Genomic DNA, 144,179 nt, shown 5'->3' on the forward strand with positions numbered 1-144,179 from the left:
GTACCCCTGGTGTGAGGGGTAAATTGGAACGTGGAGATACGCATCCTTGATGTCCAAGGATACCATAAAGTTCCCCTCTTCCAGGTTCGCTATCACTGCTCTGAGTGACTCCATTTTGAACTTGAACTTCTTTATGTACAGGTTCAAGGACTTCAGATTTAGAATAGGCCTTACCGAGCCATCCGGCTTCGGTACCACAAAAAGAGTGGAATAATACCCCTTCCCTTGTTGCAGAAGAGGTACCTTGACTATCACCTGCTGAGAGTACAGCTTGTGAATGGCTTCCAACACCGTCTCCCTTTCGGAGGGGGACGTTGGTAAAGCAGACCTCAGGAAACGGCGAGGTGGATCTGTCTCTAATTCCAACCTGTATCCCTGAGATATTATCTGCAGGATCCAGGGATCTACTTGCGAGTGAGCCCACTGCGCGCTGTAATTTTTGAGACGACCGCCCACCGTCCCCGAGTCCGCTTGAGAAGCCCCAGCGTCATGCTGAGGCTTTTGTAGAAGCCGGGGAGGGCTTCTGATCCTGGGAAGGAGCTGCGTGTTGCTGTCTCTTCCCTCGACCTTTGCCTCGTGGCAAATATGAATAGCCCTTTGCTCTCTTATTTTTAAAGGAACGAAAGGGCTGCGGTTGAAAAGTCGGTGCCTTTTTCTGTTGGGGAGTGACTTGAGGTAGAAAGGTGGATTTCCCGGCTGTAGCCGTGGCCACCAAATCTGATAGACCGACTCCAAATAACTCCTCCCCCTTATACGGCAAAACTTCCATATGCCGTTTTGAATCCGCATCGCCTGTCCACTGTCGCGTCCATAAAGCTCTTCTGGCCGAAATGGACATAGCACTTACCCGTGATGCCAGTGTGCATATATCCCTCTGTGCATCACGCATATAAAGAAATGCATCCTTTATTTGTTCTAACGACAGTAGAATATTGTCCCTGTCCAGGGTATCAATATTTTCAATCAGGGATTCTGACCAAACTACCCCCGCACTGCCCATCCAGGCAGTTGCTACAGCTGGTCGTAGTATAACACCTGCATGTGTGTATATACTTTTTTGGATATTTTCCATCCTCCTATCTGATGGATCTTTAAGTGCGGCCGTCTCAGGAGAGGGTAACGCCACTTGTTTAGATAAGCGTGTTAGCGCCTTGTCCACCCTAGGAGGTGTTTCCCAGCGCTCCCTAACCTCTGGCGGGAAAGGGTATAATGCCAATAATTTCTTTGAAATTATCAGCTTTTTATCAGGGGCAACCCACGCTTCATTACACACGTCATTTAGTTCTTCTGATTCAGGAAAAACTATAGGTAGTTTTTTCATACCCCACATAATACCCTGTTTAGTGGTACCTGTAGTATCAGCTAAATGTAACGCCTCCTTCATTGCCAAAATCATATAACGTGTGGCCCTACTGGAAAATACGGTTGATTCGTCACCGTCACCACTGGAGTCATCGCCTGTGTCTGGGTCTGTGTCGACCGACTGAGGCAAAGGGCGTTTCACAGCCCCTGACGGTGTTTGAGTCGCCTGGACAGGCACTAATTGATTGTCCGGCCGTCTCATGTCGTCAAACGACTGCTTTAGCGTGTTGACACTATCCCGTAGTTCCATAAATAAAGGCATCCATTCTGGTGTCGACCCCCTAGGAGGTGACATCCCCATATTTGGCAATTGCTCCGCCTCCACACCAATATCGTCCTCATACATGTCGACACACACGTACCGACACACAGCAGACACACAGGGAATGCTCCTAATGAAGACAGGACCCACTAGCCCTTTGGGGAGACAGAGGGAGAGTTTGCCAGCACACACCAAAAGCGCTATATATATATCAGGGATAGCCTTATAATAAGTGCTCCCCTATAGCTGCTTTGTTATATAAAAATATCGCCATAAATTTGCCCCCCCTCTCTGTTTTACCCTGTTTCTGTAGTGCAGTGCAGGGGAGAGACCTGGGAGCCGTCCTGACCAGCGGAGCTGTGAGAGGAAATGGCGCCGTGTGCTGAGGAGATAGGCCCCGCCCCTTTTCCGGCGGGCTCGTCTCCCGCTATTTTGAGAAATCAGGCAGGGGTTAAATATCTCCATATAGCCTCTAGGGCTATATGTGAGGTATTTTTAGCCTTTATAGGTACTCATTTTGCCTCCCAGGGCGCCCCCCTCCCAGCGCCCTGCACCCTCAGTGACTGCCGTGTGAAGTGTGCTGAGAGGAAAATGGCGCACAGCTGCAGTGCTGTGCGCTACCTTTAGAAGACTGCAGGAGTCTTCAGCCGCCGATTCTGGACCTCTTCTGTCTTCAGCATCTGCAAGGGGGCCGGCGGCGCGGCTCCGGTGACCATCCAGGCTGTACCTGTGATCGTCCCTCTGGAGCTTGATGTCCAGTAGCCAAGAAGCCAATCCATCCTGCACGCAGGTGAGTTGACTCCTTCTCCCCTCAGTCCCTCGCTGCAGTGATCCTGTTGCCAGCAGGAATCACTGTAACATAAAAAACCTAGCTAAACTTTCTCTAAGCAGCTCTTTAGGAGAGCCACCTAGATTGCACCCTTCTCGGCCGGGCACAAAAATCTAACTGGAGTCTGGAGGAGGGTCATAGGGGGAGGAGCCAGTGCACACCACCTGATCGGAAAGCTTTACTTTTTGTGCCCTGTCTCCTGCGGAGCCGCTATTCCCCATGGTCCTTTCAGGAACCCCAGCATCCACTAGGACGATAGAGAAATGCACATACCATGCGCTCAAGCGCACGCCCGTAGGGGCGCCGTCACGCAACTGCGAATATGTGCACGCATGCCAGAGAAAGTGCATGTGCAGCGGGCAAGCGCGTGAGGTGAATATATGGCAACGTGTAGCATGATATTTTTCTGACTTTGACACTTGGGAGGCAAGTGCAACTCAGCACCCAGAGATCCACAAACCCAGCATAGGAGGGTTCCACCGATCTCCAATCATTCAGAGAAGACACTTCCTGATTCGGTATCAGAATGGATTCAGGGAATAGGTGTGGAGATCAGAGGCTCATGTGCAGCCTGGAGCAATGTGGTGGAGTGTTGGAAGTCCGAGGTGGAGTCAGAGGTGAACCAAGGCAGTAGGGCTTCGAAAATGTGTGAAAGTTGCAGGCTGGGCAGCAGTGGAGTGTCCCAGCACACTGTCCGGGTCTCAGTAGTCCCAAGACAGTTTCGGAGGGGAGCAGCAGGATGACACAGCTGGGGAGCTTGGAGGGGCACTACGTCGTAGAGCCTATGCCCAGAGCAAAAAGGAAAGAACACCACCAAGGTGGTCTACCCGGCGCTAGATGAGGGGGTTCACCACAGCTGCTAAACAACAAGGGGTTAGTCAGACCCAAAAGATAAATACACAGAAAAATACACTGTAGCGCTATTGGTCATAAATGAGAATGGAAGGTCATAAAAACAACACTTAATTTAATTAAAAGAGCAAAAATGAATATACAACATAATGTGCACTTGATAAAATGAATAATATCCTGTAAATATATATGAACGCGACTCCCACTAGGTATACTGGTATTAGATATAGGAAGATTCAGATAACCTGTTCCATTAGAATTAGTCCCAATAAAGTTCCATAGGAGGGTAGTACAACACAGTTTGAAGATGTATAATTACCACCGATAATTGGCAAGGTATTAAGCGAAAACAGCGTCCGCAAAGGCAGTTCCTTGTTAGGTGGCAGCTTGTGTTGGTTAACAGTATAAACAGTCCTCCATCCGATGGATTCCAGGCATGGTAGCAAAGTGGGACTTGGTTCAGGTAGAAGTCTTCCAATCACTCAGTGGGAGTAAACAAACAGCAGCGGGTCTCACCAACGCGTTTCGTTGCGTTCACGCAACTTTTTCAAGGACTCCCACTGAGTGATTGGAAGACTTCTACCTGAACCAAGTCCCACTTTGCTACCATGCCTGGAATCCATCGGATGGAGGACTGTTTATACTGTTAACCAACACAAGCTGCCACCTAACAAGGAACTGCCTTTGCGGACGCTGTTTTCGCATAATACCTTGCCAATTATCGGTGGTAATTATACATCTTCAAACTGTGTTGTACTACCCGCCTATGGAACTTTATTGGGACTAATTCTAATGGAACAGGTTATCTGAATCTTCCTATATCTAATACCAGTATACCTAGTGGGAGTCACGTTCATATATATTTACAGGATATTATTCATTTTATCAAGTGCACATTATGTTGTATATTAATTTTTGCTCTTTTAATTAAATTAAGTGTTGTTTTTATGACCTTCCATTCTCATTTATGACCAATAGCACTACAGTGTATTTTCCTATGCCCAGAGCAGCAGTTTCTGGCAGGAGTGGGAAAGCAAGTGGCCACTCAATGGTGGGTCCCTGCTGACGAAGTCTGGGGGAGGCAGCGTGCTGGATCTAGTAGGGTAGGCAGGAGGAATGGAGCTGTAGAGAGCTGGTCATGCTGATTGGTGTGAGGCCTCACCGGATTGCAGTTGTGGATGGTGGAGGACTACGACCAACACTGCAGCATGTAAGGCACAGGGGTCAGTGCAGGGCATGTGGTTAAGTAAAGCCCTGTTTCCTGTCTCTCTGGACCAAGGGGCCCTTCTAATTTTTGGGGCCCGAGATGGGTGTACCCTGTGTAGCCCTGTCGCTGGGCCTGGCCGTGCCCAAATAACAATAAATGCAGTAATTTCATCCAGCTCGGTGTATGAGTTATCAAAAGAAACCTGTATCTTTGCACAAGGCTATATTTGTGTGGAGCCCAATGCTCGAGGCTCATAGTAACAGCATCAGACATTTACTGTACCACATTGATCAAACAACCGTAGGTGGAATATTAATACAAAAAAATCTACACTTCAGTTGTTCATATTTACTAACCACTTAACTGACATTTTTTTCCCTAAAACCGCTCAGAAATTGTTGGGGGGTTTTTATGAGTGAATTACATGAAGGACATGTATTTAAACTTATAAAAAAATATTTTAACAAATATAATAATTTTTTTTCAAAATATCGGAACATTGGGAACATCGTGACTTCCATTTTCACAGTCAAGCAGCTATCAGGTACACACTGGGTGGACTAGGGGGGGTTAACTAACACATCTGCTATTGGCTGAAGCCGCCAGGTGGGAGGTCCTGCAGCAGAGATCAGCATCATGGCAAACACTGGTGAAGGGTGCAAGGCGGAGGAACAGGTCCCTCAGAGCAGCAGCGGGTAGTATCTCTTCTCTGCAGCTGCGTACACGGTGTATCTGACTGGTGGATTTGTGTGTGATTAGATCAGATAAAGCACTTGCTGGTGTGGTCGCATCTGATACGACCATGCCGGGCAAGTGGTTAATTTACATACAATTTTATTTTTTAAACCAAACCTCTGGTGGCATGTTGGGGCATAACGTGAGCATCCCAAAAGGCAGCAGGACGCCTACCACCTGCTTCTGTGATACAGGGGTCTATGTATTGAATTCTAAATATATAACTAAGTTTCTCTTTACACTAAAGTCCACTCAGGATGTAATCAATATATTGCAGATAAATGCAGCGCTGACATTACGGTAACTACATTATCAGCCAAATCACTACAGATAGATTCTGTCCTAAGAAGCCCTTTTATGACAGTTCAATCTTTAACAGGAACTCTTCAATTACAACAATTTAATCTATCTGACAGTGGTGAAATGGCTTCTTCCAGCTTTCAGATTCTTTAAAAGAGATGCATTATCTGGATGCACAGCAGCTTCAGAAGACGGGCAGCTAAGCTAAGGGCAATACTACTACGTGTACTTCATTAAATGTAAGGAGGCCTCCTATTGTATGTCAGTATGGTCTGTGACAATTTAATAATGGCTCCTATGGACTGTGCAATAAGAGGTGTATTTTTACAAATACGCAATTTTTTTTTCAACACGCATTTTACCTATGTAGGAAATATACTGTAAGTATACCGTATCATCAGTAATATAGGTAAGTCTTTACCATATGTGCCTATGATCTTACCTCCCCATGTGTTCTTGACCCCCTTGTCTCTATCTGTAACTCTGCCTCAGCCACCATTCCTACTGTGCCTTTGCTCTCTCCCCAAGGCTGGTGGCTGATGATCAGAATTAGCATGGACAAAAGGAGACAAGTCTGTGTTGAGAGCCACATAACTGATCCTACAGATGGCAGGTAAGAACATTTTCCCATTTAATAATGATTAAAGGGATGATGTAGTAGGTACAGAGTTTAAGGAGCTGTATATTATCAGCAAAGTTGCTGCGAAATTTAAAGCACTGGGGGCCCCTTAAAATTTTGCTATGGGGCCCACAAAATTTGAGCTACGCCCCTCTGCCTGTATCTCTACATAGTGTCAAATAAAGTCCCGGTAGGCATCGGTTTATTTCTTTGGGCTAATCTCGAGAAACACACTGGACGGATTTTTATGCAGTTTTCACAATTCTATAGAGCAGTTGTCGAAGAAGGTTTAGGTGTGTATGAAACATTCATCTATAACAAAAGGGAGCCGAGCAGCGACGATTTTAATGAAGCAAGTCAGCTCCTGTGCAAAGCCATGGCAGGACGCTAGTTACTGATACAATAGAAGACGTAAACAGTCCAGAAAAGAAACATAATTGTGCATAGCTGTAATTCTAGTTAAAATTACTGAATTCTTTCCGTGGGAATCTAGAAGACCACACCCTGTATTAACATAGGGGCTGGTATCCAATTAGCTACGGTAATTTAATGCCGCGGCTAATGGATCAGCCCGGGGCTATCCATATAGCCCCGATAAGTACCAATCATCAGGGATTATGCTTTGCATCCCTCAAGAACCTGAAGCATTATCCGCACTAAGCACCGGAACCGGGAACTAATCCGGAATCCGTGTTATCGCCCAAAAATGGGTCATTTACCGCACAATAAGAACTGGCTATAACTGCATATCTCCCAACATGACCCTCTCCAGGAGGGACACAATGCTCTGCTTCTGGACTTTTTTCTTAATTTGTGATCGCCAGCACCTGTTTTGAACAGGTAAATGAATAAAGAAAGGTGTTTCAGCACAGGTGATGGCAATCATAAATTAAGAGGGAAGTCCAGGAGCAGAGCATTCTGTCCCTCCTGGAGAGGGTCATGTTGGGAGGTATGTAACTGGATAGCATACCTCCCAACATGACCCTCTCCAGGAGGGACAGAATGCTCTGCTCCTGGACTTCCCTCTTAATCTATGATTGCCATCACCTGTGCTGAAACACCTTTCTTATCAATTAACCTGTTCAACACAGGTGCTGGCAATCATACATTAAGAAAAAAGTCAGAAGCAGAACATTTTGTCCCTCCTGGAGAAGGTCATGTTGGGAGGTATGGGATAGCCAGATAGTACTACACAAAGCCAGTACTCTTTGGTCATGTGACTCTAATCATGCTACAGGTGTGTGGCTAATGAAATGGAGGTTTGCGTATTGTGTTAAGAGCAACAAAATTAAAGACATTGATTGGCAGACAGACAATTCCCAACATTTCCCATCACCCAACATGTCTGATGTTCTTTCACAGGGGAGGAAAGCAGAGATTGTAGCCATACAGATTGCCAGGTAAACGGTCTGTCAGTATAACAGTCTAAGCTCAGGATGACATGTATTTTTTTGTAGATATTAACAAGCTTCCATTCACTTTTGACTAAATATAACTGGAGTCCGTCCAATACTCCTAGTAACAAAAAAAAAAAAAAAAACCTGCTACACAAAATGCCAGTTACCTGTCACACCAGTGAGATTAATTTCTCTTTGTTTTTGACAGTATCAAAACATGCTACGCTTATTTATCCAATGTAAAAGCAGCTGCTCCGGTTGCACTCATAAATTCCACTGAGTAGAAGCTTTACACAGCATGTAAGACAGGGAAAATAATTTTATGGTGAATTCAGGAACAAAATTGCTAGTGTATCACCACCTCAGGTCCTGTCCTCGATGTTTTAAAACAAATTCACAAGTCTTTATTTAGAGAACAACTGTCACTTATTAAGTCAACCTGTTCTCTGCTGGAGCCAACTTAACCCATCAAAGGTAATATGACAAGGCTGCAAGTCCACAGCACAAATGACGTTCTCTGACACAATGGCAATAGGTTTTAAACGCATGATATTTTTTTATTGAATGAAAGATGTACAAAGCTATAAACAGGAATCTAGAACACAGGTTCTCAAACTCGGTCCTCAGGACCCCACACGGTGCATGTTTTGCAGGTCTCCTCACAGAATCGCAAGTGACATAATTAGCACCACCTGTGGACCTTTTAAAATGTGTCAGTGAGTAATTAATACACCTGTGCACCTGCTGGGTTACCTGCAAAACATGCACTGTGTGGGGTCCTGAGGACCGAGTTTGGGAACCACTGATCTAGAACACCAAATACATTTTAAGATCCTTGCAGTCGTACAAACAAGTCAAGACAATACAGTAAAAAAAAAAAAAAGGGGCAGTACTGACTGGTTCAAGGGTCACAAGTTGCGTCAAGGGCGGTATTATGACATCATTAAGTAACACGGAGCAGACTTAAATACTTCCTGTTTCATAGGTACACAAGAGAATAAGCCTTTAGGCAAAATAGAAAGAAAGTAGTGATACTAGAAAAAAACAAAACAAAAAGGAAAAACAAAAGGAAGAGCGAGAAAGGAAAGTGAAAAGAAGAGTAAAAGAGAAGAGAATTTGGGAAATTTGGGGCATGTGGGGAACCATCTCATAAGTAGTAAATGTAGTCAAAGCAGTTTCCGTACACACATGTAATAGAGTCCATAATGAAATCTAAAGTGCACTGGCAATATGTTTATATTTATGTTTCGCAAAATTCCAACCAAGGAAGCCAAATCAACGAATATATATGGAAATTATCAGAGGAAGACATTGTAATTTCATCCATCGTTCTATACCATTCTATCCTTTTAAACCATTCAGAAAGAGATGGAGTGAGAGTGGATTTCCAATGAACCAAAATTACTGCTTTAGCCGCGCTATTAAGATATTTCAAGACATATTGTTTGTAATGTGATAAGGAGGAAGAATGTAAATTTAGAAGCCAAAATTCAGGGCTGTCAGGAGTCTCTGGAACTAGTATGTCTTTTGTGGTCGAAATCACAGCGTTCTAAAAAGGCCGTAATTTCGAGCAGGTCCACCAGATATGTAATGGTGAGCCATATTCCGAACTGCATCTCCAGCAAGTTGCGGAAACCTCGGGGAACATCTTAGAGATCATTGAGGGACAGCGGTACCATCTGGAAAGGACTTTAAAATGAGTTTCCAGTGTTAATATGTTAGAGGAACTACTCCAAGATTTGTCAAAAATAGATTTCCATTGTTCCTCCGAAATCGACATATTCAGATCTATCTCCCATTGTTTAGTGAATTTAGGTAGTGTGGAGAAGTGATGTTCAATTAAATACTTATATATGTTCGATACCAAGTGTGAAGATAAATTCTGTGAAGACACAAGTTGTTCAAAGTGTGTTAAATTTATAGGGCCCGCTACTCTCAAAGACGCAGACTGTAGAAAGTGTTTAACCTGTAAGTATCTCCAAATCTCTGTGTTGGATAAAGACCATTTAGATTGGACGTCCGGGAACGTCATCACCCCAGAAGAGTTATACAATTGTCCTACCCTCAAGATACCTGCATTATACCATGGTGTAAAGGCCAATTTAGATCTTCCCGGAATAAATTCTGGGTTGTCTAGTAGTGGGGTCAGGGGGGAGTAGACTGAAGAAACGTATGCCTTAGTTCTGATGCGTTTCCATATAGCAAGAGTAGAACCTATAGTCGGATGTGAGACAGTGGGGATTTTAGATAACCAGGGCAGAACTCTTAAAGGAACCTTGGTATAAGAATTTTCGATATGTACCCATTGTTTTAATGAGGATGGGTTAGCCCAGTCATAGATTCTGCTTAGCATAATGGAGTCATCGTAAATTCCAAAATGGGGAAGTTGAAAACCACCAAGATGTTTTCTCCTAAACAGATATTCATGTCTAAAGCGAGGAGAGCGCCCACCCCACACAAAATTTCTCACCATTTGGGGCAGTTCCACAAACCATGATTTAGGGATCAGGATTGGTAGTGCCTGTAATATATAAAGGATACGGGGCAAGACATTAATTTTAATGACATTAATCTTTCCAAACCAGGATATGCCCTTGGAGGATTAGGAGGAAAGCTCCTGTCGGATAGTCTTAGAAACACCACCAAAATTTAGGGAGAAGACAGAAGAGAGAGTTTTAGGAAGGAGAACCCCAAAATATTTAATGTGTGTGGGGTGCCAGCGAAACGGGAATATCTGTTGCAAAGTAGATTGGGTATCTGGAGGGATAGTAAGATTAATGGCTATAGATTTATTATAGTTAATTTTGAAGTAAGATAAGTCCCCAAAGACTTGAAACTCCTTCATCAAATTGGGAAGGGAGACTTGCAGTTTGGTAGTCGATAAGAGGTCATCAGCAAACAGCGCTAACTTATGTTCCGTAGTTGCTACTCGAATTCCCGTAATATTAGGATTGGTTCAAATGGCTCTTGCTAGGGCCTCCATGCATAAAACAAAGATCAGAGTGGACAATGGGCACCCCTGACGTGTTCCATTAAAAATCTTAACAGGTTCCGATAAATCTCCATTAACCTTAACCCTTGCAGTGGGGTTCCTGTATAAAGAATGGCAATTGGTTTTGTATGAATTGGTCTGATTTACAGGAAAGCATCTGCAGGAGAGCAAAAGTTTGTATCCTCACATTGTAGGAGCTGGTGGAGACGGCAGATTAGGGTATTCCTTGCTTTTCAGAGGCTGAAGGCACTGTTGCGCCTCGTAGACACCCACAAGGAAAAAGTTACCCATTTTTATTTAAATATTTCACTAAAATATAAGAAACTGACATTTTGTCAAGATATATTATTTACATGCACCTCCCCCCCCCCCTCAGTACATCAAGCAACAAATATGTAAGGGCCACTCCCTTTACACATTTGTTGCTTGATGTACTGTGGGGGATTATACAAATAACTGATAGATTGGATTGCTTGTATTGGTGAAATATCTTGACATTGTGTACATTTAACCTCAGAAATATTGGCAACACAGTATATTACCGCACCATTAGCAAATGGATGAGCAAAATGATGGATTTTCACTGTACTGGTTTCTATATGCAGGGGTTGTGCGAAACGCACATCTTCAGTCATCCATTAAACACAATGAAGGAGGTAAGGCAGCTAGTCTTAAAGGCATTCTACTCTTTCTATACCCAAAGGGACTCGAGACAAACCTGTAATGTAGCACCATATTAATGGATATTATATTCATAAAGGTCCCCTGTCTGTGCCCATGGCCAGACATTATCAACATTTCAAAAATACAGATGTTTCGGTCATAATATGGACATGTATCAACATGCTGTTACCGATAACAGGCTGACACAAAGGATCAAAACGGACCATACGTTTCCCCATCCCTAGTTTGGATAAATCTCAATGTTAGGGTGTCCCGGACTAAGTTCCATGCGATCTTTGTCACTTCCAAAGACATCTAGAACTGATCAGGCTATAGTATATCATTTCAGTGGATACCGTTGCACTTCCAAGGCACAATTAATACAGAAGAAAATAAATTTAGAGTAATGCTGGCCATACATGCTACAATTATCTGGCCAATTTGCTTGATATCAATGCGGATCGGCCAGATAATTGCAGCATGGATGTGGCCGACCAATCTGAAAATATCGATCAGTCGTGCATACTGGATCATCCAGAATGTCCCTCTGATTAAATATTTTTATAGTGTCGGTCACAACAGGCAGTGTATGTCCTGCCATGGCGAACCAACTGACATACCCCTGTTCCTTCACATGGTACAGAACAGGGAAATATCTCCTCCTTGGGGAGGAGCGCTGATATCATGTGACATATGCTGTGAGAGATCTCAGTGTATCTCCCGAATACTGGCAGTAGCAGATAAAATGTCTGTCGGTCTGACAGGCATTTTATCTGACCATGTGTGCCTAGCAAAAGTCTATATAAATAAGACCTAAATTAGGCTGCTCTAACAGTCTGGCAATCATACTATAATCCATACATCTTTTTAAAATGTTTATGAAGATGTTTACGAAAACCAATCAGAAATGACTCTCCATAGCTGCCACTTGGATTTCTTTCACAACCAACTGCTGCTCAGTTTGTCAATTAAATAACATCTCAGGGCCTTTTCGACATTGATCCTCTCTAGCTGTAAACTACTTCAAAGCACATAATATAACTGTTATCTATAAAATGAGGCAGAAGTGAAATAGAAGCCAGTAATTAACTGTACATATAAATACTAAATGTACACGCATCAAGTGTTTGCATTGCCTTGCTGTAGGTTGCCATGGAGAGTGATAGGCATTGTAAATTGTTGTGAAGAAATGAATAACGTGGGTTTGGTTGATTCATACAAGTGCAATAATGGTATAACATCTTATCTGATAGACTCCAGCTGTATGATCCTTTTCAGATCCTTAGAACAATTTTCTAGTTATGTTCTACAATGAAAAATGATTAGTTTTGCCAAACTAAATAAGATGCATTTTAAAGTTTTATCCTCTTAGTAATTTGTTCCACTAGATTTTAAAGATGGTCTCTGTCAATTAAGAATTAGGGGTATACTCATTTACTTGCAAGAATTTCTCACAGGGCTATAGCATACAGCTACTATAAGTTTGACTTTGTGCAAAGTGTTCTATGTAGAGCTGTATACTTCATGTGGGAGGAACCCAGTGAGAATTCTAATGATGCACAGTGGCACACACAGGAAGCATGCATGTGTGGTGATGTTGGGTTCCAGGTACCCAGGAACACCCAACCTGCACAATGCCTCCTCACTGGTCTACAGGAGGGGGCCAGAACCAATATGATACAATGCTTTGAAAATCACCATATTTTGGCACCGCCTCCTTCCCATAAATCCATGAATGGTGACAGTATGCCAGAAGAGGGTGGGTTTTAAGTACACACATTTTATATATGTGTGTGTGTGTGTGTGTGTGTGTGTGTGTGTGTGTGTGTGTGTGTGTAAAGAACAACCCTGCCCCCATTCACAAATGCCTACATTTGCCCCCTGTTACACAAGATGCTGCTTTAGTTAATGAAGAGTCTGATCATTTACTATACTTGCGGATAGACGGCAAGAATTGCAGCAGAAGGTGTTTACAAACAACCAGCCTTCTACGGCACAACATTGCCATTAAACTGCAAGTTGTTGCAGCTTACATTTTTGGTTTGGTTTCTCTGTTGAAATGCCCAAAATGACTGAAGTTTATAGGAGTTTTTGCAATGCTTCCTATAGTGTAGAATCAGAATTCTATTCTTAAGGATATATAGCCAAAGGAGGTTTGTATGTAACAGATCTCTTTTCCACAGGTGTAAGGAGAATGACAAAGAAAATAAGATTTTAAACCTACCGGTAAATCTTTTTCTCCTAGTCCGTAGAGGATGCTGGGGACTCCGTAAGGACCATGGGGTATAGACGGGCTCCTCAGGAGACATGGGCACTATAAAGAACATTAGAATGGGTGTGCACTGGCTCCTCCCTCTATGACCCTCCTCCAGACCTCAGTTAGAAAACTATGCCCAGAGTAGACGGACAGTACGAGGAAAGGATTTTGTTAATCTAAGGGCAAAATTCATACCAGCCCACACCATCCACACCGTATAACATAGAATATACAAACCAGTTAACAGTATGAAACAAAACAGCATCAGCCCGAGACTGATCAAAACCGTAACATAACCCTTATGTAAGCAATAACTATATACAAGTCTTGCAGAATTTTGTCCGTACTGGGACGGGCGCCCAGCATCCTCTACGGACTAGGAGAAAAAGATTTACCGGTAGGTTTAAAATCTTATTTTCTCTTACGTCCTAGAGGATGCTGGGGACTCCGTAAGGACCATGGGGATAATACTAAAGCTCCAGACTGGGCGGGAGAGTGCGGATGACTGCAGCACCGATTGAGCAAAACATGAGGTCCTCCTCAGCCAGGGCATCAAACTTGTAGAATTTTGCAAAAGTGTTTGAACCCGACCAAGTAGCTGCTCAGCAAAGCTGTAAGGCCGAGACGCCTCGGGCAGCCGCCCAAGAAGAACCAACCTTCCTAGTGGAATGGGCCTTTACAGAATCTGGTAACGGCAATCCAGCCGTAGAATGAGCCTGCTGAATCATGTTACAGATCCAGCGAGCAATAGTCTGTTTAGAAGCAGGAGTGCCAACCTTGTTGGCTGCATTCAGGACAAACCGTGCCTCTGTTTTCCTATCCCGAGCCGTCCTGGCTACGTAAATTTTTATGGCCCTGACCACATCAAGGGATTTGGAATCCTCCAAGTCTCCCGTAGCCACAGGCACCACAATAGGTTGGTTCATATGAAACAATGACACCACCTTAGGTAAAAATTGAGGACGAGTCCTCAACTCTGCTCTATCCTCATGGAAAATGAGATAAGAGCCCCTATGAGATAAGGCCGCCAATTCGGACACCCGCCTTGCCGATGCCAAGGCCAACAACATGACCACGTTCCAAGTGAGAAACTTTAATTCAACTGTTTGAAGAGGTTCAAACTAGTGAGATTTTAGGAACTGTAACACCACGTTAAGGTCCAATGGTGCCACAAAAGGAGGTTGGATGTGTAGCACTCCCTTTACAAAAGTTTGGACTTCTGTGAGAGAAGCCAATTCCTTCTGGAAGAATATAGATAGGCTCCATTAAGGTACAGATTTCGGCCCTAGCTTTAGGCCCATATCCACTCCTGTCTGTAGAAAGTGGAGTAAACGGCCCAAGTGGAAACCTTCCGTAGGAGCATTCTCGGCTTCACACCAAGATATATATTTCCTCCAGATACGGTGATGTTTCGCCGTCACTTCCTTCCTAGCCTTCATCAGAGTAGGTATGACTTCTTCCGGAATACCCTTCCCCGCTAGGATTCGGTGATCAACCGCCATGCCGTCAAACGTAACCGCGGTAAGTCTTGGAACACGCAGGGTCCCTGCTGCAACAGGTCCTCCCTGAGAGGAAGAGGCCACGGATCTTCTGTGAGCATCTCCTGAAGATCTGAATACCAGGCCCTTCGAGGCCAATCTGGAACAATGAGTATTGTCTGTACTCTTTTTCGTCTTATGATTCTCAATATTTTTGAGATGAGAGGAAGATGAGGGAACACATAGACCGACTGAAACACCCATGGTGTCGCCAGGGCATCCACCGCTACTGCCTGAGGGTCCCTTGACCTGGCACAATACCTCCGAAGCTTCTTGTTGAGGCGTGACGCCATCATGTCTATTTGATGAAGTCCCCAAAGACTTGTTATCTCTGCAAAGACTTCTTGATGAAGTCCCCACTCTCCTGGATGGAGATCGTGTCTGCTGAGGAAGTCTGCTTCCCAGTTGTCCACTCCCGGAATGAATACCGCTGATAGAGCGCTTACGTGATTTTCTGCCCAGCGCAGAATCCTGGTGGCTTCCGCCATTGCCACTCTGCTCCTTGTCCCGCCTTGGCCGTTTACATGAGCCATGGCTGTGACGTTGTCTGATTGAATCAGAACCGGTAAGTCGTGAAGAAGATTCTCCACTTATCATAGGCCGTTGTATACGGCCCTAAATTCCAGTATGTTGATGTGTAGACAAGCCTCCTGGCTTGACCACAGTCCCTGAAAATTCCTTCCTTGCATGACTGCTCCCCATCCTCGGAGGCTCGCGTCCATGGTTATCAGAACCCAGTATTGAATGCCGAATCTGCGACCCTCTAGAAGGTGAGCACTCTGCAGCCACCACAGGAGCGACACCCTGGCCCTGGGTGACAGGCTTATCTTCTGATGTATTTGTAGATGGGACCCCGACCACTTGTCCAGAAGGTCCCACTGAATTGTCTCGCATGAAACCTGCCGAAGGGGATGGCCTCGTAGGCTGCCACCATTTTTCCCAGAACTCGAGTGCATTGATGAACCGACACTCTTTTTGGTTTTAGCAGGTCTCCGACCATGTTCTGGAGCTCCTGGGCTTTTTCCATTGGGAGAAAAACCCTCTTCTGTTCCGTGTCCAGAATCATGCCTAGGAATGATAGTCGAGTCGTTGGAATCAATTGCAACTTTGGCAGATTTAGAATCCAACCGTGCTATTGTAGCACTCTCAGGGAGAGTGACACGCTTTTCAGCAATTGATCTCTCGATCTCGCTTTTATCAGGAGATCGTCCAAGTACGGGATAATTGTGACTCCCAGCCTGCGCAGGAGCATCATCATCTCCGCCATCACCTTGGTGAAAATCCTCGGGGCCGTGGAAAGCCCAAACGGCAACATCTGAAACTGGTAATGACAGTCCTGTACAGCGAATCTCAGGTACTCCTGATGAGGAGGATATTTGGGGACATGAAGGTATGCATCCTTTATGTCCAGTGACACCATAAAATCTCCCCCTTCCAGACTGGAGATCACTGCCCGGAGCAATTCCATCTTGAATTAGAACCTTTTCAAGTACAGGTTTAGGGATTTCAGATTTAAAATGGGTCTGACCGAGCCATCCGGCTTCGGGACCACGAACAGGGTTGAATAGTACCCTTTTCCCTGTTGGGCTAGGGGAACCGTGACAATCACTTGCTTTTGACACAGCTTTTGAATTGCAGCTAACACTACTGCCCTCTCTGGGGGAGAAGCTGACAAGGCCGATTTGAAAAATCGGCGGGGGGGCACCTCTTCGAATTTTAGTTTGTAGCCCTGGGATACAATTTCCATCGCCCAAGGATCCACGTCTGACGGAACCCAGACCTGGCTGAAGTTGAAGACGTGCCCCCACCGGTGCGGACTCCCTCAGTGGAGCCCCAGCGTCATGCGGTGGATTTAGTAGAAGCTGGGGAGGACTTCTGTTCCTGGGAGCTAGCCGAAGCAGGCGTTCTTTTCCCTCTACCCTTACCTCTGGCGAGGAAGGATGAGACCCGACCTCTTCTGGACTTATGCGACCGAAAGGACTGCATCTGATATTGTGGAGTTTTCTTTTGCTGTGGGGGAACAAGTGTCAAAAAAGTAGATTTACCAACAGTAGCTGTGGAAACCAGGTCCGCGAAACCTTCCCCAAATAAAACTTCACCTTTGTAAGGTAAAACCTCCATATGCTTCTTTGAGTCGGCATCCCCCATCCATTGGCGGGTCCACAGGGCTCTCCTAGCAGAAACCGTCATGGCGTTGGCTCTTGAACCTAGCAGCCCCACATCTCTGAGCGTCTCTCATATATAAAACTGCGTCTTTAATGTGACCTAAGGTCAATAAAATGGTATCCCTATCTAGGGTCTCAATGTCAGCGGACAAGGTATCTGCCCAAGCTGCAACCGCACTATATACCCATGCCGATGCTATCGCCGGTCTGGGTAAAGCCCCCGTATGTGTATAAATAGATTTTAAGGTAGTCTCCTGTCTGCGATCCGCAGGATCCTTGAGGGCTGCCGTGTCGGGAGACGGTAGCGCCACCTTCTTGGACAAGCGTGTTAAAGCCTGGTCTACCCTGGGCGAAGATTCCCACCGTACCCTGTCCTGTGCAGGGAAATGATACGCCATAAGAATCCTCTTGGGAATCTGCAGGTTTTTTGTCTGGAGTTTCCCAAGCTTTTTCAAATAACTCGTTCAGCTCATGAGATGGGGGAAAGGTTACCTCAGGTTTCTTTTCCTTATACATGCGCACCCTCATGTCAGGGACAGAGGGGTCATCTGTGATATGCAAAACATCTTTTATTGCAATAATCATATAATGAATACTTTTGGCCACCCTTGGGTGTAACCTCGCATCATCGTAGTCGACACTGGAGTCAGAATCTGTGTCGGTATCAGGGTCTGCTACTTGGGGTAGAGAACGTTTTTGAGACCCAGCAGGGCCCTGTGACACAGTAAAAGCCATGGATTAACTCCGTTTTTTCCCTGGACTCTGCTTTGTCCAACCTCTTATGCAATAAGGTCACATTTGCATTTAAAACATTCCACATGTCCAACCAGTCAGGTGTCAGCATTGCCGACGGAGACACCACAATCATCTGCTCCACCTCCTCCTTAGATGAGCCTTCCGCTTCAGAAATGCAGACACCCGTACCGACGACACCCCCCCCCCACCCACACAGGGATATTTATCTGGAGATTGTCTCTCCTAAGGGCCTTATTGGGGGACTGAGAGAGTATGCCAGCACACACCCAGCGCCAACTGACACTGGAAAACAAATTCCCAGAATATATAGTGCTTTTTTATATAATTATGTATAATACACTCCCTGCGCCTCACAAGTGCCCCCCCCCCCCTCTTTTTTGCCCTGTGTCACCGTCCCCTCCAGCGACAGGCTTCGGTCCCGCTCAATTTTATAATACTGGCGGGGGATTTATATAACTACTGCCTCCGCAGCCTATAATACTCATATGCCAGCCTTAGAGGTTTATATTGCTGCCCAGGGCGCCCCCCCCCCATCCGTGCCTGCTAGTGTGTTGTGTGGGAGCAGTGGCACGCAGCGTTATCACTGCGCGCTTACCTCAGGGAAGATCTGAAGTCTTCTGCCGCCTTGAAGTCTTTTCTTTTTATACTCACCCGGCTTCTATCTTCCGGCTCTGCGAGGAGGACGGCGGCACGGCTCTGGGACGAATAGCAAGGGGAGACCTGCGTTCCGACTCCCTCTGGAGCTAATGGTGTCCAGTAGCCTAAGAAGCAGAGCCCATCATTTAAGTAGGTCTGCTTCTCTCTCCTCAGTCCCACGATGCAGGGAGCCTGGTGCCAGCAATGCTCCCTGAAAATAAAAAAACCTAACAAAATTCTTTTTTCAGAGAAACTCAGGAGAGCTCCCTGTAATGCACCCAATCTCCTCTGGGCACAGGATCTAACCGAGGTCTGGAGGAGGGGCATAGAGGGAGGAGCCAGTGCACACCCATTCTAAAGTTCTTTATAGTGCCCATGTCTCCTGCAGAGCCCATCTATACCCCATGGTCCTTACAGAATCCCCAGCATCCTCTAGGACATGAGAAAATACTGTATGTAAGCAAGTGTTATTAGGCGTGTGCGTATATATATATATATATATATAAAATAAGATTTTACTCACCGGTAAATCTATTTCTCGTAGTCCGTAGTGGATGCTGGGAACTCCGTAAGGACCATGGGGAATAGCGGCTCCGCAGGAGACTGGGCACAACTGAAGAAAGCTTTAGGTCACCTGGTGTGCACTGGCTCCTCCCACTATGACCCTCCTCCAAGCCTCAGTTAGGACACTGTGCCCGGACGAGCTGACATAATAAGGAAGGATTTTGAATCCCGGGTAAGACTCATACCAGCCACACCAATCACACCATATAACTCGTGATACTATACCCAGTTAACAGTATGAATATAACTGAGCCTCTCAACAGATGGCTCAACAATAACCCTTTAGTTAGGCAATAACTATATACAAGTATTGCAGACAATCCGCACTTGGGATGGGCACCCAGCATCCACTACGGACTACGAGAAATAGATTTACCGGTGAGTAAAATCTTATTTTCTCTGACGTCCTAGTGGATGCTGGGAACTCCGTAAGGACCATGGGGATTATACCAAAGCTCCCAAATGGGCGGGAGAGTGCGGATGACTCTGCAGCACCGAATGAGAGAACTCCAGATCCTCCTCAGCCAGGGTATCAATTTTGTAGAATTTAGCAAACGTGTTTGCCCCTGACCAAGTTGCAGCTCGGCAAAGTTGGAAAGCCGAGACCCCTCGGGCAGCTGCCCAAGATGAGCCCACCTTCCTTGTGGAATGGGCTTTTACAGATTTTGGCTGCGGTAGTCCAGCCGCAGAATGCGCCAGCTGAATTGTGCTACAAATCCAGCGAGCAATAGTCTGCTTAGAAGCAGGAGCACCCAGTTTGCTGGGTGCATACAGGATAAACAGCGAGTCAGTTCTCCTGACTCTAGCCGTCCTAAAAACATAATTTTTCAAGGCCCTGACTACGTCCAGTAACTTGGAATCCTCCAAGTCCCTAGTAGCCGCAGGCACTACAATAGGTTGGTTCAAGTGAAAAGCGGATACCACCTTAGGGAGAAACTGGGGACGAGTCCTCAATTTTGCCCTATCCATATGGAAAATCAGATAAGGACTTTTATATGACAAAGCCGCCAATTCTGATACACGCCTGGCCGAAGCCAAGGCCAATAACATGACCACTTTCCGCGTGAGATATTTTAGATTCACGGTTTTTAGTGGCCCACACCAATGTGATTTTAAGAAACTCAACACCACGTTGAGAACCCAAGGTGCCACTGGAGGCACAACCGGGGGCTGAATATGCAGCACTCCTTTTACAATGTCTGAACTTCAGGTACTGAAGCTAGTTCTTTCTGGAAGAAAATCGACAGAGCCGAGATCTGTACCTTAATGGAGCCTAATTTTAGGCCCATAGACACTCCTGCTTGTAGGAAATGCAGAAAATCGACCTAGTTGAAATTCCTGTTGGGGCCTTTTTTGGCCTCACACCAAGCAACATATTTTCGCCATATGCGGTGATAATGTTTTGCAGTTACATCTTTCCTGGCTTGAATCAGCGTAGGAATGACTTCCTACGGAATGCCCTTTTCCTTTAGGATCCGGCGTTCAACCGCCATGCCGTCAAAACGTATCCGCGGTAAGTCCTGGAACAGACAGGGCTGCTGCCGCAGGTCCTGTCTGAGCGGCAGAGGCCATGGGTCCTCTGATATAATTTCTTGAAGTTCTGGGTACCAAGCTCTTCTTGGCCAATCCGGAACCACGAGTATCGTTCTTACTCCTCGCCTTCCTATTATTCTCAGTACCTTTTGTATGAGAGGCAGAGGGGGGAACACATAAACCGACTGGTACACCCACGGTGTTACCAGAGCGTCCACAGCTATCGCCTGAGGGTCCCTTGACCTGGCGCAATATCTTTTATAGCTTTTTGTTGAGGCGGGACGCCATCATGTCCACCTGTAGCCTTTCCCAATGGTGTACAATCCTTTGGAAGACTTCTGGATGAAATCCCCACTCTCCCGGGTGGAGGTCGTGTCTGCTGAGAAGATCTGCTTCCCAGTCGTCCACTCCGGGAATGAACACTGCTGACAGTGCTAACACATGATTTTCCGCCCATCGGAGAATCCTTGTGGCTTCTGCCATCGCCATCCTGCTTCTTGTGCTGCCCCGTTAGTTTACAAGGGCGACTGCCGTGATGTTGTCTGATTGGATCAGTACCGGCTGGTTTTGAAGCAGAGGCCTTGCCTGACTCAGGGCATTGTAAATGGCCCTCAGCTCCAGAATATTTATGTGTAGGGAAGTCACCTGACTTGACCAAAGTCCCTGGAAGTTTCTTCCCTGTGTGACTGCCCCCCAGCCTCAAAGGCTGGCATCCATGGTCACTAGGACCTAGTCCTGTATGCCGAACCTGCGGCCCTCTTGAAGATGGGCACTCTGCAGCCACCACAGTAGAGATACCCTGGTCCTTGAAGACAGGGTTATCAGCCGATGCATCTGAAGATGTGATCCGGACCACTTGTCCAACAGGTCCCACTGAAAAGTTCTTGCATGGAACCTGCCGAATGGGATTGCTTCGTAGGAAGCTACCATTTTTCCCAGGACTCGCGTGCAATGATGCACCGATACCTGTTTTGGCTTCAGGAGGTCTCTGACTAGAGATGACAGCTCCTTGGCTTTCTCCTCCGGGAGAAACACTTATTTTGTTCTGTGTCCAGAACCATCCCCTGGAACAGTAGACGTGTCGTAGGAACCAGCTGCGACTTTGGACTGTTTAGAATCCAACCGTGCTGTTGTAGCACTTTCCAAAATAGTGCTACCCCGACTAGCAACTGCTCCTTGGACCTTGCCCTTATAAGGAGATTGTCCAAGTACGGGATAATTAAAACTCCCTTTTTTCGAAGGAGTATCATCATTTCGGCCATTACCTTGGTAAACACCCTCGGTGCCATGTACAGTCCAAACGGCAGTGTCTGGACTTGGTAATGGTAATCCTGTACCACAAATCTGAGGTACTCCTGGCGAGGATGGTAAATGGGGACATGCAGGTAAGCATCCTTGATGTCCCGGGATCCCATGCAATCCCCCTCGTCCAGGCTTGCAATAACCGCCCTGAGCGATTCCATCTTGAACTTGAATTTTTTTATGTATGTGTTCAAGGATTTTAAATATAAAATGGGTCACACCGAACCATGCGGTTTCGGTACCACAAACCGTGTGGAATAGTAACCCCGTCCTTGTTGAAGTAGGGGCACCTTGAGTATTACCTGCTGGGAATACAGCTTATTAATTGCCTCTAGCGCAGCCTCCCTGCCTGAGGGAGTTGTCGGCAAGGCATATTTGAGGAAACGGCGGCGGGGGGGGGAGACATCTCGAATTCCAGCTTGTACCCCTGAAATACTACTTGAATGAAACAGGGATCCACCTGTGAGCGAGCCCACTGATCGCTGAAATTTTTGAGACGGCCCCCCACCGTACCTGGCTACACCTGTGGAGCCCCCGCGTCATGCTGTGGACTCAGAGGAAGAGAGAAGAATTTTGATTCTGGGAACAGGCTGACTGGTGCAGCTTTTTCCCTCTTCCCATGTCTCTGTACAGAAAGGAAGCGCCTTTGACTCGCTTGCTTTTCTGAAACCGAAAGGACTGTACCTGATAATACAGTGCTTTCTTAGTCTGTGAGGAAACCTGAGGTAAAAATATTTCTTCCCAGCTGTTGCTGTGGATACGAGGTCCCAGAGACCATCCCCAAATAATTCCTCACCCTTATAAGGCAGAATCTCTATGCGCCTTTTAAAGTCAGCATCACCTGTCCAGTGACAGGTCTCTAATACCCTCCTGACAGAATGGACATTACATTCATTTTGGATGCCAGCCGGCAAAATATCCCTCTGTGCATCCCTCATATATAAGACGACGTCTTTAATATGTTCTCATGTTTGACAGGGTCACCGACCACGCTGCAGCAGCACGATCTGCAGGTCTCAGTCTAGTACCTGAGTGTGTAAATACAGACTTCAGGATAGCCTCCTGCTTTTTATCAACAGGTACCTTCAAAGTGGCCGTTCCTAAAACGGCAGTGCCACCTTTTTTTGACAACCGTGTGAGCGCCTTATCCACCCTAGGGGATATCTCCCAGCGTAACTTATCCTCTGGCGGGAAAGGGTACGCCATCAGTAACTTTTTAGAGATTACCAGTTTCTTATCGGGGGGAACCCACGCTTTTCACACACTTCATTCATTCATCTGATGGGGGAACAAAACACTGCCTGCTTTTTCTCCCCAACATAAAAACCCATTTTTAGAGGGTTAATGTCAGAAATGTGTAACACATTTTTTTTTATTGCCGGGATCAAGTCACGGATGTTCCTAGTGGATTGTGTATATGTCTCAACCTTGTCGACACTGGAGTCAGACTGTCGACATCTGTGTCTGCCATCTGAGTGAGCGGGCGTTTTTGAGCCCCTGATGGCCTTTGAGACGCCTGGGCAGGCGCGGACTGAGAAGCCGGTTGTCCCACAGCCGTTACGTCATCCACCCTTTTATGTAAGGAGTTGACACTGTCGGTTAATACCTTTCACCTAACCATCCACTCTGGTGTCGGCCCCACAGGGGGCGACATCACATTTATCGGCATCTGCTCCGTCACCATATAAGCCTCCTCATTAAACATGTCGACACAGCCGTACCGACACACCGCACACACACAGGGAATGCTCTGACTGAGGACAGGACCCCACAAAGCCCTTTGGGGAGACAGAGAGGGGGTATGCCAGCACACACCAGAGCGCTATATAATGTGGGGATTAACACTATAACTGAGTGAAATTTCCCCAATAGCTGCTTGTATATATAATATTGCGCCTAAATTTAGTGCCCCCCCACTCTTTTTAACCCTTTGAGCCTGAAAACTACAGGGGAGAGCCTGGGGAGCTTTCTTCCAGCTGCACTGTGAAGAGAAAATGGCGCCAGTGTGTCTGAGGGAGATAGCTCCGCCCCTTTTTTGTGGACTTTTCTCCCACTTTTTTCTGGATTCTGGCAGGGGTATTTACCACATATATAGCCTCTGGGGCTATATATTGTGGTATTTTTGCCAGCCAAGGTGTTTTTATTGCTGCTCAGGGCACCCCCCCCAAGCGCCCTGCACCCTCAGTGACCGGAGTGTGAAGTGTGTATGAGGAGCAATGGCGCACAGCTGCAGTGCTGTGCGCTACCTTGGTGAAGACTGATGTCTTCTGCTGCCGATTTTCCGGACCTCTTCTTGCTTCTGGCTCTGTAAGGGGGACGGCGGCGCGGCTCCGGGACCGAACACCAAGGCTGGGCCTGCGGTCGATCCCTCTGGAGCTAATGGTGTCCAGTAGCCCAAGAAGCCCAAGCTGGCAGGTTCGCTTCTTCTCCCCTTAGTCCCTCGCTGCAGTGAGCCTGTTGCCAGCAGGTCTCACTGAAAATAAAAAACCTAAATCTATACTTTCTTTCTAAGGGCTCAGGAGAGCCCCTAGTGTGCATCCAACCTCGGCCGGGCACAAAATCTAACTGAGGCTTGGAGGAGGGTCATAGTGGGAGGAGCCAGTGCACACCAGGTGACCTAAAGCTTTCTTTAGTTGTGCCCAGTCTCCTGCAGAGCCGCTATTCCCCATGGTCCTTACGGAGTTCCCAGCATCCACTAGGATGTCAGAATATATATATATATATATATATATATATATATATATATATATCTATATCTCTCATACACACACACACACACACACACACCTCTGCTAATTAAAGGTGAGCATATTGAGATTCTTAGGGGTCAATTCATTTAAATGCAAAATGGGTGTGCATTGTACTCGTGGCCAGATTTCATCCTGTAATTGCTCAAAAGTGCCCTATGGGGGCTGCAAGCACCTGTAGGAGTTCAGGCTGCTGGAAGGTGCAGCTGTTTGCACAATTACTCAGTGCAGGAAACTTGCACCTAATTGGATTGACCCCTTAGTTAGTGATAACTACCTGAGGACTGTCCACTCAATTCATACAGCAACAGTCTTTCATTCATATTCCAAATTATGAAACTATTTGGAATAGACAAATTTTCAGTAGTGTCTATACAGCATAAGTTCTCAATGTCCCAGATGTAACAAACAGAAAATTAATCATGCCAATTCTAAGCCTTCAGTATTTTCTTCTAGTACAGACAAAGGGGTTCCAAAAGGCAAAATGCATTTCACTAGTATCCCGATTGCTTCATCAGAATAGTAACATTAAGTCATCCCATTGATGGGCTTTTAGTGCTTGATATCAACCTGTAGATTTCCATTCCTTGGAATCAGTGTAAGTAATAGTCATTGAAAAGAAATGCCAACAGCTGCTAATCATGTATAGGACAGCATTATCAGTAGGTGGGTTTTCATAGAATACTTCTGATTTAGTTTCTCCAAACCCCATTTTTACAGCCTTTCCCACCAAAACCCCAGGTTTGACCCAGGATTTGGAACACAGCAAGCCAGGTCAGACCTGTGACTTCCCCCTTTCCCACTGCCATGCTGGCCTGGGATAATCCTAGACCCCAGAGGACGTCACCTACAAGCGCAAAACTCCAGATCTCCCGTGAACACTGGAGCAGACAAACTGTAAGCCGGGGGAGGAGACAAGAGGGAGATGTTTCCCTCAGGTAGGGTGTCTGTCGGCACTGGGTAGAGATTACAGCCTCCATGTATGGAGACACCTTTCTGATTTCAGGCAACCACCACCCTGTAAACAGAACCCGGGTAACCAGTTTCCACTGCAACTAACCCAAGTTCTAACCAGGTAAAACGCTGCTTATTACCCAGTAAGCATTTCCAGGTGCAAATACTAAAGTCAAGTAAGTACATAAGTCACAAGCGCTATAAGAAATCATAGTGTAGTAAGTCAGTAACTACACTATGATGTAGTCATCTGTTTTAGGTCTCTACTGCGCTTTGGTGAATCTATCCAAGGACAGGATTAAATGCAAAGGAGAAACATTCATACTCCACGCACTTCACTTTCACCCCACAAGGGAAGTAACATTTCTTATAGCGCTTGTGACATATGTACTTACTCGTATTTGTTGTTTGTGAAGTATGATGAAACTTCTGAGTGGTACTTAGCCCAGCATCTTTAACGCCCGAGTGTGACCTACACCGTTTCCATTTTGAAGCATTCCTGGGTGATTGAACAGAGATTGAGCCATTCCCACTGACAATTTCAGGGTGTGTGTTAATGTGCAAAAACTCTAGGAAATTGAAAGTGCAGTTCTGTAAAAGTTTTCTGCAATATAGAACTGGAATTCATGGAGATCCTGTAACCAATTTTTTTTCCCAAATCTCTTGGATAGAACCACTTCAGACTAGCCATAATATCCAGTTTTAAGAACTAGAATAAAAATAACACCCCTCTGTTCTGGCATTCCAACGATATGGACTCAAGTGTAATTTTAAGTCAGCCAGGAAGTTTAAAATCCATGGTCTTCATGGTTTGGGATCGGTATGAAATATCTACAATCAAGATCCAGACTGTTGAAATCCAGACAGCAGTTGACAGACGGTCAAAATACAGACATGTAAAATGTCAACAGGTCAAAATACAGACATGAGTTTGTGTGTATGTCGACATGGACACCATATAAATGTACTGCTGCGCTCGCCATGCTTCAGGCACTGTGCCTCGCGGCGCTCGGCACACTATTATGTTCCCCCCCCAGGTCCACTGGGATGGTAAAGTATGAACAAGTCTGTTTCATAGAAAAAAAAAAAAAAAAAAAGCATGAAAAACTCGTGTCGGCATTTTGTCCATGTTGGTATTTTGAGCTTGCTGGGATTTTGACAGTCGGTCAATTGCTGTCGGGATTTTGATTGTAAATTGACTGCATCCCCATGGTTCTACATTCTTAAAAGGATTAACACTTTCTGTAATCTATGATAAACAGAAGCTAGCTGTGGATCAGTTTAAGACCTTGTAAAGGTATAACACTTCTAGATTAGTTAGCCAGTACTATAATTAAACAGCAAGTATTTTAGTTTGCTTCCTGAAGAGACATTCTGCCACAGATTTGATTTGAGGTTTCATAGCATTAATAAAATTATACATTTAGCATAGATTCTAAGGTGAAATGTGAAGGCAGTTGGAATAGTGGAGATAGACTGAACAGCAGCATAGCACAGGTAGAATATAATAAGAATTTACTTACCGATAATTCTATTTCTCGGAGTCCGTAGTGGATGCTGGGGTTCCTGAAAGGACCATGGGGAATAGCGGCTCCGCAGGAGACAGGGCACAAAAGTAAAGCTTTTACAGGTCAGGTGGTGTGTACTGGCTCCTCCCCCTATGACCCTCCTCCAGACTCCAGTTAGGTACTGTGCCCGGACGAGCGTACACAATAAGGGAGGATTTTGAATCCCGGGTAAGACTCATACCAGCCACACCAATCACACCGTACAACTTGTGATCTAAACCCAGTTAACAGTATGATAACAGAGGAGCCTCTGAAAGATGGCTTCCTAAACAATAACCCGAATTAGTTAACAATAACTATGTACAAGTATTGCAGATAATCCGCACTTGGGATGGGCGCCCAGCATCCACTACGGACTCCGAGAAATAGAATTATCGGTAAGTAAATTCTTATTTTCTCTATCGTCCTAAGTGGATGCTGGGGTTCCTGAAAGGACCATGGGGATTATACCAAAGCTCCCAAACGGGCGGGAGAGTGCGGATGACTCTGCAGCACCGAATGAGAGAACTCCAGGTCCTCCTTTGCCAGGGTATCAAATTTGTAAAAATTTACAAACGTGTTCTCCCCTGACCACGTAGCTGCTCGGCAGAGTTGTAATGCCGAGACCCCTCGGGCAGCCGCCCAAGATGAGCCCACCTTCCTTGCGGAATGGGCCTTAACAGATTTAGGCTGTGGCAGGCCTGCCACAGAATGTACAAGTTGAATTTTGTTACAAATCCAACGAGCAATCGACTGCTTAGAAGCAGGTGCACCCAACTTGTTGGGTGCATACAGTATAAACAGCGAGTCAGATTTTCTGACTCCAGCCGTCCTTTAAATGTATATTTTTAAGGCTCTGACAACGTCCAACAACTTGGAGTCCTTCAAGTCGTCTGTAGCCGCAGGCACTACAATAGGCTGGTTCAGGTGAAACGCTGATACCACCTTAGGGAGAAAATGCGGACGCGTCCGCAGCTCTGCCCTATGTCGAATGGAAAATTAAATAAGGGCTTTTATAAGACAAAGCCGCCAGTTCAGATACTCTCCCGGCCGAAGCCAGGGCCAGTAACATAGTCACTTTCCATGTGAGATATTTCAAATCCACATTCTTTAGTGGTTCAAACCAATTGGATTTGAGGAAATCTAAAACTACATTTAGATCCCACGGTGCCACCTTCGGCACCACAGGAGGCTGTATATGCAGTACTCCTTTGATAAAAATCTGGACCTCAGGGACTGAGGCCAATTCTTTTTGGAAGAATATTGATAGGGCCGAAATTTGAACCTTAATAGATCCCAATTTGAGACCCATAGACAATCCTGATTGCAGGAAATGTAGGAAAACGACCCAGTTGAAATCCCTCCATCGGAGCACTCCGCTGCTCGCACCACGCAACATATTTTCGCCAAATACGGCGATAATGCTTCGCGGTGACTTCCTTCCTTGCCTTTATCAAGGTAGGAATGACTTCTTCTGGAATGCCTTTTCCTTTTAGGATCTGGCATTCAAACGCCATGCCGTCAAACGCAGCCGCGGTAAGTCTTGAAAAAGACAAGGACCCTGCTGAAGCAGGTCCCTTCTCAGAAGTAGAGGCCACGGATCGTCCGTGACCATCTCTTGAAGTTCCGGGTACCAAGTCCTTCTTGGCCAATCCGGAGCCACTAGTCTTACTCCTCTTTGCCGTATAATCCTCAATACCTTTGGTATGAGAGGCAGAGGAGGAAACACATATACCGACTGGTACACCCAAGGTGTTACCAGCGCGTCCACAGCTATTGCCTGCGGATCTCTTGACCTGGCGCAATACCTGTCCAGTGTTTTGTTGAGGCGAGACGCCATCATGTCCACCATTGGTTTTACCCAACGGTTTAATAGCATGTGGAAAACTTCTGGATGAAGTCCCCACTCTCCCGGGTGAAGGTCGTGTCTGCTGAGGAAGTCTGCTTCCCAGTTGTCCACGCCCGGGATGAATACTGCTGACAGTGCTATCACGTGATTCTCCGCCCAGCGAAGGATCCTGGCAGCTTCTGCCATTGCCCTCCTGCTTCTTGTGCCGCCCTGTCTGTTTACATGGGCGACTGCCGTGATGTTGTCCGACTGGATCAACACCGGTCTTCCTTGAAGCAGAGGTTCCGCCTGGCTTAGAGCATTGTAGATTGCTCTTAGTTCCAGAATGCTTATGTGAAGAGACTTTTTCAGGCTCGACCACACTCCCTGGAAATTTCTTCCCTGTGTGACTGCTCCCCAGCCTCTCAGGCTGGCATCCGTGGTCACCAGGATCCAATCCTGCATGCCGAATCTGCGGCCCTCCAATAGATGAGCCTCCAGCAACCACCACAGAAGGGATACCCTTGTCCTCGGCGACAGGGTTATCCGCAGGTGCATCTGAAGATGCGACCCTGACCATTTGTCCAACAGATCCCTTTGCATGGAATCTGCCGAAAGGGATTGCTTCGTAAGAAGCTACCATTTTTTCCCAGGACTCTTGTGCATTGATGTACAGACACCTTTCCTGGTTTTAGGAGGTTCCTGACCAGGTCAGATAACTCCTTGGCTTTTTCTTCGGGAAGAAAAACCTTTTTCTGAACTGTGTCCAGAATCATCCCCAGGAACAGCAGACGAGTTGTCGGCATTAATTGGGATTTTGGAATATTCAGAATCCATCCGTGCTGCTTTAGCACCTCTTGAGATAGTGCTAAACCCATCTCTAGCTGTTCTCTGGACCTTGCCCTTATTAGGAGATCGTCCAAGTATGGGATAATTAATACGCCTTTTCTTCGAAGAAGAAATATTATCTCGGCCATTACCTTTGTAAAGACCCGAGGTGCCGTGGACAAACCAAACGGCAGCGTCTGAAACTGATAGTGACAGTTTTGTACAACGAACCTGAGGTACCCCTGGTGTGAGGGGTAATTGGAACGTGGAGATACGCATCCTTGATGTCCAAGGATACCATAAAGTCCCCTTCTTTCAGGTTCGCTATCACTGCTCTGAGTGACTCCATCTTGAACTTGAACTTCTTTATGTACAGGTTCAAGGACTTCAGATTTAGAATAGGCCTTACCGAGCCATCCGGCTTCGGTACCACAAAAAAAGAGTGGAATAATACCCCTTCCCTTGTTGTAGAAGAGGTACCTTGACTATCACCTGCTGAGAATACAGCTTGTGAATGGCTTCCAAAACCGTCTCCCTTTCTGAGGGGGACGTTGGTAAAGCAGACTTCAGGAAACGGCGAGGTGGCTCTGTCTCTAATTTCAACCTGTACCCCTGAGATATTATCTGCAGGATCCAGGGATTTACCTGCGAGTGAGCCCACTGCGCGCTGTAATTCTTGAGACGACCGCCTACCGCCCCCGAGTCCGCTTGCGAAGCCCCAGCGTCATGCTGAGGCTTTTGTAGAAGCCGGGGAGGGCTTCTGTTCCTGGGAAGGAGCTGCCTGTTGCTGTCTCTTCCCTCGTCCTCTGCCTCGTGGCAGATATGAATAGCCCTTTGCTCTCTTATTTTTAAAGGAACGAAAGGGCTGCGGTTGAAAGGTCGGTGCCTTTTTCTGTTGGGGAGTGACTTGAGGTAGAAAGGTGGATTTCCCGGCCGTAGCCGTGGCCACCAAATCCGATAGACCGACCCCAAATAACTCCTCTACGCATCGCCTGTCCACTGTCGTGTCCATAAAGCTCTTCTGGCCGAAATGGACATAGCACTTACCCGTGATGCCAGTGTGCAGATATCTCTCTGTGCATCACGCATATAAAGAAATGCATCCTTTATTTGTTCTAACGACAGTAAAATGCATCCTTTATTTGTTCTAACGACAGTAAAATATTGTCCCTGTCCAGGGTATCAATATTTTCGATCAGGGACTCTGACCAAACTACCCCAGCACTGCACATCCAGGCAGTCGCAATAGCTGGTCGTAGTATAACACCTGCATGTGTGTATATACCTTTTTGGATATTTTCCATCCTCCTATCTGATGGATCTTTAAGTGCGGCCGTCTCAGGAGAGGGTAACGCCACTTGTTTTGATAAGCGTGTTAGCGCTTTGTCCACCCTAGGAGGTGTTTCCCAGCGCTCCCTAACCTCTGGCGGGAAAGGGTATAAAGCCAATAACTTCTTTGAAATTAGCAGTTTTTTATCGGGGCACCCCACGCTTCATCACACACGTCATTTAATTCTTCTGATTCGGTAAAAACTACTGGTAGTTTTTTCACACCCCACATAATACCCTGTTTAGTGGTACCTGTAGTATCAGCTAAATGTAACATCTCCTTTATTGCCAAAATCATATAACGTGTGGCCCTACTGGAAAATACGGTTGATTCGTCACCTTCACCACCGGAATCAGTGCCTGTGTCTGGGTCTGTGTCGACCGACTGAGGCAAGGGGCGTTTTACAGCCCCTGACGGTGTTTGAGGCGCCTGGACAGGCACTAATTGAGTGTCCGGCCGCCTCATGTCGGCAAACGACTGCTTAAGCGAGTTGACGCTATCCCGTAATTCCACAAATAAAGGCATCCATTCTGGTGTCGACCCCCTAGGAGGTGACATCCTCATATTTGGCAATTGCTCCGCCTCCACACCAATAACGTCCTCATACATGTCGACACACACGTACCGACACACAGCAGACACACAGGGAATGCTCTATACGAAGACAGGACCCACTAGCCCTTTGGGGAGACAGAGGGAGAGTCTGCCAGCACACACCAAAAAGCGCTATATATGACAGGGATAGCCTTATGATTAAGTGCTCCCTTATAGCTGCTTTTATATTAATATATTGCCATTTATTTTGCCCCCCCCTCTCTGTTATACCCTGTTTCTGTAGTGCAGTGCAGGGGAGAGACCTGGGAGCCTTCCTGACCAGCGGAGCTGTGACAGAAAATGGCGCCGTGTGCTGAGGAGATAGGCCCCGCCCCTTTTTCGGCGGGCTCGTCTCCCGCTATTTAGTACATTTAGGCAGGGGTAAATATCTCCATATAGCCTCTGGGGCTATATGTGAGGTATTTTTAGCCTTTTTAAAGGTTTTCATTTGCCTCCCAGGGCGCCCCCCCCCCAGCGCCCTGCACCCTCAGTGACTGCCGTGTGAAGTGTGCTGAGAGGAAAATGGCGCACAGCTGCAGTGCTGTGCGCTACCTTAAGAAGACTGCAGGAGTCTTCAGCCGCCGATTCTGGACCTCTTCTTGCTTCAGCATCTGTGAGGGGGCCGGCGGCGTGGCTCCGGTGACCATCCAGGCTGTACCTGTGATCGTCCCTCTGGAGCTTCATGTCCAGTAGCCAAGAAGCCAATCCATCCTGCACGCAGGTGAGTTCACTTCTTCTCCCCTCTGTCCCTCGTTGCAGTGATCCTGTTGCCAGCAGGAATCACTGTAAAATAAAAAACCTAAGCTAAACTCTCTAAGCAGCTCTTTATGAGAGCCACCTAGAATTGCACCCTTCTCGGCCGGGCACAAAAATCTAACTGGAGTCTGGAGGAGGGTCATAGGGGGAGGAGCCAGTACACACCACCTGACCTGTAAAAGCTTTACTTTTGTGCCCTGTCTCCTGCGGAGCCGCTATTCCCCATGGTCCTTTCAGGAACCCCAGCATCCACTTAGGACGATAGAGAAAACATCTTGTATTGGGCACCACCCCACAGGGTTATGTAGCAAAGAGATGTTGCTCTGCAGTAACAATGCATGATGTGCGAAGTCCCCACACAATGCAAATACTCAACTGTCCTGTAAACTACCAATATTCCAGTTAATCAGATTTCCATAAAGAAATAAGCTAGTATGTCAGGGGTAAATTTATTAAGCTTGGTGAGGGGTTAAAAAGTGGAAGGTGATAAAGTACCAGCCAATCAGATCCTAACGACCATGTCACAGGCTGGGTTTGATAAAATGACAGTTAGGAGCTGACTGGCAGGTCCTTTATCACTTCACCAGGCTTAATAAATCTGCCCCTCAATGCCTTACTATAGACTAAAGTTATAAGAGAAAGCTGTGCTCAGCACTAGCAGGATGAGTTTAGTGCTCCTAATGGGATCTGGACACAAGTTTTTGAATCCGCTTCACTGGCAGTAAGCAGAAACGAGAAATTATAAAACTATGACAAGTGAAACTTGTACAGGAAGGATGGAGACATCGCAGCAAACAGGCCTTCCTACAAATTGGCAGATGAGCAAATAGGGGTATTTATACTCCTACCCTGCAAATTGTGTTCAGTGCGTAGACAAGTGCCATGGTGGAGCCAGTTGACATTTTAGGACATGGGGAATTTACAGTAACTAAACCAGGAGGGTTGTTTTATGCCAAAGTACCTTTGAATAAAGTCCGCCGCCCCCCCCCCCCCCCCCCCGAGTGTGCTGCCAATCATACAAATGGACTGGAAACCCGCAAGTCCAGTTAAACATTTTATCCTTATCTAGCCTTCAGCAGAACAGTGGATATCCCACTGCTAGACAAATCGGGAGCTTAGAATTTTCAGTCCCCACCAATAATGCAAAGCTTGTCCCTGCATAATAGCTGTTAGAAAGGCAGTCAGTGACCATCTTAAGACTAGGCCAGCAACAAGCTGCCTGCACCAAGTACTCTATTACTTTCTGCACTGTTTACTTTGCTACCATATGCTTAAGTGTATCTGAGGGCTCTAGAAGTGTGGCCATTAAAGAGAACGCTTTTAAGTGCTCACCAGGTAGTACTTTGTTCCTGAATGCCTTCGCCAAATGTCCTAACACTTCAGACCTATGTTGGAGACATTGTGGACACAGGGGTACATTCTATCATGTTTGGTGGCAGTGCCTGAATATGGTCCCCTAAGGGACCAATAGACTAATTTTACATATTTCTTCTGCCTCTCAATACCAACTGCCCCACAATTGGAGGAAACTAAACATGACCCTTGCTGGCCTTTAATAATAGTTACCCATCTTCATATCATGATTCTCCCCCCCCCCCCCTTGGTCCACTTTCACCTTAACCCTTCCATGAGTATTTCATCTTCCAGATCTTTGTTAACTTTCTATAAAATCTTACTGTATTCTCTTTACCGCCACTATGTTCTGTTCGCCATGCGACTCCCCAATGCTAATTTTCCCCCCACTATTACTCAGTGCTGCCCCTTATGTCTGATTGGGATGTTCTTTGATGTTCCGTTTCACTTGTTATCCTACGCTGTCTCAGATTTGTGCTACTGTTTTTCATGGATCTTGTTCTCACAAAACTTAACATTTTTAGACCAATGCTCCTACTCATCAGTCAATGGGACAAGCTGTAGTTCAGCTATACTATGGGTGATAACTATGTAACCTAGGGGGTCTTACAGGAAGCTGGAACAGTTACACCCCACCACTATCCCTAGCCCAAGGAGCTAAACAATGTAACCTGCCACAAACTGAATTGGAGAGCCTGCTATTACCAGGTTATCAGTGACAAACAGAAGACAGCCATCCACAGGAGTATGTAACTTTGTTAACCAACGTAATCTAGGTTGAAAAGAATCCCTGTTTGAGTCAGCATATTATTGGCAATTTTGTTAGAGATGGGGCCGCACAATGAAATGCAGCAAGCTTAATATGGACTGAGACAGATGGACCAGCTGCAGTTTCAGAACACTTAACTGCTTAAGAAAACTGAACTTAAAATCACTCATTTGATGTGGTAGATTTTAATTCCAGCAAAAACTAACCATTCTTCAGTTCTCTGCATAGCAAAGACATGTGCTGCTCTGTTTACCAAGTAGTTTATTCAGGTGCATGATATGGAGGGGAAATAATGCAGACAAGCTATATCCAAGTCATCAGGATATGTTTATTTACTCTTGATGATGTTTCCAAAGTCAATATACCCTGTGTAGAACATTTTACCTCTGAAGACATATGGTAAATCAGAGTTGTAGAGGGCAAATAAAGCCCAGGAGCGACACCATATTATTTTCCAAAAGAAATAAATGTTGGTCCAGTGCTCAAACACAAACAGTGTGCTATAGATTAGTCCCAGGAATCAGAATATTCATTACCTTATCAATGTGAGTAACAACCTCAGGGAGTTTGGAAGCCTTGTTCTGCAGACAGACCAAACAAGAACATAATTTGAAAGTCTTTAATATCATTAACAGTATTATTGGTGGTTCAGCTAGGACAGATCTGGCCTGTAAGCATCTTATGCAGTTTCCCCCTTAGATATCTCAGGTGCCCGAGGAATACAGCCCCCATGCCCTTTATTTAGCAAATATGAAGAGACTTAAGAGTAAGGTCTGCAGCTGATTTATTTACAAGTTTACACCGAACAATGATAGAAACAGACTTAAGCCTGGTTAAGTAAAGAATAATGTAACAATAAGTATCATTTAAGTGATTACAATATTATAAACAAACTACACTGAAAAAAGTTAATGCCAGTTAAAGTATTGGCCATAATATTAATATGATATACAAATTGAATGTGTGATTGAAGATGGTAGAGATCTGCACAGAAGTCAGATTTCTGTATAAACTGAATTAAAGAATAAAAATATAAAGAAAAATAAAGGCTGTGACCATCCTTATCTGCTTAACCCATCCAATCCCAGAAGAGGCTACAAGGCAAATTGCTAGCGTTACCACTTCTCCTGGGAGAGGATTCAGGAAAGCCTAGTTTTGAAGTAGAACAGGCAGTTTGCTTATTCAAGTAGAATATATTCCCAGTGTCCGCAGCTTGTGTAGTACAGTTACATTACGGAGCAGGACGACTTCCCTTGTGAGCATCCACCATCAATTTTTTCAGCTTCCAAAATTATTCTTTTAAAAACATCAACAGCAGTCTAAAAGACAAAGATACCGTTAGGGAGCACAAGATAGGTAACAATTTGTTACAGACATTCAGGCGATACTATATGCACAGAACAGAGCACACTCCAGCCATTTCATTTATCTTGGCCTTTAAAGGAGGTCTAACATTCATGTAGTACATCACCATAGGAGACAACTAGCTCATCTTGCCCTGTCCCTTTTCTATTTCAAGACTATATAGTTATGGTAGACTTCCCTTTGATAACTCAATTTATCCTAAGTCCACAGTAGCCACAGGATAAACATTGGGATATGAGGTAGCAACAGTGGATTGGCACCAACGATCAAAGTCCTCCCAGAATGCAATTGTCCAGCCCTCTATATCCCCGCCTCCTGGCTCAGGCAATTCAGTTGTTTTCCAAAGCAGGATCATCATAGAGAGCCCTAATCAGGCAAGACCACCACATGCACACCCTTCTATACAAGGAAGAGGCTAGTAGGTGAAAGGATCCTCAAATCAGGTGCATCAGGGTGGGATCCCTGTGGATACTTTGGACTTAGGAGAAATAGAGTTAGACGGAAAGTCTACCATAACTATTCCTCCTGCAGGGTCCACAGGATAAACATTGGGATGTCCAACAGCAAATTTAGTGGTGGGGACGCTCCTAATTGGACAAGAGAATCCTTCGCCTGAATTCGGCATCCTGAGAGGCAAAAGGTATCAAAGGCATAATGTCTAATGAATGTGTCAATGGAAGACCATGTGGCTGCCTTACATATCTGTTCAACTGAAGCACCATGTTGTGCTGCCCAAGACGGACCTACCTTATGATTAGAGTGAGCAGAGACATTAGCTGGAATAGGGAGATCAGCTTGAGAATATGCTTCTGACAGTCAAATGGGGAAGCTTAAAGCACCTTTAGGACTAAACTTAAATCCCAAAGTACTGCAGGAGGAATAAAAAAGGAGATTGGATGTGAAGCATTCCCAAAAAAAAAAAAAAAACACATCCTGTAGGTTAGCAATTTTCTTTTGGAACGACACAGTCAATGCAGACACCTGCACTCTCAAGGAAGCCACCAGTAGACCTTTGTTCATTCCTGCCTGAAGGAATGCTAGGCCTCTGGAAACTCTGAAAGACATAGGGTCAAATTTTTGGTCACTGCACATTGAATATAGGCTTGCATATTGTGATAAATGTGAGCAGAGGATGGTTTCCTTGCTCCGAGCACGGTTCTGAATTACCTGTTGCAAGAATCCTCTTGCTTTCAGGATGGAAGTCTCAAGAGCCACGCCGTCAAAGACAGTCGATCCAGGTGCTTGTAATAGCAAGGACCCTGGGACAGTAGATCTGGACGTTGAGGGAGTAGGAATGAAGCATCCATCGACAGTCTCTGTAGACCTGTGTACCAATGTCTTCTGGGCCAAGCCGGCTCTATTAGTATCACGGCGACCTTTCCTTGTTTTACCTTTCGCATCACCCTGGCTAACAGGGCGATCTGTGGAAACATAGGCCAAAAATCCTCTCCCTGACAGGGCACCCACAAAGGTCGCTTTGGGATCCTTTATTCTTGACCTGTATGCAGGAACTTTGTTCTGACAGGACGCCATGAGAGCCATCTCCAGTAACACCCACTTCTCTACCAGAATCTGAAAGACCTCGGGGGGTAAAGCCCATTTGTTTGCATGAATGCGTTTCGACTGAGAAAATCCACTTCCCAGTTTAGGACTCCCGGAATGAATACTGCAGACAAGGCTGGATGATGAAGTTCTGCCCAACTTAATGTGCGGCTTACCTCCTACATTGCTTTTTGGCTGTGAGTTCCTCCCTGATTGAGGTACGCTACTGCCTTTGCATTGTCAGTGAATTTGAACTGGTTTCCCCTGAAAGATGTCCTTTGCCTGAATGAGTGCTATACAGGTTGAGTATCCCTTATCCAAAATGCTTTGATCAGAAGTATTTTGGATATCGGCTTACCGTATTTTGGAATTGCATACCATAATGAGATCATGGTGATGGTACCCAAGTCTAAGCACAGAATGCATTTATGTTCAATATACACCTTACACAGCCTGAAGATAATTTTAGCCAATATCTTTAATAACTTTGTGCATTAAACAAAGTGTGTGTACATTCACACAATTCATTTATGTTTCATATACACAGCCTGAAGGTCAGTTAATACAATATTTTTAATAACTGTATTAAACAGTTTGTGTACATTGAGCCATCACAACAAAGGTTTCACTATTTCTTAGCAACTTCCTGACACTGCTCCCCAGCCCCGAAGCCCGACTTCCGTTGTAAGAACTTACCAATCTGATATCCAAGTGTCTCCTTTTGTTCAGGTGAGATGTCTGTAGCCACCAGGCTAATGACCTCCTTACTTCCAAAGGTAGGACCACAGTCCGTTTTCATTGTCTGATGTAACCCATTCTATCTGGAAAAGGCTCAGACATTGTAGAGGCCACAAATGGAATTGAGCATACTCCACCATGTCGAATGTTGACACCATAGATCCCATCACACACATTGCTGCGTGAATGGATATCCTTGGACTGTATTTTGTTCAGAGGTAAAATTACTCTGAAGACCCGAATCCAACACAGCCCCCAAGCGAGTCATCCGTTGTGCCAGAACCAGGCATGACTGACCAATTTATGAGCCAACAGTGTCTCTGCAAATGAGCAATTGTCTGTTGCAGACAACACTGAAGTAATTCCTGAGACTGCCAGGATTAATAAGAATTTTTCCATACCGCAACGACTTATCCCCTGCCGACGTAGATAAGCTGCCATAACCACCATAATTTTGGGTAACACTCTGGGAGCTGTGGCAGTCCAAATGGTAGGGCCTGAAACTCAAAGTGCTGGAGGATAGTAAACCTGAGATAGCACTGATGGGTTAGCGATATAGGAACATGTAGGTGGTAAGCATCCTGGATATCCAGGGATACCATAAAATCCTCCGGCTCAATGGCGAAAATGGAACAAAGTCTCCATATGAAAACGAGGCACCCAAAATGTGCTTGTTCAGCACCTAGAGATCGAGTATGGGCTGAAACGACCCATTTGGCTTCTGAACCAAAAACAGATTGGAATAAAAACCTTGTCCTCATTGCGCAGGAGGAACTGGAATCACTTAACTGAAGCAACTTCTGAACTGCCTCTTCCAAAGTTTCCACCAAAGACTGGCTGGTATAAAAAAAAAAAAAAACCCCAAAAACCCCCCACACCTTTGAGGGCGGCATCTCTTGAAGGCAAACACATAACGCTTCTTGCACCCAGACATCATTTTGCACAGATCTGGCAGCAGTCCACCACTGAAGGGGGAGGCCCGCACCATCAGGCGGATGGCTTATCTTCTGACTTGGAAGCCGGCCCTCTGGTAGCCCAATGCTTTAGTCTTACCTGACTTGTCAGATTGAGACTGTTTGCCATAACCCTTTTGTTTTACTTTTCCTCGAGTCCAAAAAGCTGGAAATCTAGGCTGGGATTTGTATGTGGAAGAAAACTTCAATTTCTTGGAATCTGCTTCTGATTCCAAAATACTGCAATTCTTTACCAAAAACAATCTCTAGTAAAAGGCAAAGACTCTAGAACCTTCTTTGATTGAGTCAGCTTTCCATGTACGTAGCCAAACTGCTCTGCGACCTGCTACTGCTGAAGCTTGAGGCAATTGCACCCATATCCAAGGCTGCTTCTTCCATAAAAGTAGTTATGTGCAATATGGGATTTTTGCTCTTTAGATGCCAATGAAAGATCATCCTCCAATGAATCAGCCCAGGCTGCCACTGCTTTTGCCAGGCTGAAGCCATGCCTGGTCTTAAGATTGCTCCAGACAAGGAGATTTTTTTTTTTTTAAACCATTTTCCCATCCGCGACATCATTTAATGATGTTGAAGGCAGAGGTAACAGCTTTTTGCACCAATCGAATGACATGCGTATCTACTTTGGGAGCCACCTACCTTTTTAAACGATCCCCAGCTGGAAGAGGATATTGGGAATTCCATTTCTTTGGAATTCTAAACTTCTTACTGGGTGTTACCCAAGCCTCTTGAATGATTTCCATCAAGTGATCTGACCCAGGAAACTCAGTGCTAACTGTTTTGGGACATTTAAACACAGGTGCCTGAGATTTTAACAAAGGCTCAGCTGCTTCTACAGATCGAATGGCTTTCATTGCACTAATTAGCTCAGGTATGTCCACTGAGCAGAGACCTTCGCCCTCATCTCCTCCGATGAGTCCCCATCTGAAACGTGTAGACTGAAGATGTTGTTTCATGTCCATGTGATTTACTTACCACTGGTCTTTCAGCCTGTATGTTGAAAGGCTGCAGATTCCCGTACTGATGTGGTAAACCACATGGGGAATGTTGCATGTAAGGGTTAATAGGGTAACCTATCCCTGGTATAGGAGCTGGCATCCGCCCAAGAAGAGCCCACTTTCCTCGTGGAATGGGATTTTACAGATTTAAGATGCCACAGTCCAGCCGCAGAATGTGCAAGTTGAATCGTACGACAGATCCAGCGAGCAATAGACTGCTTTGAAGCAGGAGCACCCAGCTTGTTGGGCGCATACAGGATAAATAGCGAGTCAGTTTTCCTGACTCCAGTCGTCCTGGAAACATAGATTTTCAGGGCCCCGACTACGTCCAGCAACTTGGAATCCTCCAAGTCCCGAGTAGCCGCAGGCACCACAATAGGTTGGTTCAAATGAAACGCTGATACCACCTAAGGAAGAAATTGGGGACGAGTCCTCAATTCCGCCCTATCCATATGGAAAATCAGATAAGGGCTTTTACATGACAAAGCCGCCAATTCTGACACACGTCTGGCCGAAGCCAAGGCCAACAGCATGACCACTTTCCACGTGAGATATTTTAGTTCCACGGTTTTAAGTGGCTCAAACCAATGTGACTTAAGGAAATCCAACACCACGTTGAGAACCCAAGGTGCCACTGGAGGCACAAAAGGGGACTGAATATGCAGCACTCCTTTAACAAACGTCTGAACTTCAGGCAGTGAAGCCAGTTCTTTTTGGAAGAAAATCAACAGAGCCAAAATCTGGACCTTAATGGAACCTAATTTTTAGGCCCATAGTCACCCCTGACTGTAGGAAGTGCAGAAATCGACCCAGCTGAAATTCCTCCGTTGGGGCCCTTCTGGCCTCACACCACGCAACATATTTACGCCATATGCGGTGATAATGGTTTGCGGTCACCTCCTTCCTAGCTTTAATCAGCGTAGGGATGACTTCCTCCGGAATGCCCTTTTCCTTCAGGATCCGGCGTTCAACCGCCATGCCGTCAAACGCAGTCGCGGTAAGTCTTGGAACAGACAGGGTCCCTGCTGCAGCAGGTCCCATCTGAGCGGCAGAGGCCATGGTTCCTCTGAGATCATTTCTTGAAGTTCTGGGTACCAAGCTCTTCTTGGCCAATCTGGAACAATGATTATAGTTCTTACTCTTCTTATTATCCTCAGTACCTTGGGTATGAGAGGAAGAGGAGGGAACACACAAACCGACTGGTACACCCACGGTGTCACTAAAGCATCCACAGCTATCGCCTGAGGGTCCCTTGACCTGGCGCAATATCTTTTTGTTGAGGCGGGACGCCATCATGTCCACCTGTGGCCTTTCCCACCGGTGTACAACCATTTGGAAGACTTCTGGATGAAGTCCCCACTCTCCCGGGTGGAGGTAGTGTCTGCTGAGAAAGTCTGCTTCCCAGTTGTCCACTCCGGGAATGAACACTGCTGACAGTGCTAAAACATGATTTTCCGCCCATCGGAGAATCCTTGTGGCTTCTGCCATCACCATCCTGCTTCTTGTGCCGCCCTGTCGGTTTACATGGGCGACCGCCGTGATGTTGTCTGACTGGATCAGCACCGGCTGGTGTTGAAGCAGGGGTCTTGCCTGACTTAGGGCATTGTAAATGGCCCTTAGTTCCAGAATATTTATGTGTAGGTAAGTCTCCTGACTCGACCATTGTCCCTGGAAGTTTCTTCCCTGTGTGACAGCCCCCCAACCTCGAAGGCTGGCATCCGTGGCCACCAGGATCCAGTCCTGTATGCCGAATCTGCGGCCCTCTAGAAGATGAGCACTCTGCAGCTACCACAGCAGCGACACCCTGGCCCTTGGAGACAGGGTTATCAGCCGATGCATCTGAAGATGCGATCCGGACCACTTGTCCAACAGATCCCACTGAAAGATCCTTGCATGAAACCTTCCGAATGGAATTGCTTCGTAAGAAGCCACCATCTTTCCCAGGACTCGCGTGCAGTGGTGCACAGACACCTGTTTTGGTTTTAGGAGGTCTATGACTAGAGATGACCACTCCTTGGCCTTCTCCTCCGGGAGAAACTTTTTTCTGTTCTGTGTCCAGAACCATCCCCAGTAACAGTAGACGCGTTGTAGGAACCAGCTGCGACTTTAGAATATTCAGGATCCAGCCGTGCTGTTGTAGCACTTCCCGAGCTAGTGCTACTCCGATCTACAACTGTTCCTTGGACCTCGCCTTTATAAGGAGATCGTCTAAGTACGGGATAATTAAAACTCCTTTTCCGAAGGAGTATCATTTCGGCCATTACCTTGGTAAATACCCTCAGTGCCGTGGACAGACCAAACAGCAACGTCTGGAATTGGTAATGACAGTCCTGTACCACAAATCTGAGGTACTCCTGGTGAGGAGGGTAAATGGGGACATGCAGGTAAGCATCCTTGATGTCCAGTGATACCATGTAATCCCCCTCGTCCAGGCTTGCAATCACTGCCCTGAGCGATTCCATCTTGAACCTTCTTATATAAAAGTGTTCAAGGATTTTAAATTTAAAATGGGTCTCACCGAACCGTCCGGTTTCGGTACCACAAACATTGTGGAATAGTAACCCCGTCCTTGTTGAAGGAGGGGTACCTTGATCATCACCTGCCGAGAATACAGCTCGTCAATCGCCTCCAGCACTGCCTCCCTGTCCGGGGGAGCTGTCGGCAAGGCAGACTTGAGGAAATGGCGAGGGGGAGACGTCTCGAATTCCAGCTTGTACTCCTGAGATACTACTTGTAGAATCCAGGGATCCACCCGTGAGCGAGCCCACTGGTCGCTGAAGTTCTTGAGACGGGCCCCCACCGTACCTGGCTCTGCCTGTGGAGCCCCAGCGTCATGCGGTGGACTTAGAGGAAGCAGGGGGAGGACTTGTTCCTGGGAACTGGCTGTATGTTGCAGCTTTTTCCCTCTACCTCTACCTCTGGGCAGAAAGGAAGCCCCTCTAACCCGCTTGCCTTTCTGGGGCCGAAAGGACTGTACCTGATAATACGGTGCTTTCTTTGGCTGTGAGGGAACATGGGGTAAAAATGCTGACTTCCCAGCTGTCGCTGTGGAAACGAGGTCCGAGAGACCATCCCCAAACAACTCCTCACCCTTGTAAGGCAAAACTTCCATGTGCCTTTTAGAATCTGTATCTCCTGTCCACTGCAGAGGCCACAATCCTCTCCTGGCAGAAATGGACATTGCGTTTATTTTAGATGCCAGCCGGCAAATATCCCTCTGTGCATCTCTCATGTATAAGACAGCGTCTTTAATATGCTCTATGCTTAGCAATATAGTGTCCCTGTCTAGGGTATCAATGTTTTCCGACAGGGAATCTGACCACGCAGCTGCAGCACTGCACATCCATGCTGAAGCAATAGCCGGTCTCAGTATAATTCCTGAGTGTGTATATACAGACTTCATGATAGCCTCCTGCTTTCTATCTGCAGGCTCCTTTAGGGCGGCCGTGTCCGGAGACTGTAGTGCCACCTTTTTTGACAGACGTGTGAGCGCTTTATCCACCCTAGGGGATGTCTCCCAACGTGACCTGTCCTCTGGCGGGAAAGGGTGCGCCATTAGTAACTTTAGAAATTACCAGTTTCTTATCGGGGGAAGCCTACGCTTCTTCATACTCTTCATTTAATTCATCAGATTGGGGAAAAAAAATAAGAATTTACTTACCGATAATTCTATCTCTCGTAGTCCGTAGTGGATGCTGGGGACTCCGTCAGGACCATGGGGATTAGCGGCTCCGCAGGAGACAGGGCACAAAAGTAAAAGCTTTAGGATCAGGTGGTGTGCACTGGCTCCTCCCCCTATGACCCTCCTCCAAGCCTCAGTTAGGATACTGTGCCCGGACGAGCGTACACAATAAGGAAGGATTTTGAATCCCGGGTAAGACTCATACCAGCCACACCAATCACACTGTACAACCTGTGATCTGAACCCAGTTAACAGCATGATAACAGCGGAGCCTCTGAAAAGATGGCTCACAACAATAATAACCCGATTTTTGTAACAATAACTATGTACAAGTATTGCAGACAATCCGCACTTGGGATGGGCGCCCAGCATCCACTACGGACTACGAGAAATAGAATTATCGGTAAGTAAATTCTTATTTTCTCTGACGTCCTAAGTGGATGCTGGGGACTCAGTCAGGACCATGGGGATTATACCAAAGCTCCCAAACGGGCGGGAGAGTGCGGATGACTCTGCAGCACCGAATGAGAGAACTCCAGGTCCTCCTCAGTCAGGGTGTGCCCCTGACCAAGTAGCTGCTCGGCAAAGTTGTAAAGCCGAGACCCCTCGGGCAGCCGCCCAAGATGAGCCCACCTTCCTTGTGGAATGAGCATTTACATATTTTGGCTGTGGCAGGCCTGCCACAGCATGTGCAAGCTGAATTGTACTACACATCCAACTAGCAATCGTCTGCTTAGAAGCAAGAGCACCCAGTTTATTGGGTGCATACAGGATAACAGCAAGTCAGTTTTCCTGACTCCAGCCGTCCTGGAAACCTATATTTTCAGGGCCCTGACAACATCTAGCAACTTGGAGTCCTCCACGTCCCTAGTAGCCGCAGGTACCACAATAAGCTGGTTCAGGTGAAACACTGACACCACCTTAGGGAGAAACTGGGGACGAGTCCGCAGCTCTGCCCTGTCCGAATGGACAATCAGATATGGGCTTTTGTGAGACAAAGCCGCCAATTCTGACACTCGCCTGGCCGAGGCCAGGGCCAACAGCATGGTCACTTTCCATGTGAGATATTTCAAATCCACAGATTTGAGCGGTTTAAACCAATGTGATTTGAGGAATCCCAGAACTACGTTGAGATCCCACAGTGCCACTGGAGGCACAAAAGGGGGTTGTATATGCAGTACTCCCTTGACAAACTTCTGGACTTCAGGAACTGAAGCCAATTCTTTCTGGAAAAAATTCGACAGGGCCGAAATTTGAACCTTAATGGACCCCAATTTGAGGCCCATAGACACTCCTGTTTGCAGGAAATGCAGGAATCGACCGAGTTGAAATTTCTTCGTGGGGCCTTCCTGGCCTCACACCACGCAACATATTTTCGCCACATGTGGTGATAATGTTGTGCGGTCACCTCCTTCCTGGCTTTGACCAGGGTAGGAATGACCTCTTCCGGAATGCCTTTTTCCCTTAGGATCCGGCGTTCAACCGCCATGCCGTCAAACGCAGCCGCGGTAAGTCTTGGAACAGACATGGTACTTGCTGAAGCAAGTCCCTTCTTAGCGGCAGAGGCCATGAGTCCTCTGTGAGCATCTCTTGAAGTTCCAGGTACCAAGTCCTTCTTGGCCAATCCGGAGCCACGAGTATAGTTCTTACTCCTCTACGTCTTATAATTCTCAGTACCTTGGGTATGAGAAGCAGAGGAGGGAACACATACACTGACTGGTACACCCACGGTGTTACCAGAGCGTCCACAGCTATTGCCTGAGGGTCTCTTGACCTGGCGCAATACCTGTCCAGTTTTTTGTTCAGGCGGGACGCCATCATGTCCACCTTTGGTCTTTCCCAATGGTTCACAATCATGTGGAAGACTTCCCGATGAAATCCCCACTCTCCCGGGCGTCCGAATGAACACTGCTGACAGTGCTATCACCTGATTTTCCGCCCAGCGAAGAATCCTTGCAGTTTCTGCTATTGCCCTTCTGCTTCTTGTGCCGCCCTGTCTGTTTATGTGGGCGACTGCCGTGATGTTGTCCCACTGGATCAATACCGGCTGACCTTGAAGCAGAGGTCTTGCTAAGCTTAGAGCATTGTAACTTGCCCTTAGCTCCAGTATATTTATGTGGAGAGAATTCTCCAGACTTGATCACACTCCCTGGAAATTTTTTCCCTGTGTGACTGCTCCCCAGCCTCTCAGGCTGGCATCCCTGGTCACCAGGACCCTTCCTGAATGCCGAATCTGCGGCCCATTAGTAGATGAGTACTTTGCAGCCACCGCAGAAGAAACACCCTTGTCCTTGGAGACAGGGTTATCCGCTGATGCATCTGAAGATGCGATCCGGACCATTTTTCCAGCAGATCCCACTGAAAAGTTCTTGCGTGAAAACTGCCGAATGGAATCGCTTCGTAAGAAGCCACCATTTTTCCCAGGACCCTTGTGCAATGATGCACTGACACTTTTCCTGGTTTTAGGAGGTTCCTGACTAGCTCGGATAACTCCCTGGCTTTCTTCTCCGGGAGAAACACCCTTTTCTGGACTGTGTCCAGAATCATCCCTAGGAACAGCCGATGTGTCGTCGGAAACAACTGCGGTTTTGGAATATTTAGAATCCACCCGTGCTGTCGTAGAACTACTTGAGATAGTGCTACTCCGACCTCCAACTGTTCTCTGGACCTTGCTCTTATCAGGAGGTCGTCCATTTTCTTTGAAGAAGAATCATCATTTCGGCCATTACCTTGGTAAAGACCCGGGGTGCCGTGGACAATCCAAACGGCAGCGTCTGAAACTGATAGTGACAGTTCTGTACCACGAACCTGAGGTACCCTTGGTGAGAAGGGCAAATTGGGACATGGAGGTAAGTATCCCTGATGTCCCGGGACACCCTATAGTCCCCTTCTTCCTGGATTTTCCAGCAGTTGCCGTGGCCACCAGGTCCGATGGACAGACCCCAAATAACTCCTCCCCTTTATACGGCAATACTTCTTTGTGCCGTTTGGAATCTGCATCACCTGACCACTGTCGTGTCCATAAACATCTTCTGGCAGATATGGACATCGCACTTACTCTTGATGCCAGAGTGCAAATATCCCTCTGTGCATCTCGTATATATAGAAATGCATCCTTTAAATGCTCTATAGTCAATAAAATACTGTCCCTGTCAAGGGTATCAATATTTTTAGTCAGGGAATCCGACCAAGCCACCCCAGCTCTGCACATCCAGGCTGAGGCGATCGCTGGTCGCAGTATAACACCAGTATGTGTGTATATACTTCTTAGGATATTTTCCAGCCTCCTATCAGTTGGCTCCTTGAGGACGGCCCTATCTGGAGACGGTACCGCCACTTGTTTTGATAAGCGTGTGAGCGCCTTATCCACCCTAAGGGGTGTTTCCCAACGCGCCCTAACTTCTGGCGGGAAAGGGTATACCGCCAATAATTTTCTATCGGGGGAAACCCACGCATCATCACACACTTCATTTAATTTATCTGATTCAGGAAAAACTACAGGTAGTTTTCACACCCCACATACTACAAGTACCACAAAAAAGGGTATTATCAGAAATATGTAACACCTCCTTCATTGCCCTTAACAAGTAACGTGTGGCCCTAAAGGAAAATACGTTTGTTTTTTCACCGTCGACACTGAAATCAGTGTCCGTGTCTGTGTCGACCGACTGAGGTAAATGGGCGTTTTAAAGCCCCTGACGGTGTTTGAGACGCCTGGACAGGTACTATTTTGTTTGCCGGCCGTCTCTGTTGACATTATCACGTAATTCCTTGAATAAGCCATCCATTCCGGTGTCGACTCCCTAGAGAGTGACATCACCATTACAGGCAATTGCTCCGCCTCCTCACCAACATCGTCCTCCTACATGTCGACACACGTACCGACACAGCACACACACAGGGAATGCTCTGATAGAGGACAGGACCCCACTAGCCCTTTGGGGAGACAGAGGGAGAGTTTGCCAGCACACACCAAAAACGCTATAATTATACAGGGACAACCTTTATATAAGTGTTTTTCCCTTATAGCATTTTAATATATATAGTCATATCGCCAAATAAGTGCCCCCCTTCTCTGTTTTAACCCTGTTTCTGTAGTGCAGTGCAGGGGAGAGCCTGGGAGCCTTCCCACCAGCATTTCTGTGAGGGAAAATGGCGCTGTGTGCCGAGGAGAATAGGCCCCGCCCCCTTTTCGGCGGGCTTCTTCTCCCGTTTTTCTGAGACCTGGCAGGGGTTAAATACATCCATATAGCCCCCAGGGGCTATATGTGATGTATTTTTAGCCAGAATAAGGTACTATCATTGCTGCCCAGGGCGCCCCCCCCCAGCGCCCTGCACCCTCAGTGACCGCTGCTATGAAGTGTGCTGACAACAATGGCGCACAGCTGCAGTGCTGTGCGCTACCTTATGAAGACTGAAAAAGTCTTCTGCCGCCGGTTTCTGGACCTCTTCACTTTTCGGCATCTGCAAGGGGGTCGGCGGCGCGGCTCCGGGACGAACCCCAGGGTGAGACCTGTGTTCCGACTCCCTCTGGAGCTAATGGTGTCCAGTAGCCTAAGAAGCCAATCCATCCTGCACGCAGGTGAGTTCACTTCTCTCCCCTAAGTCCCTCGATGCAGTGAGCCTGTTGCCAGCAGGACTCACTGAAAATAAAAAAACCTAACAAAACTTTTACTCTAAGCAGCTCTTTAGGAGAGCCACCTAGATTGCACCCTTCTCGGCCGGGCACAAAAATCTAACTGAGGCTTGGAGGAGGGTCATAGGGGGAGGAGCCAGTGCACACCACCTGATCCTAAAGCTTTTACTTTTGTGCCCCGTCTCCTGCGGAGCCGCTAATCCCCATGGTCCTGACGGAGTCCCCAGCATCCACTTAGGACGTCAGAGAAACCACTGGTAGCTTTTTCTCCCCAAACATACCCTTTTTTGTGGTACCTGGGGTAATATCAGAAATGTGCAACACATTTTTCATTGCCGTAATCATAACGAGTGGCTCTATTGGAATGTACACTAGTCTCATCGTCGTCGACACTGGAGTCAGTATCCGTGTCGACATCTGTGTCTGCCATCTGAGGTAGTGGGTGTTTTAGAGCCCCTGATGGCTTTTGAGACGCCTGGGCAGGCACGGGCTGAGAAGCCGGCTGTCCCACATCTGCTATGTCGTCAAACCTTTTATGTAAGGAGTTGACACTGTCGCGTAATTCCTTCCACATGTCCATCCATTCAGGTGTCAACCCCGCAGGGGGCGACATCACATTTATCGGCACCTGCTCCGCCTCCACATAAGCCTCCTCATCAAACATGTCGACACAGCCGTACAGACACCGCACACACACACAGGGAATGCTCTGACTGAGGACAGGACCCCACAAAGTCCTTTGGGGAGACAGAGTATGCCAGCACACACCAGAGTGCTATATAATGCAGGGATACACACTACACAGTGATTTTTCCCCTATAGCTGCTATAATACACAGTTTGCGCCTAAATTTAGTGCCCCCCCTCTCTTTTTTACCCTATTGAGCCTGGAAACTGCAGGGGAGAGCCTTGGGAGCTTCCTTCCAGCGGAGCTGTGAGAGGAAATGGCGCCAGTGTGCTGAGGGAGATAGCCCCGCCCCCTTCTCGGCGGACTTCTCCCACTTTTTTCAGGATATTTTTGGTAGGGTATTTTACACACATATATAGTCTTACTGACTATATTGTGTTTTTTTGCCAAGCTAAGGTACTCTTATTGCAGCCCAGGGCACCCCCCCCCCAGCGCCCTGCACCCATCAGTGACCGGAGTGTGTGGTGTGCATGGGGAGCAATGGCGCACAGCTGCAGTGCTGTGCGCTACCTTAATGAAGACCGGAGTCTTCAGCCGCCGATTTCCTGGACGTTCTTCTTGCTTCTGGCTCTGCAAGGGGGACGGCAGCGCGGCTCCGGGACCGGACGACCGAGGCTGGGCCTGTGTTCGATCCCTCTGGAGCTAATTGTGTCCAGTAGCCTAAGAAGCCCAAGCTAGCTGCAAGCAGGTAGGTTCGCATCTTCTCCCCTCAGTCCCTCGTAGCAGTGAGTCTGTTGCCAGCAGATCTCACCGAAAATAAAAAACCTAAATATACTTTCTTTTCTAAGAGCTCAGGAGAGCCCCTAGTGTGCAACCAGCTCGGCCGGGCACAAAATTCTGAGGTCTGGAGGAGGGGCATAGAGGGAGGAGCCAGTGCACACCAGGTAGTCCTAAATCTTTCTTGGTTGTGCCCAGTCTCCTGCGGAGCCGCTATTCCCCATGGTCCTTACGGAGTCCCCAGCATCCACTAGGACGTCAGAGAAACTAAGGAAACTGGCCATGAACTGGAGAGGGGAGAGTCTTACTCCCCACTGCTGACAACCCCAGGGATTGCAGCCTCCCACTAATCCCTGGAGCCTATGATCCCTGGGACCTAGCGCTGGTGCACCAGAGGTGGCAGCTGCATCAGCTATTGTTCGGTAGTCTCCTCCCAAACCAGCACGGCTGTGTCTTGCATCTCCCCTGCTAAGCAGAACCAACACCTTACCTTCTTCCCAGCACTCCGGCCACAGCCTGGTAATGTCCGCTGGACATGCTAGTACATCTGTCAGATGCCCGCCACAACAGCACTGTCCACATGGGTAAGTTGTGTTGACCCAGCAGAGTTGTTGGAGCGATTCTTTGTAAGGTGCATGTAAGACGCTTTTTAGAAACCTCAAACGTAAGACTATAAAAAGAAAACAAACTTATGGCTGCAAAAGTCAGCAGCCCAAAGATAGTGGTCCAGCTCCTGCCACACCAACAAAAAATAAGAATTTACTCACCGGTAATTCTATTTCTCGTAGTCCGTAGTGGATGCTGGGAACTCCGTAAGGACCATGGGGAATAGCGGCTCCGCAGGAGTCTGGGCCCAACTAAAAAAGCTTTTAGACTACCTGGTGTGCACTGGCTCCTCCCACTATGACCCTCCTCCAAGCCTCAGTTAGGATACTGTGCCCGGAAGAGCTGACACAATAAGGAAGGATTTTGAATCCCGGGTAAGACTCATACCAGCCACACCGTATAACTCGTGATACCATATCCAGTTAACAGTATGAAATTTAACTGAGCCTCTCAACAGATGGCTCATAACAATAACCCTTTTGTGAACAACAACAACTATGTACAAGTATTGCAGACAATCCGCACTTGGGACGGGCGCCCAGCATCCACTACGGACTACGAGAAATAGAATTACCGGTGAGTAAATTCTTATTTTCTCTGACGTCCTAGTGGATGCTGGGAACTCCGTAAGGACCATGGGGATTATACCAAAGCTCCCAAACGGGCGGGAGAGTGCGGATGACTCTGCAGCACCGAATGAGAGAACTCAAGGTCCTCCTCAGCCAGGGTATCAAATTTGTAGAATTTTGCAAACGTGTTTGCCCCTGACCAAGTAGCAGCTCTGCAAAGTTGTAAAGCAGAGACCCCTCGGGCAGCCACCCAAGATGAGCCCACCTTCCTTGTAGAATAGGCTTTTACAGATTTAGGATGCGGCAGTCCAGCCGCAGAATGCGCCAGCTGAATTGTGCTACAAATCCAGCGAGCAATAGTCTGCTTAGAAGCAGGAGCACCCAGTTTGTTGGGTGCATACAGGATAAATAGAGAGTCAGTTTTCCTGACTCCAGCCGTCCTGGAAACATAAATTTTCAAGGCCCTGACTACGTCCAGTAACTTGGAATCCTCCAAGTCGCTAGTAGCCGCAGGCACTACAATAGGTTGGTTCAAGTGAAAAGCAGATACCACCTTAGGGAGAAACTGGGGACGAGTCCTCAATTCTGCCCTATCCATATGGAAAATCAGATAAGGACTTTTAAATGACAAAGCCGCCAATTCTGATACACGCCTGGCCGAAGCCAAGGCCAATAACATGACCACTTTCCACGTGAGATTTTAGATCCACGGTCTTTAGTGGCTCAAACCAATGTGATTTTAGGAAATTCAACACCACGTTGAGATCCCAGGGTGCCACTGGAGGCACAAAGGGGGGCTGAATATGCAGCACTCCTTTTACAAAGGTCTGAACTTCAGGTAGTGAAGCTAGTTCTTTGGAAAAAAAAAAAAAAAAAAAAAAAATCGACAGAGCCGATATCTGTACCTTAATGGAGCCTAATTTTAGGCCCATAGTCACTCCTGCCTGTAGAAAGTGCAGAAATCGACCCAGCTGAAACTCCTCTGTTGGGGCCTTATTGGCCTCACACCAAGCAACATATTTCTGCCATATGCGGTGATAATGTTTTACCGTTACATCTTTCCTGGCTTTAATCAGCGTAGGAATGACATCCTCCGGAATGCCCTTTTCCTTTAGGATCCGGCGTTCACCCGCCATGCCGTCAAATGCAGCCGCGGTAAGTCTTGGAACAGACAGGGCCCCTGCTGCAGCAGGTCCTGTCTGAGCGGCAGAGGCCATGGGTCCTCTGAGATCATCTCTTGAAGTTCCGGGTACCAAGCTCTTCTTGGCCAATCCGGAACCACGAGTATTGTCCTTACTCCTCGTTTTCTTATTATTCTCAGTACCTTTGGTATGAGAGGCAGAGGAGGGAACACAAACTGACTGGTACACCCACGGTGTCACTAGAGCGTCCACCGCTATCGTCTGAGGGTCCCTTGACCTGGCGCAATATCTCTCCAGTTTTTTGTTTAGGCGGGACGCCATCATGTCCACCTGTGGCCGTTCCCAACGATTTACAATCAGTGTGAAGACTTCTGGATGAAGTCCCCACTCTCCTGGGTGGAGGTCGTGCCTGCTGAGGAAGTCTGCTTCCCAGTTGTCCACTCTCGGAATGAACACTGCTGACAGTGCTAACACGTGACTTTCCGCCCATTGGAGAATCCTTGTGGCTTCTGCCATTGCCGTCCTGCTTCTTGTGCCGCCCTGTCGGTTTACATGGGCGACCGCCGTGATGTTGTCTGACTGGATCAGTACCGGCTGGTGTAGAAGCAGGGGTTTTGCCTGACTTAGGGCATTGTAAATGGCCCTTAGTTCTAGAATATTTATGTGCAAGGAAGTCTCCTGACTCGACCATAGTCCTTGGAAGTCTCTTCCCTGTGTGACTGCCCCCCAGCCTCGAAGGCTGGCATCCGTGGTCACCAGGACCCAGTCCTGTATACCGAATCTGCGGCCCTCTAGGAGATGAGCACTCTGCAGCCACCACAACAGAGACACCCTGGTTCTTGGAGACAGGGTTATTAGCCGATGCATCTGAAGATGCGATCCGGACCATTGGTCCAACAGGTCCCACTGAAAGATTCTGGCATGGAACCTGCCGAAAGGAATTGCTTCGTAAGAAGCCACCATCTTTCCCAGGACTCGCGTGCAGTGATGCACAGACACCTGTTTTGGTTTCAGGAGGTCTCTGACTAGAGATGACAGCTCCTTGGCTTTCTCCTCCGGGAGAAACTTTTTTCTGGACTGTGTCCAAAATCATTCCCAGGAACAGTAGACGTGTCGTCGGAACCAGCTGTGACTTTGGAATATTCAGAATCCAACCGTGCTGGTGTAGCACCTCCTGAGATAGTGCTACTCCTACCAACAACTGCTCCCTGGATCCCACCTTTATTAGGAGATCGTCCAAGTACGGGATAATTAAAACTCCCTTTTTTCGAAGGAGTATCATCATTTCCGCCATTACCTTGGTAAACACCCTCGGTGCCGTGGACAGTCCAAACGTCTGGAATTGGTAATGGCAATTTTGTACCGCAAATCTGAGGTACTCCTGGTGAGGATGATAAATGGGGACATGCAGGTAAGCATCCTTGATGTCCAGGGATACCATGTAATCCCCCTCGTCCAGGCTTGCAATAACCGCCCTGAGCGATTCAATCTTGAACTTTTTTATGTATGTGTTCAAGGATTTCAAATTTAAAATGGGTCTCACCGAACCGCCCGGTTTCGGTACCACAAACAGTGTGGAATAGTAACCCCGTCCTTGTTGAAGTAGGGGCACCTTGACTATCACCTGCTGGGAATACAGCTTGTGAATTGCCTCTAGCACAGCCTCCCTGCCTGAGGGAGTCGTTGGCAAGGCAGATTTGAGGAAACGGCGGGGGGGAGACGCCTCGAATTCCAGTTTGTACCCCTGAGATACTACTTGCAAGATCCAGGGATCCACCTGTGAGCGAGCCCACTGATCGCTGAAATTTTTGAGGCGCCCCCCACCGTACCTGGCTCCGCCTGTGGAGCCCCACCGTCATGCGGCGGACTTGGAAGAAGCGGGGGAGGACTTTTGCTCCTGGGAACCTGCGTTTTGTTGCAGCCTTTTTCCCCTACCTCTGCCTCTGGACAGAAAGGACCCGCCTTTTCCCCGCCTGTTTTTCTGGGGTCGAAAGAACTGTACCTGATAATACGGCGCTTTCTTAGGCTGTGAGGGGACATGGGGCAAAAATGCTGACTTCCCAGCTGTTGCTGTGGAAACAAGGTCTGAGAGACCATCCCCGAATAACTCCTCACCCTTATAAGGCAAAACTTCTATGTGCCTTTTGGAATCTGCATCCCCTGTCCACTGCCGAGTCCATAAGCCTCTCCTAGCAGAAATGGACAATGCACTTATTTTAGATGCCAGCCGGCAGATCTCCCTCTGTGCATCTCTCATGTATAAGACTGAGTCTTTTATATGCTCTATGGTTAGGAGAATAGTGTCCCTGTCTAGGGTGTCAATATTTTCTGACAGGGAATCTGACCATGCAGCGGCAGCACTGCACATCCATGCTGACGCAATAGCTGGTCTAAGTATAATGCCTGAGTGTGTATATACAGACTTCAGGATCGCCTCCTGCTTTCTATCCGCAGGCTCCTTTAGGGCGGCCGTATCCAGAGACGGAAGTGCCACCTTTTTAGACAAACGTGTGAGCGCTTTATCCACCCTAGGAGGTGTTTCCCAACGTGCCCTATCCTCTGGCGGGAAAGAGAACGCCATTAGTAATTTTTTAGGGATTACCAATCTTTTATCGGGGAAACCCCACACTTCTTCACACACTTCATTTAATTCTTCAGATGGGGGGAAAAAAATAAGAATTTACTCACCGGTAATTCTATTTCTCGTAGTCCGTAGTGGATGCTGGGAACTCCGAAAGGACCATGGGGAATAGCGGGCTCCGAAGGAGGCTGGGCACTCTAGAAAGATTTATGACTACCTGGTGTGCACTGGCTCCTCCCACTATGACCCTCCTCCAAGCCTCAGTTAGGACACTGTGCCCGGACGAGCGTACACAATTAGGAAGGATTTTGAATCCCGGGTAAGACTCATACCAGCCACACCAATCACACCGTATAACTCGTGATATTATACCCAGTTAACAGTATGAAACAATTGAGCCTCTCAACAGATGGCTCAACAATAACCCGATTTAGTTAACAATAACTATGTACAAGTATTGCAGATAAACCGCACTTGGGATGGGCGCCCAGCATCCACTACGGACTACGAGAAATAGAATTACCGGTGAGTAAATTCTTATTTTCTCTGACGTCCTAGTGGATGCTGGGAACTCCGAAAGGACCATGTGGATTATACCAAAGCTCCCAAACGGGCGGGAGAGTGCGGATGACTCTGCAGCACCGAATGAGAGAACTCCAGATCCTCCTTAGCCAGGGTATCAAATTTGTAGAATTTTGCAAACGTGTTTGCCCCTGACCAAGTAGCAGCTCGGCAAAGTTGTAAAGCCGAGACCCCTCGGGCAGCCGCCCAAGATGAGCCCACCTTCCTTGTAGAATGGGCATTGACAGATTTTGGCTGTGGCAGGCCTGCCACAGAATGTGCAAGCTGAATTGTACTACAAATCCAACGAGCAATAGTCTGCTTAGAAGCACCCAGCTTGTTGGGTGCATATAAACTAAACAGCGAGTCAGATTTTCTGACTCCAGCTGTCCTGGAAACATATATTTTCAGGGCCCTGACAACATCTAGCAACTTGGAGTCCTCCAAGTCCTTAGTAGCCGTAGGCACCACAATAGGCTGGTTCAGGTGAAACGCTGACACCACCTTAGGGAGAAACTGGGGACGAGTCCTCAAGTCTGCCCTATCCGTATGGAAAATTAGATAAGGGCTGTTACATGATAAAGCCGCCAATTCCGATACTCGCCTGGCCGAAGCCAAGGCCAATAACATGACCACTTTCCACGTGAGATATTTCAGATTCACGGTCTTTAGTGGCTCAAACCAATGTGATTTTAAGAAACTCAACACCACGTTGAGATCCCAAGGTGCCACAGGAGGCACAAATGGGGGCTGAATATGCAGCACTCCTTTTACAAATGTCTGAACTTCAGGTACTGAAGCTAGTTCTTTTTGAAAGAAAATCGACAGAGCCGAGATCTGTACCTTAATGGAACCTAATTTTAGGCCCATATTCACTCCTGCTTGCAGGAAATGCAGAAATCGACCTAGTTGAAATTCCTCTGTTGGGGCCCTTTCGGCCTCACACCATGCAACATATTTCCGCCATATGCGGTGATAATGATTTGCTGTAACCTCTTTCCTGGCTTTAATAAGCGTAGGAATGACTTCTTCCGGAATGTCCTTTTCCTTTAGGATCCGGCGTTCAACCACCATGCCGTCAAACGCAGCCGCGGTAAGTCTTGGAAAAGACAGGGCCCTTGCTGTAGCAGGTCTTGTCTGAGCGGCAGAGGCCACGGGTCCTCTGAGATCATCTCTTGAAGTTCCGGGTACCACGCTTGTCTTGGCCAATCCGGAACCACGAGAATTGTGTTTACTCCTCGCTTTCTTATTATTCTCAGTACCTTTGGTATGAGAGGCAGAGGAGGAAACACATAAACTGACTGATACACCTCCGGTGTCACTAGAGCGTCCCCAACTATTGCCTGAGGGTCTCTTGACCTGGCGCAATACCTCTCTAGTTTTTTGTTTAGGCGGGACGTCATCATGTCCACCTGTGGACAATCCCACTGATTTACAATCATTTGGAAGACTTCTGGATGAAGTCCCCACTCTCCCGGGTGGAGGTCGTGCCTGCTGAGAAAGTCTGCTTCCCAGTTGTCCACTCCCGGAATGAACACTGCCGACAGTGCTAGTAGATGATTTTCCGCCCATCGGAGAATTCTTGTGGCTTCTGCCATTGTCATCCTGCTTCTTGTGCCGCCCTGTCGATTCAAATGGGCGACTGCCGTGATGTTGTCTGACTGGATCAGCACCGGCTGGTGTAGGAGCAGGGATTTTGCTTGACTTAAGGCATTGTACATGGCCCTTAGTTCCAGAATATTTATGTGAAGGGAAGTCTCCTGACTTGACCATAGTCCTTGGAAGTTTCTTCCCCTTGTGACTGTCCCCCAGCCTCGAAGGCTGGCATCCGTGGTCACCAGGACCCAGTCCTGTATGCCGAATCTGCGGCCCTCCAGAAGATGAGCACTGTGCAGCCACCACAGAAGAGACACCCTGGTTCTTGGAGACAGGGTTATTAAACGATGCATCTGAATATGCGATCCGGACCACTTGTCCAACAGGTCCCACTGAAAGGTTCTGGCATGGAACCTGCCGAATGGAATTGCCTCGTAAGAAGCTACCATCTTTCCCAGGACCCGCGTGCAGTGATGCACCGATACCCGTTTTGGTTTCAGGAGGTCTCTGACTCAAGACAACTCCCTGGCTTTCTCCTCCGGGAGAAACACTTTTTTCTGGACTGTCCAGAATCATACCCAGGAACAGTAGATGTGTAGTCGGAACCAGCTGTGACTTTGGGATATTCAGAATCCAGCCGTGCTGGCGCAGCACTTCCTGAGATAGTGCTACTCCCACCAACAACTGTTCCTTGGACCGTGCCTTTATTAGGAGATCGTCCAAGTACGGGATAGTTAAAAACTCCCTTTCTTCGAAGGAGTATCATTATTTCGGCCATTACCTTGGTAAACACCCTCGGTGCCATGTACAGTCCAAACGGCCGTGTCTGGACTTGGTAATGGCAAACCTGTACCACAAATCTGAGGTACTCCTGGCGAGGATGGTAAATGTGGACAAGCAGGTAAGCATCCTTGATGTCCCGGGATACCATGTAATCCCCCTCGTCCAGGCTTGCAATAACCGCCCTGAGCGATTCCATCTTGAACTTGAATTTTTTTATGTATGTGTTCAAGGATTTTAAATATAAAATGGGTCACACCGAAACCATGCGGTTTCGGTATCCCAAACCGTGTGGAATAGTAACCCCGTCCTTGTTGAAGTAGGGGCACCTTGAGTATTACCTGCTGGGAATACCGCTTATTAATTGCCTCTAGCACAGCCTCCCTGCCTGAGGGAGTTGTCGGCAAGGCATATTTGAGGAAACGGCGGGGGGGAGGCATCTCGAATTCCAGCTTGTACCCCTGAAATACTATTTGAAAGAAACAGGGATCCACCTGTGAACGAGCCAACTAATTGCTGACATTTTTGAGACGGCCCCCCACCGTACCTGGCTACACCTGTGGAGCCCCCGCGTCATGCTGTGGACTCGCAGGAAGCGGGGGAAGAAATTTGATTCTGGGAACAGGCTGACTGGTGCAGCTTTTTCCCTCTTCCCTTGTCTCTGTACAGAAAGGAAGCGCCATTTGACCCGCTTGCTTTTCTGAAGCCGAAAGGACTGTACCTGATAATACAGTGCTTTCTTAGTCTGTGAGGAAACCGGAGGTAAAAATATTACTTCCCAGCAGTTGCTGTGGATACGAGGTCCCAGAGACCATCCCCAAATCATTCCTCACCCTTAAAAGGCGCATAGAGATTCTGCCTTATAAGTCAACATCACCTGTCCAGTGACAGGTCTCTAATACCCTCCTGACAGAATGGACATTACATTCATTTTGGATGCCAGCCGGCAAAATATCCCTCTGTGCATCCCTCATATATAAGACGTCTTTAATATGTTCTCATATTAGCAAACTAGTATGCTTGACAGGGTCACCGACCACGCTGCAGCAGCACGATCTGCAGGTCTCAGTCTAGTACCTGAGTGTGTAAATACAGACTTCAGGATAGCCTCCTGCTTTTTATCAACAGGTACCTTCAAAGTGGCCATTCCTAAAACGGCAGTGCCACCTTTTTTGACAACCGTGTGAGCGCCTTATCCACCCTAGGGGATATCTCCCAGCGTAACTTATCCTCCTGGCGGGAAAGGGTACGCCATCAGTAACTTTTTAAAAATTACCAGTTTCTTAACGGGGGAACCCACGCTTTCACACACTTCATTTATTCATCTGATGGGGGAACAAAACACTGCCTGTTTTTTCTCCCCAACCTAAAACCCATTTTTAGAGGTGCTTGGGTTAATGTCAGAAATGTATAACACATTTATTATTTGCCGGGATCAAGTCACGGATGTTCCTAGTGGATTGTGTATATGTCTCAACCTTGTCGACACTGGAGTCAGACTCCGTGTCGACATCTGTGTCTGCCATCTGAGAGAGCGGGCGTTTTTGAGCCCCTGATGGCCTTTGAGACGCCTGGGCAGGCGCGGGCTGAGAAGCCGGCTGTCCCACAGTTGTTACGTCATCCACCCTTTTATGTAAGGAGTTGACACTGTCGGTTAATACCTTTCACCTATCCATCCACTCTGGTGTCGGCCCCACAGGGGGCGACATCACATATATCGGCCTCTGCTCCGTCACCATATAAGCCTCCTCATTCAACATGTCGACAGCCGTACAGACACCGCAAACACAGGGAATGCTCTAAACGAGGACAGGACCCACAAAAGCCCTTTGGGGGGACAGAGTGAGTGTATGCCAGCACACACCAGAGCGCTATATAATGCAGGGACTAACTGAGTTATGTCCCCTATAGCTGCTGTTTCTATATAATGTATACTGCGCCTAAATTTAGTGCCCCCCCTCTCTTTTTTTAACCCTTTTCTGTAGTGTAGACTGCAGGGAGAGCTAGGGAGCTTCCTTCCAGCGGAGCTGTGAGGGAAAAATGGCGCCAGTGTGCTGAGGGAGATAGCTCCGCCCCTTTTCCGCGGCCTATTCTCCCGCTTTTTTATGGAATCTGGCAGGGGTATTTACCTCATATATAGCCCCTGGGGCTATATATTGAGGTATTTTTGCCAGCCAAGGTGTTTTTATTGCTGCCTCAGGGCGCCCCCCCCAGCGCCCTGCACCCTCAGTGACCGGAGTGTGAAGTGTGTGAGAGGAGCAATGGCGCACAGCTGCAGTGCTGTGCGCTATCTTGGTGAAGACTGATGTCTTCATGCCGCCGATTTTCCGGACCATCTTCTTGCTCCTGGCTCTGTAAGGGGGACTGCGGCGCGGCTCCGGGAGCGAACATCAAGGCTGGGCCTGCGGTCGATCCCTCTGGAGCTAATGGTGTCCAGTAGCCTAAGAAGCCCAATCCGGCTGCAAGCAGGCGAGTTCGCTTCTTCTCCCCTTAGTCCCTCGCTGCAGTGAGCCTGTTGCCAGCAGGTCTCACTGAAAATAAAAAACCTAAGTCTATCTTTCTTTCTAAGAGCTCAGGAGAGCCCCTAGTGTGCATCCAACCTCGGCCGGGCACAAAATCTAACTGAGGCTTGGAGGAGGGTCATAGTGGGAGGAGACAGTGCACACCAGGTAGTCAAATCTTTCTAGAGTGCCCAGCCTCCTTCGGAGCCCGCTATTCCCCATGGTCCTTTCGGAGTTCCCAGCATCCACTAGGACGTCAGAGAAACTACGGGTAGTTTTTTTCTCCCCAAACATAATACCCTTTTTAGTGGTACTTGGGTTTATATCCGAAATGTGTAATACCTCCTTCATTGCCTCAATCATGCAACGAATGGCCCTAGTGGACATTAGATTTGACTCATCGTCGTCGACACTGGTATCAGTATCCGTGTCGACATCTGCGTCTGCCATCTGAGGTAGCGGGCGTTTTAGAGCCCCTGATGGCCTTTGAGACACCTGGGCAGTCACGAGCAGAGAAGCCGGCTGTCCCGCATTTGGCATGTCGTCAAATTTTTTGTGTAAGGAGTCGACACTTGCACGTAATTCCTTCCATAAAACCATCCACTCAGGTGTCTGCCCCGCAGGGGGCGACATCACTTCTATAAGCATCTGCTCCGCCTCCACATAATTTTCCTCATCAAACATGTCGACACAGCCGTACCGACACACCGCACATGCTCTAACAGAGGACAGGACCCCACAGAAGCCCCTTGGGGAGACAGAGCGAGTATGCCAGCACACACCAGAGCGCTATATAATGCAGGGACTAACTGAATTATGTCCCCTATAGCTGCTATATTTAGTGCGCCTAAATTTAGTGCCCCCCCTCTCTTTTTTACCCTTTTCTGTAGTGTAGACTGCAGGGGAGAGCCAGGGAGCTTCCTTCCAGCGGAACTGAGGGAGAAATGGCGCCAGTGTGCTGAGGGAGATAGCTCCGCCCCTTTTTCGCTGACTTTTCTCCCGCTTTTTTAAGGATTCTGGCAGGGGTAATTATCACATATATAGCCTCTGGGGCTATATATTGTGATTGTTTTGCCAGCCAAGGTGTTTTTATTGCTGCTCAGGGCGCCCCCCCCCCCCCCCAGCGCCCTGCACCCTCAGTGACCGGAGTGTGAAGTGTGTATGAGGAGCAATGGCGCACAGCTGCAGTGCTGTGCACTACCTTGGTGAAGACTGAAGTCTTAATCCCACTGATTTTCCGGACTTCTTGCTTCTGGCTCTGTAAGGGGGACGGCGGCGCGGCTCCGGGACCGAACACCAAGGCCAGTTCCATGCGGTCGATCCCTCTGGAGCTAATGGTGTCCAGTAGCCTAAGAAGCCCAAGCTAGCTGCAAGCAGGTAGGTTCGCTTCTTCTCCCCTCAGTCCCTCGTTGCAGTGAGCCTGTTGCCAGCAGGTCTCACTGTAAAATAAAAAACCTAAATTATACTTTCTTTCTAAGAGCTCAGGAGAGCCCCTAGTGTGCATCCAGCTCGGCCGGGCACAAAAATCTAACTGAGGCTTGGAGGAGGGTCATAGTGGGAGGAGCCAGTGCACACCAGGTAGTCTAAAAGCATTCTTTTAGTTGTGCCCAGACTCCTGCGGAGCCGCTATTCCCCATGGTCCTTACGGAGTTCCCAGCATCCACTAGGACGTCAGAGAAAAAGTGAATTGCCCAAGCCAGGGATATAGAGGACTGGACTGTTGCATTCTGAGAGGCTGAAAGCTTTGATTGTTCATGCAAATTTGTTGTCACTACCTCATATCCCAATGTTTATCCTGTGGATAACCTGTGGACCCTGCAGGAGAAAGTTTAGTTTAAACATTTGCTCAGTCAGGGTCAAACATTACATACCCCAGTGTGATGCACAAGTGCCCTGAGGGGTGTCAATACAGAGTACCCGCTAATTCAGGGACTCAATGTAGCTAAAACATTGTACACGATTTTGTCTTAAAACAGAACTGTTAATAGAAACTTATTGTAGATCGATCTAAAAAACCACACTGACATAACGCACGGAATCTGAGCAACTCATTCAGGATACAGAGAAAGTTTCGGCTCTAGATTACATATGTAGGCTAAATGTCCATTCTAAGTGCAATAACTGCATGAACGTTCGTTATAACTACAATGCTGTGACAGATTTGTTGTTTGTCAACTCTTAAGTATGGGATTGCTTAGAGACCATAAGCTAGAACAAATTGTTCCCTAGACCAGACTTTGCTGTAAGACTGCAGGAATCTATTACATTCAGCAATCATTACTGTACCCGCTAACCGTGTGCAATGAGGCTTAAGTCTAAGAATTGGACAAAGTCATACTCTAATATCTGAGCTTTAGTTCATCCAAGACGTACCTGATTCTCCTTAGCAGAAGACTCCAGGAAAGCTGCGTGCCATGATTCTGCCAGGGCTTTTCCTTCTTCATAGCTTATCACCCTGTTTAACAAGTCAGGTTTTAGGTTTATAGTCCATGACGTAACAAGCATTAACAGCTGTCGAGTTTGTTTCATCATAAACTGGAAACTTGTGGCCAATTACAGTAGTGCAAAATTAACGAGATGCATTTTATGCCAACACTGCTTGGTAAGAATGACAAACATGACCCATTACATTTGTATCTTATTGCAGCATCTCTACTGTACTGCTGGGATATTAACAAGTTTCTGTAGCGACCACTACCAGCTGATTGGCCTGAGATAAACATGTTTATTTTGTTTGTTTCTCTATCTAACCAATTATGTACATCTATTGTAGACCGTTTTAAGTTTTTCACAAAAGCCTGTAACCTATACTGCAATGTTGCAGTTGTCAGTTTGACTGCTCCAATAATTTAATTTTTAAATTACATCAAAAGTCTGTTTTGTATAGAAAACTTTATTTGTAATAAGTGCATCACAAACCTTTCCATGTGCAAGTCTTTCTTGTTTCCAACCAACATAATGGGTATCCTGCAGGAGAAGGCATACAGTCAGGTTGAGTTTGATATAAGATTTTTTTGCAAAAGGAATGCAACTTACTGGACTTTTCCCACCATATCCAGCAGTTTCTCATGGATAACTTTAACGACTTCAAAACTAAAAAGAAAAAGAAACATGGTTAGGATGCAGAATATTAATAAAACTGAATTCAACTCTAAGCCGAGAGAAGGGGTCAGAACAGACAGTGGGATCCCAACAGTTAGAATCTTGAAGGTAAGTACCAGGTTTAGGCACTAGGGGGGAGGTTAGTGTTAGGCTGCTGGAGGGGGGGGGGGGGGGGGGGGGAGATAGGGCTAAATATGTACAATGTTACAGACGGGGGAGGTGGTTATAACCCAGAATTCAGCACCAACCGGCATGAACACACATTAGCTAGAGGCAGTAAATACAGTATATGTTTAGACACCAGCATCCTAGCACCTGTCCAACCCCCAAGCATAAACATTTGTTGGACTTGCCAACCGAACAGCAAGAGCACTTAAATGATTAAAGAACCATAACCTACCTTTTGATGGAGGTGACTGAATATACAAGTATATATCCATTAATGTCTATTGAGTAGGTCTGGGGGATTATGGAAAATTCATCCTAGGGAGAAGAAAATAAATAAAATAAGTTGTAAAACAAACCTACTGCATGTTGTAACACACATGCATGTTTCCAAAGGAACAAATGCTAGAGCATGGGTCTTCAACCTGCGGCCTGTAGAACTACACATCTCAGCATGCCCTGCCAGTTATGCTATTCCACAGCAGTTGGAGGGTTGCAGGTTGAATACCCATGTGCTAGAGCAGGATTCAATTTTCTGGCTGTCGGGATCCCAGCAGTCAGGCTACAGACGCCGGAATCCCAGCACAACAGGACTATTCCCACTAGTGGGTATCCCAGACACCCATAGAGTGGGGATAGATCTGGTGGCGAAAGCAGCGAGCCCACAAGGCGACTCTGCACTTGCTGCGCAGCTGGCATTCTGGCGGTATGCTGTTGTCATAATATGGACAGCCAGCATCCTGACCACCAGTAAAATGAATGTAATCTGCTAGAGCCCTTACACAGCCGTGTTGGAGGGGCCAACTAAAATTTCAAAATCTGCGAATGGGGCACAAAAGATCAGACAGGATTAATTTGACATTCCATTCAGCTTGTTTCAGGCTACCTTGAAGAGCTTGGCCTATAACCTACTTCCAACTACTCAATTTTATTGAACTTCAAAAGTTACTGAAATATTTTAGTGTAACCTATAAATTTGCAAACTAAAGCAACATGGAAAACACATGCACTTCAAGTCTGATGAAATACCAATTGTTAGTATTCCTGTATTACAGGTTGAGTATCCCATATCCAAATATTCCGAAATATGGAATATTCTGTATACGGAATTTTGAGCGAAAGCTAAATAGCGAGACCTTTGTTTTCGGATGGCTTAATGTACACAAACTTTGTTTAATACACAAAGCTATTAAAAATATTGTATTAAATGACCTTCAGGCTGTGTGTATATGGTGTATATGAAACAAATGAATTGTGTGAATGTACACACTTTGTTTAATGCACAGATAAGAATTTACTCACTGTAGTCCGTAGTGGATGCTGGGGACTCCGTAAGGACCATGGGGAATAGACGGGCTCCGCAGGAGACTGGGCACTCCATAAGAAAGATTTGGTACTATCTGGTGTGCACTGGCTCCTCCCTCTATGCCCCTCCTCCAGACCTCAGTTAGGATACTGTGCCCGGAAGAGCTGACAATAAGGAAGGATTTTTAATCCCGGGTAAGACTCATACCAGCCACACCGTATAACTCGTGATACTATACCCAGTTAACAGTATGAAATATAACTGAGCCTCTCAGATGGCTCAACAATAACCCTTTAGTTAGGCAATAACTATATACAAGTATTGCAGACAATCCGCACTTGGGATGGGCGCCCAGCATCCACTACGGACTACGAGAAATAGAATTACCGGTGAGTAAATTCTTATTTTCTCTGACGTCCTAGTGGATGCTGGGAACTCCGTAAGGACCATGGGGATTATACCAAAGCTTCCAAACAGGCGGGAGAGTGCGGATGACTCTGCAGCACCGAATGAGAGAACTCAAGGTCCTCCTCAGCCAGGGTATCAAATTTGTAGAATTTTGCAAACGTGTTTGCCCCTGACCAAGTAGCAGCTCGGCAAAGTTGTAAAGACGAGACCCCTCGGGCAGCCGCCCAAGATGAGCCCACCTTCCTTGTGGAATGGGCTTTTACTGATTTAGAATGCGCCAGCTGAATTGTGCTACAAATCCAGCGAGCAATAGTCTGCTTAGAAGCAGGAGCACCTATTTTGTTGGGTGCATACAGGATAAAAAGAGAGTCAGTTTTCCGGACTCCCGCCGTCCTGGAAACATAAATTTAAGGCCCCGACTACGTCCAGTAACTTGGAATCTTCCAAGTCCCTAGTAGCCGCAGGCACTACAATAGGTTGGTTCAAGTGAAAAGCTGATACCACCTTAGGGAGAAACTGGGGACGAGTCCTCAATTCTGCCCTATCCATATGGAAAATCAGATAAGGGCTTTTACATGACAAAGCCGCCAATTCTGACACCTGCCTGGCCGAAGCCAAGGCCAATAACATGACCACTTTCCACGTGAGATATTTCAAATCCACAGTTTTAAGTGGCTCAAACCAATGTGATTTCAGGAAACTCACCACATTGAGATCCCAAGGTGCCACAGGAGGCACAAAAGGTGGCTGAATATGAAGCACTCCCTTTACAAAAGTCTGAACTTCAGGCAGTGAAGCCAGTTCTTTCTGGAAGAAAATAGACCAAGCCGAAATCTGGACCTTAATGGAACCCAATTTTAGGCCCATAGTCACTCCCGGAAGTGCAGAAAACGACCCAGCTGAAATTCTTCTGTAGGGGCCTTCCTGGCCTCACACCACGCAACATATTTTCACCAAATACAGTGATAATGGTTTGCGGTTACTTCTTTCCTGGCTTTTATCAGCGTAGGAATGACTTCCTCCGGAATGCCCTTTTCCTTTAGGATCCGGAATTCAACCGCCCTGCCGTCAAATGCAGCCGCGGTAAGTCTTGGAACAGACAGGGCCCCTGCTGTAGCAGATCCTGTCTGAGCGGTAGAGGCCATGGGTCCTTTGATATCATTTCTTGAAGTTCTGGGTACCAAGCTCTTCTTGGCCAATCCGGAACCACGAGTATCGTTCTTACTCCTCGCCTTCTTATTATTCTCAGTATCTTTGGTATGAGAGGCAGAGGAGGGAACACATAAACCGACTGGTACACCCACGGTGTCACTAGAGCGTCCACAGCCATCGCCTGAGGGTCCCTTGACCTGGCGCAATATCTCTTTAGCTTTTTGTTGAGGCGGGACGCCATCATGTCCACCTGTGGCCTTTCCCAACGGTTTACCAACAGTAGGAAGACTTCTGGATGAAGTCCCACTCTCCCGGGTGTAGGTCGTGTCTGCTGAGGAAGTCTGCTTCCCAATTGTCCACTCCCGGAATGAACACTGCTGACAGTGCTAGTACGTGATTTTCCGCCCATCGGAGAATCCTTGTGGCTTCTGCCATTGCCATCCTGCTTCTTGTGCCGCCCTGTCGGTTTACATGGGCGACTGCCGTGATGTTGTCTGATTGGATCAGTACCGGCTGGTTTTGAAGCAGGGGCCTTCCCTGACTTAGGGCATTGTAAATGGCCCTCAGTTCCAGAATATTTATGTGTAGGGACGACTCCTGACTTGACCAAAGTCCCTGGAAATTTCTTCCCTGTGTGACTGCCCCCCAGCCTCGAAGGCTGGCATCCGTGGTCACCAGGACCCAGTACTGTATGCCAAATCTGCGGCCCTCTAGAAGATGAGCACTCTGCAGCCACCACAGTAGAGACACCCTGGTCCTTGGAGACAGGGTTATCAGTCGATGCATTTGAAGATGCGATCCCGACCACTGGAAGGTCCTTGCATGGAACCTGCCGAATGGAATTGCTTCGTAAGAAGCCACCATTTTTCCCAGGACTCGTGTGCAGTGATGCACAGATACCCGTTTTGGTTTCAGGAGGTCTCTGACTAGAGATGACAGCTCCTTGGCTTTCTCCTGCAGGAGAAACACTTTTTTCTGTTCTGTGTCCAGAATCATCCCCAGGAACAGTAAGCGTGTGGAAGGAACCAGTTGTGACTTTGGAATGTTCAGAATCCAGCCATGCTGTTGTAGCACTTCCCGAGATAGTGCTACTCCGACCAGCAACTGCTCCTTGGACCTCGCCTTTATTAGGAGATTGTCCAAGTACGGGATAAATAAAACTCCCTTTTTTCGAAGGAGTATCATCATTTCTGCCATTACCTTGGTAAACACCCTCGGTGCAGTGGACAGTCCAAACGGTAGTGTCTGGAATTGGTAATGGCAATCCTGTACCACAAATCTGAGGTACTCCTGGTGAGGAAGGTAAATGGGGACATGCAGGTAAGCATCCTTGATGTCCAGGGATACCATGTAATCCCCCTCGTCCTGGCTTGCAATAACCGCCCTGAGCGATTCCATCTTGAACTTGAATCTTTTTATGTATGTGTTCAAGGATTTCAAATTTAAAATGGGTCTCACCGAACCGTCCGGTTTCGGTACCACAAACAGTGTGGAATAGTAACCCCGTCCTTGTTGAAGTAGGGGTACCTTGACTATCACCTGCTGGGAATACAGCTTGTGAATTGCCTCTAGCACAGCCTCCCTGCCTGAGGGAGTTGTCGGTAAGGCAGATTTGAGGAAACGGTGGGGGGGAGACGCCTCGAATTCCAGTTTGTACCCCTGAGATACTACTTGAAGGATCCAGGGATCCACCCGTGAGCTAACCCACTGATCGCTGAAATTTTTGAGGCGGCCCCCACCGTACCTGGCTCCGCCTGTGGAGCCCCACCATCATGCGGCGGATTTGGAAGAAGCGGGGGAGGACTTTTGTTCCTGGGAACCTGCTGTGTGTTGCAGCTTTTTTCCCCTTCCTCTGCCTCTAGACAGAAAGGACCCGCCTTTTCCCCGCCTGTTTTTCTGGTGTCGAAAGGACTGTACCTGATAATACGGCGCTTTCTTAGGCTGTGAGGGGACATGGGGCAAAAATGCTGACTTCCCAGCTGTTGCTGTGGAAACAAGGTCTGAGAGACCATCCCCGAATAACTCCTCACCCTTATAAGGCAAAACTTCCATGTGCCTTTTCGAATCTGCATCCCCTGTCCACTGCCGAGTCCATAAGCATCTCCTAGCAGAAATGGACAATGAACTTATTCTAGATGCCAGCCGGCAGATCTCCCTCTGTGCATCTCTCATGTATAAGACTGAGTCTTTAATATGCTCTACGGTTAGCAATATAGTGTCCCTGTCTAGGGTGTCAATATTTTCCGACAGGGAATCTGACCAAGCAGCAGCAGCACTGCACATCCATGCTGAAGCAATAGCTGGTCTCAGTATAACACCAGTGTGTGTATATATAGACTTTAGGATAGCCTCCTGCTTTCTATCAGCAGGTTCCTTTAGGGCGGCCGTATCCGGAGACGGTAGTGCCACCTTTTTTGACAAACGTGTGAGCGCTTTATCCACCCTAGGGGGAGTTTCCCAATGTGACCTATCCTCTGGCGAGAAAGGGAATGCCATTAGTAATTTTTTTGAAATCACCAATTTTTTATCGGGGAAAGCCCATGCTTCTTCGCACACTTCATTTAATTCTTCAGATGGGGGAAAAACTATTGGTAGTTTTTTCTCCCCAAACATAATACCCTTTTTTGAGGTACCTGGGTTTATATCAGAAATGTGTAATACCTCTTTCATTGCCTCAATCATGCAACGAATGGCCCTAGTGGACATTAAATTTGACTCATCGTCGTCGACACTGGTATCAGTATCCGTGTCGACATCTGTGTCTGCCATCTGAGGTAGTGGGCGTTTCAGAGCCCCTGATGGCCTTTGAATTGTCTGGGCAGGCACGAGCTGAGAAGCCGGCTGTCCCGCGTTTGGCATGTCTTCAAATTTTTTATGTAAGGAGTCGACACTTGCACGTAATTCCTTCCATAAGTCCATCCACTCCGGTGTCTGCCCCACAGGGGGCGACATCACATTTATAGGCATCTGCTCCGCCTCCACATAAGCCTCCTCATCAAACATGAGGACACAGCCGTACCGACACCGCACACACACAGGGAATGCTCTTAAAAGGAGATAGGACCCCACAAAAGCCCTTTGGGGAGACAGAGAGAGTATGCCAGCACACACCAGAGCGCTATATAATGCAGGGACTAACTGAATTATGTCCCCTTATAGCTGCTATAAGTTATACTGCGCCTAAATTTAGTGCCCCCCCCTCTCTTTTTTACCCTTTCTGTAGTGTAGACTGCAGGGGAGAGTCAGGGAGCTTCCTTCCAGCGGAACTGTGAGGGAGAAATGGCGCCAGTGTGCTGAGGGAGATGGCTCCGCCCCTTTTTCGGCGGACTTTTCTCCCGCTTTATGGATTCTGGCAGGGGTAATTACCACATATATAGCCACTGGGGCTATATATTGTGGTTATTTTGCCAGCCAAGATGTTTTTATTGCTGCTCAGGGCGCCCGCCCCCCCCCCCCCCCCCCCAGCGCCCTGCACCCTCAGTGACCGGAGTGTGAAGTGTGCATGAGGAGCAATGGCGCACAGCTGCAGTGCTGTGCGCTACCTTGGTGAAGTCTGAAGTCTTCTGCCGCCGATTTTCCGGACCATCTTCATGCTTCTGGCTCTGTAAGGGGGACGGCGGCGCGGCTCCGGGAACGAACACCAAGGACGGGTCCTGCGGTCGATCCCTCTGGAGCTAATGGTGTCCAGTAGCCTAAGAAGCCCAAGCTAGCTGCAAGCAGGTAGGTTCGCTTCTTCTCCCCTTAGTCCCTCGTTGCAGTGAGCCTGTTGCCAGCAGGTCTCACTGTAAAATAAAAAAACTAACATATACTTTCTTTCTAGGGGCTCAGGAGAGCCCCTAGTGTGCATCCAGCTCGGTCGTGCACAGAAATCTAACAGAGGTCTGGAGGAGGGGCATAGAGGTAGGAGCCAGTGCACACCAGATAGTACCAAATCTTTCTTATAGAGTGCCCAGTCTCCTGCGGAGCCTGTCTATTCCCCATGGTCCTTACGGAGTCCCCAGCATCCACTAGGACGTCAGAGAAATTAAAAATATTGGCTAAAATTACCTTCAGGCTGTGTGTATAAGGTGTATATCAAACAAATGCAGTCTGTGCTTAGACTTGGGTCCCATCGCCATGATCTCATTCTGATATGCAATTATTCCAAAATACGGAAAAATCTGATATCCAAAATACTTCCGGTCCCAAGCATTTTGGATAAGGGATACTCAACCTGTATACGTAGTGGCCCCCTGTGCATTGCAAATGGAAGCTACAAAGACCAGGACATGCACCAGTTATAAATAAAAAGGTTATTTACTGCATTTTAATTTAGTTATCTGAATTAGTGTATGAATGGTGTCGATTTAAAGGAAATTGAGAGACTGTTCTAAAGCGCACATACAAACACTTGCTACAGCAAGTATTACCTACAAATTGGAGTTACAAAAAAATATATATAAAAAAAAAAAAGTTATTTGTATTTGGAAAAGTCAGAGGCAGATTCAATTGTTGGTCGCCCCAGCTGCCAGTAGATGGCACCCAACAGAGCAATTCAATTACTGCTCCATTTTGGCACACATGCGGGATGGGGGGGGGGGCACAAGTCAGCTCACAGGCTCCTGAGGAGAGAGCTGAAATGTGTGAAAGCGACATGGTTTGAGCACCCTTACCTGGTGTTCAGCTGCAGAAAGATAACAGGCACACACGCGAGACCACCGGACAATTAAGAGCTCTGGCAGGCACCCAATATATTTGGGCGACCAGAAAACTGAATTGCCTAGTGGCCTTAGTGTGTTTAAAAAGCCAGCATGCCAAGAAAAACCATTTGGAAGCAACCCTTACACAACTATAGAAGACAATGCTTCTGTACTTACTTGTCCAGCAGTATCAACTAGCTGAAGGTGGTAATCTTGTCCATTCACAGATATCAATTTAGTAAATGCTAGAAAGGAAAAAAAATTGAAACAAGAGTCAAACAGGTTGGCAGCAGGATACACTTCCCTGTTAAACAGCAACTGCTCAATGGATTTAATGACGCCATATGGGGTGCAAATAGACAAGCATTTGTCAATTTTAACAATTTCATTGCTCATCTCACATGGGTATGAAAAACAATGAAGTGATTAAACATGCATTTAGGGTAGTCAATTAAGAGGGATGTAAACAGCTTTAAAGAGCTTAACACAGTTTACATCAAAAGCAGGACGACGTGAAGGCACATGGATAATATAGCATAACTGGTACCACTCTAGTAAGACTAGAGTTGGACTCAAGCTCTTCATGCCAACGTAAACACAGGATGAAGCGAGCAGGATGAGCCGGGCAGTCTGGCTCTTATCTTGGCACAGCTCCTTCCCCTTGCACCCCAGATGGACATTGATATTAGAGTTGTCCAAAACATCCTTCGGGAAAGTTTAGTTTTATTGGGAGAAGACAAGTTTCTACCCAATGTACCATTAATTTTGATGAAAGCAGATAAATTACCCATATTGGGAGGCATTCAGACCTTGATAGGCAAGAATTGAATTGGTGCAGTTTTTCAAAGAATGAATTTATTGAACAAATATGCCTTCATGAAAATCAATGATCAATGCAGATGATACCATTTATCTCACACAGAAATATACTGTTTTACTTTAAATTAAGAGTAGAGTATGGCAGACAAAGCATTTTTATATAATCACTTACTGTTTTCTATGGTGGGATCATAGGAGTCCACAAACTGTCCTTCAACAAACTGTATTGTTAAAGAAGACTTTCCTAGAAGACACAAGAAGCCATTACTATACAGTACAGGGCAGGGATGTGTTTAGCGTCTTCCACATGCCCTGTGATACAGGACTAATCCCCATCTGCATTTATTGTGATTTCAAGCATTATGTCTGAAAGCACTAAGGGGGTGGGAGGGTATTCAATCGCTTGTAAGCCCTGTATAAACTGGAGGAATAAAAAAAAAAAAAAAAAAAAAAAATTTCACACGTCGCACCCAAGTATCCTGGATTTAGCCACATAAATTAAACATCTAGAGTCCTGGTTTGGGCACCCAATACCTAGACTGATTCCTGCTTGGAGCCTCATGAGGTGGTGAGCATAAATCTTCAAAAACTTTCACATCTGTCGGCAGGTACAATTTATTAACGCCAACAGGCATGCAAAAAAACACAAGTCTGCCTACTGCCCTCCTATAGGTGCCACTACTATTGAGTAAGGAACATACTAGTTTTTATTCTAAATTGTGCCAACAATGTATCAGTACTCAGAGCATTCAGCTTGTTTCCTTCAGCTACTGCTATAAAAATGTAGAGGCTAGAACTGGTCTACTCAGCAGCAAGTTTACAATACATACAGCACTCATATTTGACAGCTATATGGAGGAACAGCAGTACAGACTTGGGTCTAGTCACGCCTGAACAGAACAATTGAATAGCTGTTGGGTGCCATCTACTGGTGACCACACAATCGAATCTCACCCATTATAATAAGGTTACAAGTAACGGTAAAAACTTACATGATACACAAAATATGGAAGCCACTTTCAAACCAGCATATTTAAAAAATAAAATAAAGCACAGGTACAAACTTACTACCTCCACCTAATCCATTCTATACAGAAGAGTTTTATAATCAAGTACACGATCGTTAAATATCTATCCAATCACTGGCCGTTCAGTTTCCATGCACAAGTCTCTAGAGCAAGTGTCATCAACCCTAATACTCAAGTACCACCAACAGGTCATGTTTAGTAGATTTCTTTATTCATGAATTCATCCGTTTTGTTGGGACAGCAGATAGAATCTCAAAACATGACCAGTTAGGTTGCCTTGACTTAGTTCTTGTTAAGAAAGGTTGGGATAGAGTATGGCAAGGCTGGTTCAAGCTAACTGGAATGCAACAGTCACCCAAATAAGCATGTGTTACCATGGTATGCAGAAACATACATAGGCTAAAATGGGCACAATCTCCCAAAAAGATGCAGAATGGAAAACCACTGTTCTGGCAAGTCTGAATTTCTGTTGTGACATACAGGAGGAAAAGGGTATGGCAAATCAATTATTCAGGCTAGAGGTGATGCAATGGTCCAAGCAATGTTTTCCTGGCAGACATTAAGCCTTTTATTACCCAAAAGGCAGTGGCAATTAAGTCATACTTAAATATTAGGGGTGGATGCAGTGCTACCCCTTGTGCAAGAGTATGTATGGTGTGAGGCACACACCAGGCAATTCCAATGCATCAGCTATATTAGGGTAAATGTCTAGAACAGTGGTTCTCAACCACAGTCCAAGTACCCCCCAACAGTTCACGTTTTCCAAGTCTCCTCACAGGACTGAAAGCTAAATAATTTGCTCCACCTGTGGGTCTTTTAAAATGTGTCAGTGAGTAATGCATACACAAGCTAGGTGACCTGGAAAACATGAACTGTTGGGGGTACTTGAGGTCCGAAGTTGAGAACCACTGGTCTAGAAGACAATCTACAAATGCTGGGAATGAGGCTCACCCTATGCAGTGGATGGGGCCCAAGTTACCCATTCACACTGCACTAGCTACCCAGGTTGGAATCCCAGGACAGCAGCTCTCTAATCTTCCTGCAAGTACATTATACACAGACTATCCATGCTGGAGTATTGATATTATGTGCATTACACTATGCCCACAGTCAACCCATCTCTTAATGGCTATGTCACGAACACCGGCCGAGTCTCCAAATACACCAATCCGAGAATCACCATGTGTGACTACTGGATTACTTTAAACCCGAACTGCCACCAGCAAGAAGTTTAAGAATAAACGCAAGGCTGCCTTCGCTTCGGCCTACACAATTATTAATATGTCACAAAATGATAGTATGGACCATGAGGCCTTTGGGCATAAGAACACAGACCATAACTAAAAATCAGATGTTTAATTTCAAGAATATCTTCAGAGCTTCAGTTACAAAAAAAGTTACAAAGATTAGGAGAAAGTTAAAATTACACACCGATTAGGATACAATTTCAAATAAACGAGGATAATTTCAGAAAACCTAACTTAGGGTGTGTACACTGAGATATTCTTTTGATTTTGACTATATAGTCAAAATCGCAAGAAAAGTTAGTGCAGATCGCAAGGTTAAAGTCACCTTGCGATCACGATACGATCCCGATGCACAGTCCCACCAGGTCGGCATCGCAAGAAAAGATACTGTGCAGGCAAGTCAATACTTGCTAGATCGGTGTACTATCTAGTTAATCTCACATGTCAATGACATCTCACATAAGCCAAAATCGTAAGCACAGTCCATATCTCAAGAAAAGTTAGTCAAAATCGGTGGTGCTGGGCTCCGGGGAGTTCAAGGGAAATCGCAAGTGAAAATCGGGCATAGCAAGGATCTCACCGTGTGTACACACCCTTACTCAACAGCAGGTAAGCCTTGTGTGTGGAGGGATTTCACAATGTAAGATATATGGTGCATTCTCAGCTCTTGGCTGTTCCCACAGAATATGAACCCTACAGTATGTGAGAGAGGGGCAGATAAAGCCACCCCTCACAGCTGCAGCCCCCACTGTTTCCTTAACTCTCTCAATGCTGTGTACCTGGGCAGTGGGAAACCAGGTTTACTTTGGTTTCACTTTCAACAGCTGTCTTTAAGTTTCAAGAGGTCAGGTTTCTTGGCCTGGCTTTCTGTAATGTTGCTCCTAAGTATAGTTTATAGCTTTTTAGATAAGGTAAGGGCCATAAACTAACCTCTGACTACCCACTATACATCAGCATCCTCTACTGCCATATGTATGTAGCTATATCTTCACTTAAGAGGACAGGCTGGCAACCATGTTGCGCCAGTGTCCAATACAATATACATGTAAACATTACATACAAGTCTTATATTGCTGGATGCAAATGAATGTCCCATTTGCCACAGGCTACATCACCCAATTATGCCATGTCAAAGTACACCTCTCAAACTGGCTCTATGAACAGGACAGAATGCAGAGTACTCCAGTGGACCTTTGGAATATGGTGGAATGGGAGACCAGAGAAATCTCCAGCAACAGCATGTTTTTATCATGTCAACATGGAACAGAACATCTAAGGAATGTTTCCAGAACTTAATGAAGACATGCCACACATAATTTAGGATGATCTAAGGGCAAGGTTACTACCCAATACAAGATGTATGTAGAGTTGCTAGTGTAGAATACAGAGCACTGCATTTAGCTTACCCTTAAGAGCTGCTACACAGGCATCACTAAGCTGCACAAGCACATTTGATCTCGGAACCGGTCAGCCAGCTTCTAAAGTGACAGATTATGATTACTTCTGTTCTATGACCCAAACACAATGCAGCAAAGAGCAGTGAAGCCTAACTAATGTACTGCACATGCCTAAAGGCAATACTAACAGCAATAGATTGTTAGACTCACCCAGCTCTGACTACATGTCACCTGGGTTTTTGCAACCCCATGAAGGTAATTCTAAAAAACGAATTCTGCATGATTTCCTAGTATGGAGTTTAACAGTGCTCAGGCAATCTGAGCACTGTACTAAATAGTATTTTGGTTACCTACCGTTGAATACTTTTTTGTAGTCCATAGAGGATGCTGGGGTCCACATTAGTACCATGGGGGTAGATTGGTCCAACAGGAGCCATTGGCACTTTAAGAGTTTAACAGTGTGGGCTGGCTTCTCCCTCTACCCTCCTACCAGACAGTCTAGAAACTGTGCCCGAGGAGACCGAAATCTTCGAGAGAAGGATTTAACAGATAGTGGCGAGATTCATACCAGCTCACACATACAAGGCACATTAAGCTAACTTTGTTTGAAAACGCAGCAACTGCTGAAACATTACTTACCAAGTAACAATGCAGTACTTAACTAAAATCGAAGTTGTACTGAACCAAATAACGATAGCAGAAAAACGAAGCGCTGGGCCTAGAGGATGCTGGGGTCCACATTAGTACCATGGGGATGTACAATAATTTGCGCCTCCACCAACCTCTGCACGGCTTCTTGCAGGACAGTCCTGTCTGTCAGCAGAGCTGGCTAGCCTGATCTGAAAGGAAAAATAAAAAATTGGTGAGGGAGATTTTGAAGTTCCATCCTGTACCCTTGGGACACTATCTTGCACCCAGGGGTCCAGGCCGGAGGACACCCAGACGTGACTGAAATGTCTGAGTCTTGCTCCCACCGGCCCCACCTCCGGGGCATGCAGTCCATCGTCATGCGGAGTACTTTGGTGTACCAGAAGCAGGTTTCTGTTCCGGGGAACCTGAAGCTGCAGGTTTCTTGAACTTGGGCCGACCTCCGCGAAAGAAGGTGTTGGACGGCTTGGCCTTTCTGGGCTTGTTAGACCAAAAGGGCTGTGATGTAACTGAAGAAAAGTGTTTCTTTGGAGCAGGTGTAGCTGAGGGAAGAAAGGGTGACTTACCAGCCGTGGAGACCCACGCATCTAACGCTTCCCCAAAGAGAGCCTGACCTGTGTAGGGTCTCCACACCACTTCTGGATTCCATGTCAGCCGACCACTGGCACAACCACAGTCCTCGACAAGCTGATAGACATGGAGGAAATCCCTGCAGCCATGGAACCCAGGTCTATCATGGATTCTACCAGAAATCCTGCCGAATCCTGAATGTTACGTAAAAACAATTCACCACATTTCTCCATAGTATCCAAGTCCTCAAGTAACGTGCCTCTCCACTTTACTATAGCTTTGGCAATCCAAGCACTGGCAATAGTGGGCCGTTGGATTGCCCCAGAAGCTGTGTACATGGATTTGAGCGTATCAATTGTACGATCAGCCGGCTCTTTCAAGTCGGTAGATCCTGGAACAGGTAAAAACACCTATTTTGAGAGTCTGAATACTGACGCATCAATTTTATCCTCTACTGGGAAAGGAAATGCTACCAGAACCCTTTTAGGTATCCAATTTTTTTAATCCAGTTTTTCCCAAGCTTTTTCAAATATAGCATTTAATTCCTTTGACACAGGGAAGGTTAGAGAGGCTCTTATTTTCAGTGAAGTAAACCTCCTCAACCTGCTCGGGTATTGTGTTGAATATTGCCGATACATCCCTAATAGCCTCAATCATCAACTGCACCCCTTTTGCAAGAGATGCAGCCCCCACCCCGGCAACACATCCCCATCACAGTCTGCAGTATCAGAATTGGTATCATCCTGGCATGATCTGTGCAAGAGCACGCGGGGAGCCCTGATGTACCAGAACTGGGCCAGACTGCCATAGAGTTCTGTAAAGCCAAGTTACAGATTTGTTTTGTGCAATCCTATTTGAAATCTCAGAAATCATAGATTTGATAGAGGATAACCACTCAGGCTCCCTTGCTGGAATCTGTGCTAAACCAGTGCAATCCTGATTACATGGAATGGGATCATCCCGAGAGGACATATCCTCTGCAGCATATGACAGTCCCTGGACATTGCTTAATGGAGGCCACACACAGGGGAGGACAGTTTCACCCCCAAGAACGGCGAGACAGATTGGAGCCAACCCACACAGCGCTTTTAATATAAAGGGAGACCCCCCCCTATCAGCGCTGACTGTGCACCTTAACAGGTTACACAGTCGTTTTGCAGCCTCCCCCTTCTACAACCCACTGGTACCGTGATAGATAGCTGGAGTTGCTTTGGAGGGACTTGCTCTTACTGGACAGCACTGTGCAGGCAGGAAAACTGCGCTGCACGCTGCTGGGTCTGCTCTGAGAAGCTCCGCCCCAAAAAATGGTGCAGTCTTCCCACTCTTCCTAGGATTATACTGGCCTGAGGATTTATGCTGGCTGAGATCCCGGGACCCCGAAAGGCTGTGTGACCAGTGTAGGGTGTAGGCGCTGGCTCAGGGCGCCTCTCACAGCTCCGCACTATGTACCATTGAGCCTTCAGAGCGTAGTTAATACCCTGATGCCACCATCTTCACACTGGCCCCCCACTTGCTACGGGGGGAGTTGGTAACTCACTCGTCACTGATCTTCAGCTCTGTAAAGGGGTGGTAGCATGCTGCTGGGTGAGCGATCCCCTGTGGCGAGTAACGATCTATCCCCTCAGGTGCTCCGTGTCCTGTCAGCAGAGATAGTGGCTCAGACCCCGCAGGGCAGACACTACTCTTTCTCCCCTCCCCCCTTAGTCCCACAAAGCAGGGAGGCTGTTGCCAGCAGCCTCCCTGTAAAATACACTATAAAATAAACTTTACTAGAGAAACTCTGGAGTGCTCCCCTAGCTGTGACCGTCTCCTCCGGGCACATTTTGTAAACAGTCTGGTAGGAGGGGCATAGAGGGAGGAGCCAGCCCACACAAACTCTTAAAGAGCCAATTGCTCCTAGTGGATCAGTCTATACCCATGGTACTGATGTGGACCCCAGCATCCTTTAGGACACAAGAGAAAATTAGGAGCTACAGCATCAATGCTCCTCTACACAAACACTAGCAGCCATTACATCCACTCATGTTTGTACTCCAGATATAGCTGTACAGATATTTGTGTGCAGCTATGGCATCGATAGTGGATGGGTTTCAGCACGTCAGATAAAACATTCATTGACCATTAACAGATGTGGCCTCATATCTACTCTCCATACGCTATGCTACACGAGTTGCCTGGTGCAAGTAACCTGTAGGGACCCTTTTCATCTTTCACCTTAATTTGAATCTTCGTCACAATGTGATGCGACAAACCACTTTACAACAATTTATATGTAACTTTGCGTGTGACAGGTGCAGAATCCATCTACGAAGCACAATGGCAACTGGTGTGAAAAATAAGAAGCTGTTGCATCATAGCATTTGGCATACAGATTCATACTCTGTCACACTGATATCAGAGTGATGCATATCAGTGCAGCCTTGTGAAGTGGTTGTCATATCACATTGTGACTAAGAAATTGGGTGAAAAATGCTCAGTGCTGGCAGGGTTGCACAGGACCTTGCACTCCAAGTAGGGCTGGAGGAACAACTGCGGCAACAGTGTATGAGGACTCACCGATGTCCTGAACAGCCACTCTATTCTGGAAAACATGAACAGTTATGTCGGGTACACACTAGATGACAAGCAAATAGGATGTCGCTCACAATTTCCCTTGAACTCCCGGACAAACGATATTGTGCGTAGATAGGGGTAATTCAGATCTGATCGCTGCTGTGCAATCAGGTCCAAACTGCACATGCACAGGCGCAACCGACAGCTACAACGGGCATCGGGATGGTGCGAAGGAGCCAGTCGTACGGCCCTATGCAAGGTGATTGACAGGAAGTAGCCATTTGGGTGGCAACTGACCATTTACAGGTGTGCCCAAGCGTTTGAGGGTGTCTGACGTCAGCTCCGGGCCCTGATCAGCAGGATTCAATCGCACTGGAAGAGTTAGTCCTGGGCTGCATGGAGACGGCACAAACTGATTTTTAGCAGCTCTGCTAACACTCGCACAGCAAAAATACACTCCCCCGTAGGCGGCAACCATCTTCTCGCAGGATAGCAAAACACAGCCCAGTGATCAGATCTGAATTACCCCTCTAGTGAGTCATTTTACCAATGACCTTACCAATATACACAAGTCATTCGACACTACAAAATTGTTGGGTTTCAGCATAATTTAGACACTTGTCCGTCTTTTAGTGTACACGCTGCACAATTTGATTCCAGTTGTTAGGGATATTTTCGAAGTGGAGTTGCATGTACAGAGGGCACCTCTAACGACCCACAGGAGCGCACATCACTAGCAAACAGTGCTTACACTGAATGATTTAAACAATTTGCCTTAATGATTGGTCATTATCAGCAAATTCATATAAAATGAACAGCATTTACCCGGCTTTAGGGTTCCTTGAGGTCTGGTCACCCTTTACAGGCGGCCTGTGCAGCAACATTAGCACTATCGCCTGACTGTCAAGCCAATAGTCACTGGAGGGAATTCAACTGTTCTGAGTGTCTAAAAATTCCATCTAAATAGGACTGTTTAGACACCCATGCACATCATGCATGTTGCACCCAAACAGACAGGGTTTAGCAGTGTACAATGGCTAAACTCCTGCTTTGGGCATCCAAACGTCCATTTGGACGCCCAAAGTGCCAGGTTTGGACACATTTTTCTTGCACCTCAGGAGGCTGCAAGAACGTGTTCTCCTTGGCCGCCCAAAACGGCAGAAAAATTAAATTGCTGCCGCAAAAAACAAACATTTGAATCAGCCCCCATTTAAGTAGGGTCACTATGGTTGGGTACTAATTTGCCAATGCACATCATACATAACATTGTGCATAGATTTCCCACCAACAAACTATTGTTCAGAGTGAACAATAACATTTGCTATATTGAATGACTAAGTTACAGCAAAACAGTATTTATTACTACCAAAAACAGAGGTGGCCTCTATTTTGATTGCATTGTAAAATGACAATTGGGCAGGCACTCTTGAACACAGGGTGCCAGGAACAGTCTCATGCAGTTCCTGACATCCAAACATAATCCAATTTGAACATTCTGTACTGCTTCCCTGTCTGGAGAAGGAAATACTTATGACACAGAGCTTGTATATGCAGCTAGCAAAATACCATACCAACACCAGCCTGAATCCAGCCAATTGAAAACTAGCCTTCACCATTACACCAGCAAGATCCACTAGTAAAGTCCGATTACATTTGAGACTATTGGAGAGGGGATTCAATTATCCACAGGCTTTATGGCATAGCCTCAGCTCCCGGCTAATGAGCCTGGAGCAATTCAATTCTACCCCTTTTCTACTAGCTTTAAAAAAAAAATACAGGTAAATGCGCAGGGGCACGCATTTACCAGTGTTTATTTCCTAGTGGAAAAGTGTCCCCCTGCAAACTCCCAGATCAAGTGATCCGGGAATCCTACCCGGGTAGCTTGCCGGGTTGAACACATGTTCAACCCGGTAAGCTGTGTAGTGTGAACGGGAGCTGTGTCACTCCCGCTCACAGTGAATGGAAGGGCGGCGCTGGGAGATCATGTGATCTCCCAGTGCTGCCCCTGCCACGTCAGCAACCCGGCAATATGCTGGGTTGGTAAGTGCTGTGGGAAAGGGGGCTGTAGCACGGGTCGCAGCAGTGTCAGGCTCCCGGCTGCGACCTGTGCTACAGACAGAAAAGGACTTTCAGTGGCACCCATCTGAAATGTTATACTACCAGTTACCGGTCACTTATGATTCCTTTATCAGCTTAGGTACAACTGCTTGTAGACCAAGATCGTGGCGTGACTGCAAGATGCAACATTAATGACAGTACTAGCTCAAAATTATAAGAATCAAAGTCAGATTTCCAATTATAATCTTATGTATTGGCTGAAGGGCAAAGATACTGTTTAGTCTAACGTGTGTAAAATGTCCAGGGTGGATCTGTTGATGTGGGAAATGTTAGCATTGTAGATGTACAAAGGTAGAACAGCGCAGTCAGTGTCTGATGTTTCCAGACTAGAATTAGTGTGACCTGAAATGTCATCTGCTGCCTTTTACGTTTGTCAACTTCACGCTGAAATAATGCTTCCTGAAGTTTCAGGAATTGTTCCCTCCACCATCACATTACTGTAGTGAGCTATTGTTTGCAACACCCCTAGAAGTAATCAAAGCACTAAAAATCCACAATAGGGGCCCAATGGAAACTCAGAATGCAAATTGCTCTTTATCAGTCCCATGTAAATCAAAGAAACAAACCCCAGGCTATTTTCCTGCTTTAACTCTCTGCAGCAGGATTAAGCCTAAATTGTCCATGCACAAGTTGATCATCTCACTATGACCAACATCACAGATCCATCCACTGAAATCAGCTCTCAGCAATGCAATTATTCAGTTGGTACAGGGCAGCGGGTAACTGATTTGGTGATCAGGTTACATTTGTCAATACTGGAGATTCTAATCAGGTGAAAGGGTAAGCAGCTACAGGTAGTAAGAATCCTGAACTCGTGGCCATATGAAACAGGTCAATGCACCATGGCAAGAAAAACAAAAACACCATATTTATTAACAGTTTGATATAGAGCAGCGAATTCCATTGCACTTTACAATTGCAAACAATGATAAAACAAAACTGGGTAATAGCAAACAATCTGAAACAGGATGGCCCTGCTACCAATCTATAGGGAGGTAGGCATGGTTACACAAGGATAGGTGCTACCTATTGCATAGTGGTCCAGACAGATTGCATAGGTTCTTGATGGGCTGTACAATACAGCCACAAAGCAATGATGAACCAGGATCAGGAGGAAGGGAAAAAGAGGGGGGGGGGGGGGGGTGAATAATGTGAGGCTGTGTGGATTGTACAGTGGGAATGTAATTGGATAGGAAACCTAATGATTATGCAAGTGTTTCCAGAAATAGTTAAGCTTGCAGGGACGCTTGAAAGTTTGGAGACTAGAGGAGAGTCTATACATGGAGGCAGTCGCCATACACCTAAAGATTAGCTGTCCAATCTGGCTGGTTGGTATGAAAATCTGGTAATTGATGAGATCAAATGACAATTACCATTTGCTCCCGAACACTGGAACAGACAAAAATGGTCTGTCAAATTGGTTAAATACATTTGATTTACCCAATTTGTCTGAACCTGTGTCAGTTTTACTGCATTTACAAGCAAATGGTCAATTGCCATTTTCTCTCATCCATTACCAGGTTCGTTTCAACCAGCCATATTGGACAGCTAAATCATTAGGCGTATGGCCAGCTTTACAGTAGTACTTCAACCACAGGCGGCAACACAACAAAATTATGGCTTCAGCTTCTACCTGCAGTCATCACAAGATCATTCTAAATGATTGAGCAAGCAGACACTACTGAAAGATTTGTGGTAGAGTACAAGTATATTATAGGTAAACAGTCACTATATCGACATGGTAAAAAGCTTCATGTTGACATTTGGTTTAGACGACGACTACATGTCAATGTATTTTAGGTCAACATTAGGACCACAGCCATAACATGTATACTATACAAATGTCACTAGCTGCAGTAAACTTTGACCTCTCCCCTGGAGTCTGCCATGGTAATGACTATTCATTTTCCTTTACCTCAGATAGAGGCCTCCATTGCTCTATTTGCCTCTCCAAGAAAAGGGCTCTACAGTGGCAGTTTGGGCAAAGCTTCTTAAGTGCAGGACTAAAAGGTGGAAAAGTATCTGGGATAAGAATAACGTGGACATGAGGTGAAGACTTTAGGAAACCAAGGGCAGGATTCGGAAACATATGTTAACCTGAAGGCTTATGTACATCTGATGGTGGGGCGCCTGCACAGTACACATTCTGAGCATGTGCAGAACAGGTCCTGTGCCCTCCCAGGCAGTGCCAAGCAGCAGCCTTATTGAGAGGCTGAGGGAATTCAACGGCAGGGGAGGGCAGAGCTGGGCAGCATTACTGAAAATGGTGGTACAACTCCTTGTTTTGGGAGTGGAGAGGAAAGTTTTCAGTTGCATTTTCTGGCACCAGCAGTGTGAACAGCCCTGCTATTCTGCACAACCTGAGGGTTACTCAGACAGCCAATGTCCACACAAGTCATCTGATGCTGCCTCCCTCTGATAAAGCAGCAGATCACACAAGCATGCAGGTGGTGTCTATGTACTCGAGATGCCTCCTGCTGCTTTTGCAAATATTTGTACAGCAGCTGCGAGTCTCTGAATCAGGCCCTCAGATATTGTTAAGAGGTCAGGAGAAGTGTTCCCGGTCAGCATAAACAGACATTTTTGCTGATGGAATTTTTCCCAATGGCCCAAAAACTTAAGTTGTGCACTTTTGGACAACTTGCCAGCCAAGTATCACTTACTATGGAGTGACAGGGACCATAAGTTGAGTGCCCTTACCTGTACTGTAAAACTGGTTTAGCCGCTTTGCGTTGCTAAACCCAGTACTAATGCACACATACAGGGCGTGTGTGAGTGGGTGCCCAATATATTTGGGCACCCACAAAATAAATGAATCTGCCCAAAAGACTGTCTCACTGCAGAAAATGCACCTACAAATCTACTCATTCATCTCGAGGAATAAATCAAGCCTTTGAGAATTATAAAGTAGAGAATCTGGCCATAGCAATCATGTCACTTTATAGAGCGTGGAACAATTGCTCATAGCTATTTAACACCATCACTCAAAGGTTTCATACTTCTCCCCAAATGACAATGTAGAGTTCCTCTACAATGACTGATTTCTATAGTACTCCCTAGTAAATGCGGCACTTGGGAAAAACAGCCAGTTCTGACAAAATTATCCTTAAATTTACACAGGTGACTCATTTCCTTTTAATCTGCATTAACAAGTTCTTGAAGTTAGTTTAAGACATGCAGGACTATCATTGTATATCCTTCACCAGGCACTATAAAGTGATGGGCATTCAGATGCTTTGTAGGAGATCAAACTTAATGGGGGCCCACTGGTGCAATTCAATTGTTCCTCACTTGGGAATGCATGCTGTGTGTACCCATTAGTACCAGCTTTAGCAGTGAGTCTTTGGGTGGAATTCAATTGTTGACGCCCCGTCTCGCCAGCAGCTATTCAAATTTTTCTGCCGACGGGCAAGATAACAGCATTTCAGCTCACTACCCCCAGGGGTAGCGAGCTGAAATGTACAAAAAGGAAACCGTTTGGGCAGCCAAATGGGACTTTAAGATCACGCCCATGACTTTAGTCGGGTTTAGCAGCTACACCAGACTGCTATAAGCACAATAATTGGAGGGGGACCACAATTGAATACCACCTCGCTATCACTGGGGCTATATAGCAATTAATCATCACTTAAAGCCCAAACCATGTCGTTTTCACACTTCTCAGCTCATACCACAGGAGGCTATGGGCTGACTACATCCAGAGAGATCTGCGTTGCAGCAAAATTGGACTACCCCATCTCAGCCCAAAACAGGGGAAGAAAGGGTGATGTGCAGTCTAAAAGTGACACACCCTCTTCTGCATCTAGAGTTGATTCACATAAAAATAGGGATTTGTTTACTTACCGTAAAATCTCTGATTCAATCTGGGGGGATGCTGCGCCATTACTTGTGGGTTAGAGGTGTGTGGTTGTGGAGTTTGGCACAGAACTATCAAAACCTGACTCCTCCCCCCTCTAGCCCCTCCCATCTCCTTCCTGCCTAGCCAGCACTTCAGTTAACGTTTAGCCAAGCCAAAGGAGAACGACCGAAAAAAATAACTGGTTAAACCAGACAAAACATATGGGAGGGATCGCAGCGTCCCCCAGATGGAATCAAAGAAAGATTTTACGGTAAGTAAACAAAAATCCCTATTTCTCTTTTATCCATCTGGCGGACGCTGCGCCGTTACTTGTGGGATTTCCCAAAGCAAGCTAATGAGAGGAGGGAGATGGAGACGGCATAGCCGTCCGTAAAATTTGACGCCCAACAGAGGCAGTCTCCAAACCGAAAGTATGAAAATGGTAAACTTTGTAAACGTATGCACAGATGACCAGGTCGCTGCCCTGCTCAGCTGCTCAATAGATGCACCACTGCGAACAGCCCAAGAAGTTCCAACAGCTCAAGCCAAATGAGCTCGAATTGAGTCAGGAACTGAAACATCTGAAGACATGTATGCCTGTCTGATGGCCGAAGTAACCCAACGAGCCACTTTGTTCTTGGAAGCCGGCCAACCTCGTTTGGGCGCATTAAAAACCAACCACGCATCCGTACGACGAATAGATTCCGTACAAGATAAATAAATCCGTAAGGCCCTAACATCCAAGAGAGCCAAATGGGAATCCTCCCCGGAAGGAGAAGGAGCAAAACGCTGTAAGGACAATGTCCTGATATAGATGAAACGCTGACAAAACCATCGGAAGAAAGGTTTTGTCCGCAGAACCACCCGGTCATCATGAAACACCAGCAAGGGTGGTTTGGAAGAAGGCCGCCAACTCATACTCGTCTGGCGGAGGCAACTGCCAATAGGAAGACAACTGAATGTTAGATACCGCAATTCTACAGATTCCATGGGCTCAAATGGAGATTTCTGAATAGCTGTAAGGACCAAGCTTAAATCCCAGGAAGGAACAAAAGGTGGCCGAACCCGAAGGACTCCCTGAAGGAACGTCTGAACTTCTGGAATGATAGCTAGTCTCCTTTGAAAAAGAACAAGGCAGAAGCTTGACCCTTCAGTGAAGAAAGTCTGACCCTTATTGAGACCCTCCTGAAGGAAAGACAATAGACGAGTAACTCTAAACAAATCCGGTGTTAAACCACGCTTTTCACCCCAAACAATGTAAATACGCCACACTTTGAGGTAAATTCCAGAAGTCACCGGCTTTCTAGCCTGAATCATCGTTTGTACAACAGGACGAGAAAATCCCTTTTGCCCTTAAAATGTTGGATTCAAGAACCAAGCCGTCAAAGCCAGCCAACTTAAATCTGGGTGGTGATATGGTTCCTTGAATCAGAAGATCTGGACGCAGAGGGAGACTGAATGGTTCCCCGACGACCATGTCGCGTAGAAGAGTGTACCACTGCTGGCGTGGCCAATCTGGGGGCACCAGAATGATTGGAAAACCTTCTCGCCGAATGAGTTAAAGCAGACATGGAATCAGTGGAAATGGCGGAAACATATCCCAATTGAAAGTGCCACGGAGCAGTCAGTGCATCGATTAGAATTGCTTGAGGGTCCAGAGTACGCGACCCGTAGAGAGGAAGTTTCTTGTTGAGACGAGATGCCATCAGATCTACATCGGGCATACCCCACTAGGCTACTAGAGTCAGAAACACCACCTGGTGACGCTCCCACTCTCCCGGATGCACTGTGTGACGGCTTAAGAAATCCGCTTACCAGATCGACTCCTGGAATGTGAATCACGGATATGGCCCGAACACAATGTTCCGCCCATGTGAGAATCTGAGCGACTTTTCATGGCGGACCAGCTTCGAGTGCCTCCCTGCTTGTTTATGTAAGCAACTGCAGTGGCGTTGTCGGACTGAATCCGAACTGAATGACCCTTTACCATGGTTTGAATCCGAAGGAGTGCATACCAGATAGCCCTCAACTCCAAGATGTTAATCTGTAACTTCGACTCTTGACTGTTCCAGAGCCCCTGAAAGTGATTAGTCTGAAACACCACCCCAGTTGAGAATCTGAGCCTGAATGGGTCGAGCATGAAACCTGGCATATGGAACTGCCTCAAAGGTTGCCACCATCTTGCCTAACACCTGCATGCATCGGAGAACCGAAACCACCTGTAAATGCAACAGTGTTTGAATTCTGGACTGTATGTCCTGAGGGAGAAACACTTTCTGGTTGTTGGTGTCGAATAAGAGTCCCAGAAACATAATTTTCTGGGAAGGAAGCAAAGACAACTTTGGACAATTTATTATTCATCCAAATGACTGTAGAGTCTCTATCGTGAGACGCAAGTTCTGGTGAAGAATCAACTCTGAGAGGGCCTTGATCAACAGATCATTCAAATACGGAGTAATGTTGACTCCTCCCTGACACCGCAGAACTGCCACCACATGGCCCATGACCTTTTTGAATACCCGAGGAGCCGTGGATAGACCAAAGGGAAGAGCCTGAAGCTGAAAATGCCAAGGCCGACTGCGAATCTCAGAAGAGACTGATGACCAGTCCAAATAGGAACATGCAGATAGGCGTCTTATGTCTAAAGAAGCCAAACATCCCCCTGGTTCCATGGCGTCGATAATAGAGCAGATGGAGTCCATTTTGAACTTTTGGGTTGAGATATGGATTCAAACCTTTGAGATTTAAAATGGGTTGAAACTAACAGTCCAGTTTGTCCACAAGTAAAATCCCTGACTTCTCTGCTGAGCGGGAACTAGAAGTATTACTTCATTTCGTAAAAGAGTGGCTGTTGCATGAAGAGCTCGACGTCTGGAGGGATCGATAACACAATATGGGACTGGTTCCTCAACATCTAACATATATCCTCTGGATATGACATTCACCCACCGATCTGGTTTCGACAGGAGCCACACTTCTTTGAACTGTAGTAACCGAGTCTCAACCATCACTGATCCCTCCGGAGATCGTGAACAGTCATGCAGTAGGTCTGTCGGCAGGTTTACTGGCTGGTCTACGAGTCGCCTGTGATTCTCTACCTCTGAATGCCCCTCTTCATGGGTACCTGGAGAAAACACGAAAGGAATGGAAACTACCTCTGCCCTGTATACGAAAGGACCGAAACCTTGTAGTCTTCGGTTTCTGAGGAGCAACTGTAAGAAAAGGGGCTCTTGCCCTCCTGTAGTATTTGAAATCTTCTTTAATTCCAACCCAAAGAGAACTCACCTTCAAAGGGTACCGCCGACAAGGTCTGTTTTTAGTCAGAATCGGCATTCCAAACCCGAAGCCAAAGCAGTCTTGCTGTCACGGTCAAGGCAGAAATACGGGAATGTAGCGCAGCAGAATCAAACAAGGCCTCACCCACATAAGAACCTCCGAAATCTGTTCTGCTAATTGAATGGCTTCCGATGGATCGTCAGACTGCATTCCAGATATGACCTGTGCTAGTCAGTCATCCGCGGCCTTGAGGACCCAAGCGCCAGCTAGAATTGGGCTTAGAGAAATACCTGATAAAGAAAACAGATTTAAGTATTGCTTCAATCTTCCTATCTGTAGGATCTTTCAACGTCACAGACTGTACAGAAGGAATAACCGTAGCTCTTGCTAAATGTGAAATGGGAGCATCTACCTTTGGGGCTGTTTCCCAAAATCTCGTATCCTCCTCTGTAAAAGGATATCGAAATTTCAATTTCTTAGGGGCTTCGAAACGAGAATCTGACTTAAGCCAGGACTCCTTTAAAATATCCGCAAAATGAAAGTAAGAAGGGAAGGCAGTAACTTGTCTTTTCTGTCTTTTGAAAAAGGCAGAGGAAGTCTCTGCCACCTCTGTATCCTGAATATTAAGAGTCTGACGGATGGCTTCTATCAGCAAATACCTGAGCTAGTAGAAAACTCATCTTCCCAGGCCAAAACCTCGTCCCACTCTGGGTCTACTTCCCCATCCTCCAATGGGGATGTCTCCAACTCCTCCCCAGAAAGTTATAGCGGGCAACGGCTGTGGCAGTTTTGTAGCAGAAGAACTGCCGGCAGAGATTACAAACTTGTTTAGAGATTGAGTTAAATCAGCAAGACATCTGCCCATATTTTGAGCCCACACCGGTTCCACCGTATTCTGACCGGATTCAGCCCCCGATCTAGACTGACGTAATTCTGAAATGGCATCCACCATGTTCCTGGCCCAAGGCGGCATAGACTGTTCCACGGAACCTCCCTGTTGGACCACCACAGATGCACCAGAGTATGAAGCACAGAGGGTACCCGCGTCCGCGCTACCCTTAGCTAGCCTTGACACATTGTAAGCAGGAAAAATAAACCACCGAGGATGTCTTCCCCTTTGTAGATTTGTCTGGCTTATCGGTCATAATGAAACTTTTTTTTTTAAACAAATGCACTACAAACAAACTATAAACTCAGTAGAGTAGTGAACAGTACTGTGAATTATACTGTGTAATTTATATTGAAAAAATACTGTGAATTATACTCAGAGAAAAAGATCTGTGTCTGTACTCCACAGGCACAAAACTAAAACTGAAGTGCTGGCTAGGCAGGAAGGAGATGGGAGAGGAGTCAGGTTTTGATAGTTCTGTGCCAAACTCCACAACCACACACCTCTAACCCACAAGTAACGGCACAGCGTCCCCCAGATGGATGAAAGAAATTGCTGCAGCATGTGTGAACATCCAGATAAAGTACTTTCAGAACTATAGTGTAGCACAGGCCGTACAGCGAACTAGTAATTCCCAGATTTCGATCAACCAGACTAATTGGGGAAGTTCCCAATTTTACCAATATCTGGGTTGGGTCATTGGCAGAAACCAACATGTGTTGACTCACCGATTCTGATATTTGGAATTGCCACCACCTGAGACAGAGTAGAACCAGTGGTGAATAAAGCTCACCACCGGGACCAAAGCATGGAGTGTGCAGCAAACCCGTGAGGGGACTATGCCGGTATTGTAGCTGGCACGATACCGCTGTCGGGAGTTCATTAGCCAGTATATCATACTGAACCCATTTGGAATCAGCAAATCGAGGATTTACATGTTTGATTGGATCGAAGTCCAAACCCAGTCACTAGCAATACGAGGGAATCGCCTCAATTGAGGGGCCCCATGCATCTGTATTTACATATTAATTGTAAAATGAAAACCTCACAATATATCAAGGTTACTTAAAATACACAGAAAATGAAAGGGGTAAGACTTCAATAAAACCTGAGCTAAAGGACAGCACCAGCTCTATCTTCTGTATACTTTTAGATTTCATGAGAATGAAATCAAATCCTTACAAACATAATACATTTAAATTCATAACCACACAAGCATCATTCATGAAATACTCTGCCCCCCCATAGACACTGGTATTCCAGTCTTGAGTATGTTCTTTAGTTTGCATATAATCCCAGTTACAAATGATACAGAGTATGGGACTCCAAGGGGGTTATCCAATGTCTTCCCACAGAGCTGTCATGGTGTACCACATGGGTACACATTTCTTCTTGTAGCCTCCCAAGGTGGTAAGCAGAAGCCTTAACTATGTGGGGTTTGCAGATTTTCCCAGTGCGTGCGTTAGGAGTACCCAGTGGAAACTGTTTCCTCTCAGTCCAAAGATTAGTAGGTTAACTGGCTCACCAAAAAAATAACCCGTGTGTATGTGTTTAGCGTAGACTAGATCGGCAAATTCTTATCTGCCGTCAAATTGCACCGACAAAGCTATGCCTGCACTTCAGCACCATGCCCGCATCTTAGTGGGAACACTATCTTACACAAGAATTTAGCTGCGGAGCCTACTGAGGGCTGGTTGCAGTGCCCGGAGCTAGACGTGTGCAGCCCACAGACTACACTTACCCCAGGTTCCTACTTGCACCTACATGAAGTACAGACAACTGCGGTAAGTAGGGCTTTAAAAAAAAAAAAAAAAAAAAAAGGAAGAAGAGCGTGTTAAACCTGGGTTTACTGTAGGAGCAAATGGCTTCAAATTTAATAGCTCTAAAGGTCCTGGTTAGGGCCCTCAAACTCCTATTCACAGGAGGATTTATAGATAACAGCTCCATATGGTAGCTGGATGCTTGTGACTCAGGAACCCAGGTATCAATGTCAGCCTCATCTCAGACACTAAGAATCATTACTAGGCAAACAGCAGTGCACAGAACATTACTAACAGAGGAATATCAATTGACAGCAAAGGGTGCAAGTCACTGTTGTGTTTAAACGCCAGTCTGAGTCACATAAACGTGCTCTCTACCCTATGAGGCAAACAATTGCGAGTGGCATGCAAATTCGTCAGGGCAAGACAATTGGCACTAGAGGGAAAACACTGCAGGGGAGACTACATCTCTGATACCGATTACCACCAACAGATCAATCAATAGCCGAAGTGTAAGCTTCTCAACAGACAGCAATGCCTCCATTTCACAAAACAGATAATCATACATTTGACTGCCTATGGTAAGGAGAATGAAATGAGGTTACTATATAGGTTTTGCACCAATAGAGATAAGAACCAAAAATTATCAAAATTCTTAGTTTCAACATGCTACAATTATTATACAAACTTTAACCACCAAATCCTCTCCAACCACCTCAGAATAACCAACTCAATCTTCCACACTAAAGTAGTAGCAGCAAAACACTTACACCCTTCTACAGTATATAGTATTTCCTCTTGGCAAGTTCTCACTCATCTTGGACATACATCATGTAGCCTGCAGTTATACTGGCAGTCTTGGAAGAGTGGAAATAAAAGTGCGGCATGAACTAAAATGAAAGCCCGACCAAAAAAATCCAGAAAGCGGACGTTTATCAGAATTTGCCCACCTTTACCATAAGATGCATCAAGCTCCTTAATGTGGGTGGGTAAAGCCATCTTTATGTGGCGTTCCCAATAGAAGCCTGTGGGCTTCTCTACTTGTTTTCCCCGAGAACATTTCAAACTGATAATACCTCCCAGCTCACCCTTGGCCACTACATCACTCTGCACATGCACAGAAAGACTCTTGGGTCCTAAACCCAGAAGTAGTTCTATCACAATGGACAGCTCATGAAAGCTGTCCTCTGCACACTTCTAGGTATATACTAGCATTACTAACACAGGTATGTACCCACTAAGACGGGATACACTGCATCGCAGAAACCATGCTTAGTACATAACAGCCAAAATAAGATTTTACTCACCGGTAAATCTATTTCTCGTAGTCCGTAGTGGATGCTGGGACTCCGTAAGGACCATGGGGAATAGCGGCTCCGCAGGAGACTGGGCACAACTAAAGAAAGCTTTAGGACTACCTGGTGTGCACTGGCTCCTCCCACTATGACCCTCCTCCAGACCTCAGTTAGGATACTGTGCCCGGAAGAGCTGACACAATAAGGAAGGATTTTGAATCCCGGGTAAGACTCATACCAGCCACACCAATCACACCATATAACTCGTGATACTATACCCAGTTAACAGTATGAAATATAACTGAGCCTCTCAACAGATGGCTCAACAATAACCCTTTAGTTAAGCAATAACTATAAACAAGTATTGCAGACAATCCGCACTTGTGATGGGCGCCCAGCATCCACTATGGACTACGAGAAATAGATTTACCGGTGAGTAAAATCTTATTTTCTCCGACGTCCTAAGTGGATGCTGGGACTCCGTAAGGACCATGGGGATTATACCAAAGCTCCCAAATGGGCAGGAGAGTGCGGATGACTCTGCAGCACCGAATGAGCAAACTCTAGGTCCTCCTCAGCCAGGGTATCAAACTTGTAGACTCTTGCAAAAATGTTTGAACCCGACCAAGTAACAGCTCGGCAAATTTGTAAAGCCGAGACCCCTCGGGCAGCCACCCAAGAAGAGCCCACTTTCCTCGTGGTATGGGCTTTTACAGATTTAGGGTGCGGCAGTCCAGCCGCAGAATGTGCAAGTTGAATCGTGCTACAGATCCAGCGAGCAATAGTCTGCTTAGAAGCAGGAGCACCCAGCTTGTTGGGAGCATACAGGATAAATAGCGAGTCAGTTTTCCTGACTCCAGCCGTCCTGGAAACATACTTTTCAGGGCCCTGACTACGTCCAGTAACTTGGAATCCTCCAAGTCCCAAGTAGCCGCAGGCACCACAATAGGTTGGTTCACATGAAAAACTGATACCACCTTAGGAAGGAATTGGGAACGAGTCCTCAATTCCACCTTATCCATATAAAAAAAAAAAAAATCAGATAAGGGCTTTTGCATGACAAAGCCGCCAATTCTGATACACGCCTGGCCGACGCCAAGGCCAACAGCATGACCACTTTCCACGTGAGGTATTGTAGCTCCACGGATTCAAGTGGCTCAACCCAATGCGACTTCAGGAAATCCAACACCACGTTGAGATCCCACGGTGCCACTGGAGGCACAAACGGGGGCTGACTATGCAGCACTCTCTTAACAAAAATCTGAACTTCAGGCAGTGAAGTCAGTTCTATTTTGGAAGAAAATCGATAGAGCCGAAATCTGGACCTTAATGGAACCCAATTTTAGGCCCATAGTCACCCCTGACTGTAGGAAGTGCAGAAATCGACCTAGCTGAAATTCCTCCTTTGGGGCCTTCCTGGCCTCACAGCACGCAACATATTTCCGCCATATGCGGTGATAATGGTTTGCGTTCACTTCTTTCCTAGCTTTAATTAGCGTAGGGATAACTTCCTCCGGAATGCCCTTTTCCTTCAGGATCCGGCGTACAACCGCCATGCCGTCAAACGCAGCCGCGGTACGTCTTGGAACAGACAGGCCCCCTGCTGCAGCAGGTCCTGTCTGAGCGGCAGAGGCCATGGGTCCTCTGAGATCATTTCTTGGAGTTCTGGGTACCAAGCTCTTCTTGACAATCCGGAACAATGAGTATAGTTCTTACTCCTCTCATTATTCTCATTACCCTGGGTAAGAGAGGCAGAGAAGGGAACACATACACAGACTGGTACACCCACGGTGTTACCAGAGCGTCCACAGCTATCACCTGAGGGTCCCTTGACCTGGCGCAATATCTTTGTAGCTTTTTGTTGAGGCAGGACGCCATCATGTCCACCTGTGGCCTTTCCCAACGGTGTACAATCATTTGGAAGACTTCTGGATGAAGTCCCCACTCTCCCGGGTGGAGGTCGTGTCTGCTGAGAAAGTCTGCTTCCCAGTTGTCCACTCCGGGAATGAACACTGCTGACAGTGCTAACACATGATTTTCCGCCCATCGGAGAATCCTTGTGGCTTCTGCCATCGCCATCCTGCTTCTTGTGCCGCCCCGACGGTTTACATGAGCGACCGCCGTGATGTTGTCTGACTGGATCAGCACCGGCCGGTGTTGAAGCAGGGTCTAGCCTGACTTAGGGCATTGTAAATGGCCCTTAGTTCCAGAATATTTATGTGTAGGGAAGTCTCCTGACTTTTCCATAGTCCTTGGAAGTTTCTTCCCTGTGTGACTGCCCCCCAGCCTCGAAGGCTGGCATCCGTGGTCACCAGGACCCAGTCCTGTATGCCGAATCTGCAGCCCCCTAGAAGATGAGCACTCTGCAGCCACCACAACAGCGACACCCTGGCCCTTGGAGATAGGGTTATCCGCCGATGCATCTGAAGATGCGACCCGGACCACTTGTCCAACAGATCCCACTGGAAGATCCTTGCATGGGACCTGGCGAATGGAATTTCTTCGTAAGAAGCTACCATCTTTCCCAGGGCTCGCGTGCATTGATGCACCGACACCTGTATTTGTATTAGGAGGTCTCTGTCTAGAGACGACAACTCCTAGGACTTCTCCTCCGGGAGAAACCCTTTTTATCCTGTTCTGTGTCCAGAACCATACCCAGGAACAGTATACGCGTCGTAGGAACCAGCTGCGACTTTGGAATATTCAGAATCCAGCCGTGCTGTTGTAGCACTTCCCTAGATAGTGCTACTCCGACGAATAACTGCTCCCTGGACCTCGCCTTTATAAGGAGATCGTCCAAGTACGGGATAATTATTTCGGCCATTACCTTGGTAAATACCCTCAGTGCCAGGGACAGACCAACGGCAACGTCTGGAATTGGTAATGACAATCCTGTACCACAATTTTGAGGTACTCCTGGTGAAGAGGGTAAATAGGGACATGCAGGTAAGCATCCTTGATGTCCAGTGATACCATGAAATTCTCCAGGCTTGCAATAATCGCCCTGAGCGATTCCATTTTGAACTTGAACCTCCGTATATAAGTGTTCAAGGCTTTCAATTTTAGAATGGGTCTCACCGAACCGTCTGGTTTCGGTACCACAACATTCTGGAATAGTAACCCCGGCCTTGTTGAAGGAGGGGTACCTTGATTTCACCTGCTGGAAGTACAGCTTGTGAATTGCAGCCAGTACTACCTCCCTTTCTCCGAGGGCAGCAGGCAAGGCTGATGTGAGGTAACGTTGAGGGGGAGTCGCCTCGAACTCCAGCCTGTATCCCTGTGATACTACTTGCAGAACCTAGGGATCCACCTGTGGGCAAGCCCACTGGTCCCTGAAGTTCCCGAGACGCGCCCCCACCGCACCTGTCTCCACCTGTGGAGCCCCAGCGTCATGCGGTGGACTCAGAGGAAGCGGGGGAAGATTTTTGATCCTGGGAACTGGCTGTCTGGTGCAGCTTTTTCCTTCTTCCCTTGTCTGTGCAGAAAGGAAGCGCCTTTGACCCGCTTGCTTTTCTGAAGCCGAAAGGAATGTACCTGAAAATACGGTGCTTTCTTAGGCTGTGAGGAAACCTGAGGTAAAAAATTTTCTTCCCAGCTATTGCTGTGGATACGAGGTCCCAGAGACCATCCCCAAACAATTCCTCACCCTTATAAGGCAGAATCTCCATGTGTCTTTTAAAGGCAGCATCACCTGTCCACTGCCGGGTCTCTAATACCCTCCTGGCAGAATGGACATTGCATTAATTCTGGATGCCAGCCAACAAATATCCCTCTGTGCATCCTTCATATATAAGACGACGTCTTTAATATGCTCTATGTTAGCAAAATATTATCCCTGTCTAGGGTATTAATATTATCTGACAGGGTATCAGACCACGCTGCAGCAGCACTATTTATGCTGAGGCAAATGCAGGTCTCAGTATAGTACCCGAGTGTGTATATACAGACTTCAGGATAGCCTCCTGCTTTGTATCAGCAGGCTCCCTCAAAGTGGCCGTATCCCCAGACGGCAGTGCCACCTTTTTTGACAAACGTGTGAGCGCCTTATCCACCCTAGGGGATATCTCCCAACGTGACCTATCCTCTGGCGGGAAAGGGTACACCAGCAGTAATTTTTTTGAAATTACCAGTTTCTTATCAGGGGAACCCACGCTCTTTACACACTTCATTCACTCATCTGATGGGGGAACAAAACACTGGCTGCTTTTTCTCCCAAAACATAAAACCCCTTTTATGTGGTACTTGGGTTCATGTCAGAAATGTGTAACACATTTTTCATTGCCGAGATCATGCAACGGATGTTCCTAGTGGATTGTGTATATGTCTCAACCTCGTCGACACTGGAGTCAGACTCCGTGTCGACATCTGTGTCTGCCATCTGAGGTAACGGGCGTTTTTTGAGCCCCTGATGGCCTTTGAGACGCGGGCTGAGAAGCCAGCTGTCCCACAGCTGTCACGTCATCCAGCCTTTTATGTAAGGAGTTGACATTGTCGGTTAATACCTTCCACCTATCCATTCACTCTGGTGTCGGCCTCACAGGGGGAGACATCCCATTTATCGGCCTCTGCTCCGCCTCCACGTAACCTTCCTCATCCAACATGTCGACACAGCCGTACCGACACACCGCACACACAGGGAATGCTCTGACTGAGGACAGGACCCCACAAAGCCCTTTGGGGAGACAGAGAGAGAGTATGCCAGCACACACCAGAGAGCTATATAATGCAGGGATTAACACTATAACTGAGTGATTTTTCCCCCAATAGCTGCTTGTATACACATACTGCGCCTAAATTTAGTGCCCCCCCTCTCTTTATAACCCACTGAGCCTGAAAACTACAGGGGAGAGCCTGGGGAGCTGTCTTCCAGCTGCACTGTGAAGAAAAAATGGCGCCAGTGTGCTGAGGGAGATAGCCCCGCCCCTTTTTCGGCTGACCTTTCTCCCGCTTTTTTCATGGATTCTGGCAGGGGTAATTTATCACATATATAGCCCTGGGACTATATATTGTGACGATTTGCCAGCCAAGGTGTATTATATTGCCCTCAGGGCGCCCCCCCCCAGCGCCCTGCACCCATCAGTGACCGAAGTGTGAGGTGTGCATGAGGAGCAATGGTGCACAGCTGCAGTGCTGTGCGCTACCTTGTTGAAGACAGAAGTCTTCTGCCGCAGATTTTCCGGAACACTTCTTGCTTCTGGCTCTGTAAGGGGGCCGGCGGCGCGGCTCCGGGACCGAACATCGAGGTCGGGTCCTGTGGTCGATCCCTCTGGAGCTAATGGTGTCCAGTAGCCTAAGAAGCCCAAGCTACCACCAGTTAGGTAGGTTCGCTTCTTCTCCCCTTAGTCCCTCGCTGCAGTGAGTCTGTTGCCAGCAGATCTCACTGTAAAATAAAAACCTAAAATATACTTTCTTTCTAGGAGCTCAGGAGAGCCCCTAGTGTGCATCCAGCTCAGCCGGGCACAAGATTCTAACTGAGGTCTGGAGGAGGGTCATAGTGAGAGGAGCCAGTGCACACCAGGTAGTCCTAAAGCTTTCTTTAGTTGTGCCCAGTCTCCTGCGGAGCCGCTATTCCCCATGGTCCTTACGGAGTCCCAGCATCCACTTAGGACGTCAGAGAAATACAGATAGTCAAACACAAACATTAATAGAGTTGGCGGCATCAAAAACGCTGCCCCCACCCCATCCTCATCAATCACCCCAGTGGGCAAGCATTATCCCCCTCCCCAAAGCCTCACCAACAGGCAGGCGACAGCCCCACTCCCCAAAGCCTCACCCACCACTCCAGGCAGGCAGTAACCCCTTGCCCAACGCCTTACCCACCACTCCCCCAGGCAGGCAGTAGCCCCATCCCTAAAGCCTCACCACCGGGTAGGCAGTAACCCCATCCCCAAAACAGACCACCACCCCCTCCCCTCCCCCATAGCCTCACCACCAGGCAGGCGATAACCCCTTCCCCAAAAGCCTCAACCACCACTCCAGGAAGTCAGTAACCCCTTGCCCAACACCTTACCCACCACTCCCCCAGGCAGGCAGTAAACCCATCCCCAAAACAGTCTCTCTCTCTCGCGATAACCCCCTTCCCCAAAAGCCTTAACCACCACTCCACCAGGCAGGCAGTAGCCTCATCACAAAAAGCCTCACCACTTGGCGGGCGGGCAGATGACCCCCTTCCCATAGCCCCACAACCAAGCAGGAGGCAGTATCAGGGGGCTTACATAACACATGGTCCCGCATACAGATGTGCCGCCTTCTCTCAGGGACCACATCTGGCAGGAGCCGGCCTGGGTCACATGCCGCATACTACGCAGTCACCGGGCCGAGAAGACACATGGGCATACCGGGGGGAGGTGCAGCACCCCGGGCACCGGCTCTTACACGTGAAGCAGGTACAGCAGAGAGAAGCAGCCGCTCGCCCACACTCACCTACGGAGCGGTACCCGAGGATGGCGATCTTCCGCGACTTGGTCTGCGGCATCTTTGGCGCCTCCACTGTGGTAGTTTAGTTCAGCCCCGAAGGCGCCGCATCCACCGTACGGGAAAGGAGGAACGGAGCGGGGCGTGCAGTGAGCTAAGGCTGGACTTCTCCGCGTATCACCCGGCCTGCTGCTACGTCTCTGCGGCTGCTTTCTGACTCCCACAAGGCGTCCTCGCGCTATCCCCCTCTCCGGCTGCTGCGCGTCACCTAACGTCAGGCGTCAGCTCGCCTTTATACCCCGCCCACCGGCATCATATCTCCCTTATGCCCCGCCCCCTCGCTCAGCTTGCTTTTATACCCTACGTCAGCCCCGCCCTATGCACCACCCTCTACATCAGTTCGCATATATCACCCCACCCTCTTCCTCCGCGCGGATTTGTTTTCATGATTGGCCCCGCCCCTACCAACGACTTGGAAAACGTGCTGCGTCATTCCTATTCTTTGATAGCGGCGGGGAGCATTCTGATTGGCTGTTTCTTGAGGCAGGGGGGAGCGGCGCATGTCAAATCCGTCATTCTGATTGGATGCACGTTTGCCTTCCTGACATCGGTCTCTGCAGAGTTTGCAGGCAGCACTGTGTGTGAAAGCAGAGGCAGGGAAACGCTGCGGGGGTAAAGTCGCCCGGTGCACGGATGTACAGAACCTAAGGAATAATAACATAGAGTGATGCGATTTTGTTATACCGTGTCCGCAGCACTTGCCCAGCATCCGACATGTTGTCATCGATCGCGATGCCCTAAAGCAAGCGGATTTGTCACCAGCAAAATGGCTCGGGTGGTGGAGACGAAATTGCGTGCCGGGTCCGGCGCTAGTGCTGCGGAGCATTGCTGTGCGCCGGTGACAGTGATGGTGCTGATATGGACAGTAATATAGTTTAGATTTGTTGGGGCACAACACTTTTACACCCTTAGCCAGTATAATCATCATCTCTGTATCTGTGTATTAGAGGCAGGAAAGGGATCTGAGCTTTTCCCCTTCACTGACTAGACAAAGTGTAGTTTGGATCTGAAGTTCTGAACTAATAATGTGAGGATGGCTCTGTCATCTTAAGGTGTATACGAGACACTGGCTGTTCTATTGATTGGCCGATAAAGTGGGTCCGTCGGCCAGTGTGTACGGGCGATAGGTCTGAACTCAGTCGTTCACAGACGTATCGCGTCGGCCCCGCAGCACAGCCGCTGCGCATCGCTGTGTGTGTATGGGCGACCAGCCGGCTGCCTGTAAACAAGCTGCGGCGGCCAGCGGTGATTGACAGCTGAAATGGGCAGGCGGGTGTACTCGCCCGCCCAGTTCATGACGTCAGTCCCCAACGGATCGGGCAGTGTGTATGCACAGCACACTGCCCGATCCATCCATAGATAGATATATCTGCCGATCAATTGATCGGCAGATATATCTATCAGTGTGTACCCACCTTTAAGGCCCATACACACTGGACGATTTTGAGCTGAAAGCAGCTCACTTTTGGGGGTATATCTACTAATATTCGTGTTTTTGCCGTTTTTAAGGGTGTTTGAACTCGAATGGTATCGGGTGCATTTTACTGCAACCTTTTGAATCCTGATACGGTCATTTACTAATCTGCCGAGTTTGCAACATTCGTCTTTTCCGATGTCGATGTGATTCGTAATGTCAGGCAGTGTTTTACGGGAGTGATGAGTAAAACGCTGCCTGACAAAACACAAGGTATCCCGGACGGATCTGTGAGATCCGTGCAGGGCTTCATTGTGCACCTTTAAAAAATAAAATAAAAATTGAAGTGTTAAAATTAAAAAAAAAAAAAAAAAAAAAATTGCGTGGGGTCCCCCCTCCTAAGCAAAACCAGCCTCGGGCTCTTTGAGATGGTCCTGGTTGATAAAATATGGGGGAAAAATTGACAGGGGTTCCCCCATATTTGAACAACCAGCATCGGGCTCTGCGCCTGGTCCCAAAAATACAGGGGACAAAAAGCGTAGGGGGTTGACCGCGAGTAACCTCACCGCTGACCGCAAAGTTCCCACCATTGGATACAATGTAGCGCCTATGCGCTACATTGTATCTCTGCCGTGCGCAGCCTGACTGACAGCTCAGGAGTGCACAGGCAATCGGGAGAGTGCCACGACGTGGCGCTCCCTGATTGGCTGAAGGGACCTTCTGTAACAGGAGTCACGGGGGGTCTCGGCAGTCGGGGAAAGGTGTCCCATGTGTAAACATGGGACCCCTTTCAGTGCGTGGTTCGGGTTTTTCGGTTTGTTTTTTTGGCAAGTACGTGGATTACAAGCTCAGAAGAGGACCGATCTACACTGGATTTTTGTGAGTATAATTTTATTCACAGGTACCCCATGGATTCTACTTGGAGAAGTGGACCGACCCTCGTGTGAACATAGGTAAGTATGTGTGAATGTAGGTGTGCATGTATGTAATAAAGTTTTACTTTCAAGGTGTGTGAGTTCTGTTTTTATTTGGGTATTTTTTTTGTAGTAGTACTACAGGTACCAGCGGGCCCGTTACACACACCACCCCACCCCCCCCCCCCCCCCCCCCACCCCGCATGCTGGTACTTGTGGTTCTCGAAGTACCAGCTTGCGGGGAGGCTTGCTGGGACTTGTAGTACTGCTACAAAAAACAATATTCTTTTTTTCTCTGACGTCCTAGTGGATGCTGGGAACTCCGTAAGGACCATGGGGAATAGCGGCTCCGCAGGAGACTGGGCACATCTAAAGAAAGCTTTAGGATCACCTGGTGTGCACTGGCTCCTCCCCCTATGACCCTCCTCCAAGCCTCCGTTAGATTTCTGTGCCCGACGAGAAGGGTGCACACTAGGGGCTCTCCTGAGCTCTTTGTGAAAGTTTTAGTTTAGGTTTATTATTTTCAGTGAGACCTGCTGGCAACAGGCTCACTGCATCGAGGGACTAAGGGGAGAAGAAGCGAACTCACCTGCGTGCAGAGTGGATTGGGCTTCTTAGGCTACTGGACATTAGCTCCAGAGGGACGATCACAGGTTCAGCCTGGATGGGTCACCGGAGCCGCGCCGCCGTCCCCCTTACAGAGCCAGAAGAGCGAAGAGGTCCGGAAAAATCGGCGGCAGAAGACGATCCTGTCTTCAGATAAGGTAGCGCACAGCACCGCAGCTGTGCGCCATTGCTCTCAGCACACTTCACACTCCGGTCACTGAGGGTGCAGGGCGCTGGGGGGGGGCAGCGCCCTGAGACGCAATAAATCGATAAAAAAACCTTATATGGCTAAAATAAATGCATCACATATAACTCCTGGGCTATATGGATGCATTTAACCCCTGCCAAAACATGCAGAAAAAGGATGATAAGGACGCCGAGAAAGGGGCGGAGCCTATCTCCTCAGCACACTGGCGCCATTTTCCCTCACAGCTCAGTTGGAGGGAAGCTCCCTGGCTCTCCCCTGCAGTCACTACACTACAGAAAGGGGTTAAAAAAGAGAGGGGGGCACAAATTAGGCGCAGTATATAACAATACAGCAGCTAGAAAGGGAAAAACACTTATATAAGGTTATCCCTGTATATATATAGCGCTCTGGTGTGTGCTGGCAAACTCTCCCTCTGTCTCCCCAAAGGGCTAGTGGGGTCCTGTCCTCTATCAGAGCATTCCCTGTGTGTGTGCTGTGTGTCGGTACGTTGGTGTCGACATGTATGAGGAGAAAAATGATAAGGAGACGGAGTAGAGTGTCTGAAATTGTGTTGTCACCCCCTAGGGGGTCGACACCTGAGTGGATGTACTGTTGAAATTGCGTGACAGTGTCAGCTTTGTATAAAAGACAGTGGTTGACATGAGACAGCCGGCTACTCAGCTTGTGCATGTCCAGACGTCTCATACAGGGGCCCTAAAGCGCCCGTTACCTCAGATACAGACGCCGACAGGGGTACTGACTCCTGTGTCGACGGTGAAGAGACAACCGTGATTTCCAATAGGGCCACACATTGCATGATTGAGGCAATGGAAAAGGTTTACACTTTTCTGATAATATGAATACCACCAAAAAAAAAGTGGTATTATGTTTGGTGAGGAAAAACTTCCTGTAGTTTTCCTGAATCTGAGAAATAAAATGAGGTGTGTGATGATGCGTGGGTTTCCCCCCGATAACAATTGATATTTTCTAAAAAGTTATTGGCAGTATACCTTTTCCCGCCAGAGGTTAGGGTGCGTTGGGAAACACCCCGTAGGGTGGAAAAAGCGCTCACACGCTTGTAAAAACAAGGGCTCTACCCTCTCCTGAGATGGCCGCCCTTAAGGATCCTGCTGATAGAAAGCAGGAGCGTATCCTAAAATGTATTTACACACATACTGGTGTTATACTGCGACCAGCAATCGCCTCAGCCTGGATGTGCAGTGCTGGGTTGGCGTGGTCGGATTCCCTGACTGGAAATATGATATCCTAGATAAGGACAGTATATTATTGCCTATAGAGCAATTAAAAGATGCATTTCTATATATGCAGGATGCACAGCGGAATATTTGCCGACTGGCATCAAGTATAAGTGCGTTGTCCAATTATTCCAGTAAAGTGGTCAGGTGATGCGGATTCCAAACGGCATTTGGAAGTATTGCCTTAAAAGAGGGGATGTACCCCAGGTCGCCTCTCAAAATAAGACGCCGTATTATCAGGCGCAGTCCTGGTTGGCAAGCGGACAAAACGGTTCCTCTTTTCTGCTCGTGACAGAGGGAGAGGAAAATGGCTGCAGAGATCAGCCAGTTCCAAGGAACAGAAACCCTTTTCCGCCGCTGCCAAGCCCTCAGTATGACGCTAGGGCTTTACAAATTCAGGCACGGTGGGGTCCCGTTCTCAATGAATTTCAGTGCGCAGTGGGCTCACTCGCAAGTAGACCCCTGGATCCTTCAGATAATATTTCAGGGGTACAAATTGGAATTCGAGACGTATTCCCCTCGCCGTTTCCAAAAGTCTGTTTTACCGACGTCTCCCCCTGACAGGGAGGCAGTTTTGGAAGCCATTCACAAGCTGTATTCCCAGCAGGTGATAATCAAGGTACCCCTCCTGCAACAGGGAACGGGGTATTATTCCACACTATTGTGGTACCGAAGCCAGACGGCTCGGTGAGACCGATTTTAAAATCTAAAATCTTTGAACACTTGCATACAGAGGTTCAAATTCAAAATTGAGTCACTCAGAGCAGTGATTGCAAACCTGGAAGAAGGGGACTACATGATGTCTCGGGACATCAAGGAGGCTTACCTTCATGTCAAAATTTACCCTTCTCACCAAGGGTATTTCAGGTTATGGTACAGAACTGTATCAGTTCGGACGCTGCCGTAGGGATGGTCCACGGCACCACCGGGTCTTTACTGAAGTAATGACCGAAATGATGATATTCCTTCGAAGGAAGGGAATTTTAGTTATCCTTTACTTGGACGATTCCCTGATAAGGGTAAGATCCAGGGAACAGTTGGAGATCGGTGTAGCACTATATCAGGTAGTGTTGCGGCAGCACGATTGGATTTTCAATATTCCAAAAATCGCAGCTGGTTCCGACGACTTGTCTTCTGTTCCTAGGGATGATTCTGGACATAGTCCAGAAAGAAGGTGCTTCTCCCGGAGGAGAAAGCCAGGGAGTTATCCGAGCTAGTCAGGAACCTCCTAAAACCGAACCAAGTCTCAGTGCATCAATGCACAAGGGTTCTGGGTAAAAATGGTGGCTTCCTACGAAGCAATCCCATTCGGCAGATTCCACGCACAGTGGAACCTTCTGGACAAATGGTCCGGGTCGCATCTTCAGATGCTTCAGCGGATAACCCTGTCACCAGGAACAAGGGTATCCCTCCTGTGGTGGTTGCAGAGTGATCATCTTCTAGAGGGCCGCAGATTCGGCATTCGGGACTGGGTCCTGGTGGCCACGGATGCCAGCCTGCGAGGCTGGGGAGCAGTCACACAGGGAAGGAATTTCCAGGGCTTATGGTCAAGCCTGGAGACATCTCTTCATAAAAACATTCTGGAACTAAGGGCCATTTACAATGCCCTAAGTCAAGCGAAACCCCTGCTTCAGGGTCAGGCGGTATTGATCCAATCGGACAACATCACGTCAGTCGCCCACGTAAACAGACAGGGCGGCACGAGAAGCAGGAGGGCAATGGCAGAAGCTGCAAGGATTTTCGCTGGGCGGAAAATCATGTGATAGCACTGTCAGCAGTGTTCATTCCGGGAGTGGACAACTGGGAAGCAGACTTCCTCAGCAGACACGACCTTCACCCGGGAGAGTGGGGACTTCACCCAGAAGTCTTCCACCTGATTGTAAACCGTTGGGAAAAACAAAAGGTGGACATAATGGCGTCCCGTCTAAACAAAAAACTAGACAGATATTGCGCCAGGTCAAGGGACCCTCAGGCAATAGCGGTGGACGCTCTGGTAACACCGTGGGTGTACCAGTCAGTGTATGGGTTCCCTCCTCTGCCCCTCATACCAAAAGTACTGAGAATCATAAGAAGGAGAGGAGTAAGAACTATACTCGTGGTTCCGGATTGGCCAAGAAGGACTTGGTATCCGGAACTTCAAGAGATGCTCACGGACGAACCGTGGCCTCTACCTCTAAGAAAGGACCTGCTCCAGCAAGGGCCTTGTCTGTTCCAAGACTTACCGCGGCTGCGTTTGACGGCATGGCGGTTGAACGCCGGATCCTGAAGATCCCTACCCTGGTCAAGGCCAGGAAAGACGTAACCGCAAAACATTATCACCGCATTTGGCGAAAATATGGGGTACTGCATATACAGTCTCCTTTTGTGCCTCCAGTGGCACCTTGGGGATCTCAATGTTGTGTTGAGTTTTCCTAAAGTCACATTGGTTTGAACCACTCACCACTGTGGACTTAAAATATCTCACATGGAAGTGACGAGTTAGCCCTGGTTTCAGCCAGGCGGGTGTCAGAATTGGCGGCTTTATCATATAAAAGCCCTTACTTAATAGTTCATTCTGAAAGGACAGAATTGAGGACTCGTCCTCAAATTTTCTACCTAAGGTGGTTTCTGCATTTCACATGAACCAACCTATTGTGGTACCTGCGGCTACTAAGGACTTGGAGGATTCCAAGTTGCTTGACGTGGTCAGGACCCTGAAAATACATGTTTCCAGGACGGCTGGAGTCAGAAAATCTGACTCGCTGTTTATCCTGTATGCACCCAACAAACTGGGTGCTTCTGCTTCTAAGCAGACGATTGCTCGTTGGATTTGTAGTACAATTCAGCTTGCACATTCTGTCACAGCCAAAAATCTTAAAATGCCCACTCCACAAGGAAGGTGGGCTCATCTTGGGCAGCTGCCCGAGGGGTCTCGGCTTTACAACTTTGCCGAGCAGTTACTTGGTCAGGAGCAAATACGTTTGTAAAATTCTACAAATTTGATATCTTGACTGAGGAGGACCTGGAGTTCTCTCATTCGGTGCTGCAGAGTCATCCGCACTCTCCCGCCCGTTTGGGAGCTTTGGTATAATCCCCATGGTCCTTACGGAGTTCCCAGCATCCACTAGGACGTCAGAGAAAATAAGAATTTACTTACCGATAATTCTATTTCTCGTAGTCCGTAGTGGATGCTGGGCGCCCATCCCAAGTGCGGATTGTCTGCAATACTGGTACATAATTATTGTTACCAAAAAAAAAAAAAAATTCGGGTTATTGTTGTAGTGAGCCATCTTTTCTAGAGGCTCCTCTGTTATCATGCTGTTAACTGGGTTCAGATCACAAGTTGTACAGTGTGATTGGTGTGGCTGGTATGAGTCTTACCCGGGATTCAAAATCCTTCCTTGTTGTGTACGCTCGTCCGGGCACAGTATCCTAACTGAGGCTTGGAGGAGGGTCATAGGGGGAGGAGCCAGTGCACACCAGGTGATCCTAAAGCTTTCTTTAGATGTGCCCAGTCTCCTGCGGAGCCGCTATTCCCCATGGTCCTTACGGAGTTCCCAGCATCCACTACGGACTACGAGAAATAGAATTATCGGTAAGTAAATTCTTTTCTCTATCGTCCTAGTGGATGCTGGGGTTCCTGAAAGGACCATGGGGAATAGCGGCTCCGCAGGAGACAGGGCACAAAAAGTAAAGCTTTTCCAGATCAGGTGGTGTGCACTGGCTCCTCCCCCTATGACCCTCCTCCAGACTCCAGTTAGATTTTTGTGCCCGGCCGAGAAGGGTGCAATCTAGGTGGCTCTCCTAAAGAGCTGCTTAGAAAAAGTTTAGCTTAGGTTTTTTATTTTACAGTGAGTCCTGCTGGCAACAGGATCACTGCAACGAGGGACTGAGGGGAGAAGAAGTGAACTCACCTGCGTGCAGGATGGATTGGCTTCTTGGCTACTGGACATCAGCTCCAGAGGGACGATCACAGGTACAGCCTGGATGGTCACCGGAGCCGCGCCGCCGGCCCCCTTGCAGATGCTGAAGTCAGAAGAGGTCCAGAATCGGCGGCTGAAGACTCCTGCAGTCTTCTAAAGGTAGCGCACAGCACTGCAGCTGTGCGCCATTTTCCTCTCAGCACACTTCACACGCAGTCACTGAGGGTGCAGGGCGCTGGGGGGGGGCGCCCTGGGAGGCAAATGTAACCTATATAAAGGCTAAAAATACCTCACATATAGCCCCCAGAGGCTATATGGAGATATTTAACCCCTGCCTGGATTCACTAAATAGCGGGAGACGAGCCCGCCAAAAAAGGGGCGGGGCCTATCTCCTCAGCACACGGCGCCATTTCCTCTCACAGCTCCGCTGGTCAGGACGGCTCCCAGGTCTCTCCCCTGCACTGCACTACAGAAACAGGGTAAAACAGAGAGGGGGGGCAAATTTATGGCGATATTTTGATATATATAAAGCAGCTATAAGGGAGCACTTATTATAAGGCTATCCCTGTTATATATAGCGCTTTTGGTGTGTGCTGGCAAACTCTCCCTCTGTCTCCCCAAAGGGCTCGTGGGTCCTGTCTTCGTTAGGAGCATTCCCTGTGTGTCTGCTGTGTGTCGGTACGTGTGTGTCGACATGTATGAGGACGATATTGGTGTGGAGGCGGAGCAATTGCCAAATATGAGGATGTCACCCCCTAGGGAGTCGACACCAGAATGGATGCCTTTATTTATGGAACTACGGGATAGTGTCAACACGTTAAAGCAGTCGTTTGACGACATGAGACGGCCGGACAATCAATTAGTGCCTGTCCAGGCGACTCAAACACCGTCAGGGGCTGTGAAACGCCCTTTGCCTCAGTCGGTCGACACAGACCCAGACACAGGCACTGACTCCAGTGGCGACGGTGACGAATCAACCGTATTTTCCAGTAGGGCCACACGTTATATGATTTTGGCAATGAAGGAGGCGTTACATTTAGCTGATACTACAGGTACCACTAAACAGGGTATTATGTGGGGTGTGAAAAAACTACCTATAGTTTTTCCTGAATCAGAAGAATTAAATGACGTGTGTAATGAAGCGTGGGTTGCCCCTGATAAAAAGCTGATAATTTCAAAGAAATTATTGGCATTATACCCTTTCCCGCCAGAGGTTAGGGAGCGCTGGGAAACACCTCCTAGGGTGGACAAGGCGCTAACACGCTTATCTAAACAAGTGGCGTTACCCTCTCCTGAGACGGCCGCACTTAAAGATCCATCAGATAGGAGGATGGAAAATATCCAAAAAAGTATATACACACATGCAGGTGTTATACTACGACCAGCTATAGCGACTGCCTGGATGTGCAGTGCTGGGGTAGTTTGGTCAGAGTCCCTGATTGAAAATATTGATACCCTGGACAGGGACAATATTTTACTGTCGTTAGAACAAATAAAGGATGCATTTCTTTATATGCGTGATGCACAGAGGGATATCTGCACACTGGCATCACGGGTAAGTGCTATGTCCATTTCGGCCAGAAGAGCTTTATGGACGCGACAGTGGACAGGCGATGCGGATTCAAAACGGCATATGGAAGTTTTGCCGTATAAAGGGGAGGAGTTATTTGGAGTCGGTCTATCAGATTTGGTGGCCACGGCTACAGCCGGGAAATCCACCTTTCTACCTCAAGTCACTCCCCAACAGAAAAAGGCACCGACTTTTCAACCGCAGCCCTTTCGTTCCTTTAAAAATAAGAGAGCAAAGGGCTATTCATATCTGCCACGAGGCAGAGGTCGAGGGAAGAGACAGCAACAGGCAGCTCCTTCCCAGGAACAGAAGCCCTCCCCGGCTTCTACAAAAGCCTCAGCATGACGCTGGGGCTTCTCAAGCGGACTCGGGGACGGTGGGTGGTCGTCTCAAAAATTACAGCGCGCAGTGGGCTCACTCGCAGGTAGATCCCTGGATCCTGCAGATAATATCTCAGGGGTACAGGTTGGAATTAGAGACAGATCCACCTCGCCGTTTCCTGAAGTCTGCTTTACCAACGTCCCCCTCCGAAAGGGAGACGGTTTTGGAAGCCATTCACAAGCTGTACTCTCAGCAGGTGATAGTCAAGGTACCTCTTCTACAACAAGGGAAGGGGTATTATTCCACTCTTTTTGTGGTACCGAAGCCGGATGGCTCGGTAAGGCCTATTCTAAATCTGAAGTCCTTGAACCTGTACATAAAGAAGTTCAAGTTCAAGATGGAGTCACTCAGAGCAGTGATAGCGAACCTGGAAGAGGGGGACTTTATGGTATCCTTGGACATCAAGGATGCGTATCTCCACGTTCCAATTTACCCCTCACACCAGGGGTACCTCAGGTTCGTTGTACAAAACTGTCACTATCAGTTTCAGACGCTGCCGTTCGGATTGTCCACGGCACCTCGGGTCTTTACAAAGGTAATGGCCGAGATGATGATTCTTCTTCGAAGAAAAGGCATATTAATTATCCCATACTTGGACGATCTCCTAATAAGGGCAAGGTCCAGAGAACAGCTAGAGATGGGATTAGCACTGTCTCAAGAAGTGCTAAAACAGCACGGGTGGATTCTGAATATTCCAAAATCCCAGTTAATGCCGACAACTCGTCTGCTGTTCCTAGGGATGATTCTGGACACGGTTCAGAAAAAGGTTTTTCTCCCGGAGGAAAAAGCAAAGGAGTTATCCGAGCTTGTCAGGAACCTCCTAAAACCAGGAAAGGTGTCTGTACATCAATGCACAAGAGTCCTGGGAAAAATGGTGGCTTCTTACGAAGCAATTCCATTCGGCAGATTCCACGCAAGAATTTTCCAAAGGGATCTGTTGGACAAATGGTCAGGGTCGCATCTTCAGATGCACCTGCGGATAACCCTGTCTCCAAGGACAAGGGTGTCTCTTCTGTGGTGGTTGCAGAGTGCTCATCTATTGGAGGGCCGCAGATTCGGCATACAGGATTGGATCCTGGTGACCACGGACGCCAGCCTGAGAGGCTGGGGAGCAGTCACACAAGGAAGAAACTTCCAGGGAGTATGGACGAGCCTGGAAACGTCTCTTCACATAAACATTCTGGAACTAAGAGCAATATACAATGCTCTAAGCCAGGCAGAACCTCTGCTTCAGGGAAAACCGGTGTTGATCCAGTCGGACAACATCACGGCAGTCGCCCATGTGAACAGACAGGGCGGCACAAGAAGCAGGAGTGCAATGGCAGAAGCTGCAAGGATTCTTCGCTGGGCAGAGAATCATGTGATAGCACTGTCAGCAGTGTTCATCCCGGGAGTGGACAACTGGGAAGCAGACTTCCTCAGCAGACACGATCTTCACCCGGGAGAGTGGGGACTTCATCCAGAAGTCTTCCACATGCTGGTAACCCGTTGGGAAAGACCAATGGTGGACATGATGGCGTCTCGCCTCAACAAAAAACTGGACAGGTATTGCGCCAGGTCAAGAGATCCGCAGGCAATAGCTGTGGACGCGCTGGTAACGCCTTGGGTGTACCAGTCGGTATATGTGTTTCCTCCTCTGCCTCTCATACCAAAAGTATTGAGAATTATACGGCAAAGAGGCGTAAGAACGATACTAGTGGTTCCGGATTGGCCAAGAAGGACTTGGTACCCGGAACTTCAAGAGATGATCACGGAAGATCCGTGGCCTCTACCTCTAAGGAGGGACTTGCTTCAGCAGGGTCCCTGTCTGTTTCAAGACTTACCGCGGCTGCGTTTGACGGCATGGCGGTTGAACGCCGGATCCTAAAGGAAAAAGGCATGCCGGAAGAAGTCATTCCTACTTTGATTAAAGCAAGGAAGGAAGTAACCGTGCAACATTATCACCGAATTTGGCGAAAATATGTTGCGTGGTGCGAAGATCGGAGTGCTCCGACGGAGGAATTTCAACTGGGTCGATTCCTACATTTCCTGCAATCAGGATTGTCTATGGGTCTCAAATTGGGATCTATTAAGGTTCAAATTTCGGCCCTGTCGATTTTCTTTCAAAAAGAATTGGCTTCAGTCCCTGAAGTCCAGACCTTTGTTAAGGGAGTGCTACATATACAGCCTCCTGTGGTGCCTCCAGTGGCACCGTGGGATCTCAATGTGGTTTTGGACTTTCTAAAATCTCATTGGTTTGAACCACTAAAGAAGGTGGATTTTAAATATCTCACATGGAAAGTGACCATGCTTCTAGCCCTGGCTTCGGCCAGGAGAGTGTCAGAACTGGCAGCTTTATCTTACAAAAGCCCATATCTGATTTTCCATTCGGACAGGGCAGAACTGCGGACTCGTCCGCATTTTCTCCCTAAGGTGGTGTCAGCATTTCATCTGAACCAGCCTATTGTAGTGCCTGCGGCTACAAGTGACTTGGAGGACTCCAAGTTACTGGACGTTGTCAGAGCATTAAAAATATATATTGCAAGGACAGCTGGAGTCAGAAAATCTGACTCGTTGTTTATATTGTATGCACCCAACAAGATGGGTGCTCCTGCGTCTAAGCAGACGATTGCTCGTTGGATCTGTAGCACAATCCAACTTGCACATTCTGTGGCAGGCCTGCCACAGCCTAAATCTGTAAAGGCCCACTCCACAAGGAAGGTGGGCTCATCTTGGGCGGCTGCCCGAGGGGTCTCGGCATTACAACTTTGCCGAGCAGCTACGTGGTCAGGGGAGAACACGTTTGTAAAATTTTACAAATTTGATACTCTGGCTAAGGAGGACCTGGAGTTCTCTCATTCGGTGCTGCAGAGTCATCCGCACTCTCCCGCCCGTTTGGGAGCTTTGGTATAATCCCCATGGTCCTTTCAGGAACCCCAGCATCCACTAGGACGATAGAGAAAATAAGATTTTACTTACCGATAAATCTATTTCTCGGAGTCCGTAGTGGATGCTGGGCGCCCATCCCAAGTGCGGATTATCTGCAATAATTGTACATAGTTATTGTTAACTAATTCGGGTTATTGTTGAAGGAAGCCATCTTTCAGAGGCTCCGCTGTTATCATACTGTTAACTGGGTTTAGATCACAAGTTGTACGGTGTGATTGGTGTGGCTGGTATGAGTCTTACCCGGGATTCAAAATCCTCCCTTATTGTGTACGCTCGTCCGGGCACAGTACCTAACTGGAGTCTGGAGGAGGGTCATAGGGGGAGGAGCCAGTGCACACCACCTGATCTGGAAAAGCTTTACTTTTTGTGCCCTGTCTCCTGCGGAGCCGCTATTCCCCATGGTCCTTTCAGGAACCCCAGCATCCACTACGGACTCCGAGAAATAGATTTATCGGTAAGTAAAATCTTATTATTTTTACACATGGCTATCAGCCCCCCATACGCAGCCCTTGGATGGGGGGGGGGGGGGGACAGCCTCGGGCTTCACCCCTGGCCCTTGGGTGGCTGGAGGGGGGGACCCCTTGATTTAAGGGGTCCCCACTCCTCCAGGGTACCCCGGCCAGCGGTGACTAGTTAGTGATTTAATGCCAGTGTCGCAGGGACCTATATAAAAGTGTCCCCCGGCTGTGGCATTATCTCTCTGACTAGTGGAGCCCGGTGCTGGTGTTAAAAATACGGGGGACCCCTACGCTTTTTGTCCCCCGTATTTTTGGCACCAGGACCAGGTGCAGAGCCCAGTGCTGGTTTTTCAAATATGGGGGAACCCCTGTCAATTTTTTCCCCCATATTTTTTCAACCAGGACCGACTCAAAGAGCCCGAGGCTGGTTTGGCTTAGGAGGGGGGACCCCACACAATTTTATTTTCAAGTTTTTACAGTAAACAGACCCTTTCCCATAGATAACCATGCACAGATCTCACTGATCCGTGCATGATTATCCAAACTCGCCTGGAAAAAGCAGGTCTATTTTTTTGCTGCTTTTTTTAACGAATCGCAAAAAAATACACCCGCACTTGAGCACTCAGAGACTAACACCCAAATACGAATGAATAGTGAATACCCGTGTTGTAGGAAATAACAGCCGCGTTTGACCGATGGTCTATTCATTCGTATTTCTGAATTTTGTCATTCAAACCATTACAAACAGTCCAAACACTGCCGAGATTTGTGCTTAGTGAATTCCCGTGTTGGGACTTAAAAAAAAACAACACAAATCGGCCAAACTCGGATTTTTAGTAAATAGCCTTGGTGTTGTGAGCTGCTTTCAGCTCAATACCGCCCAGTGTGTATGCCCAAACGATGAGCACTGATGCACACTCCCGCTTCATCGCCAATGGCTGCCGTTCATCTACTGCAGGCATGTCCAAACTGCGGCCCTCCAGCTGTTGTGAAACTACATATCCCAAGATGCCCTGACACAGTTTTGCTGTCAGAGAATGCTAAAGCTGTGTCAGGGCATGCTGGGATGTATTAAAAGGAATGACATTTTGGTCTGCATAAACGGAATGCCAATTGACTATAATGGGAGCAGATTGAACTTTTATGTATATTTCAAAAACTCTTAAACCTATGCATTACGTCCCTAATTCAGACCTGATCGCATCAGCAAAATCTTTTTCTAATGGGCAAAACCATGTAAAGTGCAGGGGGGGGGGGGGGGGCAGATTTGGGTGGGTTATATTGTTTCTGTGCAGGGTAAATACTGGCTGCTTTATTTTTACACTGCGGTTGAGATTTCAGTTTGAACACACCCCACCCATATCTAACTCTCTCTGCACGTTATATCTGCCCTACCTGCAGTGTACATGGGGGGTAATTCCAAGTTAATCGCAGCAGGAATTCTGTTAGCAATTGGGCAAAACCATGTGCACTGCAGGGGAGGCAGATATAACATGTGTAGAGAGAGTTAGATTTGGGTGTGGTGTGTTCAATCTGCAATCTAATTTGCAGTGTAAAAATAAAGCAGCCAGTATTTACCCTGCACAGAAACAAAATAACCCACCTAAATCTAACTCTCTCTGCAAATGTTATATCTGCCTCCCCTGCACTACACATGGTTTTGCCCAACTGCTAAAAAATTTCCTGCTGCGATCAACTTGGAATTACCCCCATAGAGGGTAATTCAGAGTTGATCGCAGCAGCAAATTTGTTAGCAGTTGGGCAAAACCATGTGCATTGCGGAGGGGGAGGGGGGGGGCAGATATAACATGTGCAGAGAGAGTTAGATTTGGGTGGGTTACTTTGTTTCTGTGCAGGGTAAATACTGGCTGCTTTATTTTTACACTGCAATTTAGATTTCAGTTTGAACACACCCCACCCAAATCTAACTCTCTCTGCACATGTTATATCTGCCCCCCCTGCAGTGCACATGGTTTTGCCCAACTGCTAACAAATGTGCTGCAGCGATCAACTCTGAATTAGGCCCATGGTTTGCCCATTAGAGAAAAAGTTTGCTGCTGCAATCAGGTCTTAATTAGGCCCTATATCACAGGTTCTCAAACTCGGTCCTCAGGACCCCACACAGTGCATGTTTTGCAGGTCTCCTCACAGAATTGCAAGTGAAATTATGAATTCCACCTGTGGACCTTTTAAAATGTGTCAGTGAGTAATGAATACACCTGTGCACCTGCTGGGTGACCTGCAAAACATGCACTGTGTGGGGTCCTGAGGACCGAGTTTGAGAACCTGTGCCCTATATCTTCAGCACACTTTTTCCTAAGGTGATATCACATATTTTACATACAAAATGATGTGGAATGACTGCTGTTTTATTCGCCATCTCAATAGAAAATTAACATTAAAACTGTGCATATGTCCCATATAGAACCCACGATTTTTGTATGATACCCTAAGCCATGGGTCTTCAACCTGCGGCGCTCCAGCTGTTATGGAACTACACATCCCAGCATGCCCTGCCTCAGTTTTAGCATACCTTAATAGGAAAGCTGTCTGGGCATGCTGTGATGTGTAGTTGCACAGCAGCTAGAGGGCCACAGGTTGAAGACCGATGCGCTAAGCGCACACACATCCTTTTCCATAGTAAACTGCTGTCATTCTGCATGTCAAATATGTGACATCACCTTAGGAAGAAGTGTGCTGAAGATATAGTGCATAGGTTTAAGATTTTATGTAATATTCATAAAAGTTCAATCTGCTCCCATTATAGTCAATTGGCATTCCGTTTATGCAGACCAGAGTGTCATTCCCTTTAGTATCTCCTCCTGCTAATGGTATTTTTTTTCATCTATAGTAGGAGGCATGGTATGAGAACAGAGCAAATGATGTTCAGAGCAGACCAGCTAAACTTTCAGCTACTGTATGTACAGTAGCCTCACTATGTATACTGCCTTTAATAGGTAAAAACTGGTACACTTGCTCTCATATCTGGTTGTGAGCTGATCAATGTCATAATGCATTTCCTGAACAATGTACAAGACTGATGGCCATTTGGCCAATTTGCTGTCCTTGGGCGGACTATAAAAAATGACAAAGGTATGCAACAGGGTAGACACACTAGGAGGGTACAAAAACATAAAACAAATGATTGAGGATCTAGGTAGACATGGCAATTACAGTTTAATGTCCAAAAAATGCAAAATCTTGCACTTGGGTCTCAAAAATCCAAAAGCTAAATAATAGGATTTTAAATTACCTACCGGTAAATCCTTTTCTCGTAGTCCGTAGAGGATGCTGGGGTTCCATTTAGTACCATGGGGTATAGACTGGTCCTTGGGGAGCCACTGGCACTTTAAAAGTTTAACAGTGTGGGCTGGCTCCTCCCTCTATGCCCCCCCCCCCCCCTTCCAGACTCAGTCTAGAAACTATGCCCGAGGAGACGGACATACTTTGAGAGAAGGAAATACAGATAGCGATGAGATTCACACCAGCTCACACCGAATCGTAAAAACCATGCTGACCAGCATGCAACATGGAGAAACCATGCTAACCAGCATGCACCATGAAGAAATCATGCAAAACCGCATGAAACATGAAGAAACCATGTCAACCAGCAGGTAACATGATGAAACCATGCTAACCAGCAGGCAACATGAAGAAATCATGCCAACCAGGATGAAACATGAATAAATCATGCCAACCAAGATGAAACACGAAGAAAACATGTTATCTAGCATGAAACAGGAAGCAACCATGCCAATCAGCATGTATCCTGAAGAAACTATGCTTACCATGCATGAAAGAGGACCAGCAACAGCTGAACCAATACTTAATAGCAACGCAGGAAAACGAAGCACTGGGTGGGCGCCCAGCATCCTCTACGGACTACGAGAAAAGGATTTACCGGTAGGTAATTAAAATCCTATTTTCTCTTACGTCCTAGAGGATGCTGGGGTTCCATTTAGTACCAAGGGGATGTACCAAAGCTCCCAGTACGGGAGGGAGAGTGCTGAGGATACTGCAGAACGGAGTAACCAAACTTTAGGTCCTCAGATGCCAAAGTATCAAACTTGTAGAACTTCAGCAAACGTGTTCGACCCCGACTAAGCAGTTGGTAGGTAAAGCTGAGACACCCCGGGCAGCTGCCCAGGAACAACCCACTGTACAAGTAGAGTGGACCTTAACAGATCTTGGACACTGCAGACCTGACGTAGAATAAGCATGCTGGATAGTAAACCCGATCCAGCAAGCAAATGTCTGCTTAGAACCAGAACACCCAACCGTGTTGGGATCATAAAGGACAAACAGAGCGTCCAACTACCTGTGATGAGAAGTCCTCTTCACAGATACATTCAAAGCCCTCACAACATCCAAGGACTTTGAGGTAATTTAGGAGTCAGTAGCCACTGGCACCACAATAGGTTGGTGATGTGAAAAACCGACACAACCTTTGGAAGAAATTGCTGACGCATTCTGAGCTCAGCTCCATCTTCATGGAAAACCAAGTAGGGGCTCTTGCATGACAATGCCCCCAATTTCGACACCCGTCGAGCAGATGCCAATGCCAACAGTCTGACCACCTTCCAAGTTAGAAACTTGACGTCCACCTCCTTTAAAGGCTCGAACCAATCCGACTGCAGGAACTGCAGCACCACCTTAAGATCCCAAGGTGTCGTAGGAGGCACAAAGGGTGGCTAGATGTGCAGAACCCCTATCAAGAAAGTCTAAACCTCAGGGAGAGCAGCCAATTGTTTCTGGAAGAAAATAGACAAGGCCGACATCTGGACCTTTATGGAGCCCAAGCATAGGCCCTCAACCACACCTGCTTGCTGAAAGAGGAGAAACCGCCCTAATTGAAACTCCACCGTAGGAAACTTCTTGGATTAACACCAAGACGCATACTTTTTCCAAGTGCGATGGTAATGTTTAGACGTTACCCTCTTCCTAGCCTGTATCAGGGTAGGAATGACTTTGTTCAGAAAGCCCTTCCGAGCTAAGATCTGGCGTTCAGCCTCCATGCTGTCAAACGTAGCCGTGGTAAGTCTTGATAAGCGAACGGCTCCTGTTGCAGAAGGTCCTCGCGAAGAGGAAGAGGCCTCGGATCTTCCAGCAGTAACTCCAGAAGATCCGCGTACCAAGCACTTCTTGGCCAGTCCGGAGCAATGAGGATCTCCTGAACTCTTGTTCTTTTTATTAGCTTGAGAATCCATGGGATGAGTGGAAGTGGAGGGAACACTTACACTGACTGGAACACCCACGGAGGTACCAGGGCGTCCACCGCCACTGGTTGTGGGTCTCGTGACCTGGAATGGAACCTCCGAAGCTTCTCGTTGAGGCGAGAGGCCATCATGTCTATCTGAGGTATACCCCATCGGCTTGTTACCTCTGTGAATACCTCCGGATGGAGGCCCCATTCTACTGGATGGAGATTGTGTCTACTGAGGAAGTCTGCTTCCCAGTTGTCCACTCCCGGAATGAAGATTTCTGACAGCACCCGCGCATGCTTCCCTGCCCAGTGGAGGATTATTGTCACCTCTGACATTGCTGCACTGCTCTTCGTTCTGCCCTGCCTGTTTATGTAGGACACCGCTGTGACGTTGTCCGACTGAACCCGAACGGCTTGATCTCGCAGAAGATGTGCCGCTTGTAGAAGGTCGTTATAAACGGCCTTCAGATCCAGAATGTATACTGGAAAGAGAGATTCCTGAACTGACCGCTTTCCTTGGAAGTTTTCCCCCTGAGCGACTGCTTCCTAACCCCTGAGACTTGCATCCGTGGTTAGATTAATCCAATTCTGGATCCCGAACCTGTGGCCCTCGAGTAGGTGAGAAGTTTGCAGCCACCAGAGGAGTGAAATTCTGGCTTTCGGCGACAGGCGTATCCGCTGGTGCATGTGAAGACGAGATCCTGACCATAAGACCAGAAGATCCAGTGGGAAAGACCGTGCAAGGAATCTTCCGTACTGTCGAGCCTCTTAGGAGGCAACCATCCTCCCCAGAAGGCGAATGCACTGATGAACCGATATCCGGGCTGGCATCAGGACATCCCGGACCATTGTTTGGATCACCAACGTTTTCTTCACCGGTAGAAACACCCTCTACACTTCCGTGTTGAGAATCATCCCCAGGAAGGAACACCTCCTTATCGGCTTCTAATGCGAAATTGGAAGCTTCAGGATCCACCCAAGATCCTGGGACAGTTGATTTGAGAGAGCAACACTCCGTAACAACATCTCGCTGGAGGATGTTAAGGTCGCCCAGATATGGAATTATGTCCACTCCTGGTTTGTGGAGCGGGAGTATAAAGGCTGCCATGGCCTGGATGAACACCCCCGGTGTTGCGTAGAAGCCAAGTTCAGTGTTTGGAACTGGAAGTGACATAGTTGTAGTGCAACCTTAGATAGGCCTAGAGAGGCGGCCAGATTGGAATGTGAAGTACGTACCCCTGATATCCCGGGATTCCAGGAATTCCTCTACATCTTGAGCAGAGATCACCACTCCCAGACTCCATCCCGAATTGAACACCCACCAGTAGGGAATCAATGACCCCAGGTTTGAATAGTAACCCCTGTTACGTAAATGAGGTGGAACTGGAATAATGACATTAGTTTGACAAATGTTATGATAGCATCCAGCAGTAGTACACTTTCTGCCTGAGAAGCTAGTAAACCTGATTTGAATAATCTGTGAGGCGGGAATAATAGAAATTTTAGTCTGCACCCCTGGGCAACTCAACTGTTTCCAGGGGTCTAGGCAGGATATCGACCAGACGTATTACTGAATCTCATTAATCTCGCTCCCACATGCCTGTTTCCCAGGCAGTGAGGTCCACCGACAAACCGAAGGGTTTGAAAAAGGGCGAATTTGAAATCCGTCCCTGGGAACCTGGCGGCTCAGGTTTTCTGGATTTCCCCAATGTCTAAAGGAAGTGGAGGAATATGTGGAATCACGTTCGAAGGAATTGCAGTGTTGGTGTAGGATATAATTTCCTGGTCTGTGCAGCTGCGGAAGGAAGACATACGACTTACCCGCAGTTGACATGGATAATCACTATCTTGTGCGTCCCAACAGGGTCTTACCTTTGAAGGGCGGACCTGTCATACCTTACTTGGATTCTGTATCCGCAGTCCATTGGTGTAGCCACCGTCCCCCGTGTGTCGAAACTGGCAGAGCAGTGGTCCCTGCGTTATGCAGGTCAATCTCCTTCATGGCGTCTAGCCGTGAAGCCTGTAGAATCCTGTATGTGACATAGAAACAAATACAAGTCACTTCTACACATACAATCTAAATCATCAAGTAAGGAGCCTGACCACGTTACAATAGCCCCAGAGATGTATGCAAAAGTGTGTCTCCCGAGTCACACCTGCTGCAGTGTACAGTATTAGAGATTAGTCTCAATAGGTGATCAGCCTTTATGGAGGTTGTACCAGGGACAGGTAAGACAACCATATTTCACAATTTTGACACTCTATAGGGATGTGGATAATAACTCTGGGTGTACTCAGGTTTTCTCAAATAAGGAGTTTAATGCCCTACACAGTGGGAAGGAATTCATTATATACATATAATAATATTCCTTATTCCTAATAGCCTCAAACATATGTTGGACCCCTCATATATATGCATTATATGGACAAGTGTACGCTTTCTAGGGTACGGAGTTGGGGTGAAACCCCACACTTCTCAAAACTGCGGCTTCTACCCAGTATGGGATATATTTGAAGCAATATATTTTAAAGTACACCTTATGGAGGCCACCCCAGGGGGAACTACCACCAAAGCCTGAGATGTGTACAGTTTCGAGCATGGTATATACTCCCCAGGAGAAAATATACATTCTGCAGTACAGGACAAAGTCCCTTAAACATGGTAAAGTGGATTACACATACACAGAAAAATTTCAACAGTCCCCCCCCCCAGAATATCTTCAGAGAGTCACAGAGCACAAGAAGCCAGCCACAGTGCACCCTTATAGGCTTTTATATAGATAAAAACCCTGCTGACTAGCGTAACCTTAACAGGGTAGCTAGTACATAATATCACTCCCCCCTTTTTTATAACACCTTTTACCTCAGTGTTGTTACGTGGAGGACAGCATTCCCTGTCAGCATGTGTCTGCAGGGAGAAAATGGCGCTGGTTAGTGCTGGATCCGCTCTGAGAAGTTCCGCCCCCTGTAATGGCGCATCTACCCGCACTTAGAGATTATGCTGGCCTGAGGTAATTTTTGCAGCAAACAGTGGGTTAGACCTTGAAAGCTATGTTTGACCAGTGTAGGGTATCGCGCTGTCCAGGACACCCCTCACAGCACCGTACAGTGTGCCGCTGAGCCTTCCGGAGCGCAGCCTGTCAGAGCTGCGTTCCCACCCTTGTGCCGTCATTCTCTCCGGACACCCGCTTACCAGGACTCCGGTGTCAGATTCACCACTCTTCTTTCTTCTGGCTCTGTTAGGGGGTGGCGGCATGCTGCGGGAGTGAGCGGTCGCCTCGGGCGGCTAACGATCATCACCCTCAGGAGCTCAGTGTCCTGTCAGCGTAGATAGTGGCCTTTGACCTCTTTGGGTTGGACACTACTCCCCCCCTAAGTCCCACGAAGCAGTGAGGCTGTTGCCAGCAGCCTGCCTGTAAAAATAACAAACTCGAGAAACCAATAAAACTAAGAAAACTCCTAGGAGCTCCCCTAGCTGTGACTGGCTCCTCCGGGCACATTTTCTTAACTGAGTCTGGTAGGATAGGGCATAGAGGCAGGAGCCAGCCCACACTGTTAAACTCTTAAAGTGCCAGTGGCTCCCAAAGGACCCGTCTATACCCCATGGTACTAAATGGAACCCCAGCACCCTCTAGGACATAAGAGAAATAGTATTAATGGCACTATAGTGGAAACTACTGAGGGGGAAAGGGATCTAGGTGTCACTGTTTCAGGTGCCTTAAAGGCAGGTAAGCAATGCAACAAAGCAATGAGGAAGGCTAGTCAGATGCTTGGCTGCATTGGGAGAGGAATCGGCTACAGAAAGAAAGAAGTAATAATGCCACTGTATAGGTCATTGGTACGGCCTCATCTAGAATACTGTGTTCAATTCTGGAGGAGACCTCTTCAAAAGGATATTAATGCATTAGAAATGGTACAAAGAAGGGCAACTAAAATGGTGCATGGCCTACATCACGACACATACCTAGTAAGACTAAAAAATCTCAGTATGTATAGTTTGGAGCAGAGAAGGGAAGTGGGGCACATAATAGAAACTTTCAAATATTTCAAGGGTTTTAAAAGTTCAAGAGGGAAACATTCTTCAAATGAAGAGAAGTATTAGAACATGGGGACATGCACTGAGACTGGAGGGGGGGAGGTTCAGTGGAAAGTTGAGGAAAAATTACTTCACAGGAAGAGTAGTGGACAAGTGGAACAGCTAACCATCAGAGGTGGTAGAGGCTAAGACAGTAGACCAATTTAAACATGCATGGGATAGACATAAGACTATCCTTACAAAGAAATAAATGGGCAGAATAGATGGGCGAAGTGGTTCTTATCTGCTGTTACATTCTATGTTTAATTATTATTTATTATTACCAGTTATTTATATAGCGCACACATCAGGGACGTGCGGTGAGCTGAAAGGCTAAGGAGGCACTAGCTAGCACCAGAGCCAGATTTACACATAAAATACGAGCCAAAGGGAACATCTGGGCATTATACACTAGTGCAGTAGTATAAGCTCCTGGAAGTTTGGTGGGTTTTGATCAGAGATGTGCGGAAAAGATAGACAGGTGAGGCACTGCCTCACCTGCCATAGACGTTTTATTCCAGAGTTTTGGCTATAACAATGATTAGAATAATGCAAAGAAGATATTTCTAACATATTCTTTGTATTTTTCATATACTTTATACAGTAAAAAATCTGGTACAAAAAAAATCTGGCTCTGCCTCACCCCACCGCACGTCACTGGCACACATCATACCTCCCAACATGACCCTCTCCAGGAGGGACAGAATGCTCTGCTCCTGGACTTCCCTGTTAATCTATGATTGCCCTAACCTGTGCTGAAACACCTTTCTTATCCATTAACCTGTTCAAAACAGGTGCCGGCAATCATAAGTTAGGAGAAAAGTCCAGATGCAGAGCATTGTGTCCCTCCTAGAGAGGGTCATGTTGGGAGGTATGACAACATGAGTGCTTTACAGAGAATATTTGGCCATTAAGAATGTGGTAAAACCTTTAAACAGAGTAGTCTTACCGCAATACATTTGGTACGCTGTATTAAAATGGGTCCTCAGTGGTGTGATAAGCCCTGCAGCACAGGATTCCCCATAGAATTCTATGGGGCTGTGATGTGCAGGTATGCAGCTTCTTTACACAGAAATCCACAGAGAGGGATTCAATTGACGAGTGTGTTTGCATAGGCCAATGGTCAGAAACCTAGATGTCTTCTCTTTGAACGCAACAACTTTTATCAGAAGAGCGTGCATGGCCGATAAGTGTACCTGTGTGCTGGCCGATATTGCAGATATCTTGAATATCTGCAAAAGTAGCCTCGATAGGGTTCTATGGTGGCTGATAGGCCAATTTACCAAGCTAGGGAAAGCATCTTCAGATGACTTTTAGCCGCTGTATCCTATGAGCTCCATAATGCAGAAATGACCAGGTGCAAATTCTGTAGGTGCCCTCAACAGTAATGGCTGCCACATATGTGTGGGCAGATCACACAGTCGCAGTAGCGCTGCAGGGTCCTGATATAGAAGTTGGAGCCTTTGTCCCTGCATGTGTTTATTAATACCTCCTAGTGGTACATCATTTCTTATTGCTGTGAATAGATAAATTATAATAATCGGGTCTAAGACCCGATAATTAGTAAATATGCACCTTAATTTTGATGCTTACAGCCTCATTGGGCTATGAGCATACATGAATGAGAGGCACTTATCACATAGATGCTTACTTGTAGTTCTGTATGTTACATTACAGTCTTGGTAGGTGCGGCACAGGGGCGTAAGGTCATTTTAGTAATAAGTGGGCCTGTGTGCAAGACCCATCATCTGAGATCTGTCAGGAATCTGCATTTTTCATCATGTCACTTACCGGAGCTCTGATGTTCTGGCCTACGGAGGTCACATCCTCAGCCTGGCAGCATGTTCCATGATTGCCTGCAATGTGCAGAGACTCTCTCCAGTGTGTACCCCGCTTGCCATACCCTCCAACATGACCCATTCCATTAGGTACAAAAGCTCAATCCCTGGACTTTCCTCTTAATTTATGATTTCCATCACCTGTGTTGAACTAGTTAAATGATAAGAAAGGTGTTTCTTCACAGATGATGGATATCATAAATCAAGAGAGTAGTCCGGGAACAGAGCATTTTGTACCTTATGGAATGGGTCATGGCTAACCTCATACTTGCCTACCTGACCCTCTCCATGAGGGAGAAAATGCTCTGTTCCTGGACTTTCCTGGTAATGTATGATTGCCATCACCTGTGGTGAAACGCCTTTCTTATCAATTAACTAGCTCACCACAGGTGATGGCAATCATACATTACCAGGAAAGTCCAGGAACAGAGCATTTTCTCCCTCATGGAGAGGGTCAGGTAGGCAAGTATGGATAACCTTGACACTCCAGCTGTTGTTGAACTACACATCCCAGCGTGCCCTGCATCAGTTTTAGCAAGGCCAAATAGCAAAACTGTAGCAGGGCATGCTGGGATGTGTAGTTCAACAACAGCTGGAGTGTCAAGGTTAGCCATCACTGCCCTAGGGCATACCTCCCAACATGACCCTCTGCAGGAGGTAAGGTATGCTCTACTCCTGGACTTGCCTCTTACCTTTTGATTGCCATCACCTGTGGTGAAACACCTTTCTCATCCATTAACCTGTTCAAAACAGGTGTCAGCAATCTCAAATTAAGAGAAAAGTCCAGAAGCAGAGCATTCTGTCCCTCCTGGAGAGGGTCATGTTGGGAGGTATGCATGCGCTAGGGTCATACTTGCCTACCTGACCCTCTCCATGAGGGAGAAAATGTTCTGTTCCTGGACTTTCCTGGTAATGTATGATTGCCATCACCTGTGGTGAGCTAGTTAATTGATAAGAAAGGTGTTCCACCACAGGTGATGGCAATCATACATTACCAGGAAAGTCCAGGAACAGAGCATTTTCTCCCTCATGGAGAGGGTCAGGTAGGCAAGTATGCCTAGGGTTGCTATCTCATCCCTTTAATTCTGGACACATATTAATTACACATTGGGTTACCACCTCATACCTTTAATTCTGGACACATATTAATTACACAGGTACTGTGGCTGATTAAATCCAGGTGAATGAAGTCTTGAAGTCCCAGAATTAAAGGGATGAGATGGTAACCCTAATTACACAGGTTCTGTGGCTGGCTGGCTGACTTCAAGACCCCATTTAACCTGGTTTTAATCAGCCACAGAACCTGTGTAATTAATATGTGTCCGGAATTAAAGGGATGAGGTGGCAACCCTAGTGTACCCCAATGTATTCCCACCATCTCCAGAGTATAGGCGCCGCCATGACACCTGCAGTCAACTGACATGGTGCAATCCACTCCTGAGCACTGGAGCGCTCACATGACTTAATTCTCCAATCCCTGCTGACCAGGGAGTATATAGCCAGAGTTCCTGCTCTGTATCATTGCCTTAAGTAATGTGTCACATCCTGTGAACAAGTGACTCCTGCCTCCTAGTGGCAGAGATTTCCCTGTGTCTTTGCTCTGTGGAACTACAGCATACCTCCCAACATGACCTTCTCCAGGAGGGACAGAATGCTCTGCTCCTGACTTCCCTCTTAATTTATGATTGCCATCACCTGTGCTGAAACACCTTTCTTAAACATTAACCTGTTGAATACAGGTGCTGCCAATCAGAAATGAAGAGGGAAGTCCAGAAGCAGAGCAGGGTCATGTTGGGAGGTATGATCCAGTTTGGTGCAGCTCCATCTGCATTCTGCACCAGTATTCACTAGCAGTTTCCTGAGACTTTCTTGTGTCAGTGCTTCGTGGAGCTACAGGCACCAGCCATCCAGTTTGGTTGCAGCTCCATCTGCATTCTGCTCCAGCAATCACTAGCAGTCCGAGCAGTAGCGGATCTTGCCACGGGCAAGCAGGACTTTTGCCCGGGGCGCCGCCTTCTGGAGGGCGCCGGCGCCATCCGGAGGGCGCCGCACCATGGCAAGATCCGCTGCTGCTGTGGTGCCCCCCGCTGCCGCGGCCCGCTGTCCAGGGAAACTAGACGCTACGCGTCTAGTTTCCCTTCGTGGGCTGCCCGCTGTGAAGGGAAACTAGATGCTACGCGTCTAGTTTCCCTTCCTGGAGAGGACCTTAACTGTAATGATGTGCGGTGCGCGTTGACGTCATTGCGCACCGCACAGCAAAGGTCCTCTCCACGAAGGGAACTAGACGTTTAGCGTCTAGTTTTCCTTCGTGGAGAGGACCTTTGCTGTGCGGTGCGCGATGACATCATCGTGCACCGTACATCCTACTACAGTACAGGGGGCGTAACTGACCACGCCCCCTGTATGAAGCCACACACCCTAATGCCGCCCGGGGGGCCAGAAGCCCCGGAACCGGCCCTGAGTCCGAGACTCTCTACAGGTGCTGCATTACCACTCTCACCTGCTTGTTATCATTCTGCAGCAGTACTGTGCTAATTCATCTGCACCAAGAACATACCTCCCAACATGACCCTCTCCAGGAGGGACACAATGCTCTACTTCTGGACTTTTCTCTTAATTTATGATTGCCAGCACCTGTATTGAACTAGTTAATGGATAAGAAAGGTTTTGCAGCACAGGTGATGGCAATCATATATTAAGAGAAAAGTCCAGGAGCAGAGCATTCTGTCCCTCCTGGAGAGGGTCATGTTGGGAGGTATGCCAAGAATCCTGCTCTAATTCTCAGTCTGTCTCCTGCTAAGCCATAGGTCTGCAAACTCATAGAAACATAGAATTTGTCGGCAGATAAGACCCACTTGGCCCATCTAGTCTGCCCCCTTTTTTTTTTTTTTTATATATTATTTTTATCTCTAACCTTATTTGATCCTTATTTCTTTGTAAGGATATCCTTATGTCTATCCCATGCATGTTTAAATTGCTCTACTGTCTTAGCCTCTACCACCTCTGATGGGAGGCTATTCCACTTGTCCACTACCCTTTCTGTGAAATAATTTTTCCGCAAATTTCCCCTGAACCTCCCCCCCTCCAGTCTCAGTGCATGTCCTCGTGTCCTATTGCTTCTCTTCATTTGGAGAATGTTTCCCTCCTGGACTTTGTTAAAACCCTTGATATATTTGAAAGTTTCTATCATGTCCCCCCTTTCCCTTCTCTGCTCCAAACTATACATATTGAGATTTCTTAGTCTTTCTGGGTATGTTTTGTGATGTAGGCCATGCACCATTTTAGTTGCCCTTCTCTGTACAGTCTCTAATGTATTAATATCCTTTTGAAGATATGGCCTCCAGAACTGAATACAGTATTCTAGATGAGGCCGTACCAATGACCTATACAGTGGCATTATTACTACTTTCTTTCTGCTGCTGATTCCTCTCCCAATGCAGCCAAGCATCTGACTAGCCTTCCTCATTGCCTTGTTACATTGCTTACCTGCCTTTAAGTCATCTGAAATAGTGACTCCTAGATCCCTTTCCTCCTCAGTAGTTTCCAGTATAGTGCCATTAATACTGTATTTAGCTTTAGGATTTTTGAGACTCAAGTGCATGATTTTGCATTTTTTGGCATTAAACTGTAATTGCCAGACTCGGTCCTCAGGACCCCACACAGTGCATGTTTTGCAGGTAACCCAGCAGGTGCACAGGTGTATTAGTTACTCACATACACATTTTAAAAGGTCCGCAGGTGTAGTTAATTATTTCACTTGCGATGCTGTGAGGAGACCTGCAAAACATGCACTGTGTGAGGTAATGAGGACCGAGTTTGCAGACCTATGTGCTAAGCCAACCCCTGTTCCACTACTGCAAGTCTATCTACTGCTGGGTTACGGTCGTTAGGTCGACACTCATTAGGTCGACAGGTCAAAAGGTCGACATGAGTTTTAAAAAAAAATCCCAACTTTTGGATTTTTTCATACTTAACGATCCACGTGGACTACGATTGGAGCGATAATCTGTGCCGAGCGAAGCGGTAGCAGAGCGAGGCACCTTGCTCGAAGCATGGCAAGGGGACACTGTGCACTAATTTGGGTTCCCCGGCACTTTACGGAGAAAACAACACCAAAAACAGTCAAAAACCTCATGTCGACCTAGTGCATGTCGACCTAACACCCATGTCGACCTATGCATGTCAACCTAATGGCAATGTCGACCTAATGTGTCGACCTAAGTTGGGTCGACCCAACGACCCATACCCCTATTGCCTGTGTAGTTCTGTTCCAATTCACCATCGGCTCCCAGGCCGACCAACGATAGTTCCTGTTTACCATCGGTTTCCAGGCCGATAGTCATCTGTTCCTGTTTACCATCGGTTCCCAGGTCGATAGTCATCTGTTCCTGTTTACCATCGGTTCCCAGGCCAATAGTCATCTGTTCCTGTTTACTATCGGTTCCCAGGCCGATAGTCTTCTACTGTTCACCCTCGCCTCCCAGGCTGACCATCGATTGTATCACTTCACCATCGGTTCCCAGGCCGATTATCATCTTCTCCATGTCTCCATCGGTTCCCATTGTTATCTACTCCAGTTCACCATTGGTTCCCAGACCGATCATCGGTAACTCCAAGTCACCATCGGTTCCCAGACCGATCATCTGTTGCTCCTAGTTACCATCCGTTCCCAGACCAAACTATCGCTAAGTGACTGTTTATTTCTCTTACGTCCTAGAGGATGCTGGGGTCCACATTAGTACCATGGGGTATAGACGGGTCCACTAGGAGCTACTGGCACTTTGAGAGTGTGGGCTGGCTCCTCCATCTATGCCCCTCCTACCAGACTCGGTTTAGAAAATGTGCCCAGAGGAGCCGGTCACAGCTAGGGGAGCTCTCCAGAGTTTCTCTAGTAAAGTCATTTTTTAGAGTTTATTATTTTACAGGGAGGCTGCTGGCAACAGCCTCCCTGTTTCGAGGGACTAAGACGGGGAGTAGTGTCCACCCTGCGGGGTCTGAGCCACTATCTCCGCTGACAGGACACTGAGCTCCTGAGGGGATCAAACGTTCCCCGCCACAGGGGAACGCTCACCTCAGCAGCATGCTACCACCCCTTACAAAGCTAGAAGATCAGAAGATGGTAAGATATGGCGGCACAAGGGTAGGAGCGCAGCGCTGAGTGGCTGTGCTCCGGGAAGGCTCAGCGGCACACAGTGTTGGCGCTATGAGGGGCGTCTTGAGCCAATGATTTAATTCCCTACACTGGTCACAGACGCTAGCCGGAGACTGAATCCTCAGGCTAGCGACAGAATCCGCAGTACACAGACGCTAACCAGCCCCGGCTAGCGACGGAATCCTCAGGCCAGTATAAAGAATTGTGCGGGAAGACGTGCCATCTTCAGGAGGCAGAGCTTCTCCTCAGAGCGGACCCTGCACCGTTCAGCGCCATTTTCCTGCCTGCAGTTCCTGTACAAGGGAGCTGTCCCTCCAATCAATTCCAGCTATCCTGAGCGGTACCAAGGGGTTGTAGAAAGGGGGGATCTGTGTAAAATCCATGTAGTCTGTTAAGGTATACAGATAGCGCTGGTAGTTGAGAGCGCTGTGTGTGGGTTGGCTCCAATCTCTGTGTCTCTCTCTGCCATACTTGGGGGGGAGCTGTGACTGACAATTCCGTGTGTGTGTGTGTGTGTGTGTGTGTGTGTGTATGTTCAATACCTTTCGTAGCCATGTTTAGGGGCCCGGTGTCATATGCTGCTGAAGTGGTTTCCTCTCAGGAGGAATTCATTTCATGTACACAGAAATGTAATCACATTGCTGAACCAGCGTCTAAATACTCTAAACTGTTCACAGTCGCTAGCCGGAGACAGCATCCCCAGACTAGCGACTGAATCCTCAGTTCAGGGGCGCTAGCCGGGGACTGAATCCCCCCGCTAGTGACGGAATCCTCAGGCCAGTATATAGAAGTTGCGTGGGAAGACACGCCATCTTCGGGGGGTGGAGCTTCTTCTCAGTGCGAACCCAGAAGAGTTCAGCTCCATTTTCCGACTGCAGCTCCACATTGCACAGACTGCAAACGGTGATGGGGACGTGCTGAGGGGGACACGGCACCCCTTGCAGGGGGTGCAGCTCATGTGGGAGGCCATTAGCTATATGTTAAATATTGCTGAGGGGCTTACTTCACTGACAATAAGAAAGCCTCGCTGACCTTCCCTGCATCTAATGCATTAAACGCTGTTTGTAATATCCTTAGAGGAGGATAGAATGAATTGGGACATCTATGTCCAGACTGTCAAGGATAGTGGTTTTACCAGTCCCGGGCTCTGCCGCGTTGAAAGAACCGGCTGATCGCGGGATTGACGCTATGCTCATATCCATATACACGGCTTCAAGGGCGATACTACGACCTACCATTGCCCGTGTATGGATTTCTAAAGCTATAGTAAAGCGGACACGTTACTTGAGTAATTGATTACAATGGATGAAAGTGGCGTTGAATTGTTCTTACGTAACATACAGGATTCTGCGAGATTTACGGTGGAATCCATGACAGACCTGGGTTCGGCGGCTGCAGGAATTTCTTCCATGTCCGTCTCAGCTCGTCAAGGACTGTGGCTGCGCCAGTGGTCTGCCGACGCGGAATCCAGAAGAGGTGTGGAGACCCTACCCTACACAGGCCAGGCTCTCTTTGGGGAAGCGTTGGATGCGTGGATCGCCACGGCTACAGCGGGTAAGTCCCCTTTTCTTCCCTCACCTGCACCTGCCATGAGGAAACCTTTTTCTTCACCTGCATCTCAGTCCTTTCGGGTTTCTAAACCAATAAAGACCAAACCGGCTAACACCTTCGTTAGAGGGGGCCGAACAAAATCCAAGAAACCTGTTGCGGCAGGTTCCCAAGAACAGAAGACTGCTTCAGGTGCACCTAAGTCCTCCGCATGACGGTGGACAGTGCAGCCTGGAAGTAGGGCCGATGGGGGCGAGACTCAGACATTCCAGTCACGTCTGGGTGTCGTCCTGCCTGGACCCCTGGGTACTAGATATTGTGTCCCAGGGGTACCGGCTGGAATTTCAAGATCTCGCCCCTCATCGGTTCTTCAAATCGGGCTTTCCAGCTTTGCCGGCAGACTGGGCTACCCTGCAGGGAGCCATCCAGGTCATTGTACCAGTCCCTCCTCAAAGGCCGAACACAGGTTACTATTCGAACCTTTTCGTGGTACCAAAACTGGATGGTTCGGTCAGGCCCATTCTGAACTTAAAATCACTAAACCCCTTTCTGAGGGAGTTCAAGTTCAAAATGAAGTCTCTAAGGGTAGTGATATCAGGTCTGAAAGAGGGGGTATTCCTGGTATCCCTGAATATCAAGGATGCGTACCTCCACATTCCGATTTGGCTGCCGCATCAGGCTTATCTCCGATTCACTCTGTTGGACTGTCATTTTCAGTTCCAGGCCAAACCATTCACCTCTCCACAGCACCAAGGGTTTTTACCAAGGTGATGGCGGAAATGAGGGTTCTCCTCCGCAGGCAGGGGGTGAACATAATTCTGTATCTGGATGATCTGCTGATAAAGGCATCGTCCAAGGAGAAGTTTTTTTCAGTTAATAGCTCTCACGACCCTGCTTCTCAAGGAACAGGGTTGGATCCTGAATATCCCAATATCTCATTGGGAACCAACCAGGAGGTTGTCCTTTCTGGGAATGATCCTCAACACGGAGGTGCAGAGGGTGTTTCTTCCAGAAGAAAAAGCGTTGGTGATGCAAACAATGGTCCGGGATGTCCTGCAGCCAGCCCAGGTGTCGGTTCGTCAGTGCATTCGTCTTCTAGGGACGATGGTGGCCTCTTACGAGGCTCTGCAGTATGGGAGGTTTCACGCTCGGTCCTTCCAACTGGATCTCCTGAATAAGTGGTCGGGATCCCATCTACATATGCACCAGAGAATACGTCTGTCGCCAATGGCTAGGATTTCACTCCTCTGGTGGCTGCAATTACCTCACCTTCTGGAGGGCCGCAGGTTTGGGATTCAGGACTGGATCCTCCTAACCACGGGTGCAAGTCTCCGGGGCTGGGGCACAGTCACTCAAGAGGAAACATTCCAAGGAAGGTGGTCAAGTCTGGAAGCCGGCCTGCCAATAAACATTCTGGAACGGTCTTCTTCAAGCGGCCCATCATCTGAAAAATCGGGCCATTCAAGTACAGTCGGACAACGTAACGACAGTGGCTTACAAAAACCGACAAGGCGGAACGAAAAGCAGAGCTGCAATGCCAGAGGTAACACGAATCATCCTCTGGGCAGAAAAACACGCGTTGGCGCTGTCAGCAATCTTCATTCCGGGAGTAGTCAACTGGGAAGCAGACTTCCTCAGCAGACGTGATCTCCATCCAGGGGAGTGGGGCCTCCATCCGGAGGTGTTCAAGGAGGTAACAGATCTTTGGGGCGTACCCCAAATCGATATGATGGCCTCTCATCCCAACAAGAAGCTTCAGCGGTTTTGTTCCAGGTCAAGGGACCCACAAGCAGTGGCAATGGACGCCCTAGTGACTCCGTGGGTGTTCCAGTCAGTGTACGTGTTTCCTCCACCTCCACTCATTCCAAGAGTTCTCAACCTCATAAGGAGAACAGGAGTTCAGGCAATCCTCACTGCTCCGGACTGGCCAAGAAGGGCTTGGTACGCGGATCTTCTGGATCTACTGCTAGAAGAGCCGAGGCCTCTCCCTCTTTGGGAGGACCTGCAGCAGCAGGGGCTGTTCGCCTATCAAGACTTACCACGGCTATGTTTGTCGGCATGGAGGTTGAATGCCAGATACTAGCTCGAAAGGGCATTCCCTGATACAGGCTAAGAAAGGAGTAACGTCTAAGCATTACCATCGTATTTGGAAAATATGTGTCTTGGTGTGAGTCCAAGAAATTTCCTGCGGTGGAGTTTCAACTGGGACGGTTTTCTCCTCTTCCTGCAAGCAGGTGTGGATATGGGCCTGGGGTTGGAATCCATAAAGGTCCAGATTTCGGCCCTATCCATTTTCTTCCAGAAACAGTTGGCTGCCTTCCCTGAGGTTCAGACTATTTTGAAGGGAGTTCTGCACATCCAACCTCCCTTTGTACCGCCTACGGCGCCCAGGGATCTTAACGTGGTGTTGCAAGTCCTCCAGTCGGACTGGTTTGAACCTCTACAGGAGGTTGAGGTCAAGTTTTCTCACATGGAAGGCTGTCACTTTGTTGGCCTTAGTTTCTGCTAGACGTGTGTCGGACTTGGAGGGCTTTGTCATGTATAAGCCCATACTTGATCTTCCATGAAGATAGAGCTGAGCTTCGGACACGTCAGCAGTTTCTTCCGAAGGGTGGGTCGGCATTTCATATCATCCAACTTATTGTGGTGCCAGTTGCGACTGACTCCTCAATTTCATCAAAGTCCTCTCAAAATCTATGTGAGGAGAACTGCTCGTCACAGAAAATCGGACTCTGTGTCCTGTATGATCCCAAGAAACTTGGGTGTCCTGCTTCTAAGCAGACGATCTCTCGCTGGATCAGGTTCACTATCCAGCATGCGTATTCTACGGCAGGCTTGCCATGTCCTACGTCTGTTAAGGCCCACTCTACTCGTAATGTGGGTTCTTCCTGGACGGCTGCCCGGAGTGTCTCGGCATTACAACTCTGCAAAGCAGCTACTTGGTCAGGGTCGAACACGTTCGCAAAGTTCTACAAGTTAGATACTTTGGCCTCTGAGGACCTTAAGTTTGGTCAGTTGGTTCTGCAGGAGCCTCCGCGCTCTCCCTCCCGTTCTGGGAGCTTTTGTACATCCCCATGGTACTAATGTGGACCCCAGCATCCTCTAGGATGCAAGAGAAAATAGGATTTTAATTACCTACCGGTAAATCCTTTTCTTGTAGTCCGTAGAGGATGCTGGGTGCCCGGCCAGCTCTTCGTTATCCTGCAGTAGTTATTTAGTTCAGTACTGCTTAGTTCTGGGTAAGTACTGTCTTGTTACTTGGTAAGTAATCCTGTTCAGCCCTTGCTGATGTTTCAAGCTAGTTAGCTTGGGTTGCCTTGTGTGTGAGCTGGTGTGAATCTCGCCACTATCTGTGTAATAATCGTTCTCTCGAAGATGTCGGTCTCCTCGGGCATAGTTTCTAGTCTGAGTCTGGTAGGAGGGGCATAGAGGGAGGAGCCAGCCCACACTCTCAAACTCTTAAAGTGCCAGTGACTCCTAGTGGACCCGTCTATACCCCATGGTACCAATGTGGACCCCAGCATCCTCTACGGACTACGAGAAAAGGATTTACCGGTAGGTAATTAAAATCCTATTTTCAGAGACTCTATTAGCTTCCATGCTGAATCATACGTTTACATTTACATTGCTCCAGTTACTTATATTTCCTGTGTGTACTCAATAAATACCATTTGTGCACATGCACAGGAACTTACTTCAGCCTCCTCGTTTCCTCCATCGCACCACCACTGACCCACTAGTGACCCCTTCAGGAACAGACACAAACCCAGACCAGACCTGACAAGTTCCTTACTATTTCCCTGCACAGACGGTAATAATGTATATATTGATGCACTTCGGATTCAAGTGTGTATGCTCTGGACCTGATTCAGCCTGCACACTGTGCCTCCAAAGATGCAGCAGCGATGTGAACCACGTCCATCTCTGAATCAGGCCCTTTGGCTCTAGTGTAAAGATAATGGGCAATTGCAAGGTGATAGAAAGTGGCCATTTGTGGGTGCAACTGACCGTTTTAAAGGACTGTACGTAAAAACTCAGGTGGACTCGGGCGTTTGGAGGAAGGGTGTCTGATGTCAGCTCCGGCCCTGATCACCAGCAAACCCTTGCAGCGGCAGAGTAAGTCCTGAGCTAAGCAGAGCATATCTATACAGAATATTTCCCCTCCCCCTGTAGGCGGCCACTACCTGATCGCAGGGCCCAAAAAATGCACCCTACTGATCAGGTCTGGATTACCCACACCGTTGTTTCTGGGGAGGAGAGACCTAATAGATACTGACTAGATGCAGCACGGAGGTGGGCAGAGCCAATACCCGCACCACTGCAGAGTAGGACTGGACCCTGGAAAGCAAATGTAATTAACTCTTTCTCCTCCCAGCACACCTTCTGAGCGAATGCTGGGTACATTGTGTGCAGGACAAGGACTCAGCAGTCCTCTCCTCCTTATATTCTACAAAGGAAGGGGAGTAGAGAGGGAGAGTCATGGGCAGGCAAGCTGATGCACACATCACACAGCCCAGGTGGCCACAACATAGAAACCAGTCTAACCCACCCCCGAGAGGTAAAGTCGGATGTCATTTTTGGGGGGATGCAACCAATCCAATGACTTTTAAACACTGCTTTCAATGACAATAACAGAGAAAAAAGTTGACAGACATGATATGCTCCAGTTATGTAGATACCAAGATGCTTACTTACAAGACCAAACCTGGGTACACACTATAAGATTATCTGTCCAATCTTTCTGGTTGGAGCAAAAATCTGGTAGTGTATGAAAGCAAATGACAATTAACCATTTGCTCCCAAAAGCCAGAAAATGGACAAATATGGTCATTCAGATAAATTGGTTAAATCAAATGAATTTAACCAATTTGTCTGAACGACCATTTTTGTCCATTTTCCGGCTTTTGGGAGCAAATGGTCGATTGTCATTTGCTTTCATACACTACCAGATTTTTGCTCCAATCACAAAGATTGGACAGATGATCTTATATAGTGTATCACGCTTTACACATAATGGAAGTAAAGCATCAGGATTTTTTTTTATATTGTATACAGAAACCAAAAATATATATTTAAAAATGCAAAAAGAGGCGGAAGAATTGGTTGATCAATTTAAAAATATTTGGGACAGTTCTCAATGGACAGGAAATTAAGAGAAGATCATTGTTGTAGAGCTCAGTGGTGTTCATTAAGGGCCAACTCTATTAAAGTATGGGCTTTTGTTGAATCCTGGCAATCATTGGCTCAACTGTAAGAACAAAAAATAAGATGTCATCCCTCTCAGGTATCATTAATGACAGGGAAAAGGGAGGAGGCAGACCCAGGTGGGATAATTCTAGTATTAAAAAAATGCAGCTACTGTAAATAGTCTGTATGACGCTGCCATCGTGATAAGCAACTGATGCAATCAAATACTTTCTCAGTGTCTTGCAGTATTGTTAGCAATGTCAGCTTGGATATATTGTGGCAATTAAGGGCTGTATTTCTTCTAGTGTCGTGAATATTGAGCTCCTGGTTCAAAGCAAAGGTAGTGTGTAGAGGGTGTATAGAGGTAGGTAATAATAATTTACTGAGCCAATTTATTGGCAAGTATTTAAGCAAATAATATGGCTAATATATTTAAATCAATATTAAGCAAATAAGTAGGGTAATAGCAACAGCAGTACTTAGGCTCTTTGCAACCCTTATGCATTATAGCTTTTTTGGCTGTTGTAGAATTGTCCTCATAAGAAGCTTCTCTCTGGACTGCACTGAGTTTCACTGATAAAGTATCATAGAAGTGTTTGTCGCATTGTCCTGTAAAGCCATCTAGATCCAGAGCCAAGGTAGACTTTATGGTGTTAGAAGTCTCATCACTGGATCCAGAACATATAAAGAGATGAAATGTAGACAACACAGTTACAATATACATTTATAGTAGTACATAGTTTGTCTACTTTATTGCTGTTCTCATAGTTTTTGTAGTGGACATTTAATGGCTTTGCAGTAGCTACTGTACTTTCTTAGATGGTATTACATTGCGTTTGCCCCTCAGAATGGAGATAATATCTAGGGCACCACAAATATCATGCTTGGACTGAAAAGATTGGATTTGGGTTTCTATTAGCTATTTCCTTAATGGTACATCATCAACAGTGACAACTGCTATCAGTACTTTGCTAACGATTAATCCAGAATCCAGAGTTCTTACTTATATGTAGCCCTAACACTACCAGCCTTTGTGCAAGCAAAGGTGGAATTTATTTCTCTGTTGGTGCTTTGAGAGTCTTGTTTGTCTGTTAATTGACTACAGCTTTATCTGTACTTTGTCTGTGTCGCCCATGACTCTACCTTCCTCTGTCCCATTGACTTCAGTTTTGTCCCTTTCAACCTGTCCCTCTTAGGTCTGTATGGGCTGGTCTGTTGTGCATACTGTAGTTTATCCTGGAAACAACAAGCACTGGACCGTGCAGGGTAAATCAACAGCTACACAATACCACTGCAACATAGGGCCTAATTCAGACCTGATCGTAGCAGCAAATTTGTTATCAGTTGGGCAAAACCATGTGCACTGCAGGGGGGGGCAGATATAACATGTGCAGAGAGAGTTAGATTTGGGTGGGTTATTTTGTTTCTGTGTTAGAAAAACAAAGGTGTGAGACCACAGTGTAGTGCGCTAAAAATAAAACAATATGCAGCCAGATCAGAAATACCAACAACTGGAGGATTCCTCCAACCCCCACCACAAAAGTGTACAAATGAACAAAATGAGTATGACTTATCCGGCGCTGTTGTTTAAAATGCAGGTTATGTAAAAGCAATTCTGGTATAGCTTTTCTTAGGGCAATATCCAATGATTCAAACGATACATGGGAAGAAGAGAAAAGTGTAATATAGTGAAGTACAGTTTCATATGCTTTTAATGATTTAAAAAAGATTCTCGCTCCATACAATGCATATACAGCAATCTGTCCAGCACAGGTATAATGAATGTAATTACCAGAGTCCTTTGAACTGAGAAAACAGTTCAAATCAGCATGTACAGAGTGAGTCCCGGGCACCCTTGGTGTTTAGGCAATGCTGCAGTGGATACTCCGGTGTTACAGTCACACATCCGTCCTGGGCGTTCTTTGCTGTCACCTCCAACGCGTTTCCACCCCCTGCACTGGGGTCTTTTTCAAGGAGTTTATGTATGGAGCTTCCAAGACCATGAGTATTTAAACGACCTCTATCCAATCGGAGCGCTCTAGTAACAGCTGGTCTCTATTACAATGATTCCCTAATTGTCCCACGGCCAGCTGTAACTATAGTGCGTTTCTATGGTGACATCACGTCACTTCCGGTCGCTGTCTCTAATGCACTACGTTTCCCATAGTGCTTTGCCAGTCCGCTGCGGCCGTCCGTGCGTTTCTATGGTGACATAACGTCACGTCCGGTCGCTGTCCCCAATGCACTGCGTTTCCCATAGTGCTTTGTCAGTCCGCTGCCGCCGTCAGTGTGTTGCCGCGGTAACGTTATCTCACTTCCGCTAACAGGCTACATGGACACTACATCTCCCACAATGCTCAGAGTGGTGAATGCCCGTTTCTATGGTGATCTACTACGTCAATCCCGCTCCACGGCTCCCTTTTTCAAAGTTGAATGTTATGCTCGGTGTCCTTGGAGCCGTGATGTTTTAACCCTTAACAATGTGGGCTGATGATCCCAAAAGCTGTTTTGATAAAATACACAGTATGTAAAAGGACAATATAGACAAATAAAAACGAATATTAAAATGTACATTGCGGATGTAAATTAAACCATCCATTAAAAGCATTCCCCACACAAACCCCATACTACAATATAATCCATAATGCAAAGTGACAGTGCTTGTAGTAAAGTGCAAGTGCTACATAGTACTGGTGTCAGTAAAGAGAAGGCAGGGAGGACATGTTCTATTGATACCTCACCCTGGTTCAGAATATTTAAAAAAACCATTTAATTTCAAAGTCAGAGTTGAGGCCCCCAGGCTTTAAAGTCCCCAACTCAAAAATTAATTTCATTTCAGCCTTCGCTAATTGGGCCGCCAGGTCCCTTTGTCTGGGATGACCCTGTACATGTCTTAAACCAAAAAATCTCCTAATTTCAGATGTTTTGCTATTGTGCTTTAGTCTGAAATGTTCAGATAGGGCGTGGGTTTGTAAGCCCTTCTTTACATTTCGGAGATGCTCGCCTATTCTTACTTTAAGCGGTCTTGATGTTCGGCCTATGTAATATAGACCGCAAGAACATTCTATCCCATAAATTACATTCTTAATATTGCATGTAATGAATTCATTGATTTTCTCTGTCTTGTTATTAATTGTTACTTCCATAAGTTTTTTGTTATCTCCTTTAACTTCTTTGCATCCAATACAGGATCCACATCTGTAGAAGCCTTTCGATTTTATAGAGCCGGGTTTGATTTTGTCTGATGGAAGTAGACTCTTTACCACCTTAGATCCAATAGTGGGCGCCCTTCTATAAATACATTTGGGTCTGGTGGGCAGAGGTTTCCCAATGACGGGGTCTTTCCTTAAGATTCCCCAATGTTTTGATAGAATCCTTTCCAGATTTTTGTATTGAAAGCATCATGAAAAAAACAGAACAGACTCTGTTGAGAGATAGCAGGATATGGTGGGAGACAGGATATGGTGGGAGACAGTAACATTGGAGAGGTACCTCTCCCACCATATAATACCCAAAGGGTTAAGGATACACAAGGCAGCATCCTTTGCTTCTGCTAGTGAGGAATTCAAAAGTAGGTGGGATGGAATCCTAGCAACATGTTCTTTTTCCCTGATTAAATTAATCATAGAGGACCGTAAGGAAGAACTAGCAAAAATAGAAGTAGAAGTAACCAAATTAAGAGACACCATTGCTCCTCTACGTGATACATCGGAATTTAAAGAATTAGAAAGAAGGGTGGAGACCAGTCTCAAAAAAAACGAAAAGGTTATTATAGAAAGAAAGGTCAGAAAATTCAATAGGGATAAGAAACAGGCCCTTTCCCAGGAGGACGACACCGTCATCTCGGATGAAGAAGACGAGTATCCTATTCATGAGGTTAGAGACGTCAGCCCCCCCCCAAAATTGAAACCCCACCTCGGCGGAGGAAAAATGGTAGGAGAAATAAATCGATAGGGTGGGAAAACAAGATCTCAACCAGACATCAGGATATAAGGAATGACAACAACAATAGACGACAAGAAAGGGAAGGAAGGAAGGAAGCAAGAAGATAGAGTTATCTATAACAACTATGATGATTGGAAACAACATCAACACATGACAGAGGAAAAAACTAAGAGAAATCCCCAGGGACACTCAAGACGAAACGATACCAATCGCCAAATGAATCATCAAGAACCAATAGACAAAAGAAAATATGGAAACCAAAATCAGAGAAATAAAGACCTAGGAAGAAGGAGATATAATAAGGAAGAAAAGAGTGAGGTTGAATATAGAGGGAACAAATATCAAGTACTCTCAGATGCACGGGAGACACCGTCTTTTTTGTACAGGGGAAGAAACCGCCAACATATAAAATAAAAACCAAAAGGGGTTGCAGAGGTGGAAAAATTGCTAAATGGAAAAAATCTAGATTAAAGAAAAGGAATAGGTGTACAATTAATTAAAAAAAGGATAAGGAACCACCAACGAAGGTTGATGGAAAAACTAAGATTTTCAATCTTAGCAACCATTTATTAGCAAGAGATGAAATTAAGGTATTGGAGAAGGGCTTGAAATATGCCCCCTCCTTACCGCTAAATAAGTTTACCACCTATGTAGACCTCAATAAATTTATCAGGAAATTGAGCATCAAGAAGTTTTTCCTCAATAAAGAACTCAATGGCGAAATTTTAGAAAGTGACATCCAGGATACACACTTTAGACCAAAATCGGTCTTCAACCCTGTACACATGAGAGGGAACTTCTTAGAAACCTTTCTGAGTCTCTGCACTGATGAGATACAGACCCTCAGTAGTGATAACATTAAACCCAATTTAACCCGGAAGGAAAGGCTGGCTTTGAAAAATCTAAGCGAAAATTCCGAAATAGTGATCAAGCCAGCAGATAAGGGAGGGGGCATTGTTATCATGACTAGAGCATGGTACAATCAAGAGGTCTTGAGACAACTAGACGATAGAGGTACATATCATAAACTTCGTGCCGACCCCACCGAAGGTATACTAAATAACTTGGAGATCTTGCTGGATAAATATCGGAAGATAAAGGTATTAGGGGAGAAAGAATTCAAATTCTTATTTCAAAGTGAACCTATGACTCCGGTATTATATATCCTCCCAAAAATTCACAAAAATCCCACGCATCCACCGGGAAGACCGATAGTCTCAGGCATCAACTCGGTCACTGCCAATTTATCTGAATTCATTGATTTTTATTTACAGCCCTTGGTTTTAGAGAATAGATCCCATCTTAAAGACACCACAGAGTTTTTAAATTCTTTAGAGATCATCACTTGGGAAGAAGGCCTCATCATGGTAACAGCGGATGTCCGCTCTTTATATTCAATCATTGACCATGAAAGAGGAGAAAGAGCGGTGAAAAACTTCCTAGAAAGAAGCCCACTAGACACTAAATTACAGGATTTTATCAGTGAAGGAGTCCATTTTATTCTAACGAATAATTATTTCCTTTATGACGATGATTTTTATGTACAAAAGGTGGGCACTGCCATGGGCACCAGGTTTGCTCCGAGCTATGCTAATATTTTCATGGGGTATTGGGAAAATGAAAGGATATGGAACAATAACCCCTTCGGAGCGAACCTGGTGTCCTGGTCACGTTATATAGATGACGTGTTTTTTATATGGAAAGGCGGCAAAGAATCCCTTGAGGAGTTCTTCCTCTATCTTAACACCAACGATTTCAACATCGAATTTTCTTTTAATAGCAGCGAAACCACAGTTGATTTTTTGGATATCACACTTTATATAGAAGATGGTCATATCCAAACAAGGTGTTTTACAAAACCGACTGATTCGGGTACATTTCTCCAGGCAATGAGTTGCCATCACCCGAATTGGTTGGGATCAATCCCTGGGGGACAACTCAGACGATTAAAACGCAACTGCTCAAAAAATGAAAATTACATCCAACAGGCAGAATTCATGAAGGATAAATTTGTAGCCTCAGGATATAAAGAGAATGTCATTGAGGAAGCTACTCACCTAGTAGAAAAAATAGATAGGAAATCTCTATTGACGAAAAAAACAAAATCGAGAGACAACCCATCATTCCAGAATTGGGCCTTCATCACTACCTACAATAGCCAATACAAATATCTGGAAAGGATTCTATCAAAACATTGGGGAATCTTAAGGAAAGACCCCGTCATTGGGAAACTTCTGCCCACCAGACCCAAATGTATTTATAGAAGGGCGCCCACTATTGGATCTAAGGTGGTAAAGAGTCTACTTCCATCAGACAAAATCAAACCCGGCTCTATAAAATCGAAAGGCTTCTACAGATGTGGATCCTGTATTGGATGCAAAGAAGTTAAAGGAGATAACAAAAAACTTATGGAAGTAACAATTAATAACAAGACAGAGAAAATCAATGAATTCATTACATGCAATATTAAGAATGTAATTTATGGGATAGAATGTTCTTGCGGTCTATATTACATAGGCCGAACATCAAGACCGCTTAAAGTAAGAATAGGCGAGCATCTCCGAAATGTTAAGAAGGGCTTACAAACCCACGCCCTATCTGAACATTTCAGACTAAAGCACAATAGCAAAACATCTGAAATTAGGAGATTTTTTGGTTTAAGACATGTACAGGGTCATCGCAGACAAAGGGACCTGGCGGCCCAATTAGCGAAGGCTGAAATGAAATTAATTTTTGAGTTGGGGACTTTAAAGCCTGGGGGCCTCAACTCTGACTTTAAAATTGAATGGTTTTTATAAATATTCTGAACCAGGGTGAGGTATCAATAGAACATGTCCTCCCTGCCTTCTCTTTACTGACACCAGTACTATGTAGCACTTGCACTTTACTACAAGCACTGTCACTTTGCATTATGGATTATATTGTAGTATGGGGTTTGTGTGGGGAATGCTTTTAATGGATGGTTTAATTTACATCCGCAATGTACATTTTAATATTCGTTTTTATTTGTCTATATTGTCCTTTTACATACTGTGTATTTTATCAAAACAGCTTTTGGGATCATCAGCCCACATTTTTAAGGGTTAAAACATCACGGCTCCAAGGACACCGAGCATAACATTCAACTTTGAATAAGGGAGCCGTGGAGCGGAAGTGACGTAGTAGATCACCATAGAAACGGGCATTCACCACTCTGAGCATTGTGGGAGATGTAGTGTCCATGTAGCCTGTTAGCGGAAGTGAGATAACGTTACCGCGGCAACACACTGACGGCGGCAGCGGACTGACAAAGCACTTTGGGAAACGTAGTGCATTGGGGACAGCGACCGGACGTGACGTTATGTCACCATAGAAACGCACGGACGGCCGCAGCGGACTGGCAAAGCACTATGGGAAACGTAGTGCATTAGAGACAGCGACCGGAAGTGACGTGATGTCACCATAGAAACGCACTATAGTTACAGCTGGCCGTGGGACAATTAGGGAATCATTGTAATAGAGACCAGCTGTTACTAGAGCGCTCCGATTGGATAGAGGTCGTTTAAATACTCATGGTCTTGGAAGCTCCATACATAAACTCCTTGAAAAAGACCCCAGTGCAGGGGGTGGAAACGCGTTGGAGGTGACAGCAAAGAACGCCCAGGACGGATGTGTGACTGTAACACCGGAGTATCCACTGCAGCATTGCCTAAACACCAAGGGTGCCCGGGACTCACTCTGTACATGCTGATTTGAGCTGTTTTCTCAGTTCAAAGGACTCTGGTAATTACATTCATTATACCTGTGCTGGACAGATTGCTGTATATGCATTGTATGGAGCGAGAATCTTTTTTAAATCATTAAAAGCATATGAAACTGTACTTCACTATATTACACTTTTCTCTTCTTCCCATGTATCGTTTGAATCATTGGATATTGGCCCTCATTCCGAGTTGTTCGCTCGGTATTTTTCATCGCATCGCAGTGAAAATCCGCTTAGTACGCATGCGCAATGTTCGCACTGCGACTGCGCCAAGTAACTTTACTATGATGAAAGTATTTTTACTCACGGCTTTTTCTTCGCTCCGGCGATCGTAATGTGATTGACAGGAAATGGGTGTTACTGGGCGGAAACACGGCGTTTCAGGGGCGTGTGGCTGAAAACGCTACCGTTTCCGGAAAAAACGCAGGAGTGGCCGGAGAAACGGTGGGAGTGCCTGGGCGAACGCTGGGTGTGTTTGTGACGTCAACCAGGAACGACAAGCACTGAAATGATCGCACAGGCAGAGTAAGTCTGGAGCTACTCTGAAACTGCTAACTCGTTTGTAATCGCAATATTGCGCGTACGTCGGTCGCAATTTTAAGAAGCTAAGATTCACTCCCAGTAGGCGGCGGCTTAGCGTGTGTAACTCTGCTACATTCGCCTTGCGAGCGAACAACTCGGAATGAGGGCCATTGCCCTAAGAAAAGCTATACCAGAATTGCTTTTACATAACCTGCATTTGAAACAACAGTGCCGGATAAGTCATACTCATTTTGTTTATTTTGTTTCTGTGCAGGGTAAA

General features: G+C 46.9%; 1 protein-coding gene across 1 annotated transcript; it reads right to left on the reverse strand.

Moving 5' to 3' along the window:
* Positions 1-35,442: 35,442 nt before the first annotated feature.
* Positions 35,443-99,340, reverse strand: RHEB (Ras homolog, mTORC1 binding). The gene is made up of 8 exons (XM_063921847.1): positions 99,021-99,340; positions 72,151-72,222; positions 71,337-71,404; positions 63,850-63,932; positions 63,384-63,440; positions 63,267-63,314; positions 62,721-62,802; positions 35,443-35,994 (listed from the first exon to the last, which is right to left on the reverse strand). Exons 1-8 carry the CDS (start codon positions 99,070-99,072, stop codon positions 35,902-35,904), a joined length of 555 nt encoding a protein of 184 aa, XP_063777917.1. The 5' UTR covers positions 99,073-99,340; the 3' UTR covers positions 35,443-35,901.
* Between the last annotated feature and the right edge of the window lie 44,839 nt (positions 99,341-144,179).

Source organism: Pseudophryne corroboree, chromosome 5 (assembly GCF_028390025.1).
Source record: "Pseudophryne corroboree isolate aPseCor3 chromosome 5, aPseCor3.hap2, whole genome shotgun sequence".
In the NCBI taxonomy this organism is placed as follows: domain Eukaryota; kingdom Metazoa; phylum Chordata; class Amphibia; order Anura; family Myobatrachidae; genus Pseudophryne; species Pseudophryne corroboree.

Bases quoted from the DNA above. Each gene is read 5' to 3' on its own strand.
- RHEB (XM_063921847.1), bottom strand. From the start codon at position 99,072: ATGCCGCAGACCAAGTCGCGGAAGATCGCCATCCTCGGGTACCGCTCC. The intron at 63,933-71,336 runs GTAAGTACAGAA...TCTTCTCCCTAG, and splicing joins TAGTTGATACTGCTGGACAA to GATGAATTTTCCATAATCCC. The intron at 62,803-63,266 runs GTTTGTGATGCA...CTTGTTAAACAG, and splicing joins AAAGACTTGCACATGGAAAG to GGTGATAAGCTATGAAGAAG.